The sequence below is a fragment of the Delphinus delphis genome, chromosome 7 (genome assembly GCF_949987515.2).
Source record: "Delphinus delphis chromosome 7, mDelDel1.2, whole genome shotgun sequence".
In the NCBI taxonomy this organism is placed as follows: Eukaryota; Metazoa; Chordata; class Mammalia; order Artiodactyla; family Delphinidae; genus Delphinus; species Delphinus delphis.
In genome coordinates this window covers 66,339,011-66,483,189 of record NC_082689.1, presented here as the reverse complement: position 1 = coordinate 66,483,189, position 144,179 = coordinate 66,339,011, and the positions used below count along the sequence as shown (strand labels likewise).

Here is a 144,179-nt window from a genome sequence, read left to right as displayed (position 1 = left end):
GGGAATTCCTGTCCAGTTTGTCTTATTGTGATCATATTTACTGATTTATATGAGGATTTTTAATGTGTTTTAAATACAGCGTTTAAAAACAAATTCTCTATCATAGCAATTGTTTTCCAATTCATAGTGCCTTTTATTTATTTTTATTGGGGTATAGTTGCTTTACAATGTTGTGTTAGTTTCTGCTGTACAACGAAGAGAGTCAGCTGTATACATATATCTCTTCTCTCTTGGGCCTCCCTCCCACCACCACCACCCCCATCCCACCCTTCTAGGTCATCAAACAGCACCAAGCTGAGGTCCCTGCACCATACAGCAGGTTCCCACTAGCTATCTGTTTTACACATGGTAGTGTATATATGTCAGTCCCAATCTTCCAATTCATTCTCCTTACCCCCTGTGTCCACATGTCCATTCTCTACGTCTGCATCTCTATTTGTGCCCTGCCAATAGCTTCATCTGTACCATTTATTCTAGATTCCACATATATGCGTTAATATACAATATTTGTTTTTCTCTTTCTGGCTTACTTCACTCTTATGACAGACTCTAGGTCCATCCACATCTCTATAAATGACCCAATTTCATTCCTTTTTATGGCTGAGTAATATTCCATTGTATTTATGTACCACATCTTTATCCATTCATCGTCGATGGACATTTAGGTTGCTTCCATGCCCTGGCTATTGTAAATACTGCTGCAATGAACATTGTGGCTCATGTATCATTTTGAATTATGGTTTTTCTCAGGGTATATGCCCAGTAGTGGGATTGCTGGGTCATATGGTAGTTCTATTTTTAGTTTTTTAAAGGGCATCCATACTGTTCTGCATAGTGGCTGTATCAATTTACAGTCCCACCAACAGTGCAAGAGGGTTCCCTTTTCTCCACACCCTCTCCAGCACTTACTGTTTGTGGATTTTTTGATGGCCATTCTGACTGGTGTGAGGTGATACCTCATTGTAGTTTTGATTTGCATTTCTCTAATAATTAGTGATGTTGAGCATCTTTTCATGTAACTCTTGGCCATCTGTATGTCTTCTTTGGACAAATGTTTATTTAGGTCTTCTGCCCATTTTTTAATTGGGTCCTTGTTTGTTTGTTTTTGATATTGAGCTGCATGAGCTCCTTGTATATTTTGGAGATTAATCCTTTCTCAGTTGCTTCATTTGCAAATATTTTCTCCCATTCTGAGGGTTGTCTTTTTGTCTTGTTTATGGTTTTCTTTGCTGTGCAGAAGCTTTTAAGTTTCATTAGGTCCCATTTGTTTATGGTTGTTTTTATTTTCATTGTGCTATTAGGTGGATCAAAAAAGAGCTTACTGTGATTTATGTCGAAGAGTGTTCTTCCTATGTTTTCCTCTAAGAGTTTTATAGTGTCCAGTCTTACATTTAGGTCTTTAATCCATTTGGAGCTTATTTTTGGGTATGGTGTTAGCGAGTGTTCTAATTTCATTCTTTTACATGTAGCTGTCCAGTTTTCCCAGCACTGCTTACTGAAGAGACTGTCTTTTCTCCATTGTATATTCTTGCCTCCTTTGTCATAGATTAGGTGACCATAGATGTGTGGGTTTATCTCTGGGCTTTCTATCCTGTACCATTGATCTATATTTCTGTTTTTGTGCCAGTACCATACTGTCTTGACTACTGCAGCTTTGTAGTATAGTCTGAAGACAGGGAGCCTGATTCCTCCATCTCCATTTTTCTTTCTCAAGATTGCATTGGCTATTCGGGGTCTTTTGTGTTTCCATACAAATTGTGAAATTTTTTGTTCTACTTCTGTGAAAAATACCATTGGTAGTTTGATAGGGATTGCATTGAATCTGTAGATTGCTTTGGATAGTATAATCATTTTCACAATGTTGATTCTTCTGATCAAAGAACATGGTATATCTCTCCATCTGTTTGTATCATCTTTGATTTCTTTCATCACTATCTTATAGTTTTCTGCATACAGGTCTTTTGTCTCCTTAGGTAGGATTATTCCTAAGTATTTTATTCTTTTTGTTGCAGTGGTAAATGGGATTGTTTCCTTAATTTCTCTTTCTGATCTTTCATTGTTAGTGTATAGGAATGCAAGAGATTTCTGTGCATTAATCTTGTATCCTGCAACTTTACCAAATTCATTGATTAGCTCTAGTAGTTTTCTGGTAGCATCTTTAGTATTCTCTATGTACAGTATCATGTCATCTGCAAACAGTGACAGTTTTACTTCTTTTCCAATTTGGATTCCTTTTATTTCTTTTTCTTCTCTGATTGCTATGGCTAGGACTTCCAAAACCATGTTGAATAACAGTAGTGAAGGTGGGCATCCTTGTTTTATTCCTGATCTTAGAGGAAATGCTTTCAGTTTTTCACCATTGAGAATGTTTGCTGTGAGTTTGTTGTATATGGCCTTTATTATGTTGAGGTAGGTTCCCTCTATGCCTACTTTCTGGAGAGTTTTTATGATAAATGGCTGTTGAATTTTGTCAAAAGCTTTTTCTGTGTCTATTGAGATGATCATATGGTTTTTCTTCTTTAATTTGTTAATATGGTATATTACATTGATTGATTTGTGTATATTGAAGAATCCTTGCATCCCTGGGATAAAGGCCACTTGATCATGGTGTATGATCCTTTTAATATGTTGTTGGATTCTGTTTGCTAGTATTTTCTTGAGGATTTTTGCGTCTGATGGGTCTGTACTTTTCTTTTTTTGTGATTTCTTTGTCTGGTTTTGGTATCAGGGTGATGGTGGCCTCGTAGAATGAGCCTTGGAAGTGTGCCTTCCTCTGCAATTTTTTGGAAGAGTTTGAGAAGGATAGGTGTTAGTTCTCTAAATGTTTGATAGAATTCACCTGTGAAGCCATCTGGTCCTGTACTCTTGTTTATTGGAAGATTTTTCATCACAGTTTCAATTGCATTACTTGATAGGTCTGGCTATATTTTCTATTTCTTCCTGGTTCAGTCTTGGAAGGTTGTACCTTTTTAAGAATTCGTCCATTTTTTCCAGGTTGTCCTTTTTATTGGCATGTAGCTGCTTGTAGTAGTCTCTTATGATCCTTTGTATTTCTGCAGTGCCAGTTGTAATTTCTCCTTTTTCATTTGTAATTTTATTGATTTGAATCCTTTCCCTTTTTTTCTTGATGAGTCTGGCTACAGGTTTATCAGTTTTGTTTATCTTCTCAAAGAACCAGCTTTTAGTTTCATTGATTTTTGCTATTGTATTTTTCATTTCTATTTCATTTATTTCTGCTCTGATTTTTATGATTTGCTTCCTTCTAAATTTGGATTTTGTTTGTTCTTCTTTCTCTAGTTGCTTAAGGTGTAAGTTTAGGTTATTTATTTGAGATTTTTCTTGTTTCTTGAGGTACAATTGAATTGCTATAAAATTCCCTCTTTGCACTAATTTTGCTGCATCCCATAGGTTTTGGGTCATCGTGTTTTTGTTGTCATTTATTTCTATGTATTTTTTGATTTCCTCTTTGATTTTTTCAGTAATATTTTGGTTATTTAGTAGCGTATTGTTTAGCCTCTGTGTGTGTGGTTTTTTTTTTTTTTTTTTTTGTGTGTGTGTGTGTTTTTTACAGCTTTCTTCCTGTAATTGATTTCTAATCTCATAGCGTTGTGGCTGGAAAAGATGCTTGATACGATTTCAGTTTTCCTAAATTTATCGAGTCTTGATTTGTGACCCCATGTGTGATCTATAATAGAGAATATTCCGTATGTACTTGAGAAGAAAGTGTATTCTGCTGCTTTCAGGTGGAATGTCCTATAAATTAAGTCTATCTGGTGTATTGTGTCATTTAAAGCTGTGTTTCCTTATTTATTTTCTGTCTGGATGATCTGTCCACTGGTGTAAGTGGGGTGTTAAAGCCTCCCACTATTATTGTGTTACTATCAATTTCCCCTTTTATGACTGTTAGCATTCACCTTATGTATTGAGGTGCTCCTATGTTGGGTGCATAAATATTTATAATTGTTATGTCTTCTTCTTGGATTGATCCCTTGATCATTATGTAGTGTCCCTCCTTGTCTCTTGCAACAGTCTTTATTTTAAAGTCTGGTTTATCTGATATGATTATCGCTACTCCAGCTTTCTTTTGATTTCCATTTGCATGGAATATCTTTTTCCATCCCCTCACTTTCAGTCTCTATGTGTCTCTAGGTCTGAAGTGGTCTCTTGTAGATAGCATATATATGGGTCTTTTTGTATCCTTTCAGCCAGTCTGTGCCTTTTAATTGGAGCATTTAATCCACTTACATTTAAGGTAATTATTGATATGTATGTTACTATTACCATTTTCTTTATTGTTTTGGGTTTGTTATTGTAGGTCTTTCCCTTCTCTTGTGTTTCCTGCCTAGAGAAGTTCATTTATCGTTTGTTGTAAAGCTGGTTTGGTGGTGCTGAATTCTCTTAGCTTTTGCTTGTCTGTAAAGCTTTTGATTTCTCTATTGAATCTGAATGAAATTCTTGCTAGGTAGAGTAATCTTGGTTGTAGGTTTTCCCCTTTCATTATGTTAAATATATCCTGCCACTCGCTTCTGGCCTGTGGAGTTTCTGCTGAAAAATCAGCTGATAACCTTATGGGGATTCCCTTGTATGTTATTTTTTGCTTTTCCCTTGCTGTTTTTAATATTTTTTCTTTGAATTTATTTTTTTGTTAGTTTGATTAATATGTGTCTTTGAATGTTTCTCCTTGGGTTTATCCTGTATGGGACTCTCTGCACTTCCTGGACTTCAGTGACTATTTCCTTTCCCATGTTAGGGAAGTTTTCATCTATAATCTCTTCAAATATTTTCTCAGACCCTTTCTTTTTCTCTTCTTCTTCTGGGACCCCTATAATTTGAATGTTGGTGTGTTTAGTGTTTTCCCAGTGGTCTCTGAGACTGTCCTCATTTCTTTTCATTCTTTATTTTTTATTCTGTTCTGTGGCAGTTATTTCCGCATTCTGTCTTCCAGCTCACTTATTCATTCTTCTGCCTTAGTTATTCTGCTATTGATTCCTTTTAGTGTATTTTTCATTTCAGTTATTGTGTTGTTCATCACTATTTGTATGTTCTTTAGTTCTTCTCGATCCTTGTTAAACATTTCTTGTATTTTGTCTGTCCATGCCTCCATTCTATTTCTGAGATTTTGTATCATCTTTACTATCATTACTCTGCATTCTTTTTCAGGAAGGTTGGCTATTTCCTCTTCATATATTTAGTATTGTAGGTTTTTACCTTGCTCCTTTGCCTGTAACATATTTTTCTGTCATCTAATTTTTTTGATGCATGGGGCTGTGTTCCTGTCTTGCTGGTTGTTTGACCTGAGGCATCCAGCACTGGAGTTTTCAGGCAGTTGGGTGAAGCCAGGTCATGGTACCGAGATGAGGAGCTGGTCTCATGGGATTTCTCCCTTCCCCTGAGGTGTCCAAGGTCCCCCACCAGCACCTAGTAGGTGCCCTAGTTGTGAGGAGATGTGAACTCTATGTCCTCATACTCTGCCATCTTGACTCTGCCCCTCTGTAGTGTCTTTTAATACTTTATGTATGCAGAAGTTATACATATGCTTTATTTATATATGTTATATATATACTTACTTATATTACACATTATTTATATATGTGTAAAATTTTGATGCTCTCCCATAGTTGAGTAACAGAAATACTACTTATCTGAAGGTTATGTAAATATTCAGCATTTTAAGTGTTTTATTTTTTTAAGTTTTAGCTTATCTAGTGTCTTATGACAATAAATAGTGTGAGCTAGGGATCCAACTTTTTGTTCTTTCATAATCTTTATATTTTTCTTTCAGTTTTATTGAGATATAATTGACGTACAGCACAGTATAAGTTTAAGGTGTACAGCATAATGATTTGACTTACATACATCATTCAATGATTACCACAGTAAGTTTAAAGAACCTCTATCATCTAATATAGATACAAAATAAAAGAATAGAAATAAAATATTTTCCCTGGGATTAAAATTCTTAGAATTTACTTTCTTAACAACTTTAATCTATAAGGTACATCTGTGTTAATTATATTTATCAGGTTGTACATCACACCTCTAGTACTTATTTATCTTATAACTGGAAGTTCATACCTTTTTTTTTTTCTTTCTGTGGTACGCGGGCCTCTCACTGTTGTGGCCTCTCCCGTTGCAGAGCACGGGCTCCAGATGCACAGGCTCAACGGCCATGGCTCACGGGCCTAGCTGCTCCGCGGCATGTGGGATCTTCCCGGACCAGGCACGAACACGTGTCCCCTGCATCGGCAGGCGGGCTCTCAACCACTGCACCACCAGGGAAGCCCAGAAGTTCATTAATACCTTTTGACTACCTTTATCCACTTTCCCTTCCCTCCACCCCCTGCCTCTGGTAGCCACAAATCTGACCTCTTTTTCTCTGAGTTTTCTTGTTTGTTGTTTTGGTTGGTTTTGAAGTATAATTGACCTAGAACACTATTTTCGTTCCTGGTACACAACATAGTGATTTGTTATTTGTGTATATTTCAGAATGATCACCATGATAAATCTAGTTACCATCTGTCAGCATACAAAGATATTACATAATTATTGACTATATTCCCCATGCTGTAGATTTCATACCTGTGACTCATTTATTTTGTAACTGAAAGTTTATACCTCTTAGTCTCCCTTGCCTATTTCTCTCTTCCCCCCAGCCCCTCTGGCAACCACCTGTTTGTTTTCTGTATCTATGACTCTGTTTCTATTTAATTATGTTTTTTCAGTTGTTTTGTTTTTAAGATTTCACATATAAATGAAATCATACAGTATTTGTCTTTCTTTGTCTGACTTATTTCACTAAACATAAACCCCTCTAGGTCCATCCATGTTGTTGCAAATGGCAAGATTTCATTCTTTATATGGCTTAGTAATATATATATATGTGTATATATATATATATGGCACATATTCTTTATCCATTCATCTATTGAGTGAAACCTAGGTTGCTTCCGTATTTTGGCTATTGTGAATTATGCTGTAGTGAACATAGGGGTGCACATATCTTTTCAAGTTAGTGTTTTTGTTTTGTTTTGATAGATTCCCAGGAATGAAATTGCTGGATCATATGGTAGTTTTATTTTTAGTTATTTGAGGAACCTCCATACTGTTTGCTACAGTGGCTATACCAATTTAGATTCTCACCAATGGTGCACAAGTGTTCCCTTTTCTTCACATCCTCACCAACACTTGTTATTTGTTGTATTTTTGATAATAGCCCATCTGATAGGTATGAGATGACATCTTGTTTTGGCTTTGATTTGTATTTTCCTGTTGATTAGTGATGTTGAGCATCTTTTCATGTGCCTGTTGGCCATCTGTATGTCTTCTTGGGAAAAATGTTTATTCAGGTCCTCTGTCCACTTTTTAATTGGGTAGTTTGGGTTTTTTTGATGTTTAGTTGTATGAGTTCTTTGTATATTTTGATATTAACCTCCTACTGAATGTGTCATTTGCAAATATCTTCTTTCATTCAGCAAGTAGCCTTTTCATTTTGTTGATAGTTTTCTTCACTGTGCAACAGCTTTTTAGTCTTATGTTATGCCTCATTTGTTTATTTTTGCTTTTGTTTCCCTTGTCAGAGGAGACATAACCCCCCCAAATATTGCTAAGACTGATGTCAAATAACATACTATGTTTTCTTGTAGAAGTTTTATGGTTTCAAATCCTACATTTAAGTCTTTAATCCATTTTGAGTTTGTTTTCATATATGGTGTGTGAAAGTAGTTCAGTTTTATTCCTTTGCAGGTAGCTGTCCAGTTTTCACAACACCAGTTTTTGAAGAGATTGTCTTTTCCCCCATTGTATATTCTTGTCTTCTTTATCATAGACTAATTGCTCATATAAGTGTAGGTTCATTCCTGGACTCTGTATTCTGTTCCATTGATCTATGTGTCTGTTTTTCTGCCAGTACCATACTGTTTTGATGATTGTAGTTTTGTAGTATAGTTTGAAAACAGGGCACATGATAATTCCAGCTTTGTTCTTCTTTCTCAGGAATGTTTTGACTATTTGGGGTCTTTTGTGTTTCCTAAAAATTTTAGAATTATTTGTTCTAGTTCTGTTAAAAATAACTAGGTATTTTGATAAGGATTGCATTGAATCAATAGATCACCTTTGGGTAGTATGGTCATTTTAACAATATTAATTTTTTCAATCCATGAGCATGGTATATCTTTCCAACTGTTTGTGCTGTCTTCAGTTTCTTTCATCAGTATTGAATAGTTTTCTGAGTACAGGTCTTTTACCTCCTTAGTTTTATTCTTTTTGATGTGATCGTAAATGGGATTGTTTTCTTAATTTCTTTTTCTGATACTTTGTTGTTAGTGTATAGAAACACAACAGATTTCTGTGTATTAATTTTGTATCTTGCAGCTTTACTAAATTTATTAATGAGTTCCAGTAGTTTTTTGGTGGCATCTTTAGCATTTTCTATTTATAGTATTATGTCATCTGCAAGCAGTGATAGTTTTACCTTTTCCTTTCCAATTTGGAGTCCATTTATTTGTTTCCTGTCCAATTGCTGTGGCTAGTGGTGAGAGCAGGCATCCTTGTCTTTTTTCTGATCTCAGAGGGAAATGCTTTCAACTTTTCATCCTTGAGTATGATGTTAGTTGTGGGCTAGTCATATATGGTCCTTATTATGTTGAGATATTTTCCCTCTATACCTACTTTGTTGAGAGATTTTATCACAGATGTTGAATTTTGTAAAAGCTTTTTCTGCATCTTTTGAGATGATGATATTATCTTTAGTCTCATTTGTTAATTTGGTGTATGACAATGATTGATTTGTGGATATTGGACCATCTCTGCATCCCTGGGATAAATCCTACTTGATATGGTGTATGGGGATCCTACTTTTTAAATTAATGATTAGTCAGTAGTTCCATGACAATCTTTTCCAGTAAGATAACTTTTATCTTTATTTTAAAAAGCCATTGTTATTTTATGTTAGTTTTTAATATCTAGTCTTGAGCCTTGTTATGGGCATTTGATTCCATATCAATGACTAATTTATTTAATTTTACTTAAATATGAAACTTTAAAATATATTTTAATATATAATGAGAATGGGTCCCCTGTTATACTTTTTTTTCTCAAAATAGTCTTTGTAAGAAATCATCTTTTATATTATTATATCAGTAAAGATTATAAAGTTTACTAGTACCCAGTGTTAGTAAGAGTGCAGAGAAATGAGCACTTTTTGGAAGAAAACTTGACAGTATTTACCAACATTTAAAAGATGCTTATCGGGCTTCCCTGGTGGCACAGTGGTTAAGAATCTGCCTGCCAATGCAGGGGACATGGCTTCGAGCCCTGGCCTGGGAAGATCCCACATGCCGCAGAGCAAGTAAGCCCATGCGCCACAACTACTGAAGCCCGCACGCCTAGAGCCCGTGCTCTGCAACAAGAGAAGTCACGACAGTGAGAAGTCTGCGCACTGCAATGAAGAGTAGCCCCTGCTCGCCACGACTAGAGAAAACCCGCGCACAGCAATGAAGACCCAACACAGCCAAAAATAAAAACAAATAAATTTATAAAGAAAAAAAAAAGATGCTTATCTATTTTTTTTTTTTTTTGCGGTGCGCGGGCCTCTCACTGTTGTGGCCTCTCCCCTTGCGGAGCACAGGCTCCGGATGCACAGGCTCAGCGGCCATGGCTCACGGGCCTAGCCGCTCCACGGCATGTAGGATCTTCCTGGACCAGGGCACGAACCCGTGTCCCCTGCATGGCAGGTGGACTCTCAACCACTGCGCCACCAGGGAAGCCCCAGATGCTTATCTTTTGATCCAACATTTCTACTTCTAAGAATTGGTTTTATAGATATTCTCACACATGGTATTCATTACAGCAATGTTTGTAAAAAGCAAAACCTGGGAATGACCTAAATATCCATTAAGAGGAACACAATCAGTTTTAGTGCATCTATATAATAAGTATTCCATAGATATTTAAAATAATTTTAGGACTTCCCTGGTGGTGCAGTGGTTGAGAGTTCGCCTGCTGATGCAGGGGACACGGGTTTGTGCCCCGATCCGGGAAGATCTCACATGCCGCGAAGCGGCTGGGCCCATGAGCCATGGCCGCTGAGCCTGCGCGTCTGGAGCCTGTGCTCTGCAACGGGAGAGGCCACAGCAGTGAGAGGCCCGCGTACCACAAAAATAAATATATAAATAATAGTAATTTTAGACTTTCATATACTGATATGGAAAAATGGTCAAGACTGTAAAGTGAATGATGAATATTGTGCAGTGAAAAAAGCAGGTTTCATAAAAGTATGTATGGCATTATCTCATCTGTGGGAAAAAAGAAAGGAAAAGAAAAGGGTTGTAATTTCATATATATAGGTATATATTTAGAACTATTTTGATGACTCTACAAGGTATGTTTTACAGTGGTTATTTTGAGGGAAGACTTGTATGGGAAGATTGGTATGTAGGATATTTATTTTTACTTTATTTTCCTTTATTCAGTTTGCATTTTTAATAGTAATCATGCATTTCTTTTGTAGGTTAAAAATACAAATAAAATATTCTTCACTATTTGCATCTGACAAGAAGATAATATTTCACCTTTGATGTATAAATGTTACAATTCATACAAAAGTATTTTTCGTTGTGCCTCTGTACTGACAGGATATAGATTAATAATCTTTATCCTAAGTGAGGTTCTTCAGAGGTTTTTATTTTGTGTATGCTTTATTCTTTCTCTCTCTTTTTAGCATCATAAATCTATTCAAAACTAAAAGCCAATACAGGATAAAATATTGATTCAAAATATTTCTACATGTGGATATACATCTTCTTAGGAGTTTGCACAAGTATATAATCCTTTGAAAATAGGAAATTAGCTCCATCCTCACTGGCACACTTTCCAGCATGACCTCTGCCTAAAATTTTGGTAATTTCAGTTTGCCTACAGATAGCCTTTCAACACATTATCTAGATGCAAACCTAATTACCAACTTGGGTCTCTAAGCTTCTTAAATTCCTTTCCTCCAATGGTTGTGTTCTTTACCCTCCCTCAGGGCCTCACCACTGTGGTTTTATCTTAGATCTCTTCTTTGCCAGTATCTATGACCTGCCTATAATCTCTACTACATGCGTCCTGTACCATTTATCTTTCTGGCTTGTTTCATCTTTAACCCCAGCTTGAACCATCCTTTAACCCAACCGGGACCCCAACTCATTGATCTTATTACACTTTCACTGTTCACTTATTTAATGTCCTCTTTCCTTTTATTAAATAGATTAAATTCCATGGTCATTCATAATAATCACTCCTTACATACACATGTAACAAACTCCCCCTCCCTCTTTTTTTAACTGTCTGGCAAAATCCCCATCCTATTTATATCCAACTCTCCCCTTACTCCATGCTACAACCATGTAGCTGGACACAAGCACCCACTTCAAGGGGGCCTTGATGCTGCCTAGCAATCATACCACAATTCCCTGGACCACTCACTGTCCCAGTTTCCTGGACTTGGATTTCATACCGTCTCTTCTTTCCTCAAACCACCAATACTTCCTACTTCATCTTCACTCTCAGTTGACCATGTTTTTTTTCCTACATTACTAAGAAATTTGAAACAATCAGAAGATATTTTTTCCTTCAAGACTTTCATCACTAAATGCACCTCCCTACCAAGTTCTGCACCCACATACTCTGACTTCCCACCTGTTCCCTTAAATCAGCTATTCCTGCTTCTACCTAAGATAATCCCTGCATCTGTGCGCTAGATCCTATTCCTTCTTACACTACGCAAGGGCATCACTTCAGCAATTTTTTTCTCTCTCCCCTACACCAGTAATTTTAGCTCCTTACTATATCATCATGCAAGCTTTCATTATTGCTCCTATACTAAAAATTTTTTTCTTCATCAGCTACTTCTCTATTTCTGTCCTCCCCTTTGCAAAAGTACTTATCGAAAGTGTTTCTGTATTCTGTGTCCATTTTTCTCCTCCCATTCCCTTCTAAATCCACTTTAGTCAAGTTTTCACTCTCACCATTTTACCAAAACAATTCTTGATAGGAATCCAATAACCATCACATTGTCCAATAGTCCATTCTCAGTCTTTGTCTTAGTTGGTCACATCGCAGTATTGGACACAGTGCATCACTGCATTCCCCTTGATACACTTCTTTCCCTTGGATTCCAGGACACACACGATCTTGGTTCTTCCCGTCTCATTGTTTACTCCTCCACATCACTTTGCTGTTTACTCTGCCTTTCCAAAGTTCATTATTTGCGAGTATCCCTGATTCAGTCACTGATTCTCTCTTTTTCTCTACCTTCCTCACTTTCTTGTGATTCATTGAGTCCCACAGCTTTAAACACTATGTAGATAGTCATAACTTCCAAATGTTTACCTCCAGTTTTCTGCTGAACTAAAAACTTATGTGTCCCACTGCATATTTGACATATAGATTTGGATATTTCTTGGATATCTCAAAGTTAATGTGCCCTAAACTACGTTTCTGAACTTCCCTCTCCTTGACCAACCTGCTCTACCGCCAGCCTTCCCTATCTTACTTCTTAGGGAGGTAATGTCAGTCTTACTTATCCTCACGTTAAAAACTTTAGGGTTACCTTTGAGTATTCTCTTTCTCTCATATCCCATATCCAGTCCCTAAGGAATTCTTGTTGATTTCATCTTCAGAATATATCCAGAGACTGACTACATCCTGGCATCTCCACTGCTACTACCCTGGTCCAAGCCATCACCATATCTCTCCTGGATTTCTGTCTTACTATCTTCAAACTGGACTTTTTTTTTTAAAGATTTTTATTTTTTTTATTTAAATATTTTAATTTTTTTACATCTTTATTGGAGTATAATTGCTTTACAATGTTGTGTTAGTTTCTGCTGTATAGCAAAGTGAGTCAGCTCTATGTATACATATATCCCCATATCCCCTCCCTCTTGCATCTCCCTCCCACCCTCCCTATCCCATCCCTCTAGGTGGCCACAAAGCACCGAGCTGATCTCCCTGTGCTATGTGGCTGCTTCCCACTAGCTACCTATTTTACATTTAGTAGTGTATATATGTCAGTGCCACTCTTTCACTTCGTCCCAGCTTACCCTTCCCCCTCCCCGTGTCCTCAAGTCCATTCTCTACATCTGCGTCTTTATTCCTGTCCTGACCTTAGGTTCTTCAGAACATTTTTTTTTTCAAACTGGACTTTATTCTTCTACTCCTTCTACTCCTTCTCCTTCTATTCTCAGCACAGCAGACAGGAGTAAGCTTATGCCACATCTCTGCTCAAAATCCTCTAAGTAATGCCAATTGCTCTCAGACTAAAAACTACCTTATAATTTCCGATTGAATCTGGTCTCCATTCCATTATTTTTCTGACCTCATCTCTAATTTCTCTTCCCCTTATTCACGTTTACTCTTTCTTGAATATTGCAGGAACATTCACATCTTTATTGAAGGCTTTTGCCTCAGATATTTGCATGACTAACTCCCTCACCTGCTTCAGATCTGTGCTCAAATGGCATCTCTAAATGATGCCTATTCTGATTATACAATTTAATATCTCTTCTCCCTTCCCCTACTCCATTCTTCTGATCCTCCATACTCGGCTGCACTTCCTTTTTGCTTTACTTTTTCCTTTCATTTCCTTTCCTTGCTTCCTTTCCCTTCTTAAAACTTACAACTTCTAGCACCCTGTATAATTTCTATCTCCTTTGTCAATAATGTAAGCTTCAAATGGGCAAAGATTATTATCTGTTTGGTGCAGTTTATCACAAGTGCTCAGAATGGTTGCTGACATAGAGAAGTAACAAAAATAGTAACTGTTGAGTAAATGAATGAACCTTAGAAACTTAAATTGTATTCCTTTAAGCATGCTGAAAGGGTAGTGTGTTTCCTCTTTTACTTTTATTGAGCTGATTCACACAAATGCCCAGAACAATCTGCCTGATTTTTCATTCAGTATTTATGTCAGTAAGAGTGAAATGTATATTAATGTTATAAAATCAGGCCTTCCAGGAGAGTAAACATACCATAAATACTGGCTGATGGACTTTTCCTGATTTATGTAACATTTAATATGTTTCTCATGGGGCTTTATTCTCTGTTTATTTGCCACTGTTCTAGATTGTGAGCTTCTCAAAGTCAGGAACTTAATCTTCATTTCCATCTCTCAAGCACATAGTCCAGTGCCTGGCACATAAGACATTTTTAAAACATACTAGATTAATCATAGGCTGAAAATACTCAAAATTTAATAATGATCCAGTGTATGCTATGTGTCCTGAACTTTCTTCATGTGGATTTCTTTAATTTTTGCAACAATCCTGAAGAGGAAAGTTTAAGTTTCATTTTTACAGATGAGATAAAACTGTTGTTTGTCCCAGGACTCCATTCTTTCTCAACTATTGCAGTATCCTCATTGTGTAATCTTTAGTGACCATATCATAGAAAGTTAAATATATTCCCTTGTTTAGAGATGACTAGAAGTAATGGTTGCAATGTCAAATGTATTGGGAATGTTTTGTTTTTGTTTTCAGTTGGAAACAAATCTTTAGCTTTGGATAACATATAGTTAATTTTATTTTGCTCTTTTAATAAGTTAGGAAAATTGACTTTATATTTTGTCCTTTTAATTCTGTAACCGTTACAAAATTATTTACTATCTTAATTTATATAAACCACCAGGATTTTTTTCCCATCTTATTGTGATATAACTGATATATAACATTGTGTAACTTTAAGGTATACAACATGTCGATTTCATACACACATATATTGCAAAATATTACTAATGTAGTGTTAGCTAACACCTCCATCATGCCACATAATTGCCATTATTATTTTGTGGTGAGAACATTTAAGATGTACTCCCTTAACAATTTTTGACTATATAATACCTTATTGTTAACTGTAATTACAATGCTGTACATTAGATCCCCAGAACTTGTTCATCTTCTAAATGGAAGTTTATACTCTTTGACCAACATCTCTCCATTTTCTTCACCCTCCAGGCCCTGGTAACCACCATTCTACTCTCTGTTTCTAAGAATTTGGCTTTTTTAGATTCCACATATAAGTGATATCATACAGTATTTGTCTTTCTCTGTCTGACTTACTTCACTTAACAGAATCCCCCAAGCCATTCATGTTGTCTCAGATGGCTGGATTTCCTTCTTTCTCATGGCTGAATAATATTCAGTTATATATATGATATATGCAACATCTCCTTTATCCATTCATTCACTAATGGACACTTAAGTTGTTTCTGTGTCTTGGCTATTGTGAACAGTGCTGCAATAAACAAGAGAATGCACATATCTCTACAATATTCTGTTTTCATGTCCTTGGATATATACCCAGAAGTGGGATTGCTAGATTATATAATAGTTCTATTTTTAGTTGTTTGAGGAACCTCCATATTGTTTTCTATTGTGGCTGCACCAATTTACATTCCCATGGATGGTGCATGAGGGTTCCTTTTCTCCACATCCTCACCTATACTTATCTCTTGTCTTTTTGATGATAGCTATTCTAACAGGTGTGAGTGTTATCCCATTGTGGTTTTGATTTACATTTCCCTGACGATCAGTGATGTCAAGCACCTTTTCATGTACCTGTTAGCCATTTGGATGTCTTCCTTGGAAAAATTCCTATTCATGTCCTTTGACATTTTAAAATCAGATTGTTTGATTTTTTGCTATTGAATTGTATGTGTTCTTTATATTATTTTGAATATTAACCCTTTATCCAATATATGGTTTGCAAATACTTTCTCTCATTCTGAAGGTTCCTGTTTCATTTCGTTGATTGTTTCTCTTGCTATGCAGAAGCTTTTTAGTTTGATGTAGTCCCACTTATTAATGTTTGCTTTTGTTGCTTGTGCTTTTAGTGTCATACTGCCTAAAAATTGTTGCCAAGATGACTATCAGAAAGATTTTTCCTATTTTTTTCTAGGAATTTTACAGTTTCAGATCTTTTTAAAAATTTATTTATTTAATTTATTTATTTTTGGCTGCATTGGGTCTGTGGTGCTGCACACAGTCTTTCTCTAGTTGCAGCAAGCAGGGGCTCCTGTTCATTGCGGTGTGTGGGCTTCTCATTGCGGTGGCTTCTCTTGTTGCAGAGCACGGGCTCTATGCATGCTGGCTTCAGTAGTTGTGGCACACAGGCTGAGTAGTTGTGGCTCGCAGGCTCTAGAGCGCAGGCTCAGTAGTTGTGGCTCACAGGCTAAGTTGCTCTGCGGCATGTGGGACCTTCCCGGACCAGGGCTTGAACTTGTGTCTCCTGCACTGGAAGGTGGATTCTTAACCACTGCACCACCAGGGAAGCCCACAGTTTCAGATCTTATGTTTAACTCTTCAGTCCATTTCAAGTTAATTTTTGTGTGTGGTGTAAGATAGGGGTTCAATATCTTCTTCTGCATCTGATCATCCAGTTTTCCCAGCACCATTTATTGAAGAGACTATCCTTTTCTCACTGAGTGTTCTTGAGTTTTTTGTCAAATATTAGTTGGCCTTATATGTGAAAGCTTATTCCTGGGCTCTCAATTCTGTTACAGTGGTCTAGTGTGTATTTTTATGCCAGTGTCATACTGTTTTGACCATTGTAGCTTTGTAGTATAGTTTGAAATCAGGAGATGTAATTCTTCCAGCTTTATTCTTCTTTCTCAGGGTTGTTTTAGCTATTCTGGGTCTTTGGCATATGATGCTTCCAGAGAGGTACTTTTGTTTTTGGATAGATGCAAAATTATTTTTGTTGTGGGGGAAGGGAAATACAAGGGACATCTTATGCTGACATGTTGCTGATGGGGCTTCATTAAACCAGTAGGATTTAATTGAAATTACCCAGTTTAGCTCTCCTAAAGTGTCTTCATGCATGTATTCTAAATCTCAGCTTAGGTATTTGTTTTTGTTAAATACCTAGTATATGTCTTTATTACTTTATTTATAGAAAATTCTAACATAAATATGCCAAATTTCTATTAGAAAATGTATGTTTTTCCACTTAATCATACTGAAAAATATTTCCACTGAATATATTTCTGTCCTCAATAGATTCCAGGTTTCCATTGAAAAAAACAAATTTATAATATTCCATGCTTCAGAAGATATATGTGAACTCTTGTCCTAATTAGATCTAACTCAAATGTCACTTCCTTTATAATGCTCTCTCTGATGTTTTCACATACAGCGTCACATTTTCTTCTGTACTTCCACTGCATCCTGCAGCTATCTTTACACTTGTCATAATGTGGACTAGCCAGATATATGTGCACGTGGGTCATCTCTCATGTAAAATTGTTTACTGTTTAAGGACAGACATGTGTATTATTGATCTTCCTCACACCATGAGGGGTTCCTGCTATCAGCATGACTTGTTACTGATGATGGAAACCTTGATCACTTGGATAAGGTTCAGCCAATAAATTTAATCTCTGGTTCCATGTAGTTCATCGTTTTTCCATGAGCTTCTGCTTTCTCAGATTCCTGACCTTGGTTAAGTCTTCAGGAAAATTCTGGTCATTACTAAAGACCAGAAAGAGTTATAAATGAAATAAAATATGATTTAATAAATCAATATAATACATTTTACAACTCGAAACATTCTAAGAAGATTTGAGTTGATTTAGGCTATATTTCAGTAAATACCATCTTAGTTTTTATGACAGTGTTTCTAGCAAATCAAGTGTTCTTTACAACAAGTAACAGAAAAAGACTAACAAAAATGTTAGCAAGGGGAAAAAAGAGAATGTATTGGCTAAGTATAGGGTAGTTCACAGACATAGCATAAGAAAGGACACATACTGGGATGTTCCAATATATAGATGGTAAGAATCAGTGGAACATTAGTAATTCTGGAAGGGGGTAGCAGAAAACAAAATAAAACAAGCTATAACAAGAATAAAAGAAAAAAGCCAATGGGATGTGTATTCTTTTTTTTTTTTTTTTTTTGCGGTACGCGGGCCTCTCACTGTTGTGGCCACTCCCATTGCGGAGCAATGGCTCCGGACGCGCAGGCTTAGCGGCCATGGCTCACGGGCGCAGCCGCTCCGCGGCATGTGGGATCCTCCCGGACCGGGGCACGAACCCGTGTCCCCTGCATCGGCAGGCGGACTCTCAACCACTGCGCCACCAGGGAAGCCCGGGATGTGTATTTTTACATTTAGACTTTCAAAGAAAGCATGACATTTTGTCTCAGGAATTTTATGCAAAGTGCTGCATGTGTTGGAATGTTTGGTGTCTTCCACCCCAGTGATTCTCTTACCTTGCATTGCGTAAATTAATCCATGACCTCATAGCTTAGGAAATGAAAATTGATCTAGATTGAATAGAGAGATTAACTTCTCTAATGCATTTTTTGAGTTATAATATAAATTAATATGTTATTTTTACACTTAGTAGTTCCTGGAGAAAAGAGGGCAGATTAAAAGGAGAGAGAGAGAGACAACTTGAAAAGTCCATGGTTTCTAGTATGTGATTTTCAGTTTGTAAGCTACAAACTTTCATAGCCTTTTATGGTACACTGTATAATGACTCCAAAGGTATCCATGTCCTAATCTCAGGATTCTATAAATGTTACCTTATATGGCAAAAGGGATTGCGGATGTGATTAAATTAAGGATCTTGAGGTGGGAAGATTATCCTGAATTTTCTGGATGGACCCTAAATATAATCACAAGAGTTCTTATAAGAGAGAGGCAAAGGGAGATTTGCGTACAGAAGAAGTAGGAGATGTGGGAATAATGCAAGGTAGAGTTCATAGAACCAGGAATGTAGGTGGCCTCCAGAATCTAGAAAAACCTCTGGAGAAAGTGTGGCCCTCCCAGCACCTTGGTGTCAGCCAGGTAAAACTCACATCTGACTTCTGACCTTTAGAACAGTAAAGGTGTAAATTTATGTTGTTTCAAGCCACCAAGTTTGTGGTAATTTGTTACAGCAGCCATAGAAAACTAATACACTTTGTTATTAAGTATGAAATGACTAGGGCATTCAGTAGATTAGAATCCTTAATGCCAATAACCTGTATTTTTTTTTTTCTATGTGAGTCAATTTTTGATGATATAAAGGAGGGGAATACATCAAATATTACCAGTGAGCATCTGTTATTTATTCCTTAAGGGCTAATTTGAGATGCATGTTGTCAACTTTATAGACAAAGGAAGACTAATTTTCAACTTTATCAATGGCTATCAGGTGAACTGAAGGCATAGGTTGGGTTATTCATATTCGACTTTCTTACTGTCAAGAAGTAAATTTGGGGCATTTGTGGTTTGCAGTGGCAAATAGACATGGTAATGATAAGTCATAGTCACACTTCTAAACAAAAAAGATTGCTTGAAAAATGATGATGGGATAGTTGCTGTGCTGGATACATATCATTTGTTCCTCTACTCTTCTAAACCATGCTTTGAGACCTGGGAGGTTCTTTGCTGGCACTGTATCAAGAGGCACACTTGGCCTGTGGCTTCTGGCAGGGATGGCCAAAGATGGGCACCAGCAGGGATTGGAGAGTTGGAAGAAAATGAAGTTAGGGTGTTTATTTCTCACATATCTCCCTGTCAGATTGCCATGGTAGAATATGAAGGCCATAGCTCTTGCCAAGAGGCCCCTACTCCCTCTTGATTGCAGGAATCACTTCCTTCTCTTGCTTCCTACTGCCCCTAGCCCTGCGGTGGTGACCATTGCTTTGTTGGTTTTCCTTAACCCTAACATGCCTTTGTGAATAGTCATTTTTTGTTTTAATCTCTTCAATTAAATTCTCTTATGCCATCTATTATTCTGTCAAGAACACAGGCATACCTCAGAGATATTGTGACTTTGGTTCCAGACCACCATAATAAAGTGAACATTGCAGTAAGGAAGTCACATGAATTGTTTGGTTTCCCAGTGCACTTACAAGTTATGTTTACACTACATTGCATTCTACTAAGTGTACAATAGCATTATGTCTAAAAAATGTACATAATTAAAAGCAACTTTATTGCTGAAGAATGCTAACCATCATCTGAGCCTTCAGTGAGTCAAAATGTTTTTGCTGGTTTAGGTCTTGCCTCAGTATTAATGGCTGCTGACTGATCAGGGTGGTTGTTGCTGAAGGCTGGGGTGCCTGTGGCAATTTTTAAAAATAGAGACAAGTTTGCCACAGTGATTGACTCTTCCTTTCACAGCTGACTTCTCTGTAGTAGGCAATGCTGTGTGATAGCTTTTTACTCACAGTAGAACTTCTTTCAAAATGGCAGTCAGTCCTTTCAAACCTTGTTGCTGCTTTATCAATTAAGTTTATGTGATACTCTAAATCCTTTGTTGTCATTGCAACAGTCTTCATAACATCTTTACCAGGAGTAAATTCCATCTCAAGCAACCACTTTCTTTGCTCATCCATAAGAAGCAACTCCTCGTCCACTAAAGTTTTATCATGAGACTGAAGCAATACAGTCACATCTTCAAGCTCCACATTTATTTCTAGTTCTCTGGCTATTTTCACCACACCAGCAGTTATTTTCTCCACTGAAGTGTTGAATCCCTCCAAGTCATCATGTGGCGTGAAATCAACTTCTTCCAAACTCTTGGTTATGTTGATATTTTGGCCTCTTCCCATGAATCAGGGATGTTCTTAATGGTATCTAGAATAGTGAATCCTTTCCAGGTTTTCAATTTAGTTTGCTCAGATCCATCAAAGGAATCACTATCTATGGAAGCTGTAGCCTTACAAAATGTATTTCTTAAATAATACGACTTGAAAGTCTAAATTACTGCTTGAGCCATAGGCTGCAGAATGGATTTTGTGTTAGCAGGCATGAAAACAACATTAATCTCATTGTATATCTCCATCAGAGCTCCTGGGTCACCAGATACATTGTCAAAGAGCAGTAATATTTTGAAAATAATCTTTTTTTCTGAGCAGTAATTCTCAAAAGTGGACTTAAAATATTCAGTAAACCATGTTGTAAGCAGATGTGCTGTCATCCAGGCTTTATTGTTCCATTTCTGGAGCACAGACAGTAAATTTAGCATAATTTTTAAGGGCCCTAGAATTTTTTAAATGGTGAATGAGCATTGGCTTAAAGTCACCAGCTGTATTAGCCCGTAACAAGAGAGTCAGCCTGTCCTTTGAAGCTTTGAAGCCAGGCATTGACTTCTCTTCTCTAACTATGAAAGTCTTAGATGTCCTCTTCTTCCAACAGAAGGCTGTTTCGTCCACTTTGAAAATCTGTTGTTTAGTGTAGCCACCTTCATTAATAATCTTAGCTAGATCTTCGGGATAACTTTCTGCTTCATCTTGTAATTTGATGTTGTGATTATAACTTCTTTCCTTAAACCTCATGAACCAACCTTTGGCTAGCTTCAGTCTTCTCTTCAGCAGCTTTCTCACCTCTCTCAGCCTTCATAGAATTGAAGAGAGTTAGGACCTTGCTCTGGATTAGGCTTTGGTTTAAGGGACTATTGTGACTGGTTTGATCTATTCAGACCACTAAAACTTTCATCATATCAGAAATAAGGCTGTTTCACTTTCTTGTCATTTGTATATTCACTGAAAAAAAAAAACCTTTTAATTTCCTTCAAGAACTTTTCTTCTGCATTTGCGACTTGGCTAGTTGGCACAAGAGGCCTAGCTTTTGGCCTGTCCTGGCTATCAACATGCCTTCCTCACTAAGCTTACTTATTTTTAGCTTTTGTTTAAAGTGAGAAACGTGATTCTTCCTTTCACTTGAACACTTAGAAGCCATTGTAGAGTTATTAACTGGCTTCATCTCAATATTGTTCTGTCCCAGGGAATAAGGAGGCCTGAGGAGAGGGAGAGAGACAGGGAACCATCGATTGGTGGAGCAGTCAGAATACACACAACATTTATCGATTTAATTCATCATCCTATATGGGCGTGTTTCTTGGTGCCCCTAAAAAATTACAATAATAACAGCAAAGATCTCTCATCACAGATCACCTTAACAAATATAATAATAAGGAGACAATTTGAAATATTGCAAGAATTACCAAAATGTGACACAGTGGCACAAAGTGCTGTTGGAAAAATGGTGTCAATAGACTTGTTCAACACAGGGTTGCCACAAACATTCAATTTTTGTAAAAAATGCAATATTTGTGAAGCTCAACACAGCAAAGCATAATAAAATGGGGTATGCTGTATTTACTATAATATAGGCACTAGTGAAACAATTCACATAAATCAGATTATTTTATTCTCACAATGATCCTGTGAGTTAGGCACTATTATGACCACATTTAAAATATAAGGATTCTGAAAAACATAGAGTTTAAAAAACTTGATGGTCACATAGATAAGAAATGTGTAAACCAAAATTGAATCTAGGAAATTTGACTCCATAGTTGAACTTAGATGTGGTAGTAAATTAATATGCTTTAAAAGATAATCTCGTATATTTGGTATCTATATAAATCCCATAAACAAGAATAAGTACAGAAAAAAAATAGAATAAATAGAAACAAGACAGGAGATTTAGTTCATAGGTAATAAAACTAAACACATAAGACACAGAGATATGGATTTAGAAATAGTCTGAACACGCTCTGCATATCTGAATGCTTCAGGATGTTATTCAGTATCTTAATTTTTTTGAAGAATGGAACTGGGAAGGACAGCCTTTTTTACAGTACACAAAGAAAACCTTTTATTAATATAAGTGTATCATAAAATTAATTGAAATAATGTATTTGCTGTCTGATTATTTTTTCAGTGATCAAAAACAGATGAATTAAAGGTGAAAAAAACTACTTAAGTCCCTAAATATTTGTAAATGTAAAATCAGTAAATGCATTTAACTTATTATCTCCCCAAATTCACACTCCCTGTTTATATATACATATACATTTATTTATTTTATTTTATTTTAATTTTTTTTAATTGACATAGCCTCTGACAGTGCTGTCTGATCCGCATAATACTTATCTGAGTGATTTGTGGTAATACCACTGATAGTCCACTTATAACCTATATCAGGGGTCAGCAAACTACGGCCTTTTATAGCGTCTTTTGTTTAAAACAGTTGGGAAATAGAGAAGAATATTTTGTGATATGTAAAAATGATATGAAATTTGAAGTTTAGTGTCCATTAATAAAATTTTATTGGAATGTCCATGCTTATTTCTTTATATATTTTCCATGGCTGTTTTTCATGCTACAAAGACAGAGTTGCATAGTTGCAGCAGAGACCACATGACCCACAAAGCCTGAAGCATTTACTAAATGGCCCTTATAGGATCTGAGCTGCAGACCTCTTGGCCTATATACTCACATTGCCGTCCAATTGCAAAGTGTAGGTGTTTGATAGTATTTAAACTTTTGGATGAATGATCTTATACAGTGAAATGTGTTGGTATACCTGTATTACAGATATAACCTACTAATTTTACCATTTTTACAGTTGCTTCTTTTAGCCTAAGTATATAATTTTGTCTGTAAATAATTATGATAATTATATCTACTCTTTTCCAATACTTCTAATCAATGGTTGCTCTATTTAATTCTAAATATTGTTTTCTTCTAATTACTATTGGCAGATTATCCTGGCAAAAATTAATAGTGAAAATTTCTAGCTTTTTCCTTACTTTGAAATAAATATTTATAATATTTCATCACTAAAATATATTGACATCAGTATCCATAGTGATGTAATTGTATTGATGCAATTTTGATTTGAGACAGATAGACATTATCATGTAAGGATGTTTATTTCTCTGACAAAAAGAATTTATAATAATTTACAAGTAAATGTGAGACATTAAATGCCATTTTAGCATCTGGATATAGTTCATATTCTTTATTGATCCCCTGACATAATATATTTCATGAATATATTTTCTTATATTATTTTTAATTGCTATTTTTGATGTTGTTTTTTGGTGTGTTATTAAGTAGCTGATGAATTTTATTTAAGATTTTTATATCTGTATTCATTAGTGGTGTTGGTTGTAGATTGCATTTTTGGTAAAGTTTTACTATCAAGCTTATATTTGTTTCTTAAATCTTTTGAGTAATTTACTGCTTTTCTATGCTTTGAGTCAATTTAAAAATGTGGAAATAAAATGTTTCTAGATACTGTCAATATTTATTTTCTAGAGGATATCAATAACTCTTCTGTAAAACAACACCTTAATTGTTATTTTAAAGTAGTTTTACATATCTGTTCAATTAATTCCTTTACAATTTGCCTGGTCAAGTTTTCTACTTCTTACTTTATACTATTTTGACAATTTCATTTTCATACATGATAAACATTTCGTAGAGGATTTTAACTATTTATAAATTTTAAAATAAGTTTTAAAAGTTTAATGTACTGTAGTCAAGGAATGTCGGTTAGGTCCACAAATTCTACCTTCTAGAGTTTGTTAAGGTCAGATATTTTGGCTTGTATAGTTGCTTGTTTGTTTTTTGTTGCTTTGTTGCTGTGCAACTGATCAGTTTAGGAAATTATAAAAGAAATTTTTCTCTGTACAGTACAAGGTTTGGTACCTAGTTATTAAAATAATTATTTTATTCAAATCTTCAATGCCTTTATCTTGCTTTTATACTTGATCTCTCAAAAACTGAGAAATGAATTGATGTCTTCTAAAATTGTGTTGAATTATGTTGAATTTCTAACAGTTCTGCATAATAACGTACTACTATTAACTTTACAAATTTATGACTAGTATAACTTTATTGGAAGATTTACCTTTATAAATATAAAATTACCTTATTTATCCATTTAAGTTATTTTTGCCTTGAAATATATTTTGTCTCAAATAACATTGTAAAACCTACATTTTTGTTTGTATTTGCCTGATATATTTTTGCCTATTTTTTAGTTTTAATTTTGGCAATTTCTTCTATGCTTCTTTTAAATAAACAGCATCTGTTCAGCTTTTGCTTTGTGATCTAATTTGGTTCTTTTTGTTATTTAATATGAATAAACCAATTCACAACTTACTATCAAAAGTTTTAGGTATATTTGGTCTTTCTTCTGATAACTTGTTTTGTGATTTCTACTCTTATTCTTTAATATTTTTCCTGATTTGTCTTTTGGACTGTATCAGCTATCATTTTTACTTTTTTCTTTTTTTCTCCCTCTTGTTTTTTTTCTAGTTATTTGGAATGTATACATGGCCTTGTTTTCATTCCATTATTTTAAAAGAAATTGCCAGCATCATGAATGAAACAGTATCTATTAGTTACTTCCCTGTATGATAAAAATATTTATTTTTCCTTCCCTGTACAACTATTTCCTAGTGTGTTTTTTAAAGTTAATCTGGTATTTTATACAAATTTACAGAAATGTTCTTAATAAGTGTATTGTTTTATATCCATATTGACATGGATATACATATAGTGATTTACATATAGCCCTGTGGTTTAACTCTGTGTCCTAACTGAGAGTTCTTTTATACACAATTTTGACATATTTTTCGCATCATCTTCTGTAGAGCTGAAGTGTATCTTAAAATCATCTTTTCATGAAGGATACATTGATGATATATTTTCTTACCTCTCGACGTGTGAGACTGTTTCTCATATAGGCATGACAATTTCAGTTGATATACAAATATTTTTCCCTATAATATCTTGTCCTTTTATTCTCTGACATCTAATGTGGGGAAGATAAGATACAGCCAGAATTTTGCTAGTGTTTTTCCTCTTCTTGCAAATTAACCATTTTTTCCTACCAGAAATTTGAAAGATTTGTATCTGTATCTTTTAACCTTCTCTAGCCTAACAGAATATGTCTAAATTTGGGTTTATTTTCATTAATGTATGTGTTATTTGCTGGTCCCTTTTAATGTTCGGACGCTTTTTGATATAAAATTTTCATTCTTTCTTGAGATTAGAAATCGTTGCAACTACCATGTTTGCTTTAGTTTCTCCTTCTGAATTGCTAGCTTTAATTATATCATCTTCTGGGCTTTTGTCTTGTACATTTTTTATATTTTTAATAATCATTTCTATCTCATTTTCTCCTCGCTCTTAAATCTGTGGAAATTTTTTGAGTTTGTCTTTTATTTAGTGGATTTAATTTTCAGCATTTTCAAATCTCTTGTTTATTATTCATATTATACATATAAATTTAGCTATTTTTGGAAGTATCCTTGCAGTCTCCAATTGGACTCTCTTGTTGTTGGCTTTACTTTCATATTTAAATTGTCCTCTTAATTATAGCTAATATTCCATTGTATATATGTACCACATCTTCTTTATCCATTCATCTATTATTGGACATATAGGTTGTTTCCATGTCCTGGCTATTGTAAATAGTTCTGCAATGAACATTGGGGTACATGTGTCCTTTTGACTTATTGTTTTCCAGGGTATATGCCCAGTAGTGGGATTGCTGGGTCATATGTTAATTCTGTTTTTAGTTTTTTAAGGAACCTCCATACTGTTCTCCATAGTGGGTGTTTCAATTTACATTCCCACCAACAGCGCAAGAGGGTCCCCTTTTCTCCACACCCTCTCCAGCATTTATTGTTTGTAGATTTTTTGGTGATGGCCATTCTGACTGGTGTGAGGTGATACCTCATTGTAGTTTTGATTTGCATTTCTCTAATGATTAGTGATGTTGAGCATCCTTTCATGTGTTTGTTGGCCATCTGTACATCTTCTTTGGAGAAATGTCTATTCATATATTCTGCCCATTTTTAGATTGGGTTGTTTGTTTTTTTGATATTGAGCTGCATGACCTGCTTGTGTATTTTGGAGATTAACCCTTTGTCAGTTGCTTCATTTGAAAATATTTTCTCCCAGTCTGAGGGTTGTCTTTTCATCTTGTTTACGATTTCCTTTGCTGTGCAAAAGCTTTTAAGTTTCATTAGGTCCCATTTGTTTATTTTTGTTTTTATTTCCATTTCTCTAGGAGATGGGTTAAAAAGGATCTTGCTGTGATTTATGTCACAGAGTGTTTTTCCTATGTTTTCCACTAAGAGTTTTATAGTGTCCAGTCTTACATTTAGGTCTTTAATCCATTTTGAGTTTATTTTTGTGTATGGTGTTAGGAAGTGTTCTAATTTCATTCTTTGACATGTAGCTGTCCAGTTCTCCCAGCACCACTTATTGAAGAGGCTGTCTTTTCTCCATTGTACATTCTTGCCTCCTTTATCAAAGATAAGGTAACCATATGTGTGTGAGTTTATCTCTGGGCTTTCTATTCTGTTCCATTGATCTATATTTCTGTTTTTGTGCCTGTACTATACTGTCTTGATTACTGTAGCTTTGTAGTATAGTCTGAAGTCAGGGAACCTGATTCCTCCAGCTCCGTTTTTCTTTCTCAAGATTACATTGGCTATACAGGGTCTTTTGTGTTTCCATACAAATTGTGAAATTTTTTGTTCTAGTTCTGTGAAAAATGCCATTGGTAGTTTGATAGGGATTGTATTGAATCTGTAGATTGCTTTGGGTAGAAGAGTCATTTTCACAATGTTCATTCTTCCAATCCAAGAACATGGTATATCTCTCCATCTATTTGTATCATCTTTAATTTCTTTCATCAGTGTCTTATAGTTTTCTGCATACAGTTCTTTTTTCTTCTTAGGTAGGTTTATTCCTAGGTATTTTATTCTTTTTGTTGCAATGGTAAATGGGAGTGTTTCCTTAATTTCACTTTCAGATTTTTCATCATTAGTGTATAGGAATGCAAGAGATTTCTGTGCATTAATTTTGTATCCTGCTACTTTACCAGATTTGTTGATTAGCTCTAGTAGTTTTCTGGTGGCATCTTTAGGGTTCTCTATGTACAGTATCATGTCATCTGCCAACAGTGACAGTTTTACTTCTTTTCCAATTTGGATTCCTTTTATTTCTTTGTCTCCTCTGACTGTCATGGCTAGGACTTCCAAAACTGTGCTGAATAAGAGTGGCAAGAATGGGCATCCTTGTCTTGTTCCTGATCTTGATGGAATATTACTCAGCCATGAAAAAGAACGAGCTTGGGTCATTTATAGAGATGTGGATGGACCTAGAGTCTGTCATACAGAGTGAAGTAAGCCAGAAAGAGAAAAACAAATATTGTATATTAATGCACATATGTGGAAACTTGAAAAATGATACAGATGAACTTATTTGTAGGGCAGGAATAGAGACGTAGACATAGAGAACAGACATGTGGACACAGCAGGGGAAGGGGAACGTGGGGCGAATTGGTAGATTAGGTTTGACATAAATACACTACAATGTGTAAAATAGATAGCTAGTGGGAACCTACTGTATAGCACAGGGAGCTCAGCTCGATGCTCTATGATGACCTAGATGGGTGGGATGGGGGTGGGGTGGGAGGGATGTCCAAGAGGGAGGGGATATAGGTTTACATGTAGCTGATTCACTTCATCGTATAGCAGAAACTAACACAACATTGTAAAGCAATTTTACTCCAATAAAAAAAAATTTGTCCTCTTAATCTTAGAGTATATTTCAACATTAGCATATCCTCTTTTGTAGTAATTTTGTTTCATAAGGAGGTATCTGCACCGATTATTACAAACATACACCTTACTTTAAACAATTATATGTCTGGAGATTTTTCTCTGTTCATTCATCCTTACAGAGAAAATTCTATGCTGTATAGTATTGGAATTTGTGATGGTTCTATCAAGTATTATTGGTTTCCTCTAATTATCTAGAGATCCTTTAGGCAGAAGAGAAAGCTTTAAATTCCCAGTTGTTGTAACTTTGCCATTTGAACGGTCCAGTGGCCCAAGGAAAACAAGAGCTAATCACAGCAGGGACAGTGTAAGCTTGGCAGCCAGGATCGAATCTTGGGAAATAAAGCATTATTTCCTGAATTCAGTTGTCTTCATGGGGAGCAGTATTCCTGTTATTTGTCTGGCATGGCTGCCTGCACCTGTTGTAAGCTGTGCAGAGACTTTGCCATCCAGTGAACATCCCAGAAATATTGGTGAAATCTGCAGTGTCCTATGATTGCTACAAAACCTACTCTTCCTCCAACCTTTGCCACAGGCTCCAGCAGTGATGATGCTGTTCTATGGACACATTTTTCATTTATTTCTGAGTGAAAACTGATCTATCTTATGCCCGCAGTTCTGCATATGTTTGGCTTTCCTTCAGTCTGCTGCTGGTGGTCTATATCTAGAAAGACACTTATGGCATGTGCAGATCTGTCTTCCTAGTTTCCAGAAATGATACACATTTTCCCTCCTCAACTCGTCTCAGAGTGTGCAACGCTCTTTTCACTTGCATCTGACATTTGAGAGGGTGGTGCATTGAAAGGAGAGGAATTCTGTGTCTGTGATTGAGAGACTGTTTCACCCAAAGTAAGTGCCTTCAAAACCTAAGATTAGTCATGAATAAAGGAAAGAGATATAGTAGAAGTATTCACTGACTCTAATAAATATGTATAGTTTCATTAATAGAAAACAATTCCCATTTTTATTATTCAGTTCAAATAACTTTTGTTCCTTTTCTTTTTAAAAATCTCATAGCTTGTTTCTCTTCTTTAGAGATAACAAATCATTACCAGTGAAAAGAGGACTGGACTGGGAATCAGAAAAACAGAGCTCTGGGCCAGATCTGATACTAACTACCTATACTCTTAAATTCTATAAGCTTCAATTTTACCACCATTAAAGTGAAAAAAAAAATGGACTACATTCTCTCTGAAGTGCTCCATAGTTCTTCTAGTTCATATTAATAGAACCATTGATGATGACATGTTCAAAAAACTATAGAGTTATAGGTGGACAAGGTTATTTCTTGTTTAGAAGACACGAGGTTCCTCTCAACTCCACGTCTGGAATACTAGTAAAACAGAAGTTATGCAGTAGGTAAACAGAGTGCTGTAAATGATTTATACTTGGCTTTCCCCTACTAACTTTCTCGGTCCTATTGATTTTGTATCACTTGCAAAAATAAAGTATGCTGAATTACCTGAAGTAGGGGTACATCTTTGAGGTGAGAGTGATTCGGGGGATACCTCATATGGACCTTTTTTTTGCTGCAAATTATCCTTAATAGAGAATATTGCTATGGTTCCTTCTTCACATGCTTGAGCATCCCATCATTTTATCACTCTGCGTCACTGCGTATGATGTTGAATGTGTTTTAGCTGTTTGAAAAAGAGAAAAGTTATGATCTTTCCATCTTACTAAAGTGTTGATTTGTAATAAATTGTAATTTACTATCACTAATACTGTTTCTTTGGGTATTGCTTAATCTGTACAATGAAAAGTGGCTTTTGAGTACTATAGTTATCTCTCAAATGGAATGGCTTCTGTTTTTTTTTTTTTGCGGTACGCGGGCCTCTCACTGTTGTGGCCTCTTCCGTTGCGGAGCACAGGCTCCGGACACGCAGGCTCAGCGGCCATGGCTCACGGGCCCAGCCGCTCCACGGCATGTGGGATCTTCCCGGATCGGGGCATGAACCCGTGTCCCCTGCATCGGCAGGCGGACTCTCAACCACTGCACCACCAGGGAACCCCGGCTTCTATTTTTTTTAACTGATAACGAAAAATATTGCAAGCGAAAAAAAAAAGTTGCAGTTCAAAGTCTTAAAGTCAACTAGTGTTTTATCCAGATGGCTATCCTGTTTGGAAATGGTAAAAATGTACAGACTACGGTTCACAAAATACTGAGGTCTGGATGTTTTGCTTTTCTGTGTGTATGTCTTTTATGTTCATCTCTAATAATGATTGGTACTCTTTTAGCATGCTCTTCCACCTTATCCCTTAATGATGAAGCTGCATTTTGTTGAATTTTTAAGTATTGGTGGCTTTTTTCTGTTTCATTATTGGCCTCTTTGGTGAAGCTTTAACTCAACTTTCCTTTAAATGAAAATTCCTTTATTCACTTTTTATCTTGATTGACTGTTTAAAATATTCTTTCTTAATTCTTTCTTAATATTCTTTCTTAATACTATTTTCATGTTCAGCCAGGCTAACAAAATTCAAATAAAGGAAAAGGTTATTTTTTTACTTTTTTGTTACATTTCATTCTACTATAATAATTTTTTCAATATTTTATATTAGTAAAAGATAAATCTAATTTTTCAACTCCTTTTTCTGGAAGACTATTATTTTTTTCCTTATTATAGAAAAAACAGTCTATGATAATCTAATGAACTGTGGAAATATCCACTTACTCTTAAAAAACATATGTATCTTATATTAATAAAGGTTATGTTTATTAATCATTCAAACTTCACTCAGTTTTTTTTCTTTTATGAAATAATAAGAAATATTCATTCTTCACAGTTCAATATCCAGCTGACTTGGATTTCTTCCTGCAAAAGATTCCGCACTAGTATCCTTGATTTTACTCTTCCTCTTTCTCCAATATCTCAAAGCTGAATAATTTTTCTTTAATAAAGCTTCCATTCTTTTTCCTCTATAAATTTGGGATGGCTTCACGTGCAATTAGACTTTAAAGATGAAGATTAGTGAGGGCTGGGAAAACCAGAGAAGTTGTCTACCTCCTGTGCATCAAGTCCCCTGGACAAGAACCCTGGAGTCATTTTGAGCTTCTGCAGTTCTCCTCCACCAATGTGAAAACTTAAAGCTTTGCTGAAGCAACCTCAGAAATGCTCAGATCATCTCCTCCTGATCCCATCGCTTCTGCCTCATTTTGACATTCGTTTTCTTTCATCTGGGCGCTTACAATAGGCTTTTGTCTTACCTTGCGCCCTAAAAGGCTTCACACTCCAGACCTCTTCCACACTATCAGAATAATATCTAAGAAACAAACCTGGTTGGGTTGCTTTTCTGAATAATGTTCCCCAAGAATTCCTGTGCCCTTAGTATAAAGTCCAGATTGCTTAACTTGCACTTGAACTCCACCCCATGGACTTTATACTCCAGTCCATATACATCCAGTTCTACTGGATACAAAGCCTGGGGAGATGGCAATGGTCACAGTCTGACCTGGTATAGTAGACCTAAAATAAAATTTTGAAATGTTAACACTGTAGCACGAAATAGAGCCATGGCTAACATTTTACAGTTTATATAGATGATTTTAGTCAGCGTGCATGGTTAAGAACTTGGACTCAGACATTAGGTTGCCCCAGTCTAAATTCTGACTTTTCTAGTTAGTCATCTGTTCTTGGGCAAGAAATAAACCTCTTTGGACTTCCTTGTGTGAAATAGTTGTTCCTACCCCATAGGTTATTGTGAAGATTGAATTAAATAATACAGTGAACATGTAAAACATTTAGAACAGTACTTGTCCTTAGTAAGATTTCAACAAGTATTAGCCTTTTTTGACTAATTTTTTTAAATGTTGGTTATTATGATGTTCTATTGTGTTACATTTCTGGAGAAATCAGATAGTAAATTTTTCCTAATTTTAAGCTTAAATTCATCTCACACAAGGACATCATATCCTCTTTTATTCAAATGGGGAAAAATGCTAATATAATAATGACACTATATATGTATGAATTATTATCTAAATTTATGTTTTTTAAAAGTCTCCTCCATTTCTCTATTTTTATTATTATATCTTATTTCTTTTGTAAACAACCAAAAAATCTGCTTCTTATCAGTGATAATTTAAATGACCTTATTATTCTTCCCTGTATTTTCCAATCCAAATCTTTTCTTCTTTTTTTAAAATCAATATCTGCACAGGACTTTACTCAGAAGATTGAGGTGATCAGATGAATTTGATCTTCTCTGTTGTCAATCTTAATTTAACTGTATTTTCATCCATTTAATTGGACTTTTCCCCATACTTAATGTTATTCTTCTTGATTTCAAAGCTTAATGATTTATTCTTTGTTCTTGACCCTGTCCTATCCTCATATTCCAAGAGAAAGTCCCCTTAAGCAAGTACTCTCTCCATATCTTTAATTTCCTATTCTTCATTAACTCCTTTTGTTCTGCCTTCGAGCAAGCATAGCTCTCTCTTACATTGAAAAATGATGTGCTCTTTGGTTCTATTTTGTCCCTGTTTTTCTTCCCTTGAAAGTGAATTTCTTAAACAAGTTTTGTGTACCAATTTCCTTTATTTCTTTATAACATACTTGTTGCTTATCTACTCTCACTACTGTACTAAAATTGTAATCTTACATGTGTATTAGTTTAGTATTTTCATATTAATATTTTATAATATTTAAGATATTTTATAATACACACTTTTCTTCTTAATATTTCATTTTCCTTCTTAAAAACTTCAGCAAATTGCACTGACCTTTGACATTCTATTTGACACCTTCCCCACTGTCGCCTCTAATATCCTTCCCTGATTAGATCTGCAATTTGATCTAGGCAAGACCTTCCACTTCAGTTCAATTGATCTTTTCATTTGCTATTGCCCTGACCTGTCTTGTTTTCTCTTGTAGGTCAGAGCCAAGCCCTGCTTAGGGCTGAGCCTTTGATTATGATTTCCCTTCCCATAGGAATGTCCTCTTCTTCTGGTACAGCTTTTAAAGCTTAGCCTAAGTTCCACCTCATCTAAGAAGCTTTTGTTGATCACTTCAGCCCTCAATGTCTTTAACCTCTTATAAACAGAGAGGGATATAAAATGAATTCTTTTGGGGGGAGAGTCAAAATATGTAAGTTGCACTCTTGCATCTGTTGTGTATTTGCTGTGGCCAGTGACATAGCTGACTAAAAACTTTAGCTTCTTCATCTATTAGATGAAGTTATTCATACGTCCCTGATCTACCACCTAGGGTTTTTGTAAGTGATAAATACATAACATATATACAAACATTTTGTTAAATTAAAAAAAATCTGTCACAAACAAATCAACTTGTTAGCTGTATTGTTTTTGTACATTTTTCTCTTATACTGTTACTGTACTCAGTACTGTCATTTAAATTTCCATGTGTTTATTTGGACTAAATTAGGTTTCAAATTCTTTGGGCGGGGCTGGGGGGGCAAGGAAGATTGATAGTGATATGATCAAAGACCAAAAAGAGCCAACTCCCAATGATCTTAGAGCTAATTATCTTAGGTGCATAATTGGCTTGTACTTCCCTTTAAAGTGTGAATCCATGTCAGAGGAGCTTATAGTCTTATCTCGACCACATGGAGAGAGTAAATTGAAGATACCTGATAGAAACACTCTATCAACTGAAAGAGGGTCAACAAGAGAGTGAACAAAGATGGTTAGCTTGCCTCAGCTCACCCAGATCTGGCTTGGTGTAGTCACACAGACTTACTGGAAAACAGGAGGTAGAAGAAAGGCAGTAGAACTTGGGCTCATCCCATTTTCTTTAGTTGAAGTATAATTTGCATAAAATAAGATATGAATTAGTTCAAGTCTTGACAAATGTATTCCCTGTGTAACCACCATCTTGATCAAGATGTAGAACATCTCTATGCCCAGAACATCCCCAATGCCCTTTCCTGGTCAATTCCTTCTGCCTCCAGAGACAAACACTGTTCTGATTTCTATCACCATATCTTAGTTTTGCCTGCTCAAAAACTTTACATAAATGAAACCGTGAAGTATGTGGTGTTTTTTTCTTGGCTTCTTTCACGCAACACAGTGTTTTTTTAGATTCAGACATTTTGTTGCATATATAAGTAGTTCATAACATTTTGTCAAGTGGTACTCCATTGGATAAATACACCTTTATTTATTTTTCATTAACCTATTGATGGATATTTGAGTTGTTTCTTAGTTTTAGCTATTATGAAAAAGGTGCTATGAACATTCCTGTATAGGTTTTTTTCACTTCTCTTGAGATTCTCAGCAGACTGGATAAAAAACAAGATCCAATGATATGCTGTTTTTAAGAGACACATTTTAAGTATAAAAATACAGACGGGTTGAAAGTAAAAGAATGGCAAAAGATATAGCCTTTAAACACTAAGCAAAAGAAAGCTGAAATGCCTATATTAATATCAAATAAAGTAGACTTCAAGACAAGGAATATTAATACAGATAAAAATGGTCATTTCATTGGGATAAAAGGTCAGATTTGTAACGAGACATAGCATTCTTAAATGTGTATGACAAAATCATAACATTCTAAAACAGAAGAAAAAAATGACAGAACTAAAGTGAGAAATAGACAAATGCACAATTATTTTTAGAGATTTTAACAGTCTTCTTTCAGTAGTTGATAAAACAAGTAGAAAAAAACCTGTAAGGACATAGGAGACAAATAGTATTATCAATTACCAAACATGAGGCTCAAATTGACAGTTATAGAATATTACAGTCAACTACAGAATATACATTCTTTTCAAGTGCACATGGAACTTTCACCAAAGATCATATGCTGGGCCATAAAATAAGTCTCAATCTATTTGATTATTTGGCTACAGTGGAATTAAGTTAGAAACCAATAACAATAAGACATCTAGAAAAAGTCCTTTTTTTTGAAAAATTAATCAACTCACTTTTAAGTCAATCCATGAATCAAAGAAATCATAAGGAAAATTAGGAAGTGTTCTATACTGAATGACAGACTACAACATGTTAAAAGTCTGTGTGTTTATGTCTTTTAACTATAATGTTGTCTCAGGAACTGATTAATCAAATTTACATTTTCTTCAGAAGAATTGGGGAAGAGAATGGGCAGAAAAGCAGACTAAAGGCTTAGAATTATAGGGATCAACCCACCATCAGCCAGTGGTTTTTTTTACTACAGTTGTTATTGAGTCACTGTACCTTGATTGAACTAATAGGTAATATCCTTTCAGTGTCAATAAAAAGAATGCTAAATAAATGTTTTGGCAATTTCACCCTGATAAATCCCATACTGAGATGTGTATGGTGCTTCCATTTCCATCCAATGAAACACTAGCAGAAATAGTCTGGATAGCGTTAATATTAACAGATTATAACTAAAGAGTAAGTTAGATGGTGATTAAAGAGTTGAATAGACAACCAAGGAAAATTGAGAAATCTCTGTTCTGAGATCTGAGACAAAGCCATCTGTCTCTGATTTTAGTTCAATCCTTAATGAATATAAGTAGTCTGACTAAATGATCTCTTGGGAGGCCCCCTTCCAAACACAAAACCTATGATTTTAATTAGCATTGGTTATGGTGCCAATACAAGGAAAAGAATTTGCTCAGTGCCATAAAGAAAGTAGGGGTTTAATTCTAAATATAAATCATATCTTCTAATTTGCAAATTCTTTTATTTGGAAGAACATTTTCTTTATAGAACTCAAACCATTCTCTCTCTCTCTCTCTCTCTCTCTCTGTATCTTTTATGAGAAACCAAAAGAACATTCAGTTTGCAATTTGTGATCATGATTCGAACTTTTAAAAAAATGTGTGTCATTTCTTGCCCTTTGATAATTTCCAAGTGATGAGGCTGCTTTTACCGATCGGTCCTTGCTTTTAATGATTTCAGTATATTTTGGTTGGGAGTGAGAAAAATAAATGGGAAATGTCATTCATGAATATGAGCCTGGAAGTGAATATGTAGAAGGCAAATGATCACTTTATTGGGGAGAGGCTGTATGTTTTCCTGAGGCTTTTGCCCTTTTCCCTTTTTAAGCCTGCTATTTTTCCTGTTTTAGTTTGCAGATGAAACTGGTACAGCAATATGGTGGGAGGGAAATCATGTGACCTGACATATGTGGGCTTCTGCATCTATGTGCATGGATAGAGAGCTGTTCAAAATCTAACCATCTTATGAGTTCTAACCATACTTTTATAATTCACATACATGGAGTTATGTAGGGAAACTTTTAAACATAGAACGTAAGTGGTCATTTCTTTTTGTTTAAAATACCCTTTCTCCATTCATTTCTACAGGCAAATTTAATGTTTTAATAATATGAAGAAAAATAATAAAATGAGTAAACAATGTTATAGGGCTCTACAGTTCAAAAAATGGTTTACTTTAAATAATCTAATTTCATCCCAACAGCAACCTTATGGATTTGATCAGGACAGGAATTATCCTTGTTCTAAAGAGAGGGGGAAAAGAAAGAAGAAATAGAAATAAAGAAAGAGAGAGAGAGAAGGGAGGGAGGGAGAGAGGCAGGAAGGAGCCCTTAAGGCTTGAGGGAAGAGTGGCTAATTCTCTATTTGTTCTCTCTAAAATGTATTAGGAGTGATTAGAAGCCAGGGAATATGCTAGTGAAGATAGCTGCCACCATGTTGAATAGACAAATGCATTAGCAGCACACTTTTCATACATAAAAACAAACAAACAAAAAGTTTTGTAAGCAATACCTGTTTCACAGCTGTGATTTTAATTGGTGCTATATCTTTTCATTGGTCTATTTTAAAACTGCATCACAGTCCCAAAGGAATATTCCTTTTCTAATCTTTTAAAATTTCAACAAATATTTCTAGGCATTAAGGATAGGCAGCATTTTGCTTTGCCTGCTTCTCTGATGTTGAGCTGTTTCTAGCTGCTAAATTTGGCTCCTGTATACTCCGTTTCTATCCATAAGGCGGTTCTTGGGTCCACTCTGCAGACGGCCATCCAGGTTTAGATTTTTCTCAGGCACCGGGCATGGCTATCCTGCTTTTAACATCCCCATTTTGTGCTCAGGCTAAGGACATTGAGTGGCAGTGAGCTTTCCTTCATTTCTGGTATGATTGTTGCTTCTCAGGTTCTGGCTTGGGCTCTGATCTTGACATTTATGTCACAGGTGTCCCCGGTGAAACTGCTGGGAAAGCAGATGGCAGGCCTAACTGAGGTTGGCAGCATCTGCTGCTATGCTCACTGTCCCTGCTACCTGCTCCACTTTCTTCTTCCTGTTGATATGTGTTGCTTTGCATGGTCATTTCATTCCTTCAATGTTATTTACCTTTCTTTAGGCCTTTCCAAACCTGAATACCTTTTTGCAACTCTCGATGCGTTTGCTTTGCTTGCGACCCTGTCGTCCAGGAAGGCTCATGACATGGCTGGCTTCTGTGAGTCCTTCAGGGATTTTGCTTGAATGTTACTTCCTCAGCAAGACTTTCCTTGACCACTCTATTTCAAATTACAACACACCCTTCTTCTCCCTCACTCTCTACCCTGTCTTTTTTTTTCTCTCTCTCTCTCTTTCCTACGTTATCTTTTTCCATAGCAATTACCACCACCTGCTATATTCTATAATTAATTTTCTTGTACATAATCTGTAGTACTAGGATACATAAAATATAAGCTTCATGAGGGCAGAGATTTGTCTGTAAGCGTCTGGAAGAATGCTGGGTTTTAGTGAGCGCTTAAAAATTTTTTTGGTAAATGATAAACTGGATTGTAAATAGCAAAAGATCAGACTTCTAGCTTTATATTTAGTCTTATTTATTCTGCTTCATACGGTGTTATTTGTAAGAACTTGAAGGGGTCCTAGCGTCTGTCATACAGAGTGAAGTAAGTCAGAAAGAGAAAAACAAATACCGTATGCTAACACATATATATGGAATCTAAAAAAAAAAAAAAAAAAGGTTCTGAAGAACCTAGGGGTAGGACAGGAATAAGGACGCAGACGTAAGGAATGGACTTAAGGACACGGGGAGGGGAAAGAGTAAGCTGGGACAAAGTGAGAGAGTGGCATGGACATATATACACTACCAAAAGTAAAATAGATAGCTAGTGGGAAGCAGCAGCATAGCACAGGGAGATCAGCTTCGTGCTTTGTGACCACCTAGAGGGGTGGGATAGGGAGGGTGGGAGGGAGATGCAAGAGGGCAGGGATATGGGAATATATATACACATATAGCTGATTCACTTTGTTATACAGCAGAAACTAATACAACATTGTAAAGCAATTATACTCCAATCAAGATGTTACAAAAAAAAAAAAAAGAACTTGAAGGGTATAGGAAAAAAATGGAATAAGTAGCATCTTCTGTGTGTGCTGGGTAATTTACTTATCATCTTCAATCCTCATTATAATTCAAGTACTTTGTTCAAAGAACCACAGCTAGAAAGTAGCAGAGTAAGGATGCAAACTAGTTCTGTCTGGCTCCAAAGTTACTGCCTTTTCTTCAGAAGCCTGGTGTACACCAAATAATAGTAAGTCAGTTAGAGCTCCTCAAAATGAGTGATGTTGCATAAATCAAGAAGATGAGTGCCAAAAAAGTTTGGTGGGAAAAAAAAGAACCTTAAATTAGCTCCCTAGAAAATAAGCAACAACCCCAAAAGAAGGAAATCCCAAACTATTTAGAGCCATAACCCTCTTGGCTTAAGTGCCTGGACCTCCAAGGTAACTAAGTTTTAAAAGGAAGACATGTATCTGGACACATATTTGCTGAAAATATATTTTTTACCATGTGAACTCAACAAAGACAAATAGATTCATTCTTTATCCTAAAAAGAGGCAAGAAAAACTTCTACCATTGCTTTTCAGTGTTTTCTTATTGCATTCCAAGAAGCAGTAATTGATTGTATTTTTAAAACAAGCCAGATTTTATGTTAAGATCCTTTTTTACTGTGTCTTCTTTCTGACCTCTTTTGGTCTAGTTATGCAAATGCAAATTAAGTCTCATTTTTAATTCAGTTCCACATATTTATGGAGAAACCACATGATGCAATAAGCACTGGAGAAGAAGGTGGTTAGCAGGTCCAGACAAGTTCCCTGCCCTCATGCTGCTTATTACCAAGCAGCGGCAACCACTGATCGGGGAGACAAAATGTTTTTATCACCATCTTCTGGATATTGTTATCTCTAATCCAGAATTTATGTAAAATACCATAATAACTAATTTAATCTTGTCTCCATTTTTCTTACTTTAGTAAAAGATAATTTGATGCTCTGGTTTTTAGGCAATCATACAATCTGGAGGTTGGAAATATTTTTGGAATTGTTTATTCCAATTATTTGCCCAGACAAGCATCCTTTCTACAGTATCAGCTTGAATATCTCTGGTAACTGAGAATTACTTCTTATTAAAGAGTAGCTGTTTTGCTTTATGCAGGTCTAAGAATTTGAACATTATTATTTATATCGAATCAGTTTTTTTCCTATGACATTCACATGCATCTTAGATCTGTTCTCTTGAGTCACAAGAGCCTGTTGTACATCCAGGCCCCCTTCAACATCACAGCTTGTTCAATACTGTCTCTTTGAGATCTTTTGTTATTCATTTCTTTTATTGGGTGTCTACTTTGTGCAAGGTATTGCTTTATGAACTTCAAGAGTTACAAAGAGGGGGACATCATCCACTTATCTCAAGGCAGTTACATAAATACAACAAATAGTGTGTAAAAAACAAGTGTTATTTAGCTCAAAAAAGTGAAGAACATAACAGGATGGAAGGATGTGGAAGTATTTATGGAAAATGCAGTATTTGAGATTTAAAACTGCTATTGTCTCATCAGGTTGAATTGGTAATATAGTGAATGTCAGGTCGTGCAAACGGCATAATCAATTGCTTGGAAGTGAAGGTACAGAGATCACAGTTCAAGTTTAGGAAAACTTGAACAAATTATTTTGTCTTTATGACAGGTAGGGGTAGGGGTTGACAGGATGTAAGACTGGAAAGAAAATTTGGAGCGTCCTTTAAATGTCAGGCAGGGGAATTTGTACTTTATGTGGATAGTAATGGAGAATCCTTGACGATACTTGGATGAGGATGACAAATGTAAGGCTCTAGTTTCATTAAAACTGACCTAGAAATAGTAATTTAGGGACAAATTAAAGCAAAGGAAAATGTATGTAGAGGTATGCATTAAGAAGTAAATACTGCACTATTTTTCTACCATAAATATAATGGAAATTCAGAAAATGAAGAAGAAATTTCTTAACGTTTTCCAGAACAATGGCTCGTGAAGAATTGATAAGATTGTGAAAAGCAAATACATGAATGTTGAACTTTCTGGGCTGATGAAATAAGCTAGAGAAACAGAAACAAACATGTCTGTGTATATGTGCACAAGTGTGTGGTGTGTGCATGTGTGATGGAGAGGAGAGGCAGTGACGATAGTAGTCTGACTTTAGGTTAAGGGCACGTATTAGGAAAGGTGAGGTCAGCTCAAACTATAGAGGTGCCATAAATGTATGCGGTCACGTATAAAGTTCTATATAACTGAAACAACGACCACAAAATCAGAAACCTAGAATTAGTTGGTGTCATGACACATAAATTATCCCCAAAAGGAAAGAAAGTGTACTCAGTAAAAAGACCAAGAAAGCTCCTGAATAAATATAGGGTTACAACTGTTAATTCGTCAGTGATTTACTGAACGGTTTATCTCAGGTGAGTACTATGCTGGACACTGGAAACCACAAACAAAAATGGGATAAGATAAGGAAGATGGGATAATGGAGAGAGAAGCTTTACAGAAATAACTTTAATAAAAATTTCAAATGACAAACAACAGCACTAAGGTATCTCTGAAAAAAGGAAAAGAAGCCAGCATTTACTAAGCATCTGCTATGTCCCAGTCATAGTGCTTAGTTTGTTCTTATAAATTTATTTCATAAAACTCAAAATGAGCCTTCACATCTACTGATGAGAACACTGAGGTTCAGAGTTTAAAGCTTATTCCAGCGGAAGTCAAGCAAACCCCACAATACCAAGATTATGAAGGGGAAACTGAATTACCCGAGTGGGTCACCGGTTTGTTTAATAGCAGTGAGCTTAGTGTACCCTACAAACATCTTAGCTATAGATGGGGATCCAGTGACTTAAAAAAATCAGACTTATTTCACATTATCCTTTTCAATTTGTGTATCAATGATATATTTCTCACTCCTGAGGCAAAATGGGACAATGAAGTATATTTGAATTTGAAATCAGACACATGTGAGTTTAAATCCTGGCTCTGTGTGACCATGTCAGGTTACACAGCCTATGTAAGCCTGGATCACCATCACATTAGAAAAGTGACCACAATACTACTTCCTTAACAAAATATTACAAGAATTAAATGTGGCAACTAATAGCAAGAACCAGGTAGAGTGCCAGAATTTAGGTCATGCTAACATGATGTGAAGAAACAAATCCATGGTCTCTTACGCACTCATTCTCATTTCTAGTTCTTTGTCTCTCTGAGGCACACACATGTGCGCGCACACACACACACACACACACACAGGCATGCACAAATTTTGTATCTAGGACACTTTGGAATGTAGCTATCTTTTGAGTATCATTTTTCATTCCAAAGACCTGCTCCTGGATCTGCCTGATTGTTCTCTCCTGGGGAAGATGCCCAGACATTCAGATTTACTATCCCACTTACGAGGTTAGAGGCCACTTTTTTCTCCCCTATAAAAAAGGATGAGGGCTGAGGGGGACAGTTTTAGGTAGCAATCCTCAGTGAAACAGAAGGAAGGAAGAAAACTGAGCTGGAAATATTCAAACCTTTGGAGAACATGGAACTGTCTCACTCTCATGGGGAGGACCATACCTTAGGAAATTTCCTTCCTTAGTTGACTCTTAAGATCCAGAAGTAGAATTCAATGATTCTAGTATGATCAATCCATCAAAAACAAACTAGTATGTAATCAGATTAGAGGTGAACTTCCAGTTGATAAGTCATTTTGGCAGGGTTGAAGTATTTCACGGATGTGAACATGCATTTAATATATCTGAAGATAAAGAAAGGATGTAGAAACAAGTTGCCACCCTACCTGCAATAAAATGAAAATGCTTGTATAAAAATGGAGGCATGTTTTCATATATAATTTATTTTTTCCCAGGAAATTTGATGAAAGTGATTATTGTTACCTTGAATGATATTTCCCAGGGATCACGATAGCACTGGAGTACATCTCTGTTAAAGAAAAACAAAATGTGTTTAAAAAGATAACAGTCATTTAAAGGAATATCTATACTTCTATAAAGAGTGTTGCTCAACAAATATCATATGATTATAAAATATTGAAAATAAGGTTTTTAAAAAGTGTTGTAACTAAAACTAGCATTTAAAGAAAAATGACATTTTATCTGAACAGTACGTACTGAGCATATGTCTTTTATTTTCTGTTATGCTCTTTTTCTAATCTGTAGTGAGAAAACATGTAAGTCTGGTAGTTCAGAACTTTCTCACTCTTACGGAAATTGTTAGTTACGGAAATGAGCTAGTGGATCAAGGTTAAAGGAAGAAGGATATGCAAAAACACAGTAAGTGACAATCAAAAAGTTCATGAGAAAATAGAGTCAAACCTATAGATTAAGGAAACTAGAAAATACAGAAAATTAATCTCCAGGTAATACTTAGCAAATCTTTCCTTAGCTTATGTTTCCAGTATTACTTTAATGTGCTGAAGAAAATTAAAAATTACAATTGTAAAATAGGATTAAAAGATCACTTTCAGAAAAAGATATTCCTTAGTCTTTCTCAGCTTTCTTAACTCTTAGGTACAAAATCGTCTAAGGTTTTTGAGCACTTATCCACAATCATCAATTATAAACTATTTTATAGTTATTTCCTTATCCATAAAATGTAATAAGCCACTAATTTTCTTAGTATAAATTTAATTTTAGAGTACTTATTAATATAAATGTGAATCTTTGTGGAAAGGAATTGAGTCATATACTGTTATTTCTTTGTTTTGTTATTGCTCTTTCATATCACTGTAATACAACTTTTTGTAGATATCAGCATGTGTAATAATATCGTTAATTTTTCTTTTATATTTTAATTTAGAAAATTAATGTTCCTCTTTTATAAGTGAGACAAATTTTAAAAACAAGACATCGAAAGGAAAACAGAAATGTCATTGGAATTTAGAAATCCAATTCTTAATATTCTTTCTAACCACTTAAAATTATATTGCTTGCCTTTCCCATTATTTATGGGTCTTCCAAATACAGTGTCTGGCCTTAAAAGTTGTAATACAAAATCTTCTGTCTGAAAAGTAGTACAACTGAATGAAATTTAAAAACCATGTAACATATGTCATTTAGCATTCTCATAAAATGTCAGCATGATGTTAACAAGGGTCAGGGCAAATGCAAGAAAAACTAATATGTTGACTTCTGAAAATGTCATCCTGGGAAATCAGAAACAAGAGACCGTGATTCTTATCTATATTTTACAAAAGACATTTTGAGACAGAAAAAATAGTCAGGTGTTGTTCATCGTATGTCTTGGATGTTTTGGTAAAATATTTTGTGTTCACCATTTTAAATATCCTAAGACACATTCACTGGCTAGGATCAATGGGAGAGAAAAGGGTAACCCTACAATTAATGTAAATGCACATAGCTTGGTGTGTTCCTGTTACTGAGTGATTCCACAACCCTGACTGTTCTTAGGTTTCAAGTAGGATTTCCTCCCTAGTCCAGGATGAGGCATTGGCTTAGGAGAAGCCAATCAAAGCACAAAGCATTGCATCACCCTGGACAGCCTGATTACTTCAGAATGAGCATGTGACCCAACTGAAGCCAGTGAGATGCGCTGAGAGTTTTTCTGGGTCTTTGTTCCGATTGGATTTAAATCTGGGAGATTGGGAGGCCAGAGATGCTATAGCATCTTACTACAATGAGGAATGAAAAGCTATCACCATAGAAGTCAGAGCCAAAGGATGCAGTATGATTAGGTGCTGGTAACATCAATTGGGCATGCCTATAGCTAGCCCTAAACAATAAACCTTGACAATGAATTCCCATGTTGCTTTCCTTTCTTTCTTTCTTTTTTTTCTTCCTCCCTTCCTCTTCTTTTTCTTTCTTTCTTCCTTTCTTTTCTTCCTTTCTTCCTTCCTTCCTTCCCTCCTTCCTTCCTTCCTTCCTTCCTTCCTTTCTTTCTTTCTCTCTCTCTCTCTTTCTTTCTTTCTTTCTTCCTTTCTTCCTTTCTTTCTTTCTCTTACCTAAGCCACTTTGGGTCATTCTTTTGCTTCTATAACCAAAACAGACATGCTAGAATGAATTAAAAAATTCTTTTTGGCTATATCTTATTCTTGCTTGTTTCAATCAAATACCTTTTCTAATGAAAATGGTGAAGCTAGAAAATATGTAATAAATATATTGACTTAATCATTATGACTGTTTCTGATTATAATTGATGCCACTTACTGATTTTTATTTAATCTTTATTTTAGGATTTAGTTCCATGAGGTGTTTTCATTCTTTGTTTTTGTTTTTATTTTGTTTATGGCTGAATAAAGCTCACAGATTTTAAGTTTGAATCCTGCCTGTGTGATCTTAGGTAACTTTTCCTAACCTCAGTGTACTTCCTTTCTTCAGTTTTCAAATAAGGATCATGAAAGCCTTTATCTGATGGAGTTACAGGAATGATTAAATGATATAGTGCATACAGACTCAGCCCGGTCAGTGACAGGCACATAGTTAGCCTGCAAATCTTAACTATGTTATTAAACTAAGTATTGGCATCTAGTATCTCACTGGCTTTCATTTTTTTCTGGTTTCTTTTCAGCCACTTAAATTAGAGATAAAATAATATTGGTGTCCCATTAGTTTAGTTTTATTTCTAGAGAAAGTTAACTTAGATAGCACAAAGGCCACCTCTTTGTTGAACTATCAAAGCCCTTTATTGGATTTCAGATACTCTGGGGCTGAGGCTAATGTTAAAGTTCATGTATGTAAGACTTTCATTAATATAATTGCTGTGTTATGAGTTTTTATTTTTAACCCTTCTTTATTTACTTTCTTTTTACTTTGAGTTATTTGTGTCGATTCAGTTTGGCTTAGCAAATAAAAAGCATGAATGGAAGCATTATCAGTTAACAAAATTAGTAATTCAAACCAGCTAAGTCTTAATGTTCTGTTCTAAGAAAAGCTTGTAGAAGATTAGAGCTCCATTACTGAGAGCTTTGGGCTGCTTCAAACATGCTTCTGTGTGTACACTGAGGGGTTTCTCTTCACAGTTCCCCGCCCTCTAGTGGTAGTTATAATAATGCCATTTTGTAGTCCCCGCACAGGAAATGCCTGTTCTTACTTCAGTTACCAGAATCCTTTCACAGGAAGTTAGGTGTGGTCTTTGAAGGAGAATTAAAAAAAAATGAAAAAAAGAAAAAAAGCATGATGGAATTTTAGCTGCAGTCTTCATGGTGCCAGCTTATCAATCCTAAACTCTGGGTGTAAAAGATTCTGCAGGGGTAATGTTTTAATATTCTTATTATGCTTATTCTCTGTGATGCTTCTTTACCTTTACAGTAGAATCCTTGGGGGAATCTGCAGAGGACCACTTTCATTTTGAAGCTGCTGTCTGCATGTTTTAGCATGTCTCTTCTATTAGAGCATCCAGGCATGGCAGGTTCCTCCTTGAAATGTGCAGGGACCTTCTTCATGCCTATGCCTGTCACTAGGCCTAAGGGTCTCTGGGGATGGGTGAGGAAAATGAGGGAGGTATTGGAGGCTCTGTGATACTGAGAGGGCAGTCTTCTAGCTGGTGGCTGAAAGGTCCTGGTCTACTTCAAAAAAAAAATGTGGAAATGGTACAATAACTTATGTTATTTTAGATTTCCCTGTTTGATCTAGCATATCTACAGAAATGATCTGGATGTGAATGAATTTTACTTTTAGAAAATGCACCTCATGTAATTAAATGGTAATTCTCATTCCTGTAGGGTAAGGGTTAAAATGGATTGATATTTTAAAAGAAGGAAAAACAGATAAGTGATTGTATATAGATGGCATTCTGGAGTCAAGATTTTGGTTGTATTATTTCAAAAAGCATAGAAACTCTTGCCACTGATTCAGAGATAACGTTTGAAATGATTGGTGTGCTCTCTTGAGCTATATATGTTAGCCCAGTAAAATATGATTAGAATACAGTAAAACTCCATTTATGTTATCACAAAGACCAGCATAATAGGAGTTCATGTAAAAGATAAACTATCTTAAACTTACTATTTTTTTCAAGTCCAAATCTGCTACGTGGATTCTTAAGAAATGGGCACTGTTTGAGAAAATGAGCTATCTCTACAGTATTTCCTAAGGTACTGCAAATTTGTTAATCTAAGAAGCAATTACACTAGCTAGCAGCAGGTTGCTAAACCAGGGGGTCCAAGCTCCAGACCTCTTGACGTGGGTGACTTCCTGCCTGGTTTGGCAGGAGCTGGGTCCCTTCCTGTGCAGCTTCCGAGCAGTTCCAAATGCAATCCGGCATTCCCTGCTCCTTCCCGCTCCCTTGCTTTCAAGCAGTATCTACCTATGTTTCCACAGCCTGGCATTTCAGGATTTCCAGAGCTCTTTACCAGGTGCGTTGATTTTGAATAAGCTCTTTGAGGTGGAAAAGTAGGCCAAAGGGAACATGGAAAAAAATGGAGAGATACATGCAAGATCTTTGCACAGCCCAGGTTCTGCAATTTTTGATAATTATTCATCTCTTGTTATGGATCTCGGATATTTTTTTCAGAAGGGATGCTGAAAAAGATGGCTGCCAAAATATTCACACAAGTGAAACAGCAAGCACAAACCAGTATTCTCCATTTCTGAGCTCTGAGTTGGATATTTTCACTTAAAACATTTTGGGAGTGGGAGATTAGATTACCTCATAGACACCTACTGAATGTGAAAGATAGATCTCCATGCAAGCAGATGAATGCATGCAGGAGAATCCCCCGAGTGCCAAGTGCAGCTTCCTTAGTAAAATATTACAGATAGCTTGGTTTATATATTTTATCTCAGTATCATGTAATTGGCCACAGTCACATTTTATCCTAATGACCGTTGCTTTTTTTCCCTCTCTCTGTCTCTCTCTCTGTCTCTCTCTCTGTCTCTCTCTCTCTCCCTCTCTCTCTGTCTCTCTCTCTCTCTCTCTCTCTCTATCTCTCTCTCGTTTCCATAGCACTTTCTTATGCAAGGAGCTAAACAGTGATTAAAGGAGCAGGATGAAAAGATGGCACAATCAGTGCTGGTACCGCCAGGACCTGACAGCTTCCGCTTCTTTACCAGGGAATCCCTTGCTGCTATTGAGCAACGCATTGCAGAAGAGAAAGCTAAGAGACCCAAACAAGAACGCAAGGATGAAGATGATGAAAATGGCCCAAAGCCAAATAGTGACTTGGAAGCAGGAAAATCCCTTCCATTTATTTATGGAGACATTCCTCCAGAGATGGTGTCAGAGCCCCTGGAGGACCTGGACCCCTACTATATCAATAAGAAAGTGAGTTCTTAGTCAAGTTGCCTTTACTTCCCCTACTTCCTAATTGCTTCCGGGCTAGGGCCAGGGATGTCAGGTGAAGAATGTTGCGCCTCCTCCCCTCTGTCTGAAGTATCATTAGGGTACTAGGTAGGCTTGACCATGTAATGGCCCCATTACCCTAGAAGCCTTTTGGAAGCACTCATTTGAACCCATGTCCAGGACAGGCAGAGAACTGAAGGGGCATCCTGCAGTGGGGGAAATGAGGAAGGGCAAAAGTCTGTTTACCTTACAGTGTGGTGAAACAGAAAGTTAAGACAAGGAGTATATTTTTTTATGCATTAAAAATATTTCCAGGAGTAGTATCCAAATTCCTCTTTACAATATCTAGCTCTACATAAGGTACTTTGATCTTCAGCAGGTTTATTCCTTCACACCATAAACTTTGCCCATTCCATGGCTCCCCCCAGAAGAAATAAAAGCAGGTGGCTTTTAAGTGCCCAAAAAAGAGTGTGATCAAACAACACCTCTGGAAAACCCTGAAGTTCCTCTGAGAAAATATTTATCTAACTGAAAAACGAATCAAAGCCTCATTTTTGAGCTCTTTGTGGATTATAATTACAGTTTTAAAATACTGATATTAAAACTTGATAAGGATGCTAAGTATTCCTATGGCGGTGACTACAGATTTTCTTTATGTTCTTAAATCCTCATATCACTTATGAAATTTAGGAGAGTTTATAGAGAAAGTACACAGCATCATGTCATATGTTGGTAATTAGTATATTATTATTTTATAAGACAATATTTCTAAAAAGTTGTCTCACTTTTTTCTTAAAATATTCTTAATTTTAATACTAAGATTCTAAATTCTGTTTTATGTGTTTGTTTTCTTTTTCAGACGTTTATAGTATTGAATAAAGGGAAAGCAATCTCTCGGTTCAGTGCCACCCCTGCCCTGTACATTTTAACTCCCTTCAACCCTATTAGAAAATTAGCTATTAAGATTTTGGTACATTCATATCCTTTTTTCAAATAGTCATTTAATATGATTTTGCTCTTTGACTGACTTATTGAGTTGGGAATTTTTCAGAAATATGCGTGGTTGGCAATGTTATGTGCTCTTTCTTTCTTTTTCCCTCTTACTCAACAGTTCGCGTTATTGCAAAATGGGATCATAGGTAAGTGAAACACTTTGCCCCATCTTCCAAGTATTTCTTCTTTCCCTGACTTACTACTTCTTTCTTTCTTCTTTCCTCCTCTTCTCCCTCTGAATTACCTACTACATCCAAGACTTCTTCATTAATTTTGACAGTATTACCAGGCTCTCCTTTTATAAGTCTTCAAATTTTACAAGGTTATCTATATAATGGGTAAATTCTGTGAGTTAATTTTCTTCACTACTTTACATTTGGAAAATATATGCATAATCTGAATTATATAATTTTATATCTTTTTCATCTGAATTTTACTACTTTCTGCTTTTCATTTTAGCATTTGAAAGCTTTGAGTTATAAATGTTTATAATTGTGATGGAATACACATTAGCCTTTCAAATGTCACTTTTTTGGGTCACTTGTTCCTATGTTTTATTCAAGTCTCAGGTCCTGCTACAATTATCTCTTTCCAAAGGTTTAATTTCTATTTATACATATACATCCTCATTTCATGCTTCATTCTCCTCATGAAGTGTCTACTTCCTAGAGATGGGATTGATGACGCCTTGGTGGGAGATGGTGATTTGATTTACTCCTGAAGGTAAATAGAGTAGTTGTGAATGAGAAGTTTTATTCCAGGCCAGGGACAGTGATCTGGCTGACAGCCAGCCCTGCAACAATCAAGGAAGCAAAGGTTTGCAAGACTGGCTGTGCTACGCAGAGGCATTTACAGGAAGCGCACAGAAGCCTTGGGATGAGGAACTGATATATATCAGGACCTAGAGGTAAGGAAGGGGAAACTGAAAGTTAAGCAAAGTCTCAGGTAGGACAACTTTAAATTTTGTTTCCTAATTAGAAAGAGTCATTGCCTGCAATTTACAACATGGTCAGCCCAGGGCTTGGCTTTAAGGCTTACAAAGTAAAAACTTAACTTCCTCTAGCAGGCCCAGAAAATATTTGAATTAGATATGGTAGGGAATTAGAAAAGATAAGGAATTCAAGAGATGGGATAAGCTTGGTACAGGGAAGTCATCTAATTTCTGGGTGGAGGGGCTGTAAAGCATGTCCCCAGACTTGCCTGGCATTGTGGCAAATGATGTCTTTAGAAGCGTGGCATTCTGGAATTAAGTTTCCTTTTAACCTCTAGGTCATTCCTTTTCCACCCCCGCCCCCAGTTTTGCATAGACATCAACATATTTTAATTTCATACGTTAATTTCATGTTTTAACATTTAATAATTTCTTGTGAGTTTTTTTTAAGCAATAATGATTCCTTACTTCTGTTTTTCAAGTAAGAGAACCCAGTTGTACAGGGAGAAAAAATGCTTTGAGTTAGCTTTAGGAATGAACAATGAAATTGAGATTCAGATTTGAGTCTCTTGAACTATAAATTATGGTCCATTATTATGTTTGAGTATTTATAATCTGGGCACTGAATAAATCTTTCCATAAATTATTTATTATATTTGAAAATAATTGTACATCCCTATATAATCACAATTTATACATGAAATTATGTGGAAAATTCAGACTTAGCCCAATGCTCTGTTCATAGTAAATACTGAGAGAGTACATATTGAATAAATAAGTGACAAATGAGTCAAGAGGTTAAGTAATTAGATGCAAAACAAGTGACAAAATGGAAGGTTTGAAGAGGTCAGAAAAATCTGTTTTTCTTGAAACTGAATGATGAAATAAAATTAAGAATGCCCAATGTTAAAGGAAAAGGCAGGATTTTTTGTTGTTTTTGTTGTTTTAAAACTTTTGTGGAGAGATAGTATTTTTTTTGAAAATCTATAATCTCCACTCCAAAAAATTCTATATTAGGAGACCCAGGAGCCCTAACTTAATGCCGTTTGGGAAAAGAGACTTCCAGTGGTAGAGGATGAGAGCAGTTTTAGAAGTTCTGATCAGAGACTCTGGGCATTGAGGACCGAGTTTATGGTGGGGGCTATTCAGGAATCAAGATACAATTTAATTTGAAGGTTTGCACTTGCTTCCCAGTAAAAAAGAAAACCTCCAAGGGGCAAAGTTGTTAGGAGGCCTGCAGTGGTGCAAGTTGAAATGTAAAGGCAGCCAGGTAAATCTAAGATTTGCCAAACTGAACGGTTGACTCTCCCAGAACCTTACAAATGGCATATAGTTACAGATTTCTTCCAACGTAGAAAAAGTAGATTCTTAAAAATCTCTGATTGCCTGAATTAAAATACTATATTTCAGATATCTCACCTTGGAGTAGAGATATGAGAAAAGGCAGGTAGACTGATAGACACATTCTTCAGTCTTTTGGTGATAAGGCACATTTGCCTAGAGATCCTAGTAAACTTTGATGTAAATAATACTGTACAGTTTGCAGGTGATTTTCCCAGTGATTTTGTCTTATTCCTCACAACGCAAATCCTAAGCTCAAATCCTGGTTTTCTGACTTCAAGTGTCTTTTGCTATAAGATAACAATGCTTGGGGTTGGTAATGGTGGGTCTTGGGCACAGTTAAGAGGTTGTTGTGTATTTATTATCATTAGTTTATAATCCAGAATATGGCCAGTCACAATCAAGAAATTTGTATTTTAAACCTAGATTGGTATCTCTATTTCCACCGAAAATCCTGACTTATTTCTTAAAGAGTTGTTATCTTCATTAGGAGCTGTTGCATATCAAATTAGCTTTGTTTCTTGATTTTGGCAGAAAAATCTTAGCTTACTATATTTTTGTCAGGGTATATTTTGAAAACTGAAAATGCTGTTGATGTGCCCATTACCTTGTTTCAATAGTTAAATAAAATATGGTTATATTTTCTAGATAGTAAACAAGTAAAAAATAATCCATATTCCTAAAATTCCCTATCAGAATTTTCAATGTGTTTCATGTCAGTTTTTATTATTTTACTTTAATAAGCACACTTTCCTTTACTTTGCATTTGTTACTCATTCATTTGTTCATTTGCAAATATTTACTAAGTACCTACTGTGTGGCATATGTTCTTCTAGACACTGGGATGCAACATAGAGCCACACCTAGTCCCTGCTCGCATGTGGTTACATTCATGTGTATGTGTGTGTTTGAGAGGAGAGAGATAATAAAAATAAATCAGCTAGTGATAAGTGCTATTAAGAAAACTAAAGCAGTGTAAAAAGAGAAGAGTGGCAAGGTCCTGTTTTAAATCATATGATCAGGGAAGTCCTCTCTGAAAAAAATAGCATTTGAATAGAGAGCCAAAGGAAGTGAGGGAGTGAGACATGGAAATCTGAGGGGAAAAGGGAATAGCAAATATGAAGGCAAAGGATAAAAGTGGAAGTGTACCTGGTGTGCTCTAGAATCAGCCATGAGCCCAGAGTGCCTGGAGGAGAGTGGGAAAGGCAGAGAGTAGGAGAGGATGAGGTCAGTGAGAGTGAAGGTCGGAGCTGAAGTTGTAGGCTGTGGTGAAGACACCAAATTTATGCTGCATGAGATGGGGAGAGATGACTGGAGGGTTTTCAGCAGAAGAGTGTCATCACCTGACTCAAATTTGAGAAAGATCACTCTGGCTGCTGCGTGGAGAACAGGCTGCCTGGGGGGAAAGAATGGAAGCAAGAAGATAGATTGGGGGCTTACTGCCATTATGAAGGCAGGGGACACCAGTGGCTTGGCCTTTGGTGGAAACAATAAGGGTAGCAGATGTCATCAAATTCAGATGTGTTTTTCAGAAGAGCTGAACGGGATATGCTGAGCAGTTGGACATGGGGTGTGAGGGAATGAGCAGAGCTAAGGAAGACTCCAAGTGTTTAGTCTGGTCAAGAAAGAAAAATGTAGTTACTTGAGCTTGGGACAACATTAGGTGGAGGGATATGCTGGGTAAAATCAAAAGTGTGGATTTGAACATATATATTTTTTTTTGAGGGGTCTATTAGACATTCAGTGGAGGAGTTGAGAAGTTAAATGGAAATACAAGTCTGGAGTTCAGAAAAGGGTTGGGCTGGAGGTATAACTAGAGATGTCAGTGTATGGATGGTATTTAAAGTGATGGCAAAGACCTGAAACACTCCAAATCACACAATAATGCAGAACTACCTATCATTCATAAAGGGTAGGAAAATACACAGCTTTTGGTTTCAGAAAACCTGGATTCAACCCCCACCTCTGAGATTTACTTACTGGCTCCATGACCTTGGGCCAAGTTACTCCAACTGTTTTGAATCTCAGTTTCTCCATCTATAAAACTGCAATCGTTATTTATACATCAGTAATAATAACTACATAAGTACCTGACACCATGACTAACACTTGGTAGGAACATGATAACTGGTAGCCAGGACAGCTATTGTTGGTAGTAGTAGCTACAATTCTAGGAGCAGCTGCTGCAAGATTAGCAAAGGAGCACTCTCATATTGTTTAAGGAATTCCACAAAGAATTCTGTACAAATCTCTACTGTTTTGAGGCTTGATTTTGCAAACAAAATGTTTATACAGCACCAGAGTTAGGAGCTGTTAATCGACCAAAACATAATGGGGTCAGTTCCAGCCTTCTCATTTTGCAGATGAGTTCATTGAAGCCCACACATGTTTAGTCTTTTTCTAAGACTACATTTTATATAAGTGGCAGAGCTAAAATTTCAGGTTAGGTCTTTTGCAATTTCCATCTAACAGAAGAAAACTGATTTCTGAACCCTCGGGTATAAATAATGTACTAGGGGCATTGCCAGTATCTCTGTCTCTGTGTATTTCAAAGGTTATTTTCAGTGGCTCCAACTTACTATTTCATTAAATAGGAAGCGAGCTTTTTAGCTCATCCCAAAATTATATGGTATCTATGTAGAAATTAAAAAATCACGGTTTTCATCTATGTAGAAATCAAAACCCCAAAATTATATAGGTCTAAGGGAAAGGAGGGTAAACAGCTTATGATTTCTATTTTTCCTGCTTTAATGCTCAAAAGTTATCACATAGTTAGGAATTTGTTAATAACAAAATTAAACAACTCAAGAGTTAACATTATGTGTGTGTCACATATATATGTGACATTTAGTCAATATTTCTGCTGTCTCACAAATACGCATCAATATGTAGAAAGGCCTGTCTTACTTTGCTTTGAATTCTCCATTTTTATGTTAGAAAACCTCTTACATAAAACTATCTTCTACCTCTAGTTCGTATATATTTTAAGTTGAAAATTTCTCTGCAACTTCTCTGGATATTATGTATTATTACAAAGCCCCTGGACAGAACAAACGATGTCTTCTCCTTAAGAATAACAAAGAAAAAAAAGAATAACAAAGAAACGCCCTACATTTTTATGTTAAATAAACAAATGATTAATAGTAATAAAAATGACTGTATCCTCTAAGAAAAGTATTAGTACTCTTATCTGCATTTACACAAGAAAAATGAGCCTTAAAGAATTAACTTGCTGAAGCCCATGTGTTTGGTAAAGGATGCATCTGATCCACAGTTCATCACTTTAAAACTCATGCTGCTTCATCCTACCTACATGGATATAGGGGTAGACATCTAGTTTCCATGTCAAAAGTTACATAAACCATTTTCAGTATAAACTTGAAGTCTTTCCTCATCTTACACACATAGGAAATATTTTAGACTTGCCAACTGACGGGTTAGTATCAATCAAAAGGTTAACACATTTTTATTAATACCTGGTATAGAGAAATTAATAGATTTTAAAATCCTTTTTTTCCTGATATTATATGAGGTTAACTACCTCTATTTTATTTTATATACAAAGTCTCTTAAGGAAATACTATTCTAGGATTCATTGTTCTTTCGAAAAATGTACTTTAGTTGATGTCATGGAATATATATTTAGAAAATAAATATATGCATTTTGTTACTAGTTCTAACCCCTTGAAATCTACCTTGACATGGAGTTTCTATACTTTTTCAATGTATGGTATCACCAATACCATGTCTACATTTTTTTCCATATTTGTATATTTGTTATCATTATCTGAAATCCTACTATTTCAATCACTCACAAACTCGGAGAATCTTAAAGATATGTGACTGATAAAATACATTTATAGTGATTTTAAAAAGTAATGGGTTTTGAAACTCTCTATTTAGAGATTATCTATTAAACTAATAGCATAAAAACCTGACTCTAGTTATCTCTTATTTGGTTTAAAAGCAAAATAGTTTTATTTGCTTTCCTTTTTGAGCATCTGTCAGGATCTTTAACTTAAGCATATTTTTATTATTAAAATGATAGTCATACAATGTGAAAAACATGAGTTTGAGTGTAATGATTTATTAATTTTGACTTACTGGGTAATATTCACTCTTTCTATTATTTATTAATATTTGAATATATTTTTTACGTTATTATATGTACTTAATTTTTACCATTATAAGGAGTAAATATTTTTAAGGGTCATAAAACCATGGCTTAGTCTGTTATGTGACATAAATCTCATGAGGCTATCAATTTCCACTTTATATTTATCCAGTGTTCTCTCTTTCAAAAAAAGTGTAGAAACTTGTGAACTTGATATATGTGAAAACAAATTTCATGCTGTATTTCTGATCCATATTAATAAATATAGCATTAAAAAGGGAAAATTTACTTCACTTAGTAATAAACAATCTTCCGAACTGACATCATTCAATAGTCAACGGACACTGCAAAATGGCAAGGGTATGGTGGTGAACAATAGAGACATGGCCCTCGTGAAGTTGACTGCCTAGCAGAAAAAAAATCAGTGTTAAAATTAGTCATTGGAGGAATGGTATCAGGTGCTACAAGTATGTATTACTGATAGACCTAATCAGGAAATGTGCTATTGTGCACAGCATTTCACTGAAAATAACTTTTAATCTGAGTGCTGGAGAAAAAGTTGGAATTGGCTAGGTGAAGTAGAGAGCATGTCCAGGGAAAAGAGGTGATATTTGCTAAGATCCTGACTTGAAAAAGAGCTTATTTAATTCCATGACCTAAAACAATTGCAATAATATTGGACTGGGGAGAGTGGAATGAAGAGTAAAGAAGCTGAAATTGGAGAAGTAGAGAGGAGTTAGATCTCCTAGACCCTTCACTCTTTGTAAGATATTTGATCGCCATCCTAAGGTAGTGGAAAGCTATTGAAATTACATTTACAAAGGTCATTTGGTACAGTATGCAGAAAGGATTGAAAGGAGTCAAACATGGATTCAGAAAGACCAGTTTAGATGAAATTGCAGTAATCTAGGTTAGATTTGATGGACACCTGGGCTATGTAGTGATATGAGGATTGGGGGAAAAGTTCACTGAATCCAGGCATAGCAGGTAGAATTGACAATATTTGGTGTTAAGTTGAATGTGGAGGTTTAAGGAAGAGAAAAATGCAAGATCACCCCTAGGTTCCTGGCTGGATCGTGAGCCATTTTCTGTGATACAGAGATGTCAAAGGGGCAGTATTTTAGAGGAGCAGAGGAATAGGATGGAAAGAGTTTTAGTTTAGTTTTAGAACTGAAAAAATTTGAAGTGTCAATGAAATGAGTAAACATAAATGCAGATGTAATATGTACAATTGGGTACCATGGACAGTTGAGTTCAGAAGAGAGGGCTAGTCTGGAGAGAAATACTTGAGATCAGTGGGCATGTAAATGTACTTGGAGCTATGTATGTTGATGAGCTTTACTAGGATAAATATAGCAGGAGAGGGAAAAATGGCTTGGATATCCGATGTCCTTTTCAAAAAGGGAAATATAACATTTCAAAGGTTACAAAAAAATTGTCCATGAGACATGAAAAATCAAGGGATTGGGACTTCATGAAAGCAAAAATAAGAGAACATAATGAAAGGGGGAAGAATCATGCTTGTCAAATGCTGCTGAGAGAGCAAGTCAAATAAGAGCTCAAAATTATCCTTTTGTTTTCAGGGACAAAACATGAAGATGTTTGTCTTATTTAGAAAGAAAACTGGTAGGCTAAGGAAGTGATAGATAAATGAGGGAAAGTAAAGATAAACATCTCTTCCAAGAAGTTTGGCTGTGAAATGGAAAAGAGAAGTAGTTAGTAGTAAGTAGTTAGAGGATTGTGGGTTATAGGAAAGTATTTTCTTTTTTTCCTCCAAGATGAGAGAGACTTAAGCAAGTTTGTGCTGATAGGAAGAGGTAGATAGAGTGGGAAGTGTTAAAGGTAAGAGAAGGAAGAGATAAGAGATTTCTGAAGTGTTCTGGAAAGGTAGAAGGTGTCCAGAGTATGAGTAGAGGGATTGAAAACTCCCCCCATTGAAACAAGAAGGAGGAAAGGATCTTATTACAGAGAGGTTTGTCAATTTGGGGGTGGGAAGTAAAGATATGGCATTCTGATCCTATCTCTTCTCTCAGTGAAGTAGGAAATAAGGTCATGAGTTTGAAACGGGGAGGGAAGGAAGAAGATTGGAGATCAGAGAAGAGTGGAGAATATTTGGAATTGTCTTTGCAGAGTAGGAGGTGCAGTGAGGTGGAGAAATATTTAGACTGTGTTGAGTGTGGGTGAGGCTGGGAACCATGTATTTTGAATGGCGCCAACCGACCAAGGGGAGTCATTTTCTCCAGTAGAGCCTAGCAGCCTAACAGACACAGAGGATCCTCTAGTTTTATATACTAATAGCAAGTCATCTTTAATTTTGTCTTACTCTTTGTTTCTTTGTAGCAATAAAGGAAAAATGTTTCTTCTTTGAAATGGTGTTTTTCTGTGTTCTCTAGGTTGTAGTGCCCTCATGTGGCTGATCCACACCATTCACTTATGACTGTTTTCATGTGGATGCATTTTAACAAGCTGAGAATCAAGCATGTGCCTTGCATCACTGCCAGTCAAAATGAAAACTCAATGATTGCTTTGACTAAAGTCAGTTGCGGGTGCAAAGAAGCTTCCTTTATAGATTAACACATAATACATAACACAACATATAGATAACACAACACTATTCTATTTTACTACACTTAAAATCGTGCTGATATTTTACTATGTGTAAGTAATGTGAAGATTTATAATAAAAATAAAGAGTGAGGGCTTCCCTGGTGGCGCAGTGGTTGAGAGTCCGCCTGCCGATGCAGGGGACACAGGTTCGTGCTCCGGTCCGGGAGGATCCCACATGCCGCGGAGCGGCTGTGCCCGTGAGCCGTGGCCGCTGAGCCTGCGCGTCCGGAGCCTGTTGCTCCGCAACGGGAGAGGCCACAACAGTGAGAGGCCCGCGTACCACAAAAAAAATAAATAAATAAAAATAAAAATAAAGAGTGAGAAGTGATATTAATAGCATTTATTCACTGGAATTTTTATACAGTTTCTAAATCTATATTGATAAAGCTCTTGTTTTGCATAAGTACAGCTGAATCCTTCTTGTGCTTTTTATTAACTATGAAAGAAAGTTATTTCAAGTATTACTACTGAAAGTTTTCTTAAAGAGCTTTTGTTGCTGTTTTTCAGTATAAAGGAGAGTGAACTGCATTGGCTATGTCTACACAGGCAAAGTGGGGTAGAGTGAAACAAACCACATGTTTCTTATAAGTAGTGTTCTCTATGATTTAGGAAATTAAGAAAGTAATTTATTGAGTATCTACCATGTACAAGGCACATTAAGTTGTAGGAGGTTTAATATATTTTAACTAATTTGATCCTGACAGCAATCCTGTGGAATGGTTATTCTTTCTCCCTTTTATAGCAAAGTGAACCAAGGCTTAGGGAAATTATAAGTAATTTGGCCACAGTTACAAACCCAAGAAATGTCAGTACTAACACCAGCCATCTTCTCTTACTATTCAGAATTTAACGAGCAATCACTGTATATTATATATTCCACTTAGAAAGAATTTTATTGAAGATATTCCACTCAGATGACCCTTAGGATGGAGTTATAATGCATTCAGTTACAGTCGGCCCTCCCCATCCATGGGTTTCATATCCATGGGTTCTACATTCGCAGATTCAACCAACAGTAGGTGGTGTACAGTGTTCAGGATCCATGGTTCCTTGAATCTGAGGATGCAGAAACCATGGATACAGAGGGCCCACTATGGGACTTGAGCATCCGTGGATTCTGGTATCCGCTGCAGGTCCTGGAACCAATCCCCCACGCATACTGTGGGACGACTGTAATTATTGGTATTCTCTTGTTGAATTTTTGTCAGAGTTTTCATACATGCTGAGCTTGCACTTCAGTCGTTGAGTCTGTCGTTAAAGAAAGAAAAAAACTTAAATTGATAAATTACTTACCAATGAGCTAATTTCTTTTCATTTAATCTTTTTCATTACTAAAATCACATAAGTAGCCTCCAAATAATTGATGGCTTGGCCTGACATGACTTGGTTATGGAGTTGTTAAAATTACAGAAATGGAAAAAGCAAACTCAATAATAAAATAATAAGGGCATAAAAGTTCTAAACTTCATGGTGGTGAAAGACATAATGGTGTATGAAAGTGAAATTTTCCACTGAATTTTGTCTTCCTTGACGGTATTCTTCTACTTTATTCAATGTGCTCATTATGTGCACTATTCTTACCAACTGTGTATTTATGACCATGAGTAATCCTCCAGACTGGACAAAGAATGTGGAGTAAGTAGAAGATTTTAAAAAAATCTTGCAATATTGTTGTCCCTTTATGTGCATTTAACATCTTGAGACCTCATCAGTTTCTTTAGCAAATCATACTAGCTACTACAAACCAGTTAGACAGTGATTCAAGTTCATTTCAACCACTGATTTTCTGTAGGACAAAGCTTGCACTGGCTCATTAAGTTGCTCCAATTACTGCACTGATTTGACTGCCAATATTTGTAGCTCTTTATCTTCCTTATGAGTCTCACACTCTTTCAAAGGTAATCAGTGATTACTAATATCTGATGATAAAAATTATACCTAGTTTGTATGTTCTTTTCCTCATGGCTATCACCTTTCTGTTTTATTGGTATATATTTCATTGCTGTTAATGATGCACATTTTATTAGACAAAAAAATCTTCATTTATTTTTGTTAATAACTATTTCCTTAAATTTGACCAAAACTAGTGTATTTCGGGTAATATTTTCATATAGAACCATATTATTTGGGCTTTCAGATGAAGTAGTGTAGCAAGTACAATACTCATTTATAGTCAATGAGAATGTCTTTCAGAAGGTAATGTTTCTTTCTTCCTTAAGTACTACCTAAGGTCTACATTATAGGGAGACCAATATAGAACTATATGGAAGCCTCTAATTTGTATTTGTTGTTTTTCTCCTTTAAGATATGTACATGTAAATTACCTACTAGATCTTTAATGTGGGCTTGGCTATTTTCTCTCAGGTACACCTTTACAGGAATTTACACTTTTGAATCACTTATAAAAATACTTGCAAGGGGCTTTTGTTTAGAAGATTTCACATTTCTACGGGATCCGTGGAATTGGTTGGATTTCACAGTCATTACTTTTGCGTAAGTATCTTAATACATTTCCTATCCAGGAAGAGTAAATCATTAGTGGGAGCCTATACTGTATTTCTCCTTGGTGGTTTCCCTTAACAGATCAAGCATTTTTCTTGGTTATTATGTGAATTTAGGATATTTTTCTTCCAATCAGATTGTGCACTTTGGAGAAATTAGGGACTATCATAGTAAATTACATGGCTTTGATTTCAATTAGTGCTGTAAAGCAATAAAATAAATTTCCCAAGTAACAGAGATTATGATTGATGACAGTGCCATTTTTCTCTTAATTGGGAAATCTGATGGCAACACTCATTGAAGCTGAAAGATCTTGATGAAAGACCAACTTAGACTTAGATTTCCCTAAATTCTGAATAACTCTGATTTAATTCTACAGGTATGTAACAGAATTTGTAAACCTAGGCAATGTTTCAGCTCTTCGAACTTTCAGAGTCTTGAGAGCTTTGAAAACTATTTCTGTAATTCCAGGTAAGAAGAAACTGGTATAAGGTGGTAGGCCCCTTATATCTCCAACTGTTTCTTGTGTTCTGTTATTGTGTTTGTGTGTGAACTCCCTATTACAGATATGTGACAGAGTTTGTGGACCTGGGCAATGTCTCAGCGTTGAGAACATTCAGAGTTCTCCGAGCACTGAAAACAATTTCAGTCATTCCAGGTGAGAGCTAGGTTAAACACCGAGGCTGACTTTAGCAGCATTGGTGCTACAATCACAGCTTTTGTGCGTAAGCCTTGTTGCTTCTCACCTATTGCAAATAAATTTGTAAAAAAGCAAGAATCAGTACATCATATTTTGGGTGGATTTGATTCTTTGCTTTTACTAGTTGCTTTCTTTAAAATGATCTGTTCTAAATCAGCCTTTGAGTTTAACAAGTTTTTGCATGAGGCATTTGCAGTAACAGGCTACATGGTTTGTATCCTGTAACATCAAGCTTTCTGCATAGAAGCTAAACTGTAAGGCATTCAAACTGCTGCAGATTTGACCAGTTAGGTCTAAAACTGGTAATTTTCTTAACTTCAGATAAATGAAAGAGCAAGGGATAGCATGAGTGCTGCATGGGGCTCAGTTTTCAGATGTCTTCCTTTTTTAACCCATACTCAAGCTTGCAGAATTCACAAATATATAACCTCATAACTCAGTGACTTCAAGATTTCTTACTACTTTATTCATATAGATTTTTATAAAATCAATAAGAGGTTAGGGAGTAAGACATCTGCAAATAAAGGCAAAAAATTTATACAAGGTTGATGTTTAAGCATGAATAACAAAACCATTTCTTTTGCTCTAAGGAGTATTTGGAAATACACTTTTGGTTTATTTCCATTCACGGTTTTCTAATGAACGTACAAATTCTGCTTTCATTCATTTTCACCGGCTAGCAGGCTTTTCATGAAAATGTTATTCGATCACAAACATTAAACTAATATTGTTGGCATTCTGCATGACATCTTTATTTTCCAGGACAAGCTCATGATGTTTTTGTCTGTGAAGTAGCTGTCGAATAGTATATTTAAATTCCTCCCTTTGATTTTATGTGTAGGCCTGAAGACCATCGTGGGCGCCCTAATCCAGTCAGTGAAGAAGCTCTCAGATGTAATGATCCTGACTGTGTTCTGTCTGAGCGTGTTTGCACTAATAGGATTACAGCTGTTTATGGGCAACCTGCGAAACAAATGTTTGCAATGGCCCCCAGATAATTCTTCCTTTGAAATAAACATCACTTCCTTCTTTAATAACTCATTGGATGGGAATGGTACCACTTTCAATAGGACAGTGAGCATGTTTAACTGGGATGAATATATTGAAGATAAAAGTAAGATATACTCTTTTGACCATTAAGCTGTTTAGTCCTTTAAATATTAAAATATATATATAGTGAAAATTGTCTCAATTTTGATGTGAACCAAATTACTTAGACCAATTTAAGATAATATATATGATACAGAAATCAAATGGTATCTTACTCCTTTTTCCTTATCTTTCAATCAACGCGATAAAAGTTACCATTTGAAGATGTGTTCTTTTCCTAAACCAGTCTTGACAGCAATACAGTATAATGCTTTATAAACAAAAATATTCATTTGTTGGGGATTGATCAGGAGTTTTCAGTCATCTTAATAAATAAATCAGTAGTTTGAACTATTCAATGTATTTTGCTGAAATGGATTATTAAGAAGACTGAGGAAAAAATAATCTGGCCCTATTTGGTTTGACTCAATGTATGTATTGAGTGCATATGATGTATCTGGAAATGGAGAAACTAAGATGAAATCTGAATTTGTGTACTCATCAGAAAGTTAAGCAACCTCAGTCCAGCAAGTTACTTATTGATGAGAAAGTGTAAACCCAAAGCCTACCTTTATAATATTCTTATTCCAGTTTATCTCTTTGGTATTAATCATTGTGTTAGAGTTGTTTATCAATACAGTTTGATTTTATTTTATAGATGGACATCAGAATATACTTATGATTTAGTATAACTTCTTATCATTGAAGCCTGCCCCTCTGTCATTGGAATGTCCAAGTTCCTCCCTCTCTTTTTTTTTTTTTAAATTAATTTATTTTATTTATTTATTTTTGGCTGCGTTGGGTCTTCGCCGCTGTGCGGGGCTTTCTCTAATTGTGGAGCACGGGCCCCAGGTATGTGGGCTTCAGTAGTTGTGGCACATAGGCTCAGTAGTTGTGGCTCACGGACTCCAGAGCACAGGCTCAGCAATTGTGGCATATGGACTTAGTTGCTCCGCGGCATGTGGGATCTTCCCAGACCAGGGCCCGATCCCATGTCTCCTGCATTGGTAGGCGGACTCCCAACCACTGTGTCACCAGGAAAGCCCCCCTCCTTCTCCTTGTGCAATTAGCTAGCCTACTTCCATTGATCTCTTGATTATCAATACTCCATTGGGATACTTAGTCTGAGGTATCCTTCATGGTTTTTAGAACCATGTGAAATTTTATCACTTCTCACATTATATTAATGTTTTATGAATTAGTATTCTCATGAAGATTTTTACTGAAGAGATTAACATTCTTTGGACAAGTGAATAAATAAAACAAATGATTTCATTATTTATGAAATTTCCCATTTATTAATGTTATAATAACAGCACAGTGACAATCTTTGCACATAAATCTTTTCTCTATTTCTGATTGTTTCCTTCAGATAGATTTCTATTAGTAGAATTTTGGGGGGTTAAAGGGTATGACGACATTAAGGCTAGGGAGACATAGTGTCATATTGCTCTCCAAAGAGGTCAGACCACTATATACCTCCTATAGCAGTGGCCATCTTACTGAATTCTCATTAATATTGATTATTACCATATTTTAACATCTTCTGATAGAAGGAAAAGTGTATCCTCTTTTTAATTATTAATGTAGTAGAATCTAAAATTGTTTATTAGTATCATTAGCAAGTTATATATTTAATGTAATGTGAATTATCTGTTGACATTTTTACCTGTTATTCTATCAGGTGATAGTATATTTTGGGAAATTCATAAGATCTCTATAATTTATCAAGTATGTTAACATTTTGACTTTTTTTGGCGAATATATTCTCCAGCTTGTTTTTTCTTCTTATTGTTTGTTTTTGATCCCTAAGTGATTCTAATTTTTAGGCAATCAAGTCATCAAATTTGTTTTCTTTTTTTCTATAGTTAATATTATAAAATGCTTCTGGATTCAGAAATAATAAAAATTTTCACCTAGATATTCTGCATGTAAAACAGCCACCTATATATTCTGCATTTAAACAGCCACCTGTATAGTCTAGATTGAAAAGAAAACCTACATATTTTTATATTATATTAATGGACTTGTCTTTAAATCTTTAATCCCTAAATATCTAGAATGATTTTTTGATATATGTTATGAGGTAAGGATCTAAAATTTTTTGTGAAACTATGACCCAGATTGACCTACATAATATATTAGGGTATTCCTTGAATATAGGCTTTTAAGTATTCCTGAAAACTATAGTAAAATTTTTTTGTGGGGGTTATGTGTGTGTGTGTTTTTTTAATATATATGTGTCTGTATGTTTTTGTATGTGAATATGTAAATATGTATGTTTATATATGTGTATGTTTCCTGAGATCATCTTTGCAACTTATTAAATTTATATATAAGGTATTCCTTAAGAATAAAAAAAAGTATACTTAGAAAATACATATCTCCAAAGAAGCAAATTTATCTTGAAAGACAGTATTCAAGCCAAAACTCAAAGCAAAACACTTACTTACAGTATCATGGAAAGAGCAAACAGCTCAGTCCACTTTTCACAAGAAATTAAGTTAAAATTGGTAGGGAAAACAAAGGTCTGAATCTAGTTTGGGTCCAGGCAAAGCATAGTTGTAAAATAAATGTTATTTCATGGCAGCATTTAGAAGCAACAGGGCTTTCCTATCTCTCACTTTTTGTGCCAAACAGCCTTAATTTGACAGCTATTTTTTGAATTATCCCAAGCAATTTGAGTTTATATTTGCAATAAATTCTGATAGAGAATGCTATAATAGTTATTCCTTACCAAAAAATTTCTTTCTAAATCAATTTTCTAAACATTTGTTTAATCAAAAATGTTTTTTGATATTTGTTTAATATTCAATTATTATTAAAATATTTTCATTTAGCCCTATATGCATTTATCATTTTATCAATTTCATCATGGTTTAAGAAAAGGTAAGCTTTGTTACCTAGGCACAATGGCTGAAGTGTTTTGAGGTGTTTTTTTTTAATGATTCTTTCTATTCTTTGCTCTTTTAAATAGGTCACTTCTATTTTTTGGAAGGGCAAAATGATGCTCTGCTTTGTGGCAACAGCTCAGATGCAGGGTAAGTGATGTTTTGTGTTGAGTCTCAGTCCACACTGTTGCATCGGCCTTAATAACCTGCTACCTTCCACCCATCCAGCCCCCGCTTGCTCCTCATTCAAAGCCCTGCGTAAATTCCACTTCACGCTGACTCTCATAATAGCTGGGATAAGTGTGGATTCTCACCTCCTTCACACACTCACTCATACGCAGCAATTATTTTTCCATACTAGGTCACAGCTAATCTTGCAAATTAGTTCAATGGAAAATATAGGGAAAAGCAGTACATATACATAAGAAGCTTAAGTTAATAGAATTCATAAGCATGTTCTTTTATAAGTGTGATATTCTATATAAGCTAATGTGGTCTCCATGGCATAAAATGTAAGATATCTAAAGATAATGTCAATATCTGAGGTGTGGTGAGTACATGTTTAGCATATTTCAGCAAAGCGGTTAACAGCATAGACTGGAGAGTTTACATGAATTCAAACCCAGACTTCACCATATAATGTCACCTCTCCTTGCCTTGATTTCCCCATGTGATAAATAGGAATAATTATAGGGTGGCTGTGAGAATTAAATGGATTAATGAATGTTTAGCTATTACAGCATTCAATAAGTACTTTTAATTATTATGATTGGCATCATGTGAATGCTTATTATTAAGAAGTATTGTACCTGGAGCTAAAGCAAGGAGGAAAATTCAGAGAAATAGTTACCTTTCTCTAGTTGACAAGATTTTAGAATCATAGACAGAAATCTAATGTTCTTTCTGTGGAAGATGATATTGTGGACATTAGTAGCTAATACCTGTAGCAAAATTCCCAATGGTATCAGCATCAGGCTTTTTATTTGGCTCATGTGATAAAGATTGTGCTGCCTTTATCTCCAGATCTTATAAGTAAAACAGACTGATTTTAACTCTTTCTCTGTACTATATTAAATGTTTTACATATGATATCATATTCAATGATTGTAAGTTTGGGAGGCAGGTTCTGTTATTAGCCCTTTCTTACATATGAGGGTTCTCCAAGACTAGCAAGTGTGGGAAACTTGCCCAAAGTCTCACAGCCCAGAAGTGTCAGGCACAATATTGAGGCCAGGTCAGCTTGATCATTAAGGTCATACTATGAAATCTTCACTCTGCAGACTCATTCATTCCTCTCAATGTGCCCCCACCATCTTTTCTTTAGCCCTCTTGCCTACCTCCACATTCAGCACACTTCTGCCTCTAGATTCTTCAGTGAAAATCAAATTTTTCCCTGTAGACTTATTTTTCTGCTCATGTTCACAAATCCCAGAAGATAGTAATCATAATATGATTGCTTTTATATGGAGACATGATAAATATAATAATGACAATCATGAATCACAGAGGAATCCACAAATAGATTTAGCAGATTCTGTTGTTATGTAAATCAGTCCACTTAAGTGCTGGGTTGAGCACTGGCTAAAGTGAGAGAAATCTGCTTTCCCTGGTGTCTCATAAAATGGATATTGGCGTCTATAAAAACAGGAAAGCCAGCCATCCACCTTATAGTTACTGACTTCCTTTCTTTCCTTTAACCTAATAACAGCCAGTGTCCAGAAGGATACATCTGTGTGAAGGCTGGTAGAAACCCCAACTATGGCTACACAAGCTTCGACACCTTTAGCTGGGCTTTCTTGTCCTTATTTCGTCTTATGACTCAAGACTTCTGGGAAAACCTTTATCAACTGGTGAGAACAGATAAAATGATTCTTCTGGGAAGCATGAAATACTGAGATCAAGAGAATTGCTATAATATACTTTATTACTTAGAGTGTGAGCTCATAACATCCTGTATAAAATTTAACAAAATATCTCTTCCATTTTTGCAGACATTACGTGCTGCTGGGAAAACATACATGATATTTTTTGTGCTAGTCATTTTCTTGGGCTCATTCTACCTTATAAATTTAATCCTGGCTGTGGTGGCCATGGCCTATGAGGAACAGAATCAGGCAACGCTGGAAGAGGCTGAACAGAAGGAAGCTGAATTTCAGCAGATGCTTGAACAATTAAAAAAGCAACAAGAAGAAGCTCAGGTATAGTAGCAAACTTCGAGCCTTTTTGTGTTTGTTTATCTCAGCTCTCTGACCACACTGTCGAGATCAGAGTCATTTAACACACAAAATCAGCAGTGGTAACTGATGTTCGAAACAAGTCATATGTATTTGGTAAGTGTTAGGAGCCTGTTTGGTTATTAGGAGATTATTATTTTGTTTTGATGATTATTTACGGTCAATAGTAATGGCATCCAAACATGATGAATTATAATGAACTTTGTTGACCTTTTTTTCTCCCTTGTGACCTTTTATTCACTCAAGCTCACAAAGTAGTTATACCTACATGCCTTCAGTCGAAGTATTAATCTTCTGAGGAAGCAGAATTCAGTTATAATTGCTTCTTCGTTAGTGTTGCTAGAGGTGGGAAAGGTCAGAAAACCAGGGTCAAACTGAGAAGATTATTTCATAGAGTCTGGAAGAAAGACAAAGACCTATTTAATATTTATTTTCTATTTCAAGTGTTTAAATGCAAGTTTGTGGATTGCATAAGGAAAACACTGGTACATAAACATACTAAATCATTACATTCTTTGCCTACCACTCTGTAAATCCTATAATTTGGACTGTTGAGGCTTCAAAATAAGGCAAGAATTTCTCTAGTTATGTTTGTTTGACTTAATGTCACTAATCCAATTGCCTATATTCGTCTTTTCTTGAATGTAGAGTACAGTTCCCTTTTAACACAGAATATCCTGAATATCAATATGTAATAAAGATCAGATAAATAAAATATACGGGGCTAGCAGCAACAATACTGAGCACTTTATCTTTCCAATAACTGAACTGTTGAAATTTACAATATCAATATGTAATAAAGATCAGATAAAATATACTGGGGTAGCAGCAACAACATTGAGCACTTTTTCTGTCCAGTAACTGTATTGTTGAAATTTACAAATTCATTCAGATGCCATGATCTGGGATTTTCTTATATACAATCTATAATCTGCTTTTGTTGTGCATTTCTTAGTGAAATAATCATTTTAAGTCAAAGAGAAAAAAGGTTTATTGAAACGAAATACTTGACTGAATTAAATTTAATAATTTAGACTGGCACTAAAAGTCATTGTCAAGTGGAAGTGTGATGGATCAGGTTAAAATAGGAAACCTTTAGGGCTTCCCTGGTGGTGCAGTGGTTGAGAATCCGCCTGCCAATGCAGGAGACACGGGTTCGAGCCCTGATCTGGGAAGATCGCACATGCCGCGGAGCAACTGGCCCCGTGTGCCACAACTACTGAGCCTGCGCTCTAGAGCCTGTGCTCCGCAACAAGAGAGGCCGCGATAGTGAGGCCCGCACACCGCGATGAAGAGTGGCCCCCGCTCGCCGCAACTATAGAAAGCCCTCGCACAGAAACGAAGAGCCAACACAGCCATAGATTAATAAATTAATAAATAAATACAATTAAAAAAAAAAGGAAACCTTTAGTTCTTAAATTCTTTCCTTATGATATTGTTTAAATCACAGAAAAAATCATTATGATATTTGAGTATCGTATTTATCTTATTAGATAATTAGAAAGTGTAGTGTGAGGCTACAGGTTGAAGATCTTCATTAAAGTCACATGTATCATCTTCCACTTTTCTTTTCATTTTAATTCTTTAATCGGTCTAATGACAATGCATTGTTTTACAAATACATACTAGAATGGAGAATCATTTTTCAAAATCACATATTCATGATACCAAAATTAAAGTAAGCAGTAACATAGATAGAGTTTTTCAAAGTGTATATACAACTACCATCTCCCTTGAACCCTTCTAGGCAGCAGCTGCAGCAGCATCTGCTGAATCAAGAGACTTCAGTGGTGCTGGTGGGATAGGGGTTTTCTCAGAAAGTTCTTCAGTAGCATCAAAGTTGAGCTCCAAGAGTGAAAAAGAGCTGAAAAACAGACGGAAGAAAAAGAAACAGAAAGAACAGTCTGGAGAAGAAGAGAAGGAAGATGGGGTCCACAAATCTGAATCTGAAGACAGCATAAGAAGAAAAGGTTTCCGTTTTTCCTTAGAAGGAAGCAGGCTGACATATGAAAAGAGGTTTTCCTCTCCACACCAGGTAAAAATATTAGATTATGTAAATTGCATTGTCATAACAAACACAATTCTTTTAAGATTTGCCAGAATTTGTTTAGATAAAACTGCCTTCTTCCTGGATGGCACAATGCTTTCAGAATGGTAATGATCATTGAGTGTTTTGGTTATTACCTCAAGGAATTTGTGAGTTTTACGACTTTTTGGAATTCAGGAATGCATTTTTAGAGCATAGATCCCACTGGGCTTGGGAAGGCTTGTGATTCTGAGACTTCTCAGGGCAGTTTTCTACATGAGGAATAATCAGCAGATGATTACTGTCCCTTCTTAGCTGTGGTGCCTGGACCCAGTGAATTGTAGGTTTTCTGAGTGACAGGTTCCTAAAAGTGAAGAGTGGATTCTTTCAGACCATCTGTGCAGTTGTTCCCCTGCATGTGTGAACTTCATATGAGGAGTGTATTCTTCGTGTCCTTGTTTCAAGGGAAACCGAAGCAAAATTTTTCTAAAAATGTAATCAAAAATTTTAGGTAGACATGCACTGAAGAAGATTTATGACACTAAGTAAACAGTTGTGCTTAATTGCTCTTGATTATCTTTGTCTCATGTTTAATGAGACTTGCATGAAAAGAATATCTTGGCTTACATAGTGTAGAAAATGATATCTAGATGCTTCTGGCTTATGTACCAACACAAGCTGCTGAAACTTTGAAATTTAGGATCCTTAATTGTCTTTGAAATTACCAAGAGAATTACCAGAAATACAGTTTTTCAGTAGTGAAAGCTTAATATCCATACAGTTAACAGTCACAGTTTGAACAACACCGATAACAGTGATAATAGCTAACACCTAGGTGGTGCATTTCTACTTGAAGCCACTCACTGCAGCCCTAGGGTGGTACTATAATCTTCATCCCCAATCTGCAGATGTGAAGACAGGGGAAGGCTGGTATTCTTCGCTGAGTGCCTGTTTTGTGCTTGGCATTCTTCTTACTCTACCATAATTAATGTTAACAGCCCTGCATAGTACTACTTTCACTATTTTTTAGGCTCAGTGAAGTTAAATAATTGCCCAATGTCATCTGGTTATTAAAGGTTGAAGCGGCATTCAGATTTGGCCTGACACTGATACCCTTGAACTTTCCACTGTATCAGGCTGACTAGAAAGAATATCTTTAAAAAAAAATCTTTTTTTCCCCTGGCAGTCCAGTGGTTAAGACTTCACCTTCCAATGCAGCCAGGTGCAGGTCCGATCCCTGGTCAAGGGACTAAGACACCGCATGCCATGTGGCATGGCCAAAAAATTTTTTTTAAATAATAATAATAAAAGAAATTAAAATATTTTTAAAAATCTTAAGAAACTGTTGAGGAAATTTACAATTTGATTTCATTTAAAAGATATGTATATTTAGGATTATACATGCTCTTTGTACATTTTTTAGTATACACAGTCTCACATAGCCTTATGTTTAATACATATAAATTTTTATGTCAGCCTGATTCATTCCAAGTCCAGGTAACATTATAAGATAGGATAAATTAAAGGCTTAGTGAGGTTGAATTCAAATTTGAAGTAGAATTTGTTTTTAAATAAATATCAACATTTACTTACCCCTATTCATGTTGTTGTCACAATCATTATGATTACATTAGTGGAGATACTAATCTTAATAAATGTGAATTTTTAAAAATCAAATCCCCTTTTTAGAGCATTGTTTATTTTGAAGGAAGGGAAAAGGAGAAGGAGGGAAGGAGGAAAGAAGGAAAGTAACTTACCTGAGGAAAAACTACCTAAATCTGAACTGCAAACCAACAGATACCACAGAGTTATTCCAATTTGCTTCATTTCAAGTCCTATAGAACTAATCCTAGGCAAAATAGTAAAGTCTGAAAATGTTAGGCTCTATCCCATCTGTTTCTGTAAATTTTGTCCAAAGACGTAACATTTTCCCCATACTGTCTTCTTAAAACCTCTGCTTCCTAGTTGGGCATTATAGGTGATCACTCATACAACATGTAATATCTGGCTCAAATTGATATTTGTTTCTGAAGTGGTGTGTGTATAAAAATAGAACTAAAGATTTTTATCTGATAAAGAAGTAGACAAGTAACTAAGAAGATGGAGAGGGCAATGGAGAGGCACAGAGAGAGAGAGGGATAAAGGAAGAAGAAGAAAGGGAGGGATGCTGAAATCATATTAATCCCACTTTGCAAGACCCTGTAAGTACTACTGAAAATAGTGAACCAGGTTCTTAACCTGGGTACAGTGATGAAGGGTCCATAGCTTTTGTTAGATTTTTCAAGGGCCTAAGGCCCCAAAGTATTAAAAACTATTGTTTTGTAGTGACATGATAGGCAACTGTGTTGGTAACCATTTCTACTTTCATATTGAAAAAAATATAATGTATACTTTTATCATAGGATTATAATTTTCTCAGTAGAGTAGGTGGATTGTATGAAATATTTTTTAGACTTCAATATGACTTGTTAGTGTGGGAGAAGGGAAAGAAGAAAGTCAAGATTGCAATCTCTAATGACGTCTCAGGACAACCTGAATATTTTATTTTGAAGCCTTTATAAGATACTGTTGACTTTCTGAAGTTATTATTTCCCTCCATATTTGTGATAAACGAGGAGTTTTTAGAGATCCATTTGGTATGGCAGATTTTTTTCTTACTGTCCATCCTCTATTTGTGGCATAGCATTTGATTGCTATGGATTTATGTAATCAATGTAAACAGTGGAAGTTGATGCTAACGGATGGGAAACAATCATTTTTCATATAGCTGCCATATGTAAACTATGCTCTTGTGTGGCATAATTCACCTTTGAACTTTGAGAAACACTGTGTGCAATTTAATAACATTTCTCTCCAGCCCTTCTATTGGCTCTAATTGAGGGGAGTACTTGTAGTTAAAATAAAAACTCTTACTAAGAGTGGTACGTATACATAATTTCTACTTTATTTCTTATTGCCAAGCATTTCTTATCTGGCTTCTTTTTGAGGTGATGATAACCAGTAGGTCAGAAATTCTGTAACTGTTATGTCCTTATAGCTAATTTAAAGTCCCTTGTGAAGGGAGAGAAAGGAGACATGAAAGAAATTGGATAGTGTAGGAGAAGTTTAAAAAATACTCGTATTGGGGACTTCCCTGGTGGTCCAGTGGTTAAGACTCCACACTCCCAATGCACAGGGCCCGGGTTTGATCCCTGGTCAGGGATACTGTGTGCTGCAACTAAGACCCAGCACAGCCAAATAAATAAATAAATATTAAAAAATAGAAAAAAAAATAATACTCATATGGAAACAATAAAAGAAAAGAATAATGAAGTTGATAACAGGATGATAAAACATGGGTATAGGAAAAGAAGAAATAAGTTCTGCTGTGGGAGCAGATCCGTATTCTTAGATGTGTTTCTGTAAATAATGAGTAAGATCATATAACATAAGATAGTGTTTAAAGATCATAGACATTTTATAGATGTTTATAGATGTTATTGAGAAAATAATTCTTTAGCTGAAAATAAAATTAAATGTATACTTATTAGTCAGGGAATGTTAAAAATATATAGGTACAAAATAATAATTTTAGTTAGCTTTAAATCCTTTGGAGATAAAAAGATGAAACTAGTAATGGTTAAATGATAAAGTTGGTATTCTATTAATAATCATAGAAATCCAACTTAAGCCAGCTTAAGCAAAAAAGAGGATTAAATTATATAAATGATATCAATGAGTAGCTTTAGGCACAGCTAGATGCAAAGGCTCAAAACATGTTATCAGGGCCAAGTATTACTCCACATCTCCAGGTTCCTCCAATATGCTGATAAGATGCCCACCATGGCTCCAAACTTACATTCAATATTTTTTAGCAACCTCAATCGAAAATGCACCTCTTTCTCAACAATTGTACAAGAAATTGGTGGCTGTCAAGGGACCATGCAGAGTCTCCTTCCCATTTTCAAACCAGGCTCTATGGCCAGAGGCATGGAATACACTCATTGACTAGACCTGGGCCATGGTCTTGCCTGGGGGCAGTTCTTGGAGATAATCGGGGTACTGTCAACAGAAAAAGAACAAATGGGTATTGGACAAACAGAAACAAGTGCTCACTAGAGTGAGGTTGTAAAAATAGACTAGTAATAAACAGGAAATGATTCGTTGTGCTCAATGGTACTATGTTTGAGAATCAAAGTAAACTGAATGATAACAGTGACATTGTAGTCATCTAGAAAATTGTCAAATGGTTTTGACCAGATACTTAGTGAAGACCAGGTTTGTAAATATGGTGCTCTTTAGATTTCTTGAGACAGAAGAGTGAAAATCAGGGAATGAATCGTACAGTTCTTTCAGCTAGATTTGTTTAAATTATTCATGAGGACTGTTATAAAATATGCAAAGGGAAGGAGAGAAGTTGCTCCTTGTACTATAATTAAACAGACCTACTAGCAAGATTGGTTTTATTTTCCTTGGTGGTGAGATCTGCATCTGGGTGTGGGCACTAGTGAACTCTTACTGGTGTAGTTTTGGCTTCAAAGGATCAAAACTTAGTTGTGTACTTAATTGCTTTCCACTGGATTGTTAAATAAGAATAGTTTCTAGAGAAGGGTCTAGCAAAGATTTCAGTTCTAGGTGCCAGAAATGAGACAAAACAGTCTTTGGGGGGGGTACTTATGACTATCTGAAGTCATGGGTAAAGTAGAAGAAAATGGTAGAAAATGAGAGCTCAGAAGATGAAAATCAAGGAAAGGAGGAAAAGGGAGAGCAAAACAAAAGACCTGTACCTTGTAGAAAGTGCCAGAACCCCACCAGCAGTTGCCACAGGAGCCCTTGCTTCCACCTGTCCAATGCCTTATCTTTGGTGAGTCAACAGCTATGAAATGAAGAGTCCAGGCTCATATTGTTCAGGATACCAGCACTTAATTCTGTTCATCTGTTTTTTGTTTGTTTCCTTTCTTGTTATTGATAGTCTTTATTGAGCATCCGTGGCTCCCTTTTCTCTCCAAGACGCAACAGTAGGGCGAGCCTTTTCAGCTTCAGAGGTCGAGCCAAGGATATTGGCTCTGAGAATGACTTTGCCGATGATGAGCACAGCACCTTCGAAGACAATGACAGCAGAAGAGACTCTCTGTTTGTGCCGCACAGACACGGGGAGCGGCGCCCCAGCAACGTCAGCCAGGCCAGCCGCGCCTCCAGGGTGCTCCCCGTTCTGCCCGTGAACGGGAAGATGCACAGTGCTGTGGATTGCAACGGCGTGGTCTCTCTCGTCGGGGGCCCTTCTGCTCTCACATCTCCCGCTGGACAGCTCCTGCCAGAGGTGAGGCCAGTGAAACCTGCAGCTGTTGGCGAGGGAGCTGTGGCTGGTTGCAGGCAGGAATGGGTTTCGATATCCACACGTGTGAATTTTACGGAGTCTAACGTTCAAAGGCCGAAATAAGTTATGAACTTACTTTGTCAAATTGTTCAATTCAGACTTTTCTCAAATGAATTAAAAACGTAGGTTGGGTCTCATAGACTATAATTAGAAGTATTCCTTCATCATTATTACTACAGAATGAAACTTGCCAAAAAGTATAGCAACAATTTATCATGCATTATGATTAGTTAATATAAGCAAAGTAAATGCAAGAAGTGATATAAATACTTATCTTAAGGATCTTGTTATCTCTGTTCCTTTAAAAGAAGAACTTGATACTTCCACTTGAAGTAGATAGTATTACTAAATACATCTAAATCTTGCAATGCAACATTCTTCCTCTTGGAAGGTCAGAGTGCTGTAACATTTTTAGCACCCAGATGACCATTGTACATCTGTGTGGTAAAGAAGCCACTCGAAGTACCTGGTAAAGTCATGTGTTGTAATTGTTAGGGCAGATTTCAATTTTTATATTACCGTCATGAATTTTTTAATTAACATAGTGGCCCTAAATCATGCATATGAAAAAGGGTTTCAACTAAATACCAGACACTTACAGGGATATGTTATTGACATTTCCTTTGTAAAACATAGGTGCTTTTTAAGTTTGGTATTAAATAAGATTTCATTTGCCAATATAAAAATATTCTAGCAATGTCATTAGTTATACTTTATAGCTTACAGAGTCATATTAAAATCTTCTCAGTATGATTTTTTTTTTTTTACACAATTCTACTCATTATAGTTGGACGAGCTCTTTAAGCTACATTAAAATCATATGGAGTCAGCTTTCAGTCACCTAATAGAGGAGATTCTTACCTTGGATTATAGACATAGCCACTGATCTTCACTTTTTTCACATAGCCTCTCCCCACCACTTTCTCCCAGAGAAATGTCCAGGTATCCTGGAGTCAGGTCAAATCATGAAAAAAGTAGAACTCTGTTGTGAAAGAAACTGGACGAATGCAAAGGGAATGTCAACTTCTCTTAAAAAATAATCATGGCTAACTATGTACTAGATACTGTCCAGAACACTTTACGTGCATTAATTCATTTAGTCCTCACAACAGCCCTTTATTGTAGTTACTAATATTATCCTCATTTTATAAGGAGGAAACTGAGGCCTGTGCATGGTGGAGCTAGGGTTTGACCCCAGGTATGCTGACTACTGAACCTACATTCTATGCGTATTGCAATATTACCTCCCATTAATTTTCTTAAATGGAAAAGAAGACATGGCCAAGGAAACAAAAACTTTCATTTTAACCCAGTGTATCTCAAAATATATTTCATCCTCAGACTACTTACATCAGAATTCCGTGGGATACTTTTCAAAGTGGAAATTCCTCATTTCCCCCTCCCTCCACCCCTGGCAACCACCATTCTACTCTCTGCTTCTCTGAGTTTGATGACCACAGAGTCCAAAATTTCATTTATGCAAGATAAATAAATTCTGGATATGTTACTATATAGTATAGGACCTAGAGCTAACAATACTGAATTGTAAATTTAAAATTTGCTAGGAAGGTAGATCTCATGTTAAGTGTTCTTACCCCAAATAGCAACAACAACAATAATACGAGGAGTGGAAGGAAACTTTAGAAGGTGATGGAAATGTTTATGACCTGACGGTGGTGATGGTTCATGGGTGTATACTTATCCCCAAACTCATCAAGTTGCGTACCTGAAATATATACAGCTTTTTACATGTTGATAATACCTCAATAAAGTGGTTTAAAGAAAGAAATGGAGATTTCTGGGCCCACACTTACTCAGACCAAAAGGCCGAGGAGAGCAAGATCAGAAATTTCTTCTGCCTTGAAAAGTATCTCACATGGTTCTTACACATAATAAAGTATGAGTATCACTGATCTTGATAAAGGTTAATTGAACAAACAAAAATAAATCCACAACTTCTTTGCATAAATACAAAGAGAATGTAAGTCTGTCAGAAGATATTTAGCATTTATCAATAATTACCAATCAGAGAGGGTGGGATAAATCTCTGAAGGCAAATTGGGGCAGTTTGAAACAAAGCCTAGTGTGATCTCTATTTCCTGCTGCCTTGTGTCCATCCTTCAGTGCTACAGTCAGGTGTGAGGCAGGGCACTGCAACATGAGCTGCAACATATGGTGTCACATGAGCTGAAAGTGCAGGCCAAAGAAGGGACTTTGCAAGACTGCAGAGAGGAAAAGAGAACAGAAAATAAAGAGCTGCAAACAAATGCCACCCTCCAAAGCACACAATATCCTACACTTTACACATAAATTCAACTGAAGCAATGTAACTTAAGAAAGAATTTCCTTGGTAATATCATTAGAGATTTTGGAATCTAGCACTAAAAATTAGACAGATATAGGATTACACATATAATTTTATATAGAGCAGAAGTGACTAGATGACCTTTAAGCGACCCTATTTTTTCTTTCTTTCTTTCTTCCTTCCTTCCTTTCTTTCTTTCTTTTCGTTTTAACATCTTTATTGGAGTATAATTGCTTTACAATGGTGTGTTAGTTTCTGCTTTATAACAAAGTGAATCAGTTATACATATACATATATTCCCATATCTCTTCCCTCTTGCGTCTCCCTCCCTCTCACCCTCCCTATCCCACCCCTCTAGGTGGTCACAAAGCACAGAGCTGATCTCCATGTGCTATGCGGCTGCTTCCCACTAGCTATCTATTTTACATTTGGTAGTGTATATATGTCCATGCCACTCTCTCACTTTGTCCCAGCTTACCCTTCCCCCTCCCCATATCCTCCAGTAGGTCTGCATCTTTATTCCCATCTTGCCCCTAGGGTCTTCATGACCATTTTTTTTTTTTAGATTCCATATATATGTGTTAGCATACAGTGTTTGTTTTTCTCTTTCTGACTTACTTCACTCTGTATGACAGACTCTAGGTGCATCCACCTCACTACAAATAACTCAACTTTGTTTCTTTTTATGGCTGAGTAATATTCCATTGTATATATGGGCCACATCTTCTTTATCCATTCATCTGTCAGAGGATACTTAGCTTGCTTCCATGTCCTGGCTATTGTAAATAGAGCTGCAATGAACATTGTGGTACATGACTCTTTTTGAATTATGGTTTTATCAGGGTATATGCCCAGTAGTGGGATTGCTGGGTTGTATGATAGTTCTATTTTTAGTTGTTTAAGGAACCTCCATATGGTTCTCCATAGTGGCTCTATCAATTTACATTCCCACCAACAGTGCAAGATGGTTCCCTTTTCTCCACACCCTCTCAAGCATTTATTGTTTGTAGATTTTTTGATGATGGCCATTCTGACCGGTGTGAGGTGATATCTCATTGTAGTTTTGATTTGCATTTCTCTAATGATTAATGATGTTGAGCATTCTTTCATGTGTTTGTTGGCAATCTGTATGTCTTCTTTGGAGAAATGTCTATTTAGGTCTTCTGCCCATTTTTGGATTGGGTTGTTTGTTTTTTTTTGATATTGAGCTGAATGAGCTGCTTGTAAATTTTGGAGATTAATCCTTTGTCAGTTGCTTCATTTGCAAATATTTTCTCCCATTCTGAGGGTTGTCTTTTCATCTTGTTTATGGTTTCCTTTGCTGTGCAAAAGCTTTTAAGTTTCATTAGGTCCCATTTGTTTATTTTTGTTTTTATTTCCATTTCTCTAGGAGGTGGGTCAGAAAGGATCTTGCTGTGATTTATGTCATAGAGTGTTCTGCCTATGTTTTCCTCTAAGAGTTTGATAGTGTCTGGTCTTACATTTAGGTCTTTAATCCATTTTGAGTTTATTTTTGTGTATGGTGTTAGGGAGTGTTCTAATTTCATACTTTGACATGTAGCTGTCCAGTTTTCCCAGCATCACTTATTGAAGAGGCTGTCTTTTCTCCACTGTATATTCTTGCCTCCTTTATCAAAAATAAGGTGACCATATGTACGTGGGTTTATCTCTGAGCTTTCTATCCTGTTCCAGTTATGAATATTTCTGTTTTTGTGCCTGTACCATACTGTCTTGATTACTGTAGCTTTGTAGTATAGTCTGAGTCCTATAAGTCAGGGAGCCTGATTCCTCCAGCTCCGTTTTTCTTTCTCAAGTTTGCTTTGGCTATTTGGGGTCTTCTGTGTTTCCATACAAATTGTGAATTTTTTTGTTCTAGTTCTGTGAAAAATGCCAGTGGTAGTTTGATAGGGATTGCATTGAATCTGTAGATTGCTTTGGGAAGTATAGTCATTTTCACAATGTTGAGTCTTCCAGTCCAAGAACATGGTATATCTCTCCATCTATTTGTATCATCTTTAATTACTTTCATCAGTGTCTTATAATTTTCTGCATACAGGTCTTTTGTCTCCTTAGGTAGGTTTATTCCTAGATATTGTGTTCTTTTTGTTGCAATGGTAAATGGGAGTGTTTTCTTAATTTCACTTTCAGATTTTTCATAATTAGTATACAGGAATGAGAGATTTCTGTGCATTAATTTCATATCCTGCTACTTTACCAAATTCATAAGTGACCCTATTTTTTCCTTCCAACTTTGCCTTTCTCTGACAATGCAAAATATTTTAAATTCTGAGAGGCAACTTTTTGATTTAAAGAGCTTTAGTTTCAGAGAGCGGTTATTTCTTTTCTCATTAGTTTTACTTTTCTTTCACAGTAAAATTAATTTTAGAGCAACCTAAATGAATATTTATTCCCATTAATGACAGTCCTATCAATTGAGTGGAAAGTCTGCTTTTGATATGTATGCATTAGAGGCATGCAGGTTAATAAAATAATGTTAAATATTCGTAGCACAGTAAAGTAGATGAACAGGACTCATATTACTGTTTTAGAAATAAGGAAACTCCTCAGAGAACTAAAAGTGACTTCTTATTTATTATTAGCACTCAGACCCACATTAGGAATGCTTGAGTTTTGCCCTTTTTTCCTGTGACCATTAACTTCATTATTTGAGCTCCTAACGTAGGAATAAATTTCTGCCCATATTGAAATTCTGTTGAGTTTATTTTGGAATAGAAACATGTCAAGTCATTACAACATTGCTAAAAATCAAAGACCCTCCCCCCCCCAATTTGATGTTTTGCCTTAAATTAGAGTTTCAATGCCAAGGATGGGTTGTCTTGTAAGTGTAAGACAAAGTTATAGATAGTTCTAAAAATTAGTTTTATTATTAAGGATGTTGGGAAATGTTACCTGTCTATAATGAACAGAAGCATTTTAAAGTGGAATTCTCATTTTAGGAGAACATATTAGGGAAGCCTTTAAAGTTCTTTTCATACATTAAACCACATGAATGTATATAAATAAAGATCTAATAGCTCAACCTGTGAGTAAATCAAGGAGTGATATGCTTCAGTATGAAGTCCTAGATAGGACTGGCTGAAATGCTAAAAGGTTATCTATCCTGTAATAGGCATGATCCCTCCAGCCCAAAGCTCCAAGATGGAAGAATTAGAAAAGTCCATCTTGATCACAAACCCAGGCATCCCTGAAAGCTGAGAATATCATGGGCTTTTAAACACTTCCAAGAATGGTGATTCCAGCAATGTCTTAATGAGCTGTTTACATCTGAGAAAGCATGGTGAATACTTAGTTAAGTAACACCTATTACAGGAACACTTTGGATTTTGCTACCCTTAAAAATAATAGTTATTTCATATGAAATTTTTTTTAGGGCACGACTACTGAAACGGAAATAAGAAAGAGACGGTCCAGTTCTTATCATGTTTCCATGGATCTGTTGGAAGATCCTACAGCAAAGCAAAGAGCAACGAGTATGGCTAGTATTTTGACCAACACCATGGAAGGTATGTCAAAAGTCTTACAGCACAATTACTTTGCGGTGCTCTGGTAATGATGAAAAAGCTCTCATAAGTTCCAAGAAAATTCTTCCTGACTTGACACCAAATCATCATTATGTCTTTTACTATATAAAAGTAAAATCCATGTACAACACATGGATTCTATTGTCTCATACAGATTTTTACATTTAGCCTCCAGGAATCTACTGCAAATTCGAGGTATACTTGGAATACCACTTTGGTAGACTAAGTTCTAAGTTGTTGAAGCTTCTTATGTGCATAACATAAAAAGGAATGTAATGATAAATGTTTATTTTTATGGTGATGCTAACCCATTTAAATTGTATTGACTGCTTGAGACTCAAGCTATAAACTCTTTTGATTTAACCAGATGTATAAATGAAAAAATGAGAATTAGGTTTTGATATTAACGTCTTTGAAGCAAAGTTTTCAAAATTTTGTAAAACTACTTTTGTCTCTCTCTGATCAGATATTACAATATCTCAGCTTTCTCTTTAGTTGCAGATTATACGTGAGTAGTGAATATATTGTTTAGAGGTCTGGATCTTATAATTCCAAAATAAAGACTTTGAGGACAGCTTGATTTGCGATCAATCATTGGCTCTGTGTTAGCTTGAGACTCTACACTTGTTTCTTCATCAGTAAAGTGTGGATAATGACGTTTAGATTAAAGTTGTTGTAAAGATTAAATAACGCCTCATATATAAAGTACTTATGTATGTAGAAGCACCTGGCATGTAGAAGACAGTCAATAAATATTATTATTGGTTGTTTTATTGTTGTTTTATTAATTCACATGTTTGTGCCTTTCCATACTGTAAGTGAATTCAAACATCATCCACTTCAGCTACTTGGAAAATACTTTCATGTAAAATATATTCTATCCTCCTCCCTTGCTGTCCTTTCCCCTTCTCTCCTTTTCTCTTTTATAACCCCTCCCTTTTCTTCCCCTCCGAAGTGTGTGTGTGTGTGTGTGTTTGTGTGTGTGTGTAGATGTGTCAAAGGAAAAAGAAAGATGGAGAATGAAGGAGAGAGCGCGAACATGTGCTTATGCCTTTCTTCCTGTTAGTTATAGTTTCTCTTGACACTGGATAGATTCTTGCAATAATTATTTTCCAGTCTGAAGGCAAAGATCCCGTGATACTAATATCAGTACCAAAAGCCTAAAAGTCACAGCTAGGAAAATCTCACAGTGTAGATGGCCTTACATATCACAGCCATGTCAGTTACTGCAGGACCCAATTTTCATAATGTCCTAATGCAATATCAGAAATCTTTTCACTGATTTCTATGGAATATTAAACTCAGTACGTTCTTCCCCAACCTCGCCTGCGTTAGCTTGCACTCCCTCTCCTCCCCCAGCTGCCAGTAGCTTGCTCCTCCCTGTCCCTCCAGGTAAATCTTTTGAAGATTCTCTGGTCTTCTGCTCCTTGCCATAGCAAAACCACTGAGAGGAAGCTGCCAGTGGTTCTGCTACCGATGTCAGCAGCATGTCTGCTCCCTAAAGCGAGAAGTAGAGAAGGAGACAGGGTAAGTCTAAATTAACAGTCCTACTTTGAACTTCTGATAGCATTAAGTTTGGGCTAACTTAAGAAATTACTTAAAAAACATCAATCCACCACCACAAGATTGGACTTGTCCACTAATTAAGATACGGAGTTAAAAATGAGTGCACCCACGTTGCCCTCCATGCAAATGTGTCTCATGGACTTGCTTAGAATGAAAAGGATGTCCTAAAGATAAGTGTAACTTAGGAAGCAGGAGACTGAGTGTTTGGTTTTAATATCTGCAGAGCTTTTAACTTTATATTTATGTGGGGAAAAATGGCTGAGTTTTCATTCTGTTTTTCATTGGTTGTGTAGAATGCAAAGCCTACTTTTTTTTATTCGATTATATCTAAACATTTTGAATCTGACATTAATCAAGGCTTGTTGTTAGCAGTACATAGCATATACATGCAACTAGAGCTGTCTTTAATATAATCCTTTTTTGTTCCTAATAACAGTGGAAAGGTGTCTTAGGTTGACATAATCTGTTTATTTGGAGATCCTTCCTTCTATGTCTAATCATGGTTTAGTTCACCTTTCCTTTTTGGAACCAGGCTTGTTGATCCAGGCTGGCAACTTTTGTTTTCCTTCTTTTGAACTACAGCTAAGTCTCCATTGTCCAGGCAATGAATGAATGGCCTCCTACTTAATGACACTGTAGGAGATAAGGAAAAATGAATTGTTTGCTTTTCAAGTTTTTTTAATGCAAAAACCATATGGAAATGTTTCCAGGTCAAATCCTTGGGAAGGTGGTGGGAGGGTGAGGTACAAGCACTGAGGAATTGAGGGGAGCCAGCAAAAGATCTAAACTGGGCTGTAAATGATTTTCAGTGTGGATAACCCACCCAGGAAAAATGGAGACGTGGCTGTAGTTCTCCCTGAGTGCTTTGTTTTGTTTCAAAGTGTGATATTCTTTTTTATTTTTTAGCATGAATAATTGAATGATTTTATTTTAGACTTTAACAACTCCGCTCCACTTTTTCCTGGTGTCAAGACGAGCAACACTGGCTGCATTTTGAACTTTTCTCTGATTTACTTTTTTCCACACAGTTTCTATTTGCTTCTCTTTATCTGCTAAATTACAAGTAACATTTTAAAAAATACTTATTCTGACTGTACACAGGCAAAGAGCTTTTTCAATTCTCTTTTGTTATTTACTGTAAGTAGTAAAGCCTTTTTACCTTCAGTATAAATATGAGTTTATTCGAGAGTCTTAAAAGTTTCTACAAAACAGTGCATAATAACTATATTTATATTTTTCTTCTGATTTACAATTCAACTATTGTTTACTGTTTACAAAATTACATTTAAGAGAAAAGGAAATAAGCTGGGTGCTTGAAGAATTTCAGTATATAAAGAGACAATTGAAGAATCTACATCTCATGGAATTCTGTTAAAAATAATAAGGAAATTAATTTACTTTAGGGAAATAGTAAACTTTATAATATTGGTAGTGAATGTTTATCAGCAAAGCAAAAATCACTACCTATGGTCATGTTTGTCCATTGCATAAACTCTCTTGAAAAGTTTAATTCTTAGTAAACTGTACCAGGTTTGGAGGGATAGTCCAGTTGCCACAGTAGTAATACTAAAGTGACCAACCAGAGTCATGCTATGGATGAACAAAGAATCTTTTCCTCTATTTTAGTGCTAATCGGTGATGGTCTTACATTTGGCAGAGCAGGTAACAGAGTGCAGCAATGATATTGGCAGAAAACAACAACTTCTGAATTCTTTTCTCACTCAAGAGTTGATTAAGAGAGAAATATACCAAAGGAAAAGAGCAGATAATTACCCACTTCCTAATTCTCCCAAATTCTTTGCCATTATTTACTAAGTTTCAGTATTTACAGTATCACCTTATAGATCTGTGCATTTCTGTCTTTTCTCTCCTATTATTTAGTTGAAATTCTTTTTGAAATCATTGTATTTTTTAAAAATAAATGTATTTTTATATGAAATCTTATATCATAGGTTTGGTGTGATAGTTACACATTTTAATATATTAAAATAAATGCATACCATTAAAATTTATGAATTCTACATATGTTCTACCTAAGCTCCTCTTGTATTTTACCAGTAGTACATAAGTCCCATTTTGTGAAACAGTGAAGTTCTCAGTTTCTTAGGTTTGATATTTCCTCTTCTTTTGTGCCATCTAGTTAAATTAAGAATACTGCTGAGTTTAATATACAGGCCTATATCTAATTAGGCTTAACTAGAAACTTTTTAACTAAGACTGGTGACACTGACAAAACTATCTCATTAAAATACACAAAGAACATATCTAATCCAAGAAACTGAGATTCAGCATGACTGATAAAGGTTTTAAAGACATCTCCTGAGAGGTGTTCTTTGATAATATATGTCTTGCTCTATCTGGAACATAGATGAGCTTTAAGTATACTTAACACAAGTTCTACCCATTAATTTCTGATAGCCTTAAAGATAATTAGCAGACTATTTAATATTGTAGATAGAATCTTGGAAACCATGTTTAACCAAGATAAATTTGGAAAGTTTACTAGCCTTTCTGTGCCCACACTTTTTATGACAGCTAATCCATTGTAAGTGCTTTCCTGCTCAACCATCAGATTAACCCATAATGCCTTTTAACAACTTTAGATTTTTTAAAAATCACTTTCAGTTTAAACCAAAGGCTGCTTAATAGGAAGGAAGCAGTTTTCATAAGTATTCTAACCTTTTTCTTCCAGAACTTGAAGAATCCAGACAGAAATGCCCACCCTGCTGGTATAAATTTGCTAACATGTGCTTGATTTGGGACTGCTGTAAGCCATGGTTAAAGGTGAAACATCTCGTCAACTTGGTTGTGATGGACCCTTTTGTTGACCTGGCCATCACCATCTGCATTGTCTTAAATACCCTCTTCATGGCCATGGAGCACTATCCCATGACGGAGCAGTTTAGCAGTGTGCTGTCAGTTGGGAACCTGGTAAGGCTCACTGAGGGTTACTCTACCCATTGAAAGAGTTCATGATTGCCTTAATGAATTTCACATATCAGTCTCAAATTAAATATGAATTAATTGTCGTATATACCTGGACAGCAAAAGTTCAGCATCACTTTTTTATAACAAAAATATACTGCTACACTTTAGCAGTGGAAGAGATTCAAAGATTTTATGTATAGTTTGATTTAGAATTAAATATAAATTGCCCATTCATTATAAAGATTATTATGAATTATGGAGGATATTGATTTATGATAAAATCCTGATGTGTTTCTCAGGTATTTAGAATAGATTCCTTCAGACATGTCTACATTTGCCAAACAAATTATAAAATATGCCAAGTCAGATAATTTTGAAATATCATCTGTTCATAACTGAAGATGGATTTTTAAGAGAGGAAACATCATAGAGGTTATTATTTCTGTTTGAATTTGTCCTATAAATTTAAGAATTTATAAATGATTAATTTTTGCATACATTTTTACTTAAAATTTTGTATTAACATTCATGGATACATGGTAGAATGATAGAAATGAAAGTAAAGTGGTCTTTTACAGAGAAACAAAATGAATAAATTCAGGCAACAAAAGTATATTAATATCAATATGAGGCTTCTTAAGTTCTCATGAACCTCCCAACTTGATAATTGAACATATAAACAGGTTCTATATAGATAGTAAATGATATATTCTGAAGTATAATACACAATATTTTTAGGCTCTGAAGTAACCACTATTTTTTTATTATAATCCAGATAGCTCTTAACTGATAAAGTTAACATATATATGCTGACCACTTATTTTGTACCAGGCATTGTATTAAATGGTTTATGTAAAATCCCTCTCTCTAGGTTCCCACAAAGTCAGTCCTCAGGTAGATACTATGAATGTCTGCATTTTACAGTGGGAGAAACTATACCCATGAGAAATTCACAGAGCAATGGAAGCTCTGAATACTGTATCAGAGACTCTAAAAGATATTTCGGAGACTATTTTAAGCTCTGGCCCAAAATCACAAAACTTTAGGAAAGAACAATAACATTACCTAGTCCAAACTTTTTCACATATATAGGAATCACTTCAACATTATCTATAAAAAGTGAGCAAGAGATCAAAGAAGCGTTATGGAGGTGGATATTAGGAAACAACTCAAATGGGCTTAAGCAAAAATAAAGATAATTCATTACTTCAAGTAACTAAAGTCCATTTGGGCATAGATCCACATTTTAATCTGGCTAGATTCAGGTTCTCAGTCAATGTCATTGGGAGTTAGCTTCTTGCCAACTTTTTCCCAGTATGTTTTTTCATCTCTGGCTGGGTATTCTATTGATGGCAACAGTCTACCAAGTTTTATCCTGACACAGCTCTTTAAGCAGAAGGATTGTGCCTCCTAACTAGTGGTTCCAACAAAAGCCCAAGAATTGAATATCATTGGCCTGGTTGGAGTTACATGACCATTTCTAAGTCAGTCAGTTAATCTGATTCTAGGGTTAGAATGCCCTATTTGGCCAAACCAGAACCATGTCTTATCACTGGAAACAGAGTAAATGAATACAATTATGAAGAAGAAAATTAGGTCTACCATTATCAGAAGAAGAGAGAGTGGATGCTGGAAAGACGTAAACAACAAATGGACAGTTCAAAATAGGACTTGTCTTATGTGTTAAGGAAGATAATGAAATAGTAGAAAATATATAGACAGGATTCACATTCTTCTCAAGTACATATGGAATATTCCCCAGCATAAGCGATAGGTAGGTCATACAACAAGCCTCATTAAACTTAAAAAGATTGAAATCAAAGTATTTTTTTCTCACAAAAATAGAATGAAATTAGAAATCAATAAACAGGAATTTGGAAAATTTATAAATATATGGAAATTAAAAGCAGACTTGTAAATAACCGATAGGTTAAAAAAGAAATCACAAGAAAAATCAGAAAATACTTTGAGATGAATGAAAATGAAAACACACCAAACTGAAATAGTGCCTAGAGGGAAATTTATGCTGTAAATGCCTATAGTAAAAAAATAATACTTCAAATCCATAATCTATATTTTCATCTTAGGAAACTAGAAAAAAGAAGAGCAAACTAAATCTTAAACTAGCATAAGAAAGGAAATAATAAAGAATAGAGTGGAAATGAATGAAATAGTGAATAGGAAAACATCAGAAAAAAATCAACAAACCCAAAAGTTGATTTTTTGAAAAGAGCAATAGAAATGACAAATCTTGAGCTATACTTACCAAGAAAAAGAGAGAAAATTCAAATTACTAAAAGCAGGAATGAAGAGGGGACATCACTATTGATCTTACAGAAATAGAAAGGAGTATACAGAGTACTATAAATAATTGTACCAACAAATTAGATAACCTAGAGGAAATGGAAAAATTCCTAGAAAGTAACAAACCACTGAAACTGACTCAAGAAGAAATAGAAAATACGAAAAAACTTATAACAAGTAAAAATTGAATTAGTAATCAAAAAATGTTCCCACAAAGGAAAGCCTAGGCCCAGATGATTTCTTTGGTGAATCCTACCAAATATTTAAAGAATTAACACCAATCCTTCACAAATTGTTCCAAAAAAAAAAAAAAAGAGTAGAAGGAAATACTTCCCAAGAGTTTGGAATTTAAAGCTGACCAAGATGGAGAAATTGAACAAAGACTTTGGGCTTTCCTTTAAAACCCCAAAGGGGTTACACTTAAGGAGTGAAGGCTATGTCAGAGAACCAGAAGATTCAACTAGGACAAAGAGCAAACCAAAATAGCTGTGCCCTACTTAAGTATTAAACCTAACTACCATAAGTTCAGAGTGGCCAACCTATAATTTAACTTCCTGCTAGGACAAAAATCAGTACTTTTTAGAGGAAAATAATTGAATCAAAACTCTCTACAATACATTATTCACATCACATAAAAAATTACATGATATATGAAGAAATAGGAAACTGTAACTTGAGAGAAAAAAATACTCAATAGAAATAGATCCAGAGATGGCTGAATTACTAAAATTAGCATTAAAGGACTTTAGAGGACCTATTATAAATACATTTAACAAATTGAAGGAAAAAAATGGTCATCAAGAATAAACAGATGGAGAATATGAGCAGAAAAAATGGAAACTATATAAAAGAATTATCTACATTTTAGAACTGAAAAGTACAAATTCTAAAATGAAAAATTCACTGGATGAGTTTAAAAGAAAATTGCAGATGTCAGAAGAAAGTGTCAAACTTGAAGCAAACCAGTAGAAATTATCCAATTTGAACAACAGAGAAAAACTTACAGGAAAAATGAACTAAGTCACACTAATCTGCAGAATAACATCAAGTGGTCTAATATTTACATAAGGGAGACTCAGAAGGACAAAAGAGAGAATGGAACAAAACAAATATTTGGAGAAATAATGGCCAAAATGTTCTCAAATTTGATGAAAGATATTAACTTAGACACCTTAATATTAAATTGTAAAATTTCAGTGAACATCAACAAGGATAAATATAAAATTAACTACATTGGGCACATCTTAGCCAAGCTGTGAAAACAAAAGAAACTTTTAGAAGCAGCCAGAAGAAAAATATATATTATATACAAGGGATTAACATCTCGTCAGAAACAGTTCAGGCCATAAGAAAGTGGCCTGATGAAAAAAAGAAGTTAAAACATTATTCTATGGTGAAACTATCTATCAAAAACTAGTGTGAAATAAAGAATTTTAATATAAACAAAACCTTAAAAAAGTTGTTACACCTGAATTATGCTGCAAGAAATGCTAAAGGAAGTTCTTCAGGCTGAACGGGAAGAATGTATTAGATGCAAATTTGAGAATGATGGTCACTAGAAATGAATAAATGTGGGTGAATAGAAAATACTGTTTTTTTTTCCCTTATCTTAATTTCTTGAAAAGACAACTGATTATTTAAAGCAAGCATTTATAGCATATGTAAGTATAAAATATATGAAAATATTAGCACATGTGATTGGGGTGGCCAAAATTTCTTGGAAAATAGACAAAAAGTGCTATACATTATTTAAATATTTATAGAATATTCAAACAATAGAATTCTACTCAACAATAAAAGGAGGAAAAACTGGTAATACATGCATGGGTGAATGTCAACTTTAAGTATTCAAGAGATATTTGGAAAAGTTAGCAAGACTCTCATGTTTCTGAGCTGGCCACCGAGGTAGAGAGCCATTCCATTTACTGAGTTAACAAATATCAGAAGAGAAGCAAGGCTGTGCAGAGAAAGTGATGAAATGAATTTTGGACCTGTTGAATTTGAGGTACCTGTGAGACAGTTATCCAGTGGAGATGTTGAATAAGGAAATAAGGATGTAGTTCTGGAATTCAGGGGATATGCTTGAATGGGAAAATAGATCTCAAAATGTAAAGTTATTGTAAAAAGAAAATTAGATTAAGAAGGTTGAGGACAGAAAGACCTCTGAAAAAATCCAGTGTTGAATGATTTGTTGGAGGAGGAAAAGCAACTGAGAAGTATCCAGGGAGATGTGGATCACTGAAGCCAGGACAGAAACTATTTTAAGGAACAAGGAACAGACAACGTTGTGAAAAACTCCTAAAGAGGCAAGCAAGATAACTATTAAAAGTTCAATTGAATTTATCAATGGCAGTTTCGGTTATGTTGGTGAAATTGGTTAAAGCAGTTTGTGCTGCTGGCAGGTCAGGGGGTAAGTTAAAGAAATGGAACTAGTGAGTACAGACAAGTACACAAACTCTTAACGAAGTTGGGCTATGAAGAGAAGACAGATGGTGGTAGCTAATGGGGGAAGTAGAATACAAGGAGAGTTTCTTTTATGATGCTGGTGGTAGTTTTAAGGTGGAGAGGGACTGAGTATCTGTTGATACTTGTAAAATCCCAAAAGGAAGCAGTCAGTAGCAGGAAGAGGTAGAAACTACAGGTTAATTGAGAAAATGAATTCTTCAAGAAGTCCAAAGAAGATACATAATTGCAGCTGCAGAAATTAGAGCAAAGCAGTGACATGTCTTTAATTTTTAACAGGAAAAGAAAAAGCAAAGTATGGTATGGATGTAAGTAGTTTGGTAGATATAAGGAAACTGAGTAAGTTCAGGTTGACTGACTTCCATTACCTCTGAGATGCAGAAGTACTGAGAGTGGAGAATAAAGAAAAATCGTTGAAGACACGTGGAAAATTTAAAATAGTTGTAGAGGAAGAAAATGGAGAATAGAGAATGCTGCTTCTCTTTGGCCAGGAAAATAATTTTTTTTTTTAAAAGCATCCTTAACATCTATAGGGCTAGTGGTGACCTTGTTTATTACAGCCAATATAAAGCCTTTTTAGCACCAGCCTTGCCTGCAGGGCCAAGGGAGGGAACCAAACTATTAGGTAATTATTTGGTGAGTTTTTGGAGGGCTAGGGAGAAGAATATTAAGTTTATTGTCTTAATTCTTTATCACTTGATAAACCTTAAATATAGTAAACAATTAAATGTTGATTTGAATACAAACCATTTGAGGATACTAATTTCCTGGACCCAAACCAATTTTTTTGTGTGTGTGTATGGTACGTGGGCCTCTCACTGTTGTGGCCTCTCCCGTTGCGGAGCACAGGCTCCGTACGCGCAGGCTCAGCGGCCATGGCTCACGGGCCCAGCCACTCCGCGGCATGTGGGATCTTCCCGGACCGGGGCACGATCCCGTGTCCCCTGCATCGGCAGGCGGACTCTCAACCACTGTGCCACTAGGGAAGCCCCCAAACCAATTTTTAAAACTCAGAATTGAATTGTGATTTGTTGGGACTAAATTAAATTGCTCAATAGTTATTTATGTTTTCAAGAGTTTTCACTTGTGTAATAAACATTTCTCCCTTAGGTCTTCACTGGGATCTTCACAGCAGAAATGTTTCTAAAGATAATTGCCATGGATCCATATTATTACTTTCAAGAAGGCTGGAATATTTTTGATGGTTTAATTGTGAGCCTTAGTTTAATGGAACTTGGTTTGGCAAACGTGGAAGGATTGTCAGTTCTCCGATCATTTCGACTGGTAAATTAACTGAGAGTAAACATAATGTTTTTATAAATAATTTAATTAGTAGTCACTCCTTTCTAGAAAAAAATTACAAGATTTCCCATAGCTTTAATATTATTTGAATATACTTCTAACAAAGCAGGTGGTAATTTCTTCTTCGTCATAGTTTTAATGCATAGATTAAGTTTATTCAAATGAACAGGAAATAGTTCTGTCCTTAGTAATTGAATGGCAAGGCTAATGGGGAGAGAGAAAATGGAGGTCATAGATAAACGCATATCAAATTAAACAACACAATATGTACCTCTCAGCTATATAGGGTTTGCTTACCCATGATAAAGCTTGGTTGGGGCTTTGGGTGGGCTCATCTTTCTACCAGAGGCTAAGGGATCATGGAGTTGCCCACTTTGGCCCCGTAGAAGCCAAGACCCGGGACTGGGTACAGTGTACAGGGAAAGAAGACAGAGCTCCTACACATCTGCTCCTTCAGCCAGGTCAGGAAGTCACCAAATACACTCTCTGAGAAGAGTTGCCTGTGTTATACTTTAATTTTAAAGAAAGGGTCTTTCATTTGATCTTTATATTTCAAAGTTTATGGATCTTTTACAGATGAGACAAAATATCACTTGACACATTGCCATTTGAAGTTTGGTATGTTTTATTGTGCTGTTTATTTGAGTTGGCTCTAACTTTTTGTGATTTATTTTGAAACAACAGAGATTGTATATAGTTAGTAAAGACAGATTCTTATAGGCAACTTATCTTAACAGTGATTAGTTTCAAGACTTTGTTGTGAAGTCTGTTTAGAAACTCCCTTACCACTTTCAAATTTGTGTTAAGATCCTTAGAGCTGTGATTTCCTTTCCTAGTCTTCATGGATAGCTGTAGATCTTAATTTGAAGCTAGAAGGATGCAAAAAAAAAACCAAAAAAAAAATTAGCAATGATTATGTAACAAGTAAATATGGGCAACTACTTTTAAGAAGCTTAGTAAATCTTTGTGATAATGTGATGCAGTTTGGGGAGATAGAAGGCATAATATCATCAGTGTCTTGCTTAGTGTATCAGGCCCTTTTGCATTAATTATTCTCTGGGAATAAATTAAAATTTTTGGTTCTTATATCTGCTCCTTTGGGTCACTTAGTGGCCATTAAATAATGCACTACTCTTGACCTGACATTTACTGAAGCATCGGAAATAAAATGCTGCTGCTATTTAATGGTAAATGGTACTCTAGAGGCTTCTAATACAACCAATGTGTCAGGCACAGTAGTGGAGAGCCATTCACACTATAATGAATTGATTAATTAAATCACTGAAGACATAAAGGTTGACAAAATACAGCTTTTTACTCAAGTCCAAGTATTTCTTCCTTGAATATAATAAATCTCCTTTAAAATACAGCCTAATATTACAACAAGCTACAGATATAGCAGTCCAGAGATTTAAAGAAATTAGTTGGTTTTTCTCTTGTACCTTATATAAGTGTTGTTTGCACTTGTGCATTTCAGCATTATATTTCAAGTACACTGAAAAATATATCCACTTTGGGCTTTTAAATAATGAGAGCCTCTACGTTTCTGAAAGAGTCTTTTCTAATTAATCACCACTAATGTTAGGTATCTCAGTTCCTTAGAGAAAAACAAAAAGAATAGTATAAATGCTTATGTAAGATTCAGGAATATTTGGTGAATCTTATTCTTTGAATGCTGATGAAAAACTGTATAATTATTTTATTTACAATATAAACTATTTCAAAATGAAAAATATCCCATGGTAACAAACTAATACATTTGCCAGATAATAGTTTGGCACATGAATAATCCATCACCTAAAATTGAGACACTGTAGACTTTTCCTACAAACAAATATGCAGATTCTTCAGAATGCAGAGCAGTAATGGCCTTCTTGCTTTTGTTTCCAGCTCAGAGTTTTCAAATTGGCAAAATCTTGGCCGACTCTGAACATGCTGATAAAGATCATTGGCAATTCAGTGGGGGCTCTGGGTAACCTCACCTTGGTGTTGGCCATCATCGTCTTCATTTTTGCCGTGGTCGGCATGCAGCTCTTTGGTAAGAGCTACAAAGAATGTGTCTGCAAGATTTCCAATGATTGTGAACTCCCGCGCTGGCACATGCATGACTTCTTCCACTCCTTCCTGATTGTGTTCCGAGTGCTGTGTGGAGAGTGGATAGAGACCATGTGGGACTGCATGGAGGTCGCCGGTCAAACCATGTGCCTTACTGTCTTCATGATGGTCATGGTCATTGGAAACCTGGTGGTATGTGGTAAAACATTTTTCTCATTTTCAGTAAAAGACAATGTAACCATGAAAAAGTATGTTCAACTGAGGAATGTTTTGAATGTTTTTTTTTTAAATCATTCTCAATTTTCATGATGGCAGGAGTCAGGTGTAGCTCAGACTATTGAAATCCACATGAACTCTTTTAAAATATTTCCTTATTCATTATTTTTATTTTTTCCAGCAACGTAAACTCTTAAAATGTCTTTTGAACCAAAGCTGTTCTTCATCTCTGTACCTCTTATTGATCATGGAGAGGGCCAGTTTTGGCTTTTATATTTCAGTTCTTGTACTAAAGCATGGAAGTGCCATGAAGAGCAGTCATTCATTTTATTTATAAGTACTAATAATAGTATCACTTGAAAATGTTTCAAATTTGGGTTCTCTACAAGTTGGAGTTTAAAAAAAATAGTGATAATCTCAGTCCATTAAAAGCACATAAGGTAATTGTTGCCTAGAAACTACAGTATGAACAAGTAACACTGACTCAAGAATCACTTGTTTATCATTTCTGTGTAAAATGAACCATGTCCAACATATCTCTGCTGAGTCCTGGAGGCATGGGAAAGATGATAGGAAGATATATATGGCACTGTGATATGACATTTACCTAAACAGGAGTAAAAATAGGAACTAGTAAGTGAAAAAATGTGAAAGTGAAGTGTTATATGTCAAGTTCACAAGATGGAAACTTTGCTTTACAGTGGCAAGGATGATCAGGCAAGGCTTTGTCAAGGAGTTCAGACCTGAAATATCTTTACTGAGATGTAAGATTTAGCTCGGTAAGAAGAAAGATAGACTGTCCCAAGCCAGGGAACAGTGGACCCAGTGGTTGGGGAAGAAAGGACAGTAGATTCTCTAAGAGGGATCAGGCTCTTATACTTTAAATATAAAGTTATTATACTAAGGTGCTTGATTAAGCCCCAGTCCAGTGGAATAGTCATAACCAATATTTTAAAGTATACAATTTATAGACTTAATTTCCTTTCACATCAAAGCAACTTCCAATTCCCCAGAGGAAAAGAAAAGGGAGGGGGGGAGAAAAGCAAAAGATTATCATTTATTTCTATTTATCCCAAGATTTCAACCTCCTCAGTATTAGCTTAGATAATTCTGACCTCTTCTTAAAATAACAACAGACATGAACAGTGTACAGTCCAGAAATATGAACAGTGGCCTAAAACAATAAACATTTATTAATTGTTTCATAGTGGGTCTGAAATTTGGGGGCACCTTATCTGGGTGCTTCTGGCTTTGGGTCTGTCATAAGGTTGCTGTCAAGATGTTGGCAGGGAACTCAGTTATCTTGACTAAGACAGGAGGATCAGCTTCTAAGAAGGCTCACTCTCATGGCTATTGGCAGGAGGTCCCAATTCCTCTTTGTTGGCTGTTAGTAGAAGGCTTCAGTTTTTCTCCACATGTATCTCACCATAGGGTTGTTGATTATTTCATGACATGGCAACTGGCTTCTCCCAGAGCAGGTGACACAAAACAAAGGGCAAGGAGAAAGCCCTCTTTATGTTCTAATCCTGAAGTCACGTACTGTCACTTCTGCCATATTGTATTCATTAGAAGCTAGTCACTAAAAAGAACTCACACTTAAGAAAAAGGGATTAGGCTTTTACTTTTGAAGAGAAGAGTATCAAATAATTTATATACATAAATATATATATATATATATTTTTTGGTTTTGACCATGCTGCATGGCATGCAGGATTTTAGTTCCCCAACCAGGGATCAAACCCGTGCCCCCTGCAATGGAAGTGTGGAGTCCTAACCACTGGACTGCCAGGGAATTTCCCTGTAGATTTACTTTAAAGCCACCACAATTCCGAATACAACTTGCTTGCTTTCAGAAAAGTGCAATATTGCATAGAACAGAAAGAAATGGTCATAGGGTTAATAGAAAAGAAACAAAGAAAAGGTCATAGGTTTGATTTTAGATTTGATTTGATTTCATTTATATATTTGGCATACATTGGAAGAAAAGAATAAAAGGCAGAGAACAGAACCCTTTATGACAACAATGAGTGAGCAGATCAGACACAAGCAACAGGGAATTCATAGTGGGAGTAGTAGAAAGTAAATTTGGGGCCAAACTGTGTAGAGTTTAATTTATGAAAAGGCTGACTTTGCATAACAAAATTGGAGTTTTTCTGTAGGCAATTCAGAGCTACAGATGGCTTTTTATCAGGAAAGTGACAAAGAGCAAGTGGGATTTTGGTAGAATTCATGTAGCCAGAAAACACAGAGTGAACTTAAAGAGAAGGAAACACAACATATCACATGTCATCTATTAGTTTACTGAAATAAGACACATGTCTCTAACTGTACAGAAGATTCAAGTTGAAAGAGAATTTCAGGAAGTATCCATACCTATGGATGACATTTAATATTAATTTGGATGGCTGTATATGCATAAAAAGATATAGCCTATAAAATAATAATTTCCATCTATTGGCATAAATTTAAATTCTGTACCTTTAAAAAATTTTTTTTTTATTTTTGGATGCATTGGGTCTTTGTTGCTGTGCACGGGCTTTCTCTGGTTGCGGCGAGCCGGGGCTACTCTTCGTTGCAGTGCACGGGCTTCTCATTGTGATGGCTTCTCTTGTTGCGGAGCACGGGCTCTAGGCACACGGGCTTCAGTAATTGTGGCACGTGGGCTCAGTAGTTGTGGCTTGCAAGCTCTAGAGCGCAGGCTTAGTAGTTATGGCGCATGGGCTTAGTTGCTCCACGGCATGTGGGATCTTCCCAGACCAGGGCTCAAACCCATGTTCCCTGCATTGGCAGGTGGATTCTCAACCACTGTGCCACCAGGGAAGCCCTAAGTTCTATACATTTTTTTAAAAATTAAAGAATCTCCCTTTTTTTTTTTTTACTATAAGTTAAAAAATAGTCCTCCTTTTGTGATATCTTGGATATTTTTTCTGGAGTAACTAGGTAGTAATAGTATCTGTCATGTTTACCACTATTAAGGAAATGTGTTCATATCACATTTGCTTAAATAAGACTGACTGAAACTGATGCAGTGCCTCCTACAATCCTTCCTTCTCATCCTCACCAGAAAGGATAATGTCCGCCAAAGACAAGCTGACATAACTTCCTGTTAACACATGTAAACTTCTGTATGGTGCTCCACCACGAGAAGTGTGAGTAACCACTGCCTAGTCCACAGACAAGACAGAGGTTTGGCCACAGACTGCTTTTCCCCAGGCTATTATTCTTGGTTTGCTAACACTGTGGCCAGAAATCCTTTTATAGGTTCAAGGCAAGTGCTGCAGAAGGAAAATACGATTTTTTGAAGATTACCACTTCTAGAAGTAGCCACCGCAGTCTCGTCTGTGTCTAAGAGAAGGCAGAGCATTAGCACACAGGAGGGATGTGAAAGTTTTGGGTTCTTCTCACCAATTAGGAATCAGGATGGAGGGACTTCCCTGGCGGTCCAGTAGTTAGGACTCCACATTTCCACTGCAGGGGGCACGATCCCTGGTTGGGAACTAAGATCCTGCGTGCCCATGGTGCGGCCAAAAAAAAAAAAAAAAAGAATCAGGATGGAGACAGTATTGATACGTGCAATATATTTCAATCCTGAACCCCAAATGGAAATTATTATTCCAAGAGACTGGGGGACGTGTGAGTCATTTTCACTCAATGAGCTATCAGGTCTGCCCATAACCACGTGTGAGACAGGTTTCCAGGTTTCAGTCCCTGAGTAAGCTAGTTGAACTGTATTCTCTTAAATTGCCTTTGATCACAACCAACACCTTGGCCAGTTGTTATGCAGATCAATCCCCTGTGGTAACAAAGGAGCCCTAGAAATGTTTGCTCACACAAACATTTCCAAGAAAAAAGATAAATTGAAAGATAGTATAACAGAGGGTAGGTTGTATCGTAGTATTAATAACATTGATAATAACAGCTAAACTTTCTCAAGGGTTTACTATGTGCCAGTAGCTTTGTGAGAGCCACATGGATTTTCTAATTGAATCCTTACAACAATCTTGTAAGCTTAGCACTGGGAAAATTGACAGAAACTGGATTCTTACCCAACATTATAATTCTAATGAGAAAGGGGAGCAGGCCATATAGATATAACAGTAAATGACACAAGTAGATACCTGTTCCAATGCTTTGAAGAGGAACTATAAGTTGGATCTCACTCTGGGAAGGTTGATTGATATTTGTCAAGAAAAAGTTCCTAATAGAAAAGTTCATTAATAAACCTTAGGAAATCAAATCTAGAAAAAAATTATGGTACCAAAATTGTTTTACAATGGATAAAACCCAAACGTAGCATTTAATTTTTTTCTCTTGCATCTGTTTTTTCATCCAAAAAGTAAATTCAAGGCAAATCACAGTAAAATATAACTTTATTGGTAAATTTCTGATGTGAAGGAGCAGATCTTAGTATGAATACTAGCAGACGTGGTATAGCAATTGAAAGATGTCAATATAGACTCACAGAATTATGTGCAGTCCTTGTTGGGTCTTATAGGTTTTTACCTTTCTTACCACAATTGGTTAGACTAACTCGTACTGGTTAGACAAAGGAACTCTGAGCCTCATTAGCTTATTGGAAAGATAGGAATATAGCAAGAATGCAGCATCCTTTTCATTGGAGTTTTACTTAAAATTTTTTCTAGGATTCCTCTTCTGTACTATTTACTTTTTGTCTTTGGATCCCTTCAGGGCCATATCCTTCTTTTTTGTTCTGTATGCTTGAATAGTCAGGGACTCATGAACATTATCAATCAAATTCTGAAAAAAAATTATGTCTTGTGCCTATGGGAGTACTCTGTTCCTTAGTAAATTACCTCTTTTTGAGTGTACACAGTGGGTTTATGGTCACTAATCTTTTCACTCACTCATATCAGTGGGTCCTATTTTTGGAGACCCAAGTTATAGACTAATTAGTGGTCTCTAACCATTTCTTTATAGTATTTCCAACCACTGTATAAATCTAGTGGCCATTATTTTCTGAACCAAAAACTGGGAACTTTGATCTAGCAGTAGGTATATATATTTTTTAAATAGACAAGTTATCCAAAGTGCAAAAATTGGTACAAACACATAAAAATAAAATCATATTTAAATATATTGGAATCATCTTTGGCTTCAGGAATAAAACTATAATAAATTATCAGTGTCCTGGAAAACCCAAGTTACATGGGGAAAATTCTTAACATCCCAATAAAAGGTTTGTTTCTTTTTCACTGTATAGATATCTAGATAGCTAAAATTTTAAATTTGGAATTGAACTTAATATAGAAGTTTTACGCAACAGTGGTTTCAGTAATTTTGCAATGACTAAAAAGGAATTAGTGTTAATAGTATTGTTTTATATTGGCCAGGTGTTTATTTCATTCACCTTTTTTTTTTTCCAGGATAGTTTATCATAAACTAGAAAGAAAACCTATCAGCAAAAAGTGAGGTGTAAGAACAGTTTTGGAAAATTTGTAGTTCGGAGCAATAGAAACAACAGAATGTTTTGATCACCAATTTTCCTATTGTGTTTTAGGTTCTGAACCTCTTCCTGGCCTTACTCTTGAGTTCATTCAGTTCTGACAATCTTGCCGCCACTGATGACGATAATGAAATGAATAATCTCCAGATTGCTGTGGGAAGGATGCAGAAAGGAATTGATTATGTTAAAAGAAAAATACGTGAATTTATTCAGAAAGCCTTTGTTAGAAAGCAGAAAGCTTTAGATGAAATTAAACCTCTTGAAGATCTAAATAACAAAAAAGACAGCTGTATTTCCAACCATACCACCATAGAAATAGGCAAAGACCTCAATTATCTCAAAGATGGAAATGGAACGACCAGTGGCATAGGTAGCAGTGTAGAAAAATATGTTGTGGATGAAAGTGATTACATGTCCTTTATAAACAACCCCAGCCTCACTGTGACTGTACCAATTGCTGTCGGAGAATCTGACTTTGAAAATTTAAATACTGAAGAATTCAGCAGCGAGTCAGATATGGAGGAAAGCAAAGAGGTAGGAATTTCTACGTCAGAAGATATTTTGGTGTTATGTATGCTTTAAACTATCAGATTTTTAAAAATTATATTTTCTTTCTGTAAGAAAATAGGAAATATCTATTGACACAATTTCTATGGCAAAATTGGCGATAAATTGACAGTACCTTAATATATAACTAGACAAATGATATGTTGACTCATTTTTTCAAATATTCACCATTTTGAATTATTGATAATATGAATATTCTGATTAATATTTTTGCAGATTTTAAATAATTTTTGATTTGTGAACAGTGCCTCAGTTTATACACTTTCTTCCTTATAATTCTCCCACAATGGTGTTTTTTTGTATGTACTAGAACAATACTTGGTGAGAGGGCAGTTCCAATTCTCATTTTGCTACATTCTTGGCTCTTATGGAATAATTTATAAACTGTGATCTTATTTAGTTTTCACAGGCATATTTATTAATGGAAGTATGATTGGGATATTGACTTGATATTTACATATAGTTTCATGTTTCCTGAAGTAAATAATTTTTTAAAGGAAGTGAAGGTAGTGATGCAGAATCAGGTTGAAAATGTTTTTAACCCTACCGAACCCGGTACGTGCTCTCTAAACAAACAAAAAGCCTTGATACATTATAGAATGTAAAATTCTAAATTTACCAACTACAGTTAAGAGTCTTGGTAGTTTAAAGAACTCTTTGATGTACTAGAAGAGTATAAATACCAGGATATGTTCCTGGTTTGTTTATAGGTTAATAAGCACAGAGTTGGGAATAAAGAGAAGGAATTAAAACCTTGATGTTTAACTACACAAAAATGAAGACAGAATTCCCAACAATTAAAGCTTGCATAAACAAATAAAAATAACAACGAAAAACAAAGATTCATTCTTTTTTTGTCATTTGAAGTGATTGGCAGGGAACAAAAATACCTCTATTATTATTCTCATCCTAAGAAAGATGATTTGGGGGAGTTTGGGATGCTGAAGGGTACAGTTTAAGTAATGCAACAAAGTCACAAAAATTAGGGATCAGTTAATAAAATTATGAGCAAAAATATATTTCTAAGAAAGGAACCTTAGATATTTCAATCAGTATTACTATATTTATTCTATAAAATTACTGAAGAAGATGCTATTTCCATTTGTTCTTGTTTGTAAGATAGGTAGTATTGCTAATTCAGTGATTACACAGAAGTAGATGTTAAATGTAAAATTCAGAGAAAGTTTAAATATAGGTACTAAAATTAGCATATAGGTAACAAGGCCATAGCTACTAGTTTCACAAAATAACAGGAGATTAAAGGGGAAAATTTTAAAACCTTATAGCCTGGGACAAATAATTGCTGTAATTAGTTGAACTCAATTGTTCACTAATAAGATCATTATTTTAAAACTGACTAATATCTTAAGATCTAGTTAATAAAATGTTGGATAATAAGCATATTTGATTGGGCTATGCTGAAAGGGTGGGGACTAACTTCTGGCATTGTATATTACTAGAAACTAAAGTCAGCATTTGGAAGAGAGAATTTGGTCATTAAATTTTAATATATATTCCCCTCTCATTATTTTGACATTATACCTAATAGCAAATATCTCCCTTACAGTACGGAAGTCAATTTTTATTTTTAGCTAGTAAAAAATGTATTAACTAAGAATGAATTATGGAGAATCAAATGTTGAAGCCATCAGTCAATTTAAACTTCCGGCTGAGGATCTTTTGAGGTATGGTTAACTCATCATCCAGTCTTCCTAATTTTCAGAAATTTTAAAGCCTCAGACTTCTCCAAAGGAGCATGTATTTTGCCTCATCTCAAACCATTGTGTTTGACATTAGAGAATTATCTAGTTAAGGTGGGGCTTATAGAAGGAAAAATCCAAACTCTTCCCAGTTTCTCTTGTTACCATTGAGCTTTTTCATCTGTTTTCTGTTTGAGTTAGGTACTCCAAAGTAATATATGTGAAGTCAGTACTTTGGAATTGGAGGCAGAGAACTGATCTGCCAGTTGAAAGTAGACAGCATTATTTTATTGCTTTAGCTGTAGAGTCCTTTCAATACTTTCCCATCATAGTGATTGTTACTTGTGTGCTAAAATTTATTATTTGGTGAAATTTTTAATTATGGCTTTATATCAGACTTCCTAACTATAAGCTCATAGACAAATAAAGTATTAGAGCAATAGTCTAGGAAGGGACTATGTGCATGTTTTAATTTTTTGGTATTTTACCTTGTAACTCTACACTAGAAAACAAAAGAGAACTGACATAATTATTCAAGAATTGCAAGTATTCCCACCTCAGATATCTTTTTAGTGTTCTGCCTTCAAGTTAGTTTTGTCTGGTCATTTTCTTAACTGGTAGGTTTGGATTGTGCTGTTAAATATCACATGTGGAGTATTAATAAATGGAATAAGGCTAATTGACATTCTTTTCTAAATGATTTGAAAAATTAAAGGAAAAAAACGGAGCACCTTTTAATTTTTGGAATGCCTAATGAATTCCTTTTTATAGGGCAGACTAACCAAGTGGACCCAGAGGTTGTTTAGGTGTTTGAACTAAATCCTCTTCTATTTTATCTTTGCCAAATTTGTGTGATTCTTTGACAGCTTTCTGTAGATTCTCTAGAGTATATTATTTTAAATTCATATCTTAATTATATGTTTTAACTCATGTTATTTTGACTATATATAATGTAATTCCTTTCATACTTTGTGATTTTGAATGATTGATTTTTCTTATAGAGTTTTAATAATGTTGAAGCAGCAATGATTATTTTTCAAAGTGAAATTTACTAGTGCAATATGGTGACCTTCACTGCTTACCGTTCTTACTTCTCACAGGGGTAAAATCAAGCTGGAGCCATCAAGAATGCAGCTCTGGTGTTTTTTAACCAGCCAGAGGCTCGTGCCACCACTTTTATCCAGGTTACCTAAGCAAGTTGTACATATATAAATATAATTAGTTTCTAAATGAATTTTGACTGGCCTGCATGTTACTCAGCTACATTCCTTGCCCATCCATTGGCAGTAAAATAAAAACATGCACAGCTGCTCTTATGCTGAGTCATAAAGCATGGTCAGGCAAGTCTGGCAACCCTAACTTTTTTTAAAAAATGAGTTAGCTGCTAATTTTCTTACATAGATTTTTATAGAAATTACATTCAGTGAAAAGTAAAAGTGCATGCCTTTATGAATTATTTAGTTACCATTTAACATTACAGAGTTTTGAACGTGCTAAGGGTCTAAAAGGAGAAATATAAGATACTCTTTGAAAAACTCTTGCAGAAAGCTTTCTCTCCCCTGCCCTTTCCTTAAATAAACAAAGCCCCAATGAATGTACTTTGTTGGTATTTTTTTGTTCAGTGTCATATTAAATTTTTCTGAAGGGTAATCTGCAAATTAAAGCAATCCCTTATTCATGTGCAAACTTCCTAAAGGATGTTTTAATGTGATTAGAATGTAAATGAATTGGAATGTTATGTTTTGGCTGCTACCAGCATGGGTACAATTTTTATCTGCTTCATTTCAGAGAAAATGCCATCTCCCTATTTAGCAATTTACCAAAAGTTCTTTGTATTTAGAATACAATTCCCTTGGAAAATCTGTTGATATTTACCCCTAAAACTCTTGAGAATGAAAGAAAAGGAAATACATTTTATACACCAAAAGAAAGGAAGGAAGCAAGGAAGGAAGGAAGGAAGGAAGGAAGGAAGGAAATAAGTGTTATAGGTGGTATATTCATTCTGAAAAGAAATCTGGAATCCACTTTCTTCATCGTGTTGCTCCTCTGTACTTGGTGTTTTTGTCTCTCTTTTATTTCATCCAGACCTGCTGGGAAACTTTCTCTTGAAGAATATTATTTAAATATATCATGCACTGCAAGTTCATATAGGAAGAGAATCAGTGTGAGCTTTTGCTCCTTTCGTGTTTATTAAATGAAGGGACCTCCTAGTCACGCAACTAAGGCGGTGAATGTAACACCTTTCTATGGGCTCCATTTGGAGGACCTTTCATTTCCTGATGTTGAAATCACAGTTTTGTGCTAAAATATGTTAACCAAATTGCTCAACCCAACTTAGTTATTTTCAAGAAATGTTAATTAAGTGTTTTGTCACTTAGATGCAGTTTCCTCTCCTTCTACCATTAAAATCATAAAACAACCCTAACATAAGCATATTTGCCTCTTTGGAAGGAGCAATAATCATGCCATTTTGGGAACATTCTTTTATATCTTAGAACAAAATATTCAGTCACTGGCACTCTACATTCATGAAAGATAATGCCTTATATTGGAGGAATGAAACCAATATCATTGGTCATATAAAGTGAGACCCAAGGTAAAAAATGCTCACAACTAAACACAGATACATACTAAAAACATATACACAGGGACTAGAGAAAATTATTTTTTCCTATTATTTGTTAATTCTTCAGAAAAGTGTGAGATTTGACTCCTTAGGATAATGGCTTGTTTTTCCTAGTTTCTTAGAAAGAGGTAAGTTAGTTTTCTTATTCTCTGAGTATCATTTTCCAAGTTCCTGTGTAGAGAGGTGTATGAGGGAAAGTGACAATCAGGAATATCAACTACCAGTATTTAAGAGATTTAGCTGGAGTAAGTGTGGTGGAACACAAACTAAGTAGAACTGATGCAAGTGACTTCATTTATTCTCACCCTCACATTATTACACTTTCCAACTTCCTTGAATATGTCTCTGGCCAGAAAACATTGTCTGCTCCCTAAAAGAGTAGTATACTGAATTCCAACACAAGGGGTAGGAAGGGAGAGAAGGATGTGTAGAGATGGTTTGGGTAAGCAGTGGTAGAGTGGTTTCAATAGAAACCCATCCATAATTTTATACTGGAGAATGTGTAGTCTTCAAGGGAAAGTTTTCCAGTGGGATAGTGATTAAAGGATAAAAAAAGCTCTAAATATCCTTAATGTAAGAACAAAATTGACCAAACATGTGTCTTTGGGGCACTGTTAATATGCTGAGGGGTGGGTCAGCACGACATAAGGGTTCCTTTTGCCATCCCAAGATATATTTAAGACCCTGCTATTTATGGATTATAGAATTTTATAATGTATCTATTATAGAGACAAAAATGATTATCTAATAATATAGTATGATGATAATGATAGTTTTGATTTTGCCTTCTTCCTTATTAAGAAGAGCAGTTCCTTTCTAGTATTAATGTATCACTTTGGCCTTAGGCCTATCCCAAAGTAAGCATAACCATCACTTTCATTGTTTCGATGTTAAGATTTTTCATGTAAAATGACCTAGAGTTCTTTAAGTACAGATTAGGATCCATGTGGAACAAAAGATTGCCATTTGTGGTGACCAAAATAGTTAGATATGGAATATTTGATTTAATCTATATTTGAATTATCTCTTTTTAAAAAAATTCCAATTTCTTTTATTAAGTTTAGAATATACATTTTCCCCAAAATATATACAATATTTACTAATTACGTTTTCTCAAAAATATATCTTAACTTCATAATGAGAAAAAAAAGTTGCCTTTGAAAAACTTAACAAGAAGTGACGTTTTCTCTCCCTTTTTCTGTTGTGATTAATTATTTTCAAAAATACTTTTACTTTCTGAAAGAAGGACTATGAGTCTGGCATGTAGATGTTTAACAATAGTTTGGAAAGTAAAAGTTAGAAGTATAATGTTTAAAAACGTGAAGTGAAATACTGTGTGTCTTGAAATTTATTTATTACATCATTAAGCAAAATATGATTCTGCCCTGTTTAACTCCTATGATTATAATTCCCCAGCACTTAGAGGAATCCAGCAGATTTTCAATAGTAAGAGCCCTGTAACATGAAGCTTTCACTAAAAAAAAAAGTTCAGCTAATATTTTCATCTGAAAATAAATGATTGTCAATGCCAGGCATAGCAAATAACAGTTTGTTATTCCTGTTTGATCTCTTGACTATCCTGACATTGAGGGAACATCCATATTTTCTTAAAGGTTGAGTAAGGAAGGGCTGTTCTAACAACATCATTCAGTCCACTTGTCTTCCAGCAAATAAGCACAAATAATAAAAAAGGAACCTAAAAATCTAAATTTTACCAAAGGGAAGAATAGAACTTGAAAATAAAAAACTGGTTCTATTTCTAAGTAGTTACTATATTGGTCTCTTACTCATGTGGCATTTTACAGTGAATGGTGCCTAGATTGGAGAATTTACAAATAATCTTTATTTGAAAATTCTTCTTTTAAGTATATGAGTACTAATAATTCCATAAAATGATGTGTATTTGATAATTCTAATTGGTGAATTTGCACTGTAGTTAAAATTAATCATAATTATAACCTTATCTGAAGCTGAAGAGTTTTATATTCTTAATTTGATTCATTTGGTTTTTATTGGCTCTTTATACATTTTAACTGTTTTCGTCAACATATTTTATGATATTTGCCTCTTATGTGATTTTAAGGAAGTCATTGAATTGATGTTATCAAGAAAGATTTTATAAATCAGAATTTCTTGCCTATATCTCAGGCTTATTGTTTAAAGTAAACTTTTGTTTATAAAATATCCCAACATATGTTTAGCTTCATTCTACATTAATACATATAAAGATATGAATATAAGAAACCAATACTAAGTTCATGGTCATGAAACATGGGAATCAACAGTATCCCAACACTATCTTGAACCTACGATGTTTAATTACATATCACATCTACTAAATGTTTTAAATTGATAAAGATTGGCTTAACTTACGGATCATCAAAGAAATTCTCTAGGGAATCCTAGCAAAGTGGGGTACAGAAGACCTAGAGTCCAGCTACTGACTCAGTATGACTTTTGACAAGATGATTAAAGCCACATTTCCTTCTCTAACTAGACACTGGATTGGTTGGTGTTGAGGATTAATGTGTACCCTAGATTTTTTATTTGTAGACCAAATAAAGTTATTCAAGTAATAAATGTGACAGGTAGATCCTGTGCTGTTCCACATCAGGGAAAAGATGGAGGAGGATGAGATATTGCCTTTCCTTAGAGAGGTTTCATTCTTTGCTGGGATTGTAGATCCATGTACATAGAGTAGAAACAGGAAAAACATTGTCAAAATGAGTCAGTTTTAGTTTTCCTGACTCCAGAGTTAAAGTACAGTTTACTTCGTAGTTTCATCATAGGTCTGGTTAATTGGAAGCCTGATGTTTAGACAGCACTTCAGATTCTAAGGGTTGTTGGTCATTACCTACACAGTTTAGAATCTTGAAGGATTTGTGTTTCTCTGTACTTACATGAGAATATTATATGTATTCCCTTGAATGTAAAAGTAAGTATTAGATAGGAGGTGTTAGAAGTAGTTAGTGGTAGAATAAAATAGTGCATGCATTGGTCATTCATTCATTTACCCAATAAACATCTATTAAACACAAACATTGTGATGGGTCCTAGGGATGCAGAGGTGGCAAAAGCATGATCTTTGCTTTGAAAGATTGTCTGGTGAGATACATCTTCTAGAAAAGCAGAATACTTTTATGTTGTACTTCTGAAAAAGTAATGATTTGACCTTTAAATATATAAATGTTTGGCTTCAATTAAAAAGATATCTATTAATTCTATGTCAGTACTAAGGCACTGCACTAAATGAAAGGCATTGTAGTTGATGTTACAGAGATCCTCTGGAAACTTTTGAACCAAGATTCCCTGGAATGTGTTGTCTGGTGACTTCTCCCAATCACTGTCAAGGACTAGCCTTCATTCTGTTATGAAGAAGTTCATTCATTCATTCATTTTTTAAAAATTGTTGAGTACCTGACGTGTAATATAGCCAGCACTGATGCAGGCTCTGATGCAGTCATTTGCCAATGTGGACACCTGAATATGGATTCTCATTTATCCCCAGGTCATCCCCCAATCTGTAATTGCAGTATTATCCTTTTTCCTAAAAGGAATGTTTTCCATTTGTTATTGTGGGCTGTTTGTAGTTAGATTATATATGACCAAGCTTCACTTATTCTGATTACCTATGTCATGTTTCAATATCCAGTAAATGATAAGATCAGTATTTTCAGGTCCCTAATGTGTAACAGCTTTATGTGAATCAGATGGATGGGATTGGTAGGTTAATTTAGCCATTTCTTAGTCAATTACATGTTTATAAACACAGCTACACTTATCAAAGAAAGAGTCTAATCAAAAGATGAAGGACAGGAAATGAGAAAAAGTCATATAATATTTCATTTAAAACAAAATATATTCAAATTTTAACAGTAAAGATATTATAATTGAGTGTCTAGTATTGTGATATACTTGGTGAGTAGAAAAAGAAATCAAAAAACTTCAGGCACCTTATAATATATAATCCTTGATTTAAGTAGTTTGGTTAGATTTAAAAATAATTCTGAACGAGTTCTAAATGAGGATACATATATATTTATGCTTCTATCATTGGTATTGTTTAATTACACACACAAAAGCATTTTCAGTCTTATCTATAGCTTATATAAATATTTTTACTTTATCAGCACCACTATGCCAAGGAAATATTTTATATAAAGAAAATTATTTTCAGGAAATAAGGGAACCAGCTTCTTCTGGAAATCCATAGAATCCTTAGCCCAAGTATAATGTTTCCAGTACTGACTACAACATCTATTTTAGAGTGGGTTCAACATATTTCAATGTGCATTTTATCATATGCTTACCTCATCCCCTCTATAAAGTAGCTCCTATCAGCTCAGCCATTTCCTAATGTTATGCACTAATGGTAATAACATTGTAACAGGTCCGAGAATGCTGTGGCCCAAACTACTCTGATTCCATGTGGCACTCATACCTGGCCCTGTGTCATTCCTGCAGCATTTGAAGACCAGGTTAAAGACTGGATCCCTTCATTTATACTGATCCCATGAACGACCTGACCTGGCTAAAGTTTGTTGTATTTCAAGATTTAAAACAACTTCTTTCTATTATATTTTTCTTTTGGTGGTATTTGATTTAACCTAAAGGAAAACAAAACAACAACCAAAGATTCATTTCTGCCTTTATTAACCGGAGAGGTAAGAGTGCCAGAGTAACAAGTAGTTTCCAAATGCACAATGAAACACAGGAGTGCATTGGCCAAAGAGAATGCAAAATATCAGCTCTTGCTATAAAGCTAACAATGTGCTGCTCTCTTCAGAATTAGAAAACTATAGAATATATTTAATAACAACAAGTGGTATATGTTTTCATGTCAATGAAAAGTGGGTAAATTTAGATTGTTGCTGTTTATGTGCATCTGATCAAATCTTTTCTGCATTTGACATGAAAATACACTCATACAGCTTTTGTTGGTTGGGTCACAATTTTAGAATAAAACAAACTAGACCATTTGCAAACTAATTTACAAAAGCAAGATCACAGACCACAATACTACTCTGGCAGCTTATGTAAGCTCTCTGCATGATTTTATTTCAGAATCTCTCTCTATGCAGGAGCTTAATCAAAAATTATTTAAGTTGTTAGCACCATATTTTTAAAGGAAAAAATTTTGTGGTGCTGTATCTAATCTTGTGACCCCCACTTCTACTAAAGCGGACTGGCATTATGTTTAAGATATTCTTAAATTACAGATCAAGGAAATGAATACAGAAGACTTAAGGGCACGCCTTTGAAATTTTTATATTGTAGATTAAAGAAAATATTTTAAAAGCTTTTCTGTGGAATTGATTTTCAGAAGCTAAATGCAACTAGTTCATCTGAAGGCAGCACTGTTGACATAGGAGCTCCCGCTGAGGGAGAACAACCTGAGGTTGAACCTGAAGAATCTCTGGAACCTGAAGCCTGTTTTACGGAAGGTGAGGAAAAAATGTGTGTACGCTCATTAGACTTCTCTGATCTAGCCATCTATTCTCTCCCTCCCGGGCTCGCTCTAATCGTCCATTATCTATCCAACAACTGTTCCTTTACTTGTCTGTTCATTGCTTTTTCTATATCAAAACACAGATGATTTTTGAAAAGGTAAGATTTAATTTATGTAATCAGATATTCTATTTTTGTGAATCCTGTTCCACTTTAAGAAATGCTGTTAACTATCTGGGTTTTATGGTGGCCTTCTAGAATCTTTGATAGGAGAGAAAGCCAAATCATACATCTCTCTCTTTAGCTTTAAAAAGAAAAAGAAAAAAATTTTAAATCAAAGAAGTAATTTATTGTTTACTGTTTTGTCAGGTCATAATGGGTATGAATTGATTAATGTATATTTCAAACTGTCCATGAATAACAATTACCTGTATCTGTCAAGGTCAAATATTTTTTATTAGCTCCAAATGATACTAGATTGTAGATAATGAAATGCCAAGATATACTGAGCCATATAATACAGGGCTCCATGCCATTGGAGTAATACTAAGAGGATTTTGTGAAGAAAACTAAAATTATGTTATTTGAGGTATGCATCAGTTATCTCTTGAACAATAATGTTGTGTATCAAACCACCCAGAACTTCTTATCATATAACAAAAAAACGTATATTTTTGCTCACAAGCCCATGGCTGGCTAGGTGGTTTTGCTGATCTTGGTTAAGATTAGTCATACGGCTGAGTTCTTAGATGAGACTGCTGCCTGACTCAGCTCCATCCACACACTGGCCCAGGCTTGTTCTCATAGCGAAAGCAAAGGAGCAGGAGAGGAAGCCTAAATGCCAAGCACTTAATCCTCCACTTACATCAGGTTTGCTTCTGTCCTGTTCACCAAAGCAGTCACCAATCCAGATTCAATGTGGGAATGCGCTACATACAAAGAGGCGTAAAAAATTAGTGCAATATTACAGAGTATGAAATTCCTTATATTTCTTATATAAATCACTATTGTAGGTACAGAACTTTTTCTCTAAAGCCCTAGGAATCACTTCATTCTTAACTCATTTTTTTAGTTAACAGCTATTTAACAATTCATACTATGTCTTAGACCCAGATTCAAAAGTAATTGCTTAAGCAAAAGTTTATTTTAATAACAATGACTGTAGTAATGCTATTTAATTACAACTAATTCTAAAAGTGTTTCATTCATTTTCATTTTATTTAAGAACGTTAAAGCAGTTTTAATTTAGACTTAAGCTAACTTTAAAAATATGTGATTATACAAAGTTAGAAATCAAAATTGAGGTCAATAGATTCAAGGCTTTTGCAGATGATTATGTTGCATACACCTATTGCTTTTGGACTTAAATGCATTGGAGAAAACAAATATTTATATATTAATTGTCAATTTTTAAATTATTTCAGAGAAAGAGCTATTTGTTCAGCATAAGTTATGAGGGAAGCCACTTTTCTTCACTATTTCCTCCAAAATTCTGCACACATTTCAGTGATGTTGATTATGAAAAAATTATGACTTCACAAAACATTTAAGTGGTATATCACAAAAATAATTTCTGTAGCATTAGTTATTACTCCTTCCCAGACCATTAGCTTATTTTTAGGGTCACAATATATGCATAATAATATTTATGGTAGTATCAGCATTTGTCTTTTGTGAAGTTAAAAAAAAGCATTTAAGTATGAAATGTCACCAACATAACATTATAGAAAACAAAAATAATACATAGACACCCACCAACCAACTTTAACAATTTGAATATTTTTGTAATATTTGCTTCAGACTTTTTATTTAGGAATAAAACAGATACAGATTTGGCCCCTTTTGTACCCTTTCAGTATCCCATTCCCTTGGTTTTCTCTCAGAAGTGAATCAGTATCCCAAATTTGGCATTTATCCTTCCCACTAATGTTGGTCTTTTTATGTTAAACAGTGTTTTTTCATCCCATATCCTCTTTAGGGGAAAAAAACCCCCTTAAATCCAGTTCCATTTAATTCATTACAACAAATATTTTCAGGGCATGTAATTCTTCTTAATCCTTTGGGAGTCAGAAACGTGAGAAAGATCTTGCCTCAAAGAAACAAGAAATACAATGCTATTTCTTTCTTTCTTGAGAAACTAATAACATTTAAGTGGACTTCATTAAATTTTCATGAAACAAAGGATATGATCTGGCTGACATTATAAAGTAGCATCTGTTAAATATTTATGCATTAAAATATTAAGCTCCTTCAAAATGAGGTTTCCATTTTTCTATTCATTGAAGGAGAGCTCTCTGTCATGGTTAAAACTCTATGTCATGACTCCTCTCTCACACCCCAGCTCCCCAATATACTGTGTGCTGCCAGGTCCTGTCAACTCAGCAGTATCTTTTGATTCCTGACCACTATCACTAGCATTACCCTTGCTTTCACTTTCTTTAATGTTAAGTTGATTGAATCTCATAGACTCTGGACTCCTTTTCCATCTTCTCTCTTCTAGTCATCCACTGCCTTGTGCAGGTAAAGATCATTCTAAATCAGTATTCTTATCAGGTAAATCTCCATAACTCCCAAATAAATCCTTCAATGTTTTTCCCCATTATATAGCACATAAAATCTAAGTTCTCTAACTGAATCATTCGAGTCCTTTTGAGATTGGCTTTCAAGTGTCTTTTCTAGTCTTGACTCCCAATTCTCTGCTTCATACAATTTCTAGACTTTTCCATCACCAAGGTTTATTAATATCACTTTTTCTGCATTCCTTTACAGCTCCATGTACTAGACCTGATTCTTACACATCCTTCAAAGTCTATCCCCAAGTCCACTTTTTCTGTAAAGCTCAGTATTAGAAATATATTTTTTAACATCTTTATTGGAGTATAATTGTTTTACAATGGTGTGTTAGTTTCTGCTCTATAACAAAGTGAATCACCTATACGTATACATATATCCCCATATCTCCTCCCTCTTGCGTCTCCCTCCCAACCTCCCTATCCCACCCCTCTAGGTGGTCACAAAGCACCAAACTGAGCTCCCTGCGCTATGCATCTTCTCCCCACTAGCTGTCTGTTTTACATTTGGTAGTGTATATATGTGCATGCCATTCTCTTACTTCATCCCAGCTAACCCTTCCCCCTCCCCGTGTCCTCAAGTCTATTCTCTACATGTGCATCTTTATTCCCGTCCTGCCCCTAAGTTCTTCAGAACTTTTTTTTGTTTTAGACTCTCTCTCTATATATGTTACAATACAGTATTTGTTTTTCTCTTTCTGAGTTATTTCACTGTGTATGACAGATTCTAGGTCTGTCCACCTCACTACAAATAACTCAATTTCGTTTCTTTTTATGGCTGAGTAATATTCCATTATATATATATGTGCCACATCTTCTTTACCCATTCATCTGTCAATGGACACTTAGGTTGCTTCCATATCCTGGCTATTGTAAATAGAGATGCGATGAACATTGTGGTACATGACTTTTTTTGAATTATGGTTTTCTCAGGGTATATGCCCAGTAGTGGGATTGCTGGGTTGTATGGTAGTTCTATTTTTAGTTATTTAAGGACCCTCCATACTGTTCTCCATAGTGGCTGTATCAATTTACATTCCTACCAACAGTGCAGGAGTGTTCCCTTTTCTCCATACCCTCTCCAGAATTTATTGTTTGTAGATTTTTTGATGATGGTCATTCTGACCAGTGTGAGGTGACACCTTATTGAAGTTTTGATTTGCATTTCTCTAATGATTACTGATGTTGAGCATCCTTTCATGTGTTGGTTGACAATCTGTATATCTTCTTTGGAGAAATGTCTATTTAGGTCTTCTGCCCATTTTTGGATTGGATTGTTTGTTTTTTTGATATTGAGCTGCATGAGCTGTTTATATATTTTGGAGATTAATCCTTTTTCCATTGATTCATTAGCAAATATCTTCTCCCATTCTGAGGGTTGTTTTTTTGTCTTGTTTATGGTTTCCTTTGCTGTGCAAAAGCTTTTAAGTTTCATTAGGTCCCATTTGATTATTTTTGTTTTTATTTCCATTTCTCTAGGAGGTAGGTCAAAAAGGATCTTGCTGTGATTTATGTCATCGAGTGTTCTGCCTATGTTTTCCTCTAAGAGTTTTATAGTGTCTGGCCTTAGATTTAGGTCTTTAATCCATTTTGAGTTTATTTTTGCACATGGTGTTAGGAAGTGTTCTAATTTCATTCTTTGACATGTAGCTGTCCAGTTTTCCCAGCACCACTTATTGAAGAGGCTGTTGTTTCTCCATTGTATATTCTTGCCTCCTTTATCAAAGGTAAGGTGACCATATGTGCATGGGTTAATTTCTGGGCTTTCTATCCTGTTCCATTTATCTATATTTCTGTTTTTTTTTCGCCAGTACCATACTGTCTTGATTATTGTAGCTTTGTAGTATAGTTTGAAGTCAGGGAACCTGATTCCTCCAGCTCTGTTTTTCTTTCATAAGATTGCCTTTGCTATTTGGGGTTTTTTGTTTTCCCATACAAATTGTGAAACTTTTTGTTCTAGTTCTGTGGAAAATGCCATTGGTAGTGTGATAGGGATTGTATTGAATCTGTAGATTGCTTTGGGTAGAATAGTCATTTTCACAATATTGATTCTTCCAATCCAAGAACATGGTATATCTCTCCATCTATTTGTATCATCTTTATTTTCTTTCATCAGCGTCTTATAGTTTCCTACATACAGGTCTTTTGTCTCCTTAGGTAGGTTTATTCCTAGGTATTTTATTCTTTTTGTTGCAATGGTAAATGCAAGTGTTTCCATAATTTCTCTTTCAGATTTTTCATCATTAGTGTATAGGAATGCAAGAGATTTCTGTGCATTAATTTTGTATCCTGCTACTTTACCAAATTCATTGATTCGCTCTAGTAGTTTTCTGGTAGCATGTTTAGGATTCTCTATGTATGGGATCATGTCATCTGCAAACAGGGACAGTTTTACTTCTTCTTTAACGTTTTGGATTCCTTTTATTTCTTTTTCCTCTCTGATTGCTGTTTGAAAACTTCCAAAACTATGTTGAATAACAGTGGTGAGAGTGGGCAACCTTGTCTTGTTCCTGATCTTAGTGGAAATGGTTTCAGCTTTTCACCATTGAGAACGATGTTGGCTGTGGGTTTGTCATATATGGCCTTTATTATGTTGAGGTAAGTTCCCTCTATGCCTACTTTCTGGAGGGTTTTTGTCATAAATGAGTGTTGAATTTTGTCAAAAGCTTTTTCTGCATCTATTGAGATGATCATGTGGTTTTTCTCATTCAATTCGTTAATATGGTTTATCACATTGATTGATTAGTGTATATTGAGGAATCCTTGCATTCCTGGGATAAACCCCACTTGATCATGTTGTATGATCCTTTTAATGTGCTGTTGGAGTCTGTTTGCTAGTATTTTATTGAGGATTTTTGCATCTATATTCACCAGTGGTATTGGCCTGTAGTTTTCTTTCTTTGTGACATCTTTATCTGGTTTCGGTATCAGGGTGATGCTGGCCTTGTAGAATGTGTTTGGGAGTGTTCCTCCCTCTGCTATATTTTGGAAGAGTTTGAGAAGGATACGTGTTAGCTCTTCTCTTAATGTTTGATAGAATTCACCTCTGAAGCCATCTGGTCCTGGGCTTTTGTTTGTTGGAAGATTTTTAATCACAGTTTCAGTTTCAGTGCTTGTGATTTGTCTATTTATATTTTCTGCTTCTTCCTGGTTCAGTCTCAGAATGTTGTGCTTTTCTAAGAATTTGTCCAGTTCTTCCAGGTTGTCCATTTTATTGGCATATAGTTGCTTGTAGTAATCTCTCATGATCCTTTGTATTTCTGCAGTGTCAGTTGTTACTTCTTCTTTTTCATTTCTAATTCTATTGAGTCTTCTCCCTTTTATTCTTGATGATTCTGGCTAATGGTTTGTTGATTTTGTTTATCTTCTTAAGGAACCATCCTTGAGTTTTATTGATCTTTGCTATCGTTTCCTTCATTTCTTTTTCATTTATTTCTGATCTGATCTTTACGATTTCTTTCCTTGTGCTAACTTTGGGGTTTTTTGTTCTTCTTTGTCTAATTGCTTTAGGTGTAAGGTTAGCTTGTTTAAAAACAAGGTTTTTCTTGTTTCTTGAGGTAGGATCGTATTGCTATAAACTTCCTCTTAGAACTTCTTTTGCTGCATCCCATAGATTTTGGGTCATCAGGTTTTCATTGTGATTTGTTTCTAGGTATTTTTTTATTTCCCCTTTGATTTCTTCAGTGATCTCTTGGTTATTTAGTAGCATATTGTTTAGCCTCCATGTGTTCGTATTTTTTACAGATTTTTTCCAGTGACTGATATCTAGTCTCATAGCGTTGTGGTCGGAAAAGATACTTGATAAGATTTCAGTTTTCTTAAATTTACCAAGGCTTGATTTGTGACCCAAGATATGATCTATCCTGAAGAATGTTCCATAAGCACTTGAGAAGAAAGTGTATTCTGTTGATTTTTGATGGAATGTCCTATAAATATCAATTAAGTCCATCTTGTTTAATGTATCATTTAAAGCTTGTGTTTCCTTATTTATTTTCATTTTGGATGATCTGTCCATAGGTGAAAGTGGGGTGTTAAAGTCCCCTACTATGATTGTGTTACTGCCGATGTCCCTTCTTATGGCTGTTAGTATTTGCCTTATGTATTGAGGTGCTCCTATGTTGGGTGCATAAATATTTTCAATTGTTATATCTTCTTCCTGGATTGATCCCTTGATCATTATGTAGTGTCCTTCTTTGTCTCTTGTAATAGTCTTTGTTTTAAAGTGTATTTTGTCTAATATGAGAATTACTACTCCAGCTTTCTTTTGATTTCCATTTGCATGGAATATCTTTTTCCATCCCCTCACTTTCAGTCTGTATGTGTCCCTAGGTCTGAGGTGGGTCTCTTGTAGACAGCATATATACGGGTTTTATTTTTGTATCCATTCAGCCAGTCTGTGTCTTTTGGTGGGAGCATTTAATCCACTTACATTTAAGGTAATTATCAATATGTATGTTCCTATTACCATTTTCTTAATTTTGGGGGTTTATTATTGTAGGTCTTATCCTTCTCTTGTGTTTCTTGCCTAGAGAAGTTCCTTTAGCATTTGTTGTAAAGCTGGTGTCATGGTGCTGAATTCTCTTAGCTTTTGCTTGTCTCTAACGGTTTTAATTTCTCCGTTGAATCTGAATGATATCCTTGCTGGGTAGAGTAATCTTGGTTGTATGTTTTTCCTTTTCATCACTTTCAATATGTCCTGCCACTCCCTTCTGGCTTGCAGAGTTTCTGCTGAAAGATCAGCTGTTAACCTTATGGGGATTCCCTTGTAAAAAATATGGAACACTTCATGAATTTGCCTGTCATCCTTGTGCAGGGGCCATGCTAATCTTCTCTGTATCATTCCAGTGTTTTATATGTGTTGCCAAAGTGAGCGCAGTATTAGAAATTAATCTGCTAGTAAACTCTCACAATACCTATTTTGCTTTCTATAACTGTAATATCTGTGGGCAAATCTCCCCTACTCAAAATACACATTCTTTTTAGAACAAGGCTGTGTTTCACACATTCTAGTTTTATAATTTGTCCAATATAATTCCTTGAATAAACAGTTATTCAATAAATATTTGTTGACAAGCCTTTGATATAGTAGACTGCAAAGGTGTCTATTACATTATTGCTGATAATAGCTAGAGTTAAAGAAACATAAATATTCAATAATAGGTGGTGTGATGACTTGGGAGACTGGGATTGACATATGTACACTAATATGTACAAAATGGATAACTAATAAGAACCTACTGTATAAAAAAATAAATAAAATACAAAAAAATATTCAATAATAGTGGAATCTTTATATAAATTTTGTTTATGTCTGGTAATCTTATTTAGAGAAGCATGTGAAACCTTTCAAAATTCTATTTACTTGTAACAAAAAGGGAAATGTTTATATTATACCATTAAGTTAACTAATTAGAAATCAAATATATATAAAGTCTGTATATGAGTGGAATCATACTCATAGGATAAGGATAGGATGGAAATATCAACTTTTGGTGATTTTACTTCTTTCTGTTGTTCTATAATATTTTTTTATAATGCAATATAATTCATTATAATAGTCCCATAAACACTAAAAAATGTTGAATGAATGAGTAAAAAAAGTATAGATGATTTCTATTTCTACAAGTGAAAGCCATATTAACAACTAGTTATTTACAATATATCAGGTAATAATGTAGATGAATCTCACACCAGCACAAATATACATAATCAAAGAGTAATTTTTTTCTTCATTTACTTTGACATATTTTAGACTGTGTGCGGAAGTTTAAGTGTTGTCAGATAAGCATAGAAGAAGGCAAAGGGAAACTCTGGTGGAACTTGAGAAAAACTTGCTATAAGATAGTGGAGCATAACTGGTTTGAAACCTTCATTGTCTTCATGATTCTACTCAGCAGTGGGGCACTGGTAGGTGAAATATGATTTGCTCTTTTACTTTTACCTGAAATCCTTCACCTTTCCCCTTAATGAACCTCCTCTTACATGTTTTTACAGCAAGGTGTTTGTGAATATGAGAGACATTGTATGACATTTTTAGCACAGTACTTAAAGAGCAATTTTCATTGTTCTGGAATAGGCCTCAAACTGAATCAAATTTAGATCAGTATGATTTTTTGTGACTATTTAAGGAAGGATCTTTTTTTTAGTCATCAGAACCAGTTCCTGTTAAGAATGAGTATGTAGACATGATATGGGATTATCAGCTAAATATCAAACTGTTTAACATAAGCTCCATTGCTACATAAAACCCACCTGTCTTGTTCATGCTGATTCACTAGTGCCAATCACATTGAATGGCAAATAGTAAACTAACTTAATTACCAATGAGTAGCAAAGTGAAAGCATTACAAACTTATTTTATATCTGATTTCATTCCACAGAATGGTCAATTTGGTCAAAATATTGATTAATATAATGAAAACAGTGTGTCCCGTTTTCCATTTGTTAATGTAAATGTGGTTACCTTTCTTTTATTTGTTTATTTTTCTATTAGTTGCTAGTGTTTGGTGAGTTGATTTTAGTAGGAGGATCATGGCATTATATCTGGAGGCCTCAAAGCCCACCTCTGATTTGATTAAGGATTCTGCAGCCTGTCATGTACTTGGAGCAAAGAAGGTCAGCTCTGTGTTTTAATGCCAAGTAGAGAGGGAACTGTGACATCTTGTCGGTGACTAGTGCCCTTGCTGTAGCAGCTCACTGTTATCAATTACACCCAGTCAGAGATCACCAAAATGCACCAACATGCACAAAGGCTGGCTTCTGAGGGGCTTCTAGCTTCAGCTATAGATAGAGTTGAAAAGCATTTAGGCCCTTGTATTGAGCCCCACTTACAAGCCCAGATCCCCCTTTTCTCCAAAAAAAAAATAAAATTCTCCTTTCTCCTTGATCCAGACCACCAGGTTACCCTGATAGTTTTTCTTGTAAGAGGACTGAATTAGATAAATGCTCTTTTCATTCCAGAAGGCCTAGGGACTCCGGCAAATGAATTCCCCCTCCCTTTCCAAAGAGCTCTGCAAAATAAGGAGGTTCTAGATATACACCACACACATGCCCAGATTGAGCAAGAGAGATAGAGGAGAAAGCTAGAGATCATAATCCATTCCCCTTTCCCAGGCTAAGGGGGCTCCTTGCCTTACATTTGCATTACTGAAAGGCTACAGTCCACAACTCTGCACTGAACAAAGCAGATCTGCTTGCAGATGATTTTCTGCCTCCTGCTGTAGAGAGAAGCAGCTGGCAATGTCTCAAAAATTTTAAGCTCTTTTGGGGTACCCTGATACCAAAATTTAAAAATTATTTGAATTAATTGGTTGATAAATGCTCAGTCAACAGTCATTTGCATATAGATAACTATAAAGCAAAGTGCAGCTCTGGGAAGCACAAAGTGTTCCACCCTTAAGCACCTGAGAACAGGCTTGCAGCATGTTTTTCTCTAATAAAATACCAATTAGAGACAGTTTATGAAAATGAAATTCAGTGAAGCTTTTTCACTTACAGGCCTTTGAAGATATATATATTGAACAGCGAAAAACCATTAAGACCATGTTAGAATATGCTGACAAAGTTTTCACTTATATATTCATCCTGGAAATGCTTCTCAAGTGGGTTGCATACGGCTTTCAAGTGTATTTTACCAATGCCTGGTGCTGGCTAGATTTCCTGATTGTCGATGTGAGTATTCTGCACATTCTTGATTCATTCTGTTGGCATGTGAATGATATGTGCTAGCAATGGTGCCTGGCACATAAAAGGCACTCAGTAAGTACTGCATGGCCCCAAATATAAATGATGGTTCCCATCTTCCCAATAAGAAAATGCCCCAAAACAATTTTTTTGCTGGTTTAAATGTATATACTTTCAGAGATGAAACAGTCAAATGGAACTTATTGTATGTATTGATTTAGTTTAAATTAATATTTAAGATTCCAAGTTATACAAAATAATATATTACCATAGAAGTTTTGCTTTTATCACTCTCACATTTCATACAATAACTGTATTTAAATTCTTCAAGGGCATCTTTGATGTTACTATATTCATCATCACCAGAGCCTGTTGCAAAGTGTTTGTCCCACAGGTGGATTACTAATTCCAAAAAATTTGCAAGTCCAAATAGCAAGAGACACTTCTTGATTTGTATGATGGCAGAAACAGATTGGCTATTGGACCAATTATTTAAAAGTTTAGTGAAACCACGATGGTGTTGAAAATAAAGATGCAGTATCAGAATATGAAGCTTTAAAAATATGAATATGAGGTTATTCCTTGATTTTTGAGGGAAAATTCTGAGGAAGATCTCACCTTTTTTAATGCATATAATATCTTAACTAAAAAAAAAAAATTTAAATCACTTTCATTTAGTTTTGGAGATTTACTTCTTAAACTCCTTTTAAATTAATAGTCCATTTTGAAAGACTAGAAAGGAACTTAAAGGCCTTTTGTCTAGAAAAGACTAGGCGAGCCAGTGAGAATAGGGGACAGAACACCTGCGGGGAGGGGATGGGTGATGCTCAGAGCTAAGGGAGGAGGAGGGCTCTGGAATTTTCAGGAAAGCACAATGTGTTAAGTAGTGTACTTTAAAGATAATATTCTGTTGATTATAATAATTCCTTGGCAATTAAAGATGTATTTTGAAATATAAAATTTACATATGTTGCTAGCAAAGAAAAAAATGGACCCTTTCATGGAGAAAATTATTTTTTACAACTTCAGGTGAAAAATATATCAACTTTTAATTTAGTAGGAGTTTTCTGATCACCAAACAGAGGAAAAAATTTGTAAGAGACAAAGAGAATTCTTTGAATTTAAGAGACAAAAATATCTTTTTTCCCTTGAATCTGCCTAAAGCAAATCTATTCTTAAATAACATATAGAGCTACATGAAGAATTATATCAAAAGTTTACTGGCAATGAAATAAGACAATAACTAATACTTAAAACCACATCTGTGTGGACATTACAAACAAAGGAAAAATATACCAAGACAGTACCAGTTATTTTATTTGTATAATGAGATTATGGATGATACTTTTCTTTATTTTCTGTATGTGGTTATGATTTTTAATAAAAATATCTGGCATTTAATATATCTATGTGATAATAAAGGCATTAAGTCAACACTACCTAAATATGAAGAAATTCTTAAGAGAAATCTAGTTGAAGTCTATAAGCTGCTACTCATATTACCTAGCATACCCTGATATTTACCTTCTTAGATTTAAGAAAACTATTATGATAATGCATTAAACTAATCCATACTTTGCTTTATGTCAAATATATTTATTGAGCATCTATTTTGTTATGGAAGAGACAAATATGAATGCCATTTTTCTGGGCCTATGGGAGCTTACAGACAACTAGTGAGGACAGATAGTATACAGCGAGAAGATGACATCTATATTAAAAGTGCTATCTGCTTCACTGAAGAAGGAGCAAAGGCTTCATGAGGCCAGGGCAGTGTGAGCTGGCTTTTGAGGGATGACATGTCAGCAGGTACAGATGAGGGGAAGGACACCAAAGTCTTAAAGACACTGATGCATGCCAAGCAGGGCTTGTTCACAAAACAAGTGAGGGAAAGCATTCTGTAATTGGATGATAAGGTAAGAAAGGTAAGTTGGAGAAGAGGTTGAAGGACCTGAGATGCCATACAAAGAGATTTAGATTTATGATTTAGTAATGAAGCCACTAAAGAATTGTCTATGGAAAGTGACAAGAAAAGCTCGCTCTTTCAGGGAGAGAAATTTGGTGGAGGTGTCAGTGATGGAATAGAAGGAGATTACTATTTACAGGCCAAAGACCAATAAAGATCAAAAAGAGAAGAGGGAGCTTCCCAGGTGGCGCAGTGGTTGAGAGTCCACCTGCCGATGCAGGGGACACGGGTTCGTGCCCCAGTCGGGGAGGATTCCACATGCTGCGGAGCGGCTAGGCCCGTGAGCCATGGCCACTGAGCCTGCGCATCCAGAGCCTGTGCTCCACAATGGGAGAGGCCACAACAGTGAGAGGCCCGCGTACCGCAAAAAAAAAAAAAAAAAAGAGAAGAGGGTCTACAGGTATCTCCTTTTCATATTCAGCTACACAAGACATGTAAATTTGAATATTTTACTACTTCTTTAGCCAATAAATACTGCCCCGGTTCAGAATTTTTTTTCTTATGTCTAACTTTTATCTTTCCTCCTTTAATTTATGCCTATCTCGTTTTCATTTTGTCTTTAGAGAAGATAAAGTACTATAGGTCCTCTTGTTTTATATGTAGAAGATCTTCACAACAAATGATAATTCAGTAACTATTTTTCAGTTATCTGTGAAGAGGAGACTTACAAAGTCTAAAAGTTTAGATTTTAGGAAAAATATAAAAACCACCTCAGAAATTTTTATAGATTAATTTTTTCTAAATTTAAAGGTTTTTCTATCTCAGAGGACATGTGCAAAATTAGTTCGAATAAGTCAAGTTTTGTTGTAAAAATTTTCTCTGTGCTTCACTTATTTTTCTTAAAAAATGTATTTTTTAAATATACACTAACACCATATTCTTAAAACCTATATTACATCTCTGTTTTCAGTTTTCTACTTTTGAAATTCAGGTGCACTTTAGGAGAAAATATCTTTTTTTAGTTTATATGGCTTTAATGAGTTTTCTATGTATTTTCAAAGGAAATCAGACATTTCTGTGCCACCTATGGCAGTTGTTCTTTTCCTTTTTAGCTGAGATTTTAGAACTTCTATCAACTGCATTTGTCATCTGTGTAAATGACTAAAGAAAACATTTTTCTGACAATTTCTAATTAGTTATACTAAAATCTCAACATTTTTTTAATGAATTATTTTAATTTTCCCTAATTAATGATCTTATGCCCTCACACTGACATTTACAGGAAGACTAAGCCACTGTTTAGAAACTTAGATCTTTCTGAATGTGTTTATATTCAGAGTCAATAGTGGTTTGCGTAGTTTACTTGCATACTTGTACTAAGTTTTAATTTCTCTTTCAGGTCTGCTCAGTAATATGAGGAATGATAAAGTTTTACAGATCTATAGATGAAAATTTCATTTCGGTGTCATTCTTTTTCTTGCTTTACATTTAATTTTTAAAAATTTTCTTGTCAAGAATCTTGAAAAAAAACACATATAGCTTCTTCTTTTTCATAAGTTTATAGCAGTGGTTTTCAAAGTGTGGCTCACAGGCCAGTATCATTAGCCTCACCTGGGAACTCGAAGAAATGCAAATTCTCAGGCCCTACCTCAAACCTTGGCCAGCGATTTGTGTTTACAGCAAGCTGTCCAGGTGATTCTGATACTAAAGTTTGAGAACTACTGGTTTATTACATAGAGCAAGGTTGAATTGTATAAGCATTTTTATTTGTAAATGAGAAAACTGTGTTGCTTTTTCTGTATAGGTCTCATTGGTTAGCTTAACTGCAAATGCTTTGGGTTACTCAGAACTTGGTGCCATCAAATCCCTCAGAACACTAAGAGCTCTGAGGCCATTGAGAGCCTTATCCCGGTTTGAAGGAATGAGGGTAAGACCAAATGCTTTAGAATTTGTTGGAATTAGAATTGAGAACAAACTGCTGCTTTGAACCTTAGACATGACAAATCCATGCTGAATATGTGTCTTCTACATTCAGACTCACATAGCCAATCAATCAGTAATATTTGCCAGACATCCATAAACTTGACATTGTTGGAGGCACTCACAGAACATAATGCCTGAATGGTTGCTTCTAATTAGAAACAATTAGATTGCTTCTAATTAGATTTGTTCACTCTGTGGGAAATTTCTAGCATGTTGTATAGGCTTCTGATGTGAGTCAAGATTAGTTATATTCCTTCCATTTATAAACGTGCACAAAATCCCACTCACTGTAATTTGAAACCACCACATCGTTCCTCATCATTTTTCTTCCCTGTTCCATATGATGTATTTTGAGCCTTTTAAAGTTCAAATCTGGCCTTTTAGCTTTCAAACGAAGGCTGAGATGGCTAAAAAGTAGGTCAGCTGTGGAAATCTAACACTCATTTAGAAAGGTGGTACAAAAGAACTCAGAGGAATTTGTGCTGCCGTTTGTCATCCCCTGGGGCACAAAACCTGAGACCACATACCCTCAGCACTGAGGAAATGGTGATGCCCTGTCTCCCTACATTTAGCTATTCAAAAAAGAACTTTTAGATGCTTTTTTTTGTGATATTTTAAAATAGTTACTTAGGACTTTCTCTGAATGTTGCAAAAACAACCAGAAGCAGATGATGTGTGTAGGTGTGTGTGCTCCTATGTTTGTATGCACATGATTGCATAGAAAGGAATGGCTAGCTCTTAAATTCTTTTCACTTTACCAATTTAAAATCTACTGTTTTTGAAGTAGCTGTTTTAATTTTTTAAAAAGAGAATCAAACTTTCAGTACTAGAATGATTTTCATATTTTCTATATCAAGTTTGCATATATAATGACCTAAATTCCTAGTCCTTCCATAGATCTGACTCTCTTCACTTCTTTTTCCATCTCATTTCTGTGCCAGGTTGTTGTCAATGCTCTTTTAGGAGCCATTCCATCCATAATGAATGTACTTCTGGTTTGTCTGATCTTTTGGTTAATATTCAGTATCATGGGAGTGAATCTTTTTGCTGGCAAGTTTTATCACTGTATTAACTACACCACTGGAGAAATGTTTGATGTCAGCGTGGTCAACAACTACAGTGAGTGTAAGGCCCTCATAGAGAGCAACCAAACTGCCCGGTGGAAGAACGTGAAAGTCAATTTTGATAATGTGGGACTCGGGTATCTTTCTCTACTTCAAGTAGTAAGTAACCACCTTATTATTCACTGTGATGTATTATGAAAAGGAGTCCAAAATTCTTCTCAGTGTTTGCAAATACATACTTCCTCAAGCCCATTTGCCTAGATTCTTCCTCAGTCATGGCCGAACTGTCTTTTCTGTGCCATGTTGAAAACTGGACAGCTCTACAAAGTTTATAGTCTCTCAGACTAAGCCTTAGGTTCCCAGCACAGGTCTTTGTTACTGAGATTTCTGTGTAGGTTCCTACTGTTTTCCCCCATCCCTAATCTGAGCAAAGTAGAGGCAGTGGCCTGAGGGTGGGGTTGGAAAGGTGGTGGGGAGAGGCGTGGTAGATTTCTGTCCTCCTTCTCAGGTACCAGACAGTCTCTAAACCCTCGCCAAGTCTCCAGCCGCCCAACCTTCACCAACACCGTAACCAAATGTACCCTCACACGAACTCTACCTTGATTCCCCTCTTCCTTCCTGCTGCTTGAATGCTTTCAGATAGGGAGATTGCTCTCTTGCAAATGAAAACCTTCCTATCAAGTCTACTATGTCTGCTATAATTTCATAAAAATCCATTCAACTTCTCAACTGACCACTCTAAGTCATGTCCACATGCTCCCTGAGATGATCCACCTACACAATACCCAACACTAGGTAAATATTGCAGGGTCCTGTAGCACTAAGGAACTGAAAAAAAATGTACAAGACTTGTCTTCAGAATTACTATGCCCACACAAACACACAAAACCAAAATATTTTAAAAAGTAAATTGCAATTAAATATAATGTTTGCTTCAGATTATAATGCTGCTTTTTATAGAATAACTGCCTCAAAATAGTATATTTAGCAATACTGAGGAGAGTTTCAAGAACAAACCATCATGATTGATGGTTAGTGATAATACCACTTAGAAAGGGATGAGCAGAAAAGAAAGCATTAAGATCAAACAACACAGCATATGTTTTCATTTGTCTGAAGGTAGTACTATATACGTGAAATTATTTCATGTTATATTCTTTAGATACAGCAGAGTCAAAAGTTATTGATAATTGCTTTTATGATAGCATATAGTTGTAATCCATCATGATTTCATTATAGATGTTAAAGTTGCATAAAAAGATGTTATAGAAGAATGCAAAGGAAGAGTTTTCAATGCATATGTTATAAAACTTTGCCCAAAGCGTTTAAATATTAATTCAAAACTATTTTATATACCCGTTTTGAATGAATCTTGGTCAATCAATCTGATATTTAATCTCTTTTCTAGAATTATAATTTGTGAGGGAAAAACTTAAATGATGTGACTTTTTTTACAGGCCACATTTAAGGGATGGATGGATATCATGTATGCAGCTGTTGATTCACGAAATGTAAGTCTGTTTAGAGAGAAAATTGTTTAATTTGATCCAGTGAATATTTCTGAAGTGTTGTTATTTAGTGATATTGTCAGTAAAGTGAAATCATAGGTAAATTTATAGATTACATCTATATTAGAAAAATAAAATATTCAACCTTATATTACACTTTCCAAAATTTGATTTAAATGTATTTCTCTACTCACTGTGAATCTTTTAACATATCTTTCCTAGTATCTAGCATGGTGCCTGGCACTTAAAAATTTGTTGACTCTATTTGTAAAATGAGACATCTTATTTTTGGTTCTGATAGTTCTGGCCATGAATTAAAAGCCTGCACAGGCACTTTCTTCATCTGTCACAGATTTCTTCCAGCTTTTGATCTTTCCTCTGATAGGAAGGATCTGACTAGTGGTGAAAAAAGCAAACAGAAAGCAAAATAAACATATAAAAAAAATCCTGGGCTTCCCTGGTGGCGCAGTGGTTGAGAGTCCGCCTGCTGATGCAGGGGACATGGGTTTGTGCCCCAGTCTGGGAAGATCCCACATGCCGCGGAGCGGCTGGGCCCGTGAGCCATGGCTGCTGAGCCTGCGCATCCGGAGTCTGTGCTTCGCAATGTGAGAGGCCTGCGTACCGCAAAAAAAAAAAAAAAAAAAAAAAAATCCTAATGGTGTTTCTCTCTGGGAAGTGAGATTTTTGTGGTAGAAAAAGGGGCTTTCATAATCTACCTTATACACATCAGCACTTTTGAAATTTTTTGTATAATCTCCATTAATTTCTCACTAACAATAAGGGAGGAAATCACATTTTGAAAAAGAGATTGGCTTCTGATATATTGCCAGAGTATAGTAATTAAGCTCAAAATATTATATCCCTGACACCAAAAACCAGGTGGTAACTTAGAAAGAATTCCTGATTTTTTTTCACCTTATTTAAAAAAAAAAAAAAAGAATGAAAGCGCTTAACACCCTGCATTGTATCTATTACTGTCAGGAATTCCAGTTATGGGTTTTTTTGAATAATAGTTACAATTTATTATGTATTACCACTCACTGTGCTGGCTTTCTTACATTACCTCATTTTTTGCAGTGGTTTCCTACCTATTTGATTAATTCATTTAAAATTCTCTCCACCTTTCTTATCAATAACCTACATGACACACAACTTGCTTTCAGTTTCTTCCTTAATAACCTAGCATACACTATCTGCTATGTAACCCCTCAGCATTCAAGCACTTCACAAAAGATGGAGTCCAATTGGCCACTATAATTATGACAGGTTATTCACTCTTACTCTCATTAGTTAATAGAGAAATGCAAATTTAAACCAAAATTAGATATTACCTACAAACCTTCCTGATTGGCAATATTAAAAAGTTTGACAGTACCAAGTGCTGCTAAGAATAAACAGCAGCAAGAACTCTAGTATGCTGATTGGGGGGAAATGGATAAATATTCCTTTAAAAAAGTTGAGTATTACCAACATTATTCATTAAAGTTCAAGATATTCTTTAACCCCACAATTCCATTTTTAGCAATATATTCTATAGAAACTTATGTACATATATAGGAGAATCTATGTATAAGAATGAGCATAACTTTTTTTCATTAGTGAAAAACTGGAAACAACTCAAAAGTAGTAGAAATAGGCAAATATTGAATATTAAACAGTATTGAAAATGATATATGAATCCAGTATACATAATGCAGATGAATCTTAAAATGTAACTGTTATAACAAATGTGTCTACTAGACAAAATGTAGACACAACTAACCTTATTGTTCAAGAATGCATACTTAGGTTCTAACTCTAGAGAAAAAGCAAGGAAATAATTACTGTAAAAGTCAGGATAATGATTACCTCTAGCAAGGATGGTAGAATTTATGTTTGGGAAGGATATACCAAGGGTTTCTGACATCTTGGGTTGTAAAGTTCACTTTAAAAGAGTTTATTACATCTAACACTTATGTACTGTGCACTTTTGTGTTTACATAGTATTTAATTTTAAGACATTTTAAAATATTTTATATCACTGTCCACTACACACATGCATAAATAAAATAGAAGTCTTATCAAAGAATAGGCAGTTTTACAATATTTCCAATATTTTCTATTTTACCCTATTTCATTAGGAAAAAAAATTCCATGTTGGCCATTACCCTCTAAATTGATTTCATGACACAATGGGTCATTACCTGCATTCATTGTCACCTGTGACTAGTTAACTGAGTTGGTTAGAACAATGTCCTGTGAGACCTGAACTACAGATTACAGCCAAAGCTTAAACCAGCCATCATACTTTTTTCATCAGAACTGTTCTGGATGAGAGAGGGCATCATTGTTACAAAAACAATGCCTAAGGCCTGCAGAATAGGATGAATCAATAGACTCATTTTCAGAATGGAAAGGTCCTACTGATGTACCTATGTCCACACGTACAGTAATAATTCTAGTCTATCAACAGAAATATGTACTAGAAATCAAACCTTTACTCTTAACCTTTTACTATTGACCGGGTGCTGTTCTAACACCTCTCATATACAATAGTAACATTTAACCTTCCCAACTACCATATGAGGAGTAGGCTCTATATTTTTCCATTTTACAGATGAAGAAGCTGAGTCAGAGAGGGTAAAATTTGAAAGTTTTTAACATAGAACAGTGTGACTACAACACCTCTTCTGTAGGAAGAGGAAATCCTCACTTTGCATGCCCCATTGGGGTCTTGAAACTGCATTGCAAGTGCATTCATAATCTAGGCATTTATTGGGTGAAATTAATTTTAATTATTCAGACTTTTCTATGAGTTGTTTCATTTTCTCAAGTCAGTGAACCTTATTAGAGACTCTTCAATAGGTGTTAGATTTGATGTTTCATAAAATCTGTTTAATTTTTTTAAATTTCCAGTGATAGAGACATGCTTTGAGAATCAAAAATTCACTGATGTCTTTTTTATGAAACATGGAGTAGGTCTAATAGTTATCATTTTTCATATTTTGTAGGTAGAATTACAACCCAAGTATGAAGACAATCTGTACATGTATCTTTATTTTGTCATCTTTATTATTTTTGGTTCATTCTTTACTCTGAATCTTTTCATTGGTGTCATCATAGATAACTTCAACCAACAGAAAAAGAAGATAAGTATACTAAAACTTCATCTTTGCTCTAAAATGTGAACTAAACATATCACACCGTTTCCTTTTGGCTCCAAATGCAGTCAACAAAAAGAAAGAATATAAAATTCAGAAATTGTTTTGAGAGACTTAATCATCTATGAGTTTTTAAGTGATTGATAATTCAGATAGCATGTACTGATATTTCCAGTATAGAAATCTGACTAATATGGCATAATTTATGCATTGAATATATGCATCTCTAAAATACATATATTAATTAGTAGCATTAGAATAGAATGTGGAGCCATTTTTCACACAATTACTAAGATGAATTTTGTAGCTAGCAAAGAACGTGATTTTTACAAGTTTTTCTTTCATTTCTTTACTTTGGAGGTCAAGACATTTTTATGACAGAAGAACAGAAGAAATACTACAATGCAATGAAAAAACTGGGTTCAAAGAAACCACAAAAGCCCATACCTCGACCTGCTGTAAGAATAACATACTTTCATCATCAATAAAAGCTACGCTATCACTTTTACAGCCCAAATTGCTAGATACTAATTTTTGTGCATTTGCAAAACAAAGTTTTTGCCTTAGCAATGTGACTAGCTAGCCTAAATAGCCTAAGTATTTGTAATTTATATATACATACTATGTAGAAATTATGTAATATATTTTATATACAGACATAAAATACATATTAATAATAATGTTCAGACTTATATGCCAATATTATTCCATAGGATTGATGTCATTGAGGAGCTTCTAATAATGCAGAGAAGAAAACATATTCATATATACATAGTGTGGGAATATTGAACGTTCTCAGAGTGCAGTGGGGACCAATTGGGATAACTGGTACCTCTTGGATATGCCCCATATTCTGTCCAACTTTGCAGATTGAATGGAATCATTAATGGAAAAAGTCACAGTTCTTGTTTTTTCCTGGTTTTTAAGAAAAATCTATTTCCTCCTAGCATCTTGCCCCTAAATCAGATGACATCATTCTTTAAGACTTTTCATGGCTATTCCAATTGTATATTTGCCAATGGCTACTGGTTCTGTTTGGTTGCTTCAAGGAATTGTTGTCAGGAGAGTTCCTGAGTTTTTCTATGTTTCAGAAGTCCTCCCCCAAGGTATACATGGTACAAGGCAATCCAGTGTTCCCAAGGAATCATGACTCTATGACTCCATTAGTGACGATGTAAAACTGGCCAAGCTAAAACTGGCCATGCCCATGTTTTGTTTGTAAGTTAGCCAAAAGCTCAAAGAAAGTGGATAGTTATATTGGACAAAACATTAGGAATGGACAATTTGAGCCTACTCTTTGAGAAATAATACAACTTGAATGGATGGGGAGTAAAGCAGAGTAATGCCCTATATAAAAAAACATATACTCCAAAGCCATGGAAATAAATATTGCAGTGGAGAATAGTGATATATTTGAAATAGTGAGTAGTAAACACAAGGTTTTCTGGGTTAAATGAGTCAAGGTTACCACTATGAGTCTGAAGAAATCGATCTTAATTAAGCCAAATGAAAATATAATATAGTTAAGTGAACAGCATAGTAATGTGAAGAAAAAGAATTTTAGAGACTGGCGTGAGAAGATGTTAGAGACAAAATAGTGCTGGGCCTTGGACAAGAAGATGAGTCCACAATATGGGGTCATGCCAGTAGGACTGGAACATAGGAAATAAATGAGCCAACAAGAAGACTCAGTGGGATGAGGCAGCTATAAAATATAGGAAAAGAGGGAGGATTATTATTATCTACATTTCATTATGTAGATAATGAAAAATGTAAAACAGTTAATGTTTTGTGAAATTACTGATTGCACTAACATAAAGTCTTATAAAGGCATTTGGAAAAATTAGGTCTTATGAATATGAGACAAAGATTTTAGAGTTGTCATTGTCAGACATAATTCAGTTGAGCTCTGAAGCTTAGATTCATTTTTGAAAGATAATTAGAATATATATTTTAAAAAAAAGACCCAAAAAGTTCTGAGCATGAAGCCTTGGGCACTTCACCATTATAGGAAGAGGTAAATCAGTGAAGGAGTGAGATTTATCAATAGGCAACATATATATGTAGATAAATGATTGAGAAAGAAATTTTTAAATGGCTGTTTAATTACATCAAATGACATAGGTTTACCTGGACAGGGACAGGGATGCACAGGAAACGATCAGTGCACTTAACTAGACTATTATTGGCAACAATTTGGCAAATTAAGAAATGATTTGGTAAAATCCATCCTTTCAGTCATTCATTAACAATGTACTATGCTAAACATTTGGATTTAAATATCGAGCAATAAAGAGTCTATTTGGTAATCAAATAGTCACCCCAACAAATATAGAAATATCCAAGAAGGAAAGATCCATTTGGCTATGAGAGCTGATAAGAAAGAGGGGACTGATGAATCAGGGAAGTTAGGGAAGGCTTCACTGAAGCATGAACTGAGGCATGGAGAAGAATGAGGAAGCGTCAGTAGGCAATGTGGGAAGAGAAGAGGAATGTATATGTGAAGGCTCTGAGGTAGGAAAGCGAGTGAATTGGAGTGCCGAGGGTGGGGGTTCATTTGGGACATGGGGAGAATGAAGAGGTTAGGATGGTCCACACTTTTCTGGGCTTCATAGGCCATGTTCAAGAGTAGTCTTTGTCCTTAGAGCAATGGGAAGTCATTGAAGGGGACCTGGTCCGTTTGGGTTTTGTGAATATCACTCAACCAGCACTGACAGAGGCAGTATGTGCATTGTAGACTCGTTTTGGAACTATTTCAGAGATGATAGGTAGAGTGGTGTGGAGAAGAATAAAATGGATGGATTTGTAAGCTATCACAGGAATGAAATTAAAAGGTTTATTAATTGAATATGAAAGGTGAAGAAGGAAGCAACAAAGATGACTTATGAGTTTCTGCCTCACACAACTGGATGAATAATGGTGTCATGCAGAATATGAAGTAGGGACATGAATGGAGAAAAAATTGGGGATGCTAGTTTACAGAATTTTACAATCAAAAAGGGAGTCTGAAAGAGAATGAATGTTTAGAAGAAGTAGTAAAATAAAGTTTCTAAAGATTGAGAGATTAGGTGCAGAGCAAAGCAGGAGTTCTGAAGAAGAAGAGATTGAAGAGAAAGGGAATAAATATAGAATAAAGTTGCGCAGGATGTGGCTCAAGAACAGTGTAGTCTAGGTTAGAGAGCAAAAGGGACTGAGTCCTCCAATGAATTTGGAGTAATATATAAAAAAGATAGGTGTGGGAGACAAGATAATATGAAATGAAAAAGGAAGTAGAAGAGTTTCTTTACACCAGTTGACTTTGGTGTTCTCAAAAAAGAAGAATAGAGGGCAAGAGAATGGGAAATTTCTGAGAAGTTTGAAATTATCCTGGGACCAAGTGAGGGACAAAGGATTGCTAATCATTGTCAAGGGCCAAGGTAAAGTGAGAGAACATAAATCTTTGGTGAACAAGGCCTCCAAGATTATATAGCTTCCTCCAGCATATTCTGGGATTTAAATTGGAGACAGTGATCTATAACTGGGAATTGGAGTTGTATGTTGAGGTAATCCACTGGAAAACTAAATGGACAGGGAATCTAAGGAGCTTTTTATTGATCATGCTGATACGAAAATAAACACCAAGTTTCTGATTTTATGCAATTTTGAATCTACTACACTGTAGGTGCTATATCTGTGGAAGAGAAAAAGGTTTTAATTAAATAAGAGCAATTGATGTCATAAAATGTCATCACTTTTATGACAAATGTAAGCACAAAGTTTTCTGAGATCACAGAGTGCTTAAAACTTAAAACTGAGTTAGGATTCACCAGACTGAGAAGGGCTGTCTGATAATATCCCTTGACAGAGGTGTTAGGACAGAGGAGACAGATAAACAAGATAAAATGATATGGTACAAGAGTGGTAGGAAGTATCAGAAGGGTAGAAATAAGGGGACCATAACTAGCCTTGGAAAAGTAAACTTCAGTACACAAGAGCTAAGAATGAAGTGTTTAGAACTGGAATTAGATGCATTTATTAGGTTGAAGAAGGCCCTAGAAGGACAGACCCAGCTGAAACAATGTAAGTCCAACCCAGCAGGCTAAATATGTATTCAGAGAAAATAGCAAAATATAACAAACAGGTGGTGTTTGATGTCCCAGAATTTCAATAGGGAGTAATGGATGCTTCCACTAGGGAGAGGACAAAACACTAACATAGAGAATCCAGACCAATAAATGTGTCGATCTGGGGAAGCAGACTATGAGCGTAGAGGTAGCAGAACGTCTGTAGTTCTAGTTGAGAAGGTAGAGGACAACCTAGCAGAGGTAAGCCAAGGCCCAAGCTCTAGAGTGCCTCAATACCAAGCAGATAGGGGCAAAAAGGAAGAAAATAGGGTCCAATGGGCTTAATTGGTTTACAAGATGAGGACTTAATTTCATAAACAAGACGTAAGGCCAGTTAGTGCTTGGAATAAGGTCCAAATTGAATAGGGCAGAGTTTGAACATTTGAATTGTGAACTGTAATTTTTTAAAGATAATTTATTCTTATAGAAGTGTTACCTCACAAAATCCTCACCCTACTTTCCTTTATTTTAACCTCTTACATAACCATAGATTGGTTAGCAAAACTAAGAAATTAATCTTGCTGTAATACCATAAAATAAAATGTAGAATTTAACTGGATTTCACCAACTATTCCACTAATGTCCTTTTTCTTGAACTATAATTCTAGAAACATCTTCTCAACTGAACCTTGAGGTAGAATTAAGGTAGAATTTAAGACGCTTTGGCTTTGCCGGGGTTTGGGGGGTATATAAAGGGAGAAGCTAGGGGGGGAAATGACAGGAAAAGCAAGAGAAGTACTTATTCATTAGTTCTTCAAAGTTAATTTTGATGCTCACCCCCAACACAGGCAATAACAAAGACTCATTATAGTGGCAAATATTTACTAACTGTCCATCGTACACATGGTGATGTTCTGGGCACTAACTTAACAGGTGGTTCTTAACATAAAATCAGTTTATAAAATCTGGTATCATGAACAGTATAAATAAAACAAATACATTTGGAAAGAGCTGGATATTCCAATATACACATTTTCTTCCAAGTGTAAAACAAATGTAGTGTTTTTTAATAAAAGCTACATTTTCATATTGCTATATTAAAATCAGATAAGTTGAACTTGATTTTTTTTTTTTTCAGTTTCTAAGTGAACTTTACATACTCTTTGTTTCAGAACAAATTTCAAGGGATGGTCTTTGATTTTGTAACCAAACAAGTCTTTGATATCAGCATCATGATCCTCATCTGCCTCAACATGGTCACCATGATGGTAGAAACTGATGACCAGAGTCAAGAAATGACAAACATTCTGTACTGGATTAATCTGGTGTTTATTGTTCTGTTCACTGGAGAATGTGTGCTGAAACTAATCTCTCTTCGTTATTACTATTTCACCATTGGATGGAATATTTTTGATTTTGTGGTGGTCATTCTCTCCATTGTAGGTAAGAAGAGCTGCTTTTACTCAGTTAAGGAAATTAGTGGTGAAAATTTGTGTTTTAAAGCTTTAAAGTTTTTTTCGCTAATCTTACTCATTCACCCCGAAATTTCAAATAAAAGTCTAATTATTAGTCCATTTTCAGCTTGTCATTTCTCTAATTGCATGCTGTGTATGAAATGATGTATAAAAAAAGGAATTTATATTCTGCAGGTTTCATTTATCATCTTGTCTCATTTCAGAAGAAAATAACTGCAACTTTAGCATAATACTCCTGTCCTCAGTCATACTCCTGTAGTATAGACAAGTATTGTTTTGAATAAACAATTCACACACACGTACACATATAAATCCTTACAAGTAGTCAAATAGTCCATAAATAATTGTCCTTGATAATTGGAATATCATGTTGTGTGTTTATATATATTCACACTCATACAAGCTTCATGTTATCTTTGGGTTCAGATAGTTTTCTATGGTGTGTAATATTCTTTTTCACAAGTACATATTTTGTTCAAAAATTCAAAGCAAATTCATTTCATCAATACATATTAAGTGTTTGTGTGTAGGACATTAAATCAGGTGCTAGAAGTAAGGTTCTGCTTGTTTGAGGAAAGAGAACATATACATAGAGAGACAAATAGTATTCGACTATTTATACACTTCTGCTGGTTAAATAGAAAGACAAGGTAGCATTCCATTTGATCCTGACGACTGTGATATGCAGGATAATACAGTGATTAAGGGATGAGACTCCTGGGTCATACAGACCTGACCGAGCGCTTCCCTATTTTCACTACTTACCAGCTCTGTGACCTATGGCAAGTACCTCACCTTTCCAATCCTTAGTTTTCCAAGGAACATTTTTGTGAAGTGGTGTTATGAAGATTAAATGAGATTATGAAAGTAAATGCACTTAGCACTGTGCCTAGCACAAAGAAAAGACTTAGTAAATGTTAAGCCTAACAACGACAACAAAAGTAGCTATTATCATCACTTAGCAATGCATAAAATCATTGCCAGGATTCAGTCCCAAGTATGTCTGTCTTGAAAGCCTGGATTGTCTCCAGTACGTTGTGCTGCCGCCTCCCAAATAAGATGGATCAAAACCATCTCAGAAGAATAAGAACTCTCATATTCCTGATCCAAAAATCATATGCTTTATCCATTAAATCTTATGCAAACACTAGAACTAGTATTTAAGAAACATAAATTTCTTGGGCTTCCCTGGTGGCGCAGTGGTTGAGAGTCCGCCTGCCGATGCAGGGGACACGGGTTCGTGCCCCAGTCCGGGAAGATCCCACATGCCGCGGAGCGGCTAGGCCCGTGAGCCATGGCCGCTGAGCCTGCGCGTCCGGAGCCTGTGCTCCGCAATGGGAGAGGCCACAACAGTGAGAGGCCCGCGTACCGCAAAAAAAAAAAAAAAAAAAGAAACATAAATTTCTGTGCTTGGCTGCCATATACATTGTGTCCTTTATGGATGCTTTTCTTGAACCAGAAAAAATGACCATTAGTACCTTCAGTTAGTATAAAGGTGTTAATGTTATAACACTAAACATACCAGTTTCATTTTGCTAAACAAATATTACAGATTGTGTGTATGTAAATGTGTGTGTGTATGTGTATACCTAATTCTCATGTCCACATTTTGTAAAACTAGTTAGTGCTTATCTTAGAAATGTAAATTTTCATTTGCTGCCATTAAGTATAACCTTATTTTTGTTTTATCTTGGCTTTCCATAGGTATGTTTCTGGCCGAGCTGATAGAGAAATATTTTGTGTCCCCTACCCTGTTCCGAGTGATCCGTCTTGCCAGGATTGGCCGAATCCTGCGTCTGATCAAAGGGGCCAAGGGGATTCGCACGCTGCTCTTTGCTTTGATGATGTCCCTTCCTGCGTTGTTTAACATCGGCCTCCTGCTCTTCCTGGTCATGTTCATCTACGCCATCTTTGGGATGTCCAACTTCGCCTATGTTAAGAGGGAGGTTGGAATTGATGACATGTTCAACTTCGAGACCTTTGGCAACAGCATGATCTGCCTGTTCCAGATTACCACCTCTGCTGGCTGGGATGGATTGCTAGCACCTATTCTTAATAGTGGACCTCCAGACTGTGACCCTGAAAAAGATCACCCTGGCAGCTCAGTTAAGGGAGATTGTGGGAACCCATCTGTGGGGATCTTCTTTTTTGTCAGTTACATCATCATATCATTTCTGGTCGTGGTGAACATGTACATCGCTGTCATCCTGGAGAACTTCAGTGTTGCTACTGAAGAAAGTGCAGAGCCCCTGAGTGAGGATGACTTTGAGATGTTCTATGAGGTTTGGGAGAAGTTTGATCCTGATGCCACCCAGTTCATAGAGTTCTCCAAGCTCTCTGATTTTGCGGCTGCCCTGGATCCTCCTCTTCTCATAGCAAAACCAAACAAAGTCCAGCTCATTGCCATGGATCTGCCCATGGTCAGTGGGGACAGGATCCACTGCCTCGACATTTTATTTGCCTTCACAAAGCGTGTTTTGGGTGAGAGTGGAGAGATGGATGCCCTTCGAATACAGATGGAAGAGAGATTCATGGCATCCAACCCCTCCAAAGTCTCCTATGAGCCCATTACAACCACTTTGAAACGCAAACAAGAGGAGGTGTCTGCTATTGTTATCCAGAGGGCTTATAGACGCTACCTCTTGAAGCAAAAAGTTAAAAAAGTTTCATGTATATATAAGAAGGACAAAGGTAAAGAAGGTGATGGAACACCCATCAAAGAAGACATCCTCACTGATAAACTAAATGAGAATTCAACTCCAGAGAAAACCGATGTGACACCTTCTACCACGTCTCCACCTTCCTATGACAGTGTGACCAAACCAGAAAAAGAAAAATTTGAAAAAGACAAATCAGAAAAGGAAGACAAAGGGAAAGATATCAGGGAAAGTAAAAAGTAAAAAGAAACAAAAAATATTCCATTTTGTGATCAATTGTTTACAGCCTGTGATGGTGATGTGTTTGTGTCAACAGGACTCCCACAGGAGGTCAATGCCAAACTGACTGTTTTTACAACTGTATACTTAAGGTCAGTGCCTATAACAAGACAGGGGCCTCTGGTCAGCAAACTGAGACTCAACAAACCAGAGAAACAACATCGACAGGAGGTTTCTGTGTTCACAACCAGCTGACACTGCTGAAGAGCAGAGAGTAATGGCTACTCAGACTCTAGGAACCAATTTAAAGGGGGGAGGGAAGTTAAATTTTTATGTAAATTCAACACGTGACACTTGATAACAGTAATTGTCACCACTGTTTATGTTCTAACTGCCACACCTGCCATATTTTTATGAAATGTATGCTGTGAATTTATCACTTTCTTTTTAATTCACAGGTTGTTTACTATTATATGTGACTATTTTTGTAAATGGGTTTATGTTTGGGGAGAGGGAGTAAAGGTAAGAAATTCTATGTTTCTCTACTGTATAACTGGATATATTTTAAATGAAGGCATGCTGCACTTCTCATTCTCACATGAAAAGAAATCACATCACAAAAGGAAAGAGTTTACTTCTTGTGTCAGGATGTTTTCAGATTTTTGAGGTGCTTAAATAGCTATTCATGTTTTTAAGGTGTCTCATCCAGAAAAATTTTACTGTGCCTGTAAATGTTTCATAGAATTCACAAGCATTAAAAAGTTGTTTTATTTTTTCATAATCCATTACATGTACCTGTATATATGTATATATGTATATGTGCGTGTATATACATATATATGTATACACACCACACACACACACACACACACACACACACACACACACACCCCATTACATAGTCATTCAGAGTCCTGGCAGCATGACTTTAACATTTTTGATAAGTGTCCTTTGGCATAAAATAAAAAATATCCTATCAGTCCTTTCTAAAACCTGAATTGACCAAAAAGCATCCCCTCCCATCACTTTATAAAGTTGATTCTGCTTTTTCCTGCAGTATTGTTTAGCCATCTTCTGCTCTTGGTAAGGTTGACATAGTACATGTCAATTTAAAAAATAAAAGTCTGCTTTGTAAATAGTAATTTTACCCAGTGGTGCATGTTTGAGCAAACAAAAATGATGACTTAAGCACAGTATTTATTGCATCAAATATGTACCACAGTAAGTATAGTTTGCAAGCTTTCAACAGGTAATATGATGTAATTGGTTCCATTATAGTTTGAAGCTGTCACTGCTGCATGTTTATCTTGCCTCTGCTGCTGCATCTTATTCCTTCCACTGTTCAGAAGTCTAATATGGGAAGCCATATATGTCAGTGGTAAAGTGAAGCAAATTGCTCTATCAAGACCTCATTCTTCGTGTCATTAAGCAATAGGTTGCAGCAAACAATAAAGAGCTTCTTGGTTTTTATCCTTCCAATCTTAATTGAATACTCTACGGTAAAAAGTCCGATGTACAAACATGTTGCAAGCTGCTTAATTCTGTTGAAAATATATGGTTAGAGTTTTCTAAGAAAATATAAATACTGTACAAAGTTCATTTTATTTTATTTTTCAGCTTTTTGTACATAAAATGAGAAATTAAAAGTATCTTCAGGTTGATGTCACAGTCACTACTGTTAGTTTCTGTTCCTAGCACTTTTAAATTAAAGCACTTCACAAAATAAGAAACAAAGACTAACATGCAGTGTAGGTTCCTGCTTTTTTTTATTAGTACAGTAAACTTTGCACACATTTCAATGTGAAACAAATCTCAGACTGAGTCCAGCATTTATTTGCTTTCAAATAGTGATGCCTTATTATCAAAAGAGGCTTAAGGAACGATCAGTTGTTATTCTTGGCATCGCTTGAATCAGATGTTTCCACCTAGTCTTTTTATTCAGTAAATCATCAGTCTTTTCAAGTGTTTGTTCACACAGGTAGATCTTATTCTTACTGACCCATATGGCATTAGAACTTTATCAGATATGATATGAGGTCCAAGCTTTTCTTTTCAACAAAAATTATATAAGTGAAATTATATTACCAGTTACAGCAAAACACTTTGTGTTTCTTTCACAAGCAACATTAAATGTAGATTCTTTACACTAAGGCTATTGACTTGTAGTATGTTGGTGAAATGCATGCAGGAAAATGCTATTACCATAAAGAACGGTAAACCACATTACAATCAAGCCAAAAGAATAAAGTTTTTGCTTTTGTTTTTAATTGTTCTGTCATTGTTTCTATCTTTGAAATGCCATTTAAAGGTAAATTTCTATCATGTAAAATGATCTGTCAGAAAAAATGTAAAAATACACATTGAATATAATAATTCATCTTTAAATTTTTTCGTTTAATGGAAGTTAATTAAGAAGAGTGTACTGGATATCTAGTTTTAATATTGGCCCAAAACCTAGATATGGTATTGGATAGAGTAGTGGAAAATTACAAAAATTAATAAAAGATTGACTAGCATTTTAAGTTGTGCATCCTTTCTCCTTCCCGTCTACCTACTGCTTTGTTTTGTTTTGTTATTCTCTTTTCAAAATGGGTTCCTTCCCTATGTATTCTTGATGTACTTTCTATATACTTTTCCATCACTTCCTTGGGCTCTCAGTATTTTTCATTAAGGGTATTCTCATTTTTTCTTTTCTGTTCACCAAATCTCTTGCTTATTATAGTCTGTAGACAACAGATCTGTACACTTAGGCCCCTAATAATCTGCTGCACTAGAAAAAGTTCATATAATATCTTCATATTCATTTCTATAATTTTGGAAGCAAAAATTCCAAGTGAGCTTAGATCTCACTCTTTATAATATATAAACAAAATTCCCCAAATGACACAGATTTGGTTTTTCCATTTAATTATGAGAAGTTTGAAATGTTTTTGAGTTCTGATTACCTATTAGAAATACCTGAGAAGCTTTAATAAATGCCAATGTTTGAACCAAAAGCAGACCAATTGAATTCATATCTCTGGGGATGAAACTTAAGCATCTAATTTTTTTAAGGCTCCCCATTGATTTTGATTTATACTTAGGGTCGAGGACCAATGAGTTAGGGTATCCTTGCTCAATATGAAAAAATGTTCTGCAGAAAATGCACCTGTTCCCTTCAGCACTTCATTGTATAAGTCATCATATACAAGTTGCCGATATGATGGCTTTGGGGGTGTTTATCTTGCAGTGAGAGAGGTGTTTATCTTTTTTTTAAATTTTGTTGAAGTATAGTTGATTTACAATCTTGTGTTTAATTTTTGCCATACAGCAAAGTGACTCAGTTATACATATATATTCTTTTTCATATCTTTTTCATCATGGTTTATCACAGGATATTGAATATTGTTCCCTGTGCTATACAGTAGGAGAGAGGTGTTTATCTTTTTTTTTAAGCTTTTTTTAAAAAAATATTTATTTATTTATTTATTTGGTTGTGCCGGGTCTTAGTTGTAGCAGGCGGGCTCCTTAGTTGCAGCTCCAGGGCTCTTTAGTGGTAGCTCACGGGTCCCTTAGTTGTGGCATGCAAACTTTTAGTTGTGGCACGCATGTGGGATCTAGTTCCCTGACCAGGGATCAAACCCAGGCCCCCTGCATTGGGAGTGTGGAGTCTTACCCACTGCGCCACCAGGGAAGTCCCAAGAGGTGTTTATCTTGAAGTGTGACATTGACCCATTTGTATCAGGGGTTCTTTTCTAGGACTGTAGTTGGTGGAAAGGGAATTCTATCAGAATAGTTTAGAGATCTTCAAATTATACATACACACACATACAAAATGGCACCCCAACTATCCCTAGTGCATATGGGGGTGGTTTAAGAAACAGTATGGATTCATAGAAATAGTCCTCCAGATGCCCTGTTGGGTAAGAACCATTAAATCTGGACAATGGGAGGCAGCTTATATAAAACATTCATTCGATTTGTCATTGTCAAGTCACATCTAAACAGGAAAGGCTTCCATTCTTATCTTGGGCACTCTTCATCATCACTTGTTTTCCTAAGCTCTGGTATAATACAGATCAATGTACAAAGAGAAGGGAGGAGTGAAAAAAAGGGAGAGGATGAAAAGGGAGAGGAGAAGGAAGACGAGGGAAGAAAAATGGGAAAGTCGAGGAAAGGAAGGGAGTATAAGAAATAGGAGGGGGTGCTTCATGAATTATCCTCTGAAAAAAAAGTCTTTTGTTGTTAATATGTACAGCAATAGTGGGGGAAGAGGGAAGGAAGAGGTGTGGGTGAAAGAAATTTTGCTTGGTTGTCAATATGTCAGATCCACAATATAAATGTGATTCTCCTCTCTTTTTTTAAAAGAAAAAACACCTACGAAAAAGTTGAAGAGGACATTATGCAAGTAAATGTTATGTTTGCATGAATCGTGAGTTTTATTTATTTATTTATTTTTGGCTGCGTTGGGTCTTCATTGCTGCACGTGGGCTTTCTCTAGTTGCGGTGAGTGGGGGCTAGTCTTCGTTGCAGTGCACGGGCTTCTCATTGTGGTGGCTTCTCTTGTTGTGGAGCACGGGACCTAGGCACACAGGCTTCAGTAGTTGTGGCGCATGGGATTAGTGCTCCGCGGCATGTTGGATCTTCCCGGACCAGGGCTCAAGCCCGTGTCCCCTGCATTGGCAGGCGGATTCTTAACCACTGCGCCACCAGGGAAGTCCCTCGTGAGTTTTTTTATTTCATCTGAACTAAATAAATATTTGAGTGTCTACTACATATCAGCTTTATGATAGGAGCTGAGAGATCAAACATAAACTTAACTGTCCAAAGGAGGGTTGTAGCCAAAGGTGAAGAAGCTTGAAAGTTATGCTAAAGAGTCTGGAATTTATTCTGTTGGCAATGAGGAGTGATTGATTGCTCCAAGCAGTAGAATGAGCAGTGAAATCAGATACATCTGTACCTATTTAAGCTGATAGTAATAAGGGTACCTTGCCAGTTTTTTGCTAATATTTTACAGAGAGCTCATTTTCCCATCTCTTTTTTTTAAAGGTGTCTGTGTTTTTATCTTTTTAGTACATATTTTTAAAAGAATATACCTAGCTTTTATTTTATAAAACCCAATTTGATATTTTCTATTAATAGCCTATCTTAATCTACTTACATTTATTTTAGGTACAGATGTATTTTATTTTATTTTTATCACTATTTTGTGCTTTCTATTTTTCAAGCTTTTTTCTTTGTTTCTTCCTTCTTTGCTTTGTCCTCTTTTGCATTAATTTTGTTATCATCATTTTCCCCCCATCTCTACTATTGTGAAGATGCACATTATCTTCCTTCCTTCCTTCTTCCTTATTTCTTTTTATAAGTGATTACTTTTAAATTTTAACATGTACACTTAATTAGTGAAATATAATCAATAGTTGCACCCTTATCTGGAGCAATGAAGTTCCAAGACTGATTTCATATCATTGCTCACTTCTTGTGTTATTTTTGTCTACTATTTTAATTCTACCTTGTCTGGCACCCAATGAATTAAACAGTATTATTATTGTGGATTTATGTAGGCAGTGCTTTTTTTTTTTTTTTTTTAGATGTTGGGGGTAGGAGTTTATTAATTAATTTATTTATTTTTGCTGTGTGGGGTCTTCGTTTCTGTGCGAGGGCTTTCTCTAGTTGTGGCAAGCGGGGGCCACTCTTCATCGCGGTGCGCGGGCCTCTCACTATCGTGGTCTCTCTTGTTGCGGAGCACATGCTCCAGGCGCGCAGGCTCAGTAGTTGTGGCTCACGGGCCTAGTTGCTCCGCGGCATGTGGGATCCTCCCAGACCAGGGCTCGAACCCGTGTCCCCTGCATTAGCAGGCAGATTCTCAACCACTGCGCCACCAGGGAAGCCCGGCAGTGCTTATTTAGACTTATTTAGATGTTAATTCATTTCTTTCTTTAAATTTGCTTCTTTTGCTTACTTCTTCGTTTTGTGTTCTATTTCCTTCTTGAAATAGATGAGGAATTCTGTTAGCAAAGTTTGTAGATAGCAAACTCACTCAGTTTTTCTTTTCCTGAAAATGACTAGTCAGCCACATTTTTAATACATTAGCTTATATTATAATTATTTTTGATGTTTTTAATTTTTTGCATCATTATAAAATTACTTTTATTAATCTGACTTAGAATTTATGCTAATATAATTTGAAGATATTTATTAGTATCTTTAATTAAGACAATTTCAGGAAAACTCTTAGCTTTTAGCATTAGAAATATTTTCTCATCCCATACTTTTCTATTCTCTCCATCTGGAACTTTTGAAGATTACATGTTGAAATTTCTAAATCTTTCTCCCATGTCTCTTAATGTCTCTCTCTTATTTTTAGTGCTTTTTCTGGATAATTTGTCAGATTTTTTGTATCAGGATAATGCTGTCTTCATAAAACAAGTTAGGAAGTGTTCATTCATTCCTGAAAGAATTTCTGTAAGAGTGGAATTATTTCTCACTTAAATATTGATAGAATTCACTAGTAAAGCCATCTGTAACTTGAATCTTCCTTGTGCAAAATTTTAACTTAAAGATATTAATTTCTTTAACAGATATGGGGCTACTGAGATTTTTTTCCTTTTTTTTTTCCTTTTGATAAGTTGCATTTTTCTAAGAATTTCCTCATCTAAGTTATTGCGTTTACTGCATAAATTATTCAAATCACTCCCTTTTTATTCTTGTAATGTCTGTGGCCTCTCTAGTCATATCCCTTTTTTCATTTCTGATATTGAAAATTTGTAATTTATCTCTTTTTCTTGATTAGCTTATC

General features: G+C 35.4%; 1 protein-coding gene and 1 non-coding gene across 2 annotated transcripts; one reads left to right on the top strand and one right to left on the bottom strand.

Annotated features, from left to right (window-relative positions):
- The first annotated feature begins 45,782 nt into the window (after positions 1 to 45,782).
- On the top strand, positions 45,783 to 139,917 carry LOC132428591 (sodium channel protein type 2 subunit alpha). The gene is made up of 27 exons (XM_060016658.1): positions 45,783 to 45,853; positions 47,548 to 47,865; positions 48,743 to 48,861; positions 59,415 to 59,504; positions 60,234 to 60,362; positions 60,751 to 60,842; positions 61,913 to 62,185; positions 65,138 to 65,201; positions 66,760 to 66,901; positions 67,043 to 67,249; positions 69,033 to 69,320; positions 74,263 to 74,610; positions 80,364 to 80,496; positions 84,773 to 85,011; positions 90,886 to 91,059; positions 92,968 to 93,324; positions 98,867 to 99,346; positions 109,029 to 109,149; positions 117,476 to 117,630; positions 119,221 to 119,394; positions 123,117 to 123,239; positions 124,237 to 124,518; positions 125,817 to 125,870; positions 128,858 to 128,995; positions 129,361 to 129,465; positions 134,223 to 134,493; positions 136,230 to 139,917. The coding sequence occupies exons 2-27, from the start codon at positions 47,599 to 47,601 to the stop codon at positions 137,423 to 137,425; spliced, it is 6,021 nt and encodes a 2,006-aa protein (XP_059872641.1). The 5' UTR covers positions 45,783 to 45,853; positions 47,548 to 47,598; the 3' UTR covers positions 137,426 to 139,917.
- LOC132428842 (U6 spliceosomal RNA) lies at positions 116,492 to 116,597 on the bottom strand. The gene has a single exon (XR_009520232.1). It is a non-coding gene; the product is annotated as a U6 spliceosomal RNA (small nuclear RNA).
- Positions 139,918 to 144,179: the final 4,262 nt, after the last annotated feature.

Bases quoted from the DNA above. Each gene is read 5' to 3' on its own strand.
- LOC132428591 (XM_060016658.1), top strand. From the start codon at position 47,599: ATGGCACAATCAGTGCTGGTACCGCCAGGACCTGACAGCTTCCGCTTC. The intron at 67,250-69,032 runs GTATAGTAGCAA...GAACCCTTCTAG, and splicing joins AGCAACAAGAAGAAGCTCAG to GCAGCAGCTGCAGCAGCATC. The intron at 99,347-109,028 runs GTAGGAATTTCT...ATTGATTTTCAG, and splicing joins ATATGGAGGAAAGCAAAGAG to AAGCTAAATGCAACTAGTTC.